Genomic DNA, 138,392 nt, shown 5'->3' with positions numbered 1-138,392 from the left:
GGTTTGGGTTGGAAGGGATCTTTAAAGATAATGTATTCCAACAGCCCTGCAATGGCAGGGTCATTTTCAAGTAGCTCAGGTTGGTAGGTTGGTATGGTATGTATGTATGTATGTATATATGGTATGGTACCTGTGCCAGAATGAGCAGTGCAATTTTCTCTCTCTCTCTGGTTTTTTTTTTTTTTTTTTTTAATGATACGGAACAAGCACATAAAGAGCAGAGGCAAAAGGAAATGCTGTGGGCCATTTTTGATGAATACAAGCTCTGTAAAAGAAGAAGGGCATTAGGAAGGCACCTGTCATTATATGTTGTGTCTTGAACAAATCGTACTGTTTTTCTGGTTTCCTGCAAGAGAATCTGCTCTTATCTAAAAAGAGAGATATAAAAATATCTAAAAATATTTTTCACAAAATAAAGTCACAGGAGTGGGAGAAACATGATCTTGTGGGCATGCTTGCACTTCTTAACCTTGTGGTTTTAGTGTTCCTTGCTCCCAAAGCTCTGACTTCTATCCAGAAGGTGCTCCTTTTCTTTCCCATCTCGTTGTATTTGCCTTTAAGTTCCAGTCTAGGTTCTATAAGTTAGGGATCATGCCAGTCATATTCTTACTGTCACAATAATAATCTTCCTTGGCCATATTTGCCCATCTGAAGGGATTCAAGATTACTGAGGATCAGAAAGGTAAGGCTCTGGAACAACCCTCTGACAATTATGGGAGCAAAATACCTGCATAGTTATCAGGCTTGATCAGCATGTGTGAAATTGCAAAAAAACCTATTAAATGTCTGCCTACAGGCAAAATGGACTTGATGGCACATGAGATCCCCTTGTCCTGTTTTTTTCACACAGAGGTGGCTATTCTCTGGTTATACCTCCCAAAATGTTGGAAGGAGGATAAAACTTACTCTTTTCAGTGCTGCTGGTTGACTTCCCCCTCTCCCCCCCTCCTCATCAAGGGTTGGTCATTAAAAGGAGGATGAACAAAAAACATTTGCTCGTGTTGAGCACTCTGACTATGGTGGGAAACAGCACTTATACAATCTTTGTACTCCCACTGATTTCAGATTGAGATGAGCTTTACATTTAAGCTCACTAAAATGTGTTGATAGATTACTGTCTTACGCGATCCAACCCTAGCAGCACTGAATTTAATATCAAGCTTTCCTCAATCTCCCTGCTTGTAAGAAAAGTGACAGTCATTGCCTCTGTGAGTTCACAGAGAAAGTTAAATTGGTTGTCCCTGCTCTTTGTACTGCTGTTTTGGGCCATAGGAAATGGCAGTGATTTGAAAAGTAGTCACACAGTGAAGCTGAAAAAAAATGAGCAGTTCTGAAGTATGCACTTTGCATAACATTAACATCCCTCATTCAAAAGATACTCCTAAATACCTATAAATGAGAGAGAAAACCAGTAAAATCAATGCAGTAAAAATAGAAAAAGAGAAGTCCTCTTGTGAGCAGAAAAAAATCCTGAAGGACAAAAATGAGTTTTTATCTGCAGAATGTAATGTTAGTTTAATAGCACTAATTTGAGGTTCATATGGAATTAAGTATATACAGACACGGAACAGAGTTCAAAAGAGCAACAAGAAAGACTTTCTCGCTGCTGCTGTACACTCAAGACTTCTGCAAGTGATTAAAAAATGAAAAATTTCATAAATGAAATCTAAGATGAAATCCAAATATATATCACTCTGTCTAAATGGAGAAGACAGGCAGCCTTCTTTCTTTGCCCAGTGATGAAATACTTGAACTGAATGCTGATTTTGGTGTTTAAATTGATGAAATTAAGTGATGCCATTAAAGTGTGATAAGAGAAACACTGGGCTACATTCATTCTGCTGTACAGCTCTTCTGAAGTTGGTCGGGCTTACCATGGACAAAGGGAAATCTCTTAAATCCTTCCTTTCCTCCCCTGCCCTACAGGCTGTGTTCCTGCATGTTATGCCGTATCCAAGCCCACAAGGATGGATCAGTTTTGGCAAAGGGCCTGATGGAGGCAGGGTGTCATTGCCGCTAAAGCAGTTTAGAAATGGTTACGGAGGCTTTGTCTGGTTTTGCTTGTAGTAACAAAACACCTCATTGTAATTTAAATGGCCTAATATAACAATATCTCAGAAAAATTAGTGTAGTATATTGTAGCAAGATACCTGTCACCATTTACTGGAACAGATGTTCAATATTGTGCTGGTGAAACTAGCAGTTAGTTTTATCCTCATAGTTTACGGGGACATTTTAACAAATATATTGCACTGCTTGTCATGCATGACAGAAAATCTATAACATAAGAAACTTTGCTGGAGAAAGCCTCTGTTTTGTAAGCAAGATTGGATCAGAATGACCATAATTAAAATTACCCATTAGGGAAGTCTTCTCCTCTTTGGCTTTCGCCAAGGCTACACTGGTGGGGTCAGCTGTGTGTGTGCACTGACTGCAAAGGTTGAGAAGTGCTGGGTGGTGCCATTTGCTTTGACAGGAACTTCATCCTGACTTCTGACTGCTGCTAATGTCAGCCAGTGGAAGCAGTACAGCTGAGTCAAGATAAACACAGACTTTGTAAAATCTGCCACTTCGTAGCGTAGAGGTAGCATAGATATATTTATTCCTATAACACCTTTGGGGAATGCACTATGGAGATGAATTCATGTTTTTCCTCTGCAAACACACCTGCCATAGAAAAGTTCTGCTTCATTTCTTCCCTTCCTCCTCCACCTGGCTCTGCTTCTTGTGGCATTGGTGTCAGAAACACTGCAGGGCCTGTGTGATAGGAACAGAACAGAGCATGTTACTGATGTGTTTGACTGAGCATGGCAAAAAAGGGTGGTTGATACTGCTATTCACTGGGTGATGGGGGAGTGTGGTTTCCAAAGCACTTCCTGTTTTAAGCTTTCTTCTGCTTCTGTAAATGCTGGCAGAATCTATGAGTTTGTGAATATAAACAAACATTGTGAGAGCACCTTCTTGACTTGATAAATCATGTAGTCCTCTCAGGGTCCCATCAGTTTTCCTTTACCTGTCACCTGGGGAGGGAGGGAGAGTGGTGTTCAACTGTGTTTATGTTCTATCCCATTTTTTTCTTCCTGTAACAAGCATGTATTCAAAGAAAGTGCCCAAAAACGTCTCTGTGCATTAGCACATTTTTTGGACAGTTGTACTGACAAGTGAGGACAGAGAAAGTCAGCTCTGAACACCACCTGTTAGACATATGCTGTCCTCTGCAAGTCAGCGAACTGTGAAGGACAGTTGAGGTATTGCACCAGAAAACCAATGCTGGATATCTGGACCTAGCCTTGGCAGCATGCTGATCATGTGCCCTGAGACCATCACAGCTAGGAGCTTGCTATCCAAAATGACCCTTCTAGCTTTGTCTGGTGTTGCTGACCAAGAGAGATCTTCTCCCACAGAGCAGTAACCCCACTGTGCCAAGTGTAGTGATCTCCATCAGTGACGTTCACAGGGGTTCACAGGCTCCTGCCCTTGGGGTCCCACCCGTGGTTCTGCCTTCTCAGATCTGAACTGAGACTAGCAAACTCCGGTCCAAATCTTGAACTCAGTCAGCCTTTGGGAAAAGATGGAAAATTTGTCACCTCTGCTCAGATGAAAAGCAGAGCTGTGTCCTGCCCTCGCAGGTGCCTGAACCTCATGGATGGAAAGAAGCCCTGTGGCAACCCATTTTCATATTTTCTCAAACCAGAATGCAGACAGATGGTGCTGATGATTATTGGTGACTACCTGTCTTGCATTTGGGCAGAGACCGAAAATGGACTATATGGCTGTTGTCAAGTAAATACACCCTACTGTCTGAAGCGTGTGTGATCCCATCAGGATCTGTGGAGGAGAGAAGGCTGCATTCCCAGGATAGTGGGATGACATGGTCTTAAAAAATTTCCAACTCCCCTCCTTATGCTGGACTGCCTGCCCCTCTTCAGTATTACCTTGCAAAGCTTTTTATATTATCCATTTTCTAGCTGTGTTACATACCTAAACTTGCCTTTCTTTTCTATTTGGACTTACGAAAGAGAAAAATGGCTTTTGGTGAAAAATACTCATGCAGCTTGATGTGTTAGTTGCTTTTACATTGCTCACTAGATGGCAGTAAGATGCTTGTTATACTAATTAAAAAAATTGAAGTAATGTATTCTCCAAGTGTCTGAAACTTCCTAAAATCTGAGGATATGGCATTTTCTTCTCTAAAATACAAGGTCCACAGGCATAGGAAATGTAAATAGAAATCTATATTCTATCCTCATAAACAACCCCTGTTCATGTGAACACATTACAACAATCAAGCTTACATAATTTTTCAGTAAAATGTTTACTCTTCTGTGCCTTTCAGAGTGAATATGCTGGGGATACTACAGTAGTCTCTTAAAAAGGAGGAAAAAATAAGAAAATACAACCATAAAATTCGTGGTGAAAGAAGTGGAAATTTGTAGCAGAAAATAAATTTTAACCTGGTCATTAAGGAGCACTGAAATCAATATTGGATTTTTGTTTCTGCTTCCTGTTTTACTGGTTGCACACAGTTTTCTGGGAGTTTAAGTAGCAGTCCAGAAAGTTATCAGCTCTAATTTAACTAAGCTGAATGGAGTGCACTGGCCTTTTTTCTTCTCTGCTGCTTCAGAAATCTTCATGCTCCATTTAGAAGTGCTGAAAATAAATGAAGACTTTACCTTTTTTTATAGTAACATCCTCACCCATTCCAATTCAGTTTTGCAAATATTTCAGAGATTCAATTATTTCAGCTTGTCTGATTGGCCTAATGCAAGGACATAGAGGCTTTCTTGCAAAGCAAAATTTCTTATTCATTGGAAGTGAAATAGATCCAATATTCGTGTTCCCTAGACCATAGGTATATGTCTTAAGTTTCCTTCAGTTAACTCCAATAGTCTAATTTAGCATATAAGTTGAGTATTAAACTGTTCATTGATTTAGGTCAATACTAAAATAACCCCTGTTTAAGTCAAAGCTCTTTCTGTGCTTTGGTCTGTAAACTTTCCAAGTGGCCTTGAGAAGCCATGCCTCTGTGCAAGAATCAATATTTGATCTACCACAACTAAACTTGAAACCGAGTGCTTTTGTTTTCTCACAATTAAAGGAAAGAAAAAAAAACCTGTGGTATATAGCTAGGAGTTTTATTTATTACTGCATGCTTACTTTTTCCTAAGAAAGGCATAATTCTTAGAAGTTCGAAAAAGTTTGCAAGTTTACAAATTCCTAAGTGAAACCATAGGATTTCAAGATACTATGTGTGTTAAAGGTAGTACACTTGAAGTATAGTGCCTATGTGCAAAGCATGTATATATATACACCCTACAATCTCATTCACCATTACAAAAAATGGATGCAAATATTAAGATATTGATATTTGATATAGTTTGGTGCAGCTGTTTTTCTTGTATCTGCTGCTGTTGAAGCCTAAAATAGAGCACAGTGTGCAACTTAAATCATAATTCAAGAGTGAAAATCAGAGTACTGGGACTGTTTTCTTCAGTACAGAGTCCAGAGTGATGAGAAAGGGAAGGGGTTGGTTCACATTTGTGTAATCTGTGTAATCAGCATTGTGTAATCTGAAAATAAAATAGCAGTTATACATGAGCACAGTTCCCATTGATGCTGAGGGCTGCTCCCCATGCAGTTCGAGTCATGACCCAAAGCTTGTCCCCAGACACGGGAGTGGGTATTTCCTAAACACTCCAGAACTGCAGCTGTCTTGTCAAAATTTGTGTCATCTCTCTCACTCACTGTGTGGGAGATGCTATCAAATAATTCCCCTATCTTAAAAAAGATTTAAAAACTTTCCAAGATTTTGAAGATGGTAAGTATTACTGAGATATATAAAATAATGTGTTGACCTTCCGCACAACTAGCTGTTACAAGGAATTATTCCTCAGGCCTACGCTTTGAAATAGTTGCTGTGAAAAGTTGGCTGAAGTTGCCAGTTAAGAAAGCTGATAACACAGAATAGTTCATGGGGCAGAGTTCCTCTCTTAGACCTGGGTGTTGATTTCTGAGATAAGATTTCTGCCAGATGGTATTTTTGATGAAAGTGAAATAAACATCATTAAAAAAACCCCAACCAAACAGAAAAGTCAGATTCTGTATCTCCTGATCATCCTGTAGGAAAGCAGACTTCAAGGTCGTTTGCTGCCATTTTGCAGAGGGCTGACATGATGCTTTTTGTCCTGGTAAGTCTGCAACCACATTACTGAAGACTGAAACCTCTTAGTATTTAACCAGAAATAATTAATTTTAAAGATACCTCATTAAAAATACTTGACATAATCTCTGTAGTCATTTCATTTTTATTACTCATATTTATTTTATTTTTATTACACTTCAGGTCAGTTTTCTCACTAGAAAACCATGGATACAGCAAGAAACTGTTGTGGCAAGTTGGCATTGATACTGAAAGGCTTGTCTGTGCTTTGTGCTTAGCTCCTCCCCAGGCAGTGGCAGCACACCTTGAGAATCACCTGCTTGCTGTGCCTGATGCCTGAACGTAGCTGAATAGGTCACCATAGGTAACTGCTGTTTATATTGATCAAATTATTTGTTAAGGGTCAGCAGTTAATTATGTACCGCTTCATGCTTCAGTGCATTCACGTTCCCATCTCAGTGCTCCTGGGCACTTTTGATAACTGCAGGAGAGCTACGGCTGGCTTGTTATTGTGGGAGGGAGGGAAAAGACTGTCATCAGTATGTGCTTCCTCAGCAAGGGGTTTCTTTGAAATACTGCAAATAAAGAGCAAGCAGAAGGCTCCAGGTGGTAGAACATATAGCCTGGTCAGTAAACGTACTAAATCCTTCTGCCCCCACTCAAGGCAAGCGTTGAGTTTTGCCTGTCTGTAGTTACAAAGGCTGGCTGTTTTTTGGAAGCTGTAAAGATTTTGCTTTTAGCCTGAACATTTCTGGTGTGAAGCCTGCTGTTGGTGACAGCAGCGCTCCCACAGTGGAGGAGCCTGAGCTTTGCTGGGCAGCAGTGATTGCTTCTCAGCAGACCAGCTGAAACGTCTCCCTTTCCTCACTCTCACTGCCAGGTAATGGTCCCAAGCCTGTAAGAAAGAAATGGTGAGCCCTATGCCTTGAGCTTTTGTACAGTGTTGCTAAACCTAGATGCTAAAAGGTTGGAAGATGGGAAGTAATGGCAAGAGACTTTGAGATCTTTGGACCCATCAAATTCCTTTAGTGCATGGAGGGTTCCCATGTCCAGGTTTCCATGGAGGTCTCAAACTGTTGTTTGTTTTAAATGAAAGATGAGTTTCCCTGTAACTGTGAGACATTTGAAGAGGAGACTTTGGGGAAAGAAGCAAATATTGTGATGTTCCTGAGGAACTGTGCCCAGCCTTTGGGTGGCTGAATGCAGAAGAGCATGGAGGACCCTTTTACCATGGCCAGAATTTTTTGGTCTTGGTTCTCACACAAGGTGTGTGTAAGGGCAAAGTGCACAGTGGCCATGCAGACACTCAGCCTCTGCTATGCCTGCCATGGGCTGGCTGAGGGAGAGGCCAGCAGCTCCTTCCACTCTCTCTTCTCCAACTGGCAACTGGGAGATGGAGCAGGATCAGGGCCTTTTTTCAGAGTCTAGTTGGAGAAAAGGCGATTACAGATGTCACAAGGAGGAGTCTGGCATTAATCTGCTTCCACTCTGCCCAGTGGACCCTTCTGCTCTGGTTAAATACCTCAAAACAGCTGGACCAGGCTTGTGTTTGGAGGAACATCATCTCTGAAACGTTGACTCAGGCACCTGAGGAAAATAGCATGGAGTAAAGACTTGGGGAAGCTGAACTGAGTCTGGGCATCAGCAACGCATCAAGAGACATGAATATTGCAAAATATCATATGAAATGAATGCTAATGGAAAAAATGAAACATTTAGTGAAGCATGCAGAGCTGGAAACATTGCTATGGTTATTAGGTTGGAATTAGTTGGAAACCGTTCATTCAAACTGTTTCTATGCAGTGATTGTCCTAATGTGGTTGGGTTTGGGATCTAACGCTTCTGGGTTTTCCTTTCTTTTTGAGTGCTAAGTACTGAAATATTCATTATACGTGTCCTCCTGGCTTCTGGAGTGCTGTGTAGGGAGATGTTTTTGTACACTAAATTTTGCAGTAAATGGTAGCAGTTACTGCCTAGTGGTACTTATTGTAACCCCAGTGACATAAATGGTCCTGCTCAAAAGATATTTCATATGAAATGAAAAATTTGAGGGTATTTCACAACAGGAAAGTAGTGCCATCTTACCTGTTTCACCTTTAAAAAGACTGAGAAGGTCAAGGCAAGCATTTTCACAATGTTCTCTGAGCTCATATGGCCTCTGCATGTACACACATAGACACATAAGTGTGTCAGTGAAAAAAATTAAATTAATTATTTTTCTTCCACTAAGAGGTTTTACCTCTTCAGTTGAGAATAATCCATTAATATTAACATTCTTCATAATTTCTGTTTTCAGAGACAGGAACATTTTTAATCCCCTGTCTCGCTTCACATGAGTGAACACAGATCTACCTGTTAACTAGAGCCTGGTATCTGGAATTATAATGGCATATTTTTGGGCATCACTGTGTGGTCTGTTTTCCAGTTTCTTGTTTGGAAGTCTTTATCTTTGCTATGTTATCTGATGCCTTCTGGAAACAATTTTCCCTTTACACCACTTCATAAACTTCAGCATACACTAGACAGGAGGTTCTGGGCCATTTCTCACATTTTGTAATGAATTTTCTGATTGAATTCTTTTACAGATAGCACCTCATACATGCAAAGCAGCGCCCAAGATCCTGGTGGATGTTTTACTGATTGTATGTGTACAGCTCTAAGAACTTGTGACACATTCTGAAAAGCTAGGTTGCCACTGAAATGTGCACATTAATGTTTCTTTGAGGCACTGAATGAAGAAATCTGAAAGGGAATGAGAAACTAATAAGCCCATTAACATGAAAATAGGTAAAATTAGAAAGAACCAAGTGTGCTTATGTAGTTAAATTTTAGCTGGAATAACTACAATAATTTGAAACAACTACCAGATCTCTTGACAAATTGCTGGATGTTATCAGAAGAACCCCTGGTCTAGTGGTAAAGACGCCGCGCTATCACCGCGGAGACCCGGGTTCGATTCCCGGTCAGGGCCACTCCCGGGCAGGTGGGGCTCGTTAGCCCTTAAAGGCAACCCACCTACGTCCTAAGGACCTCGCTGCCACCGTCCAAGCTTGCTTGGCCCCGGCAGATGAACCTTAGGATTAAAGGGTGGGCTCAGTTCCGCGCACACTGTGTCTCACCTAAAAAATCCAATGCGCAGGCTGGAAGGTGTAAAGACCTTCCCCGGATCTTCGCTCGCGAAGACTGGCCATTATATTATATTATCAGAAGAACTCTGTCACTGGCATTAATTTAATTGATGTCTCAGGCTTTAGATGAGTAGCCATAACACTAAGATGATTAATCTGTGATCATGACAGGAAGCAGCAGTGTAGTTGTGTGGGTTACAAATTTTCCTCACTGAGCAGCCCACATGAATTTTAAATTAGAGTTTTGTTAAACCTTCTTAAAAGACAGTTCTATCATGTAATGTTCATCAGGGATGGCTGAAGGTGGGGGAGAAATGCAGGGGCCTCACCCCTGTGAGAGATGATCCCTCCCTGCCCTGTGAGCTCCAGAAGGGCCTGAGTTCACAAGGAAGGTGCAATGTGGCTGCAGGAGGGGTCTGGCTACTGAGAGGAAGGTTATTCTGTGGGGCACCAAATGAGGGGAAGCAATCCAGAGAATCAAGCAGCTTCACCAAAAAAAAAAAAATAGGAGTGTTAGAGGAGAAAGTGTCATGATGGGGAGGGAGACTGCTGCTGTAAGCAGCACGAGCAACCGCTTGTTGAAGCCTCTAAATGGGGAATCCCTGGGAGAAAAAGCAGTGCTTGGCATCATTCAGAAGGGCAAGTGGGGTCTTGTTTGCATGGTTAGAGCTGGAGGGACTTTGGTCATTGCAACCACAGCATACGCAGATTCAGCCCACTTCCAGTAGCAGACCAGGAACTCCTGCACCTCCCCCCCAGATCTACTGTGCCACAGAAAGGGAAAATAGCAATTTGACACCAGTATTTAAAAAGGACTTTGGAAACGTGTCAATGTGGCTTTTGTGAAGAGAAATCGTGTCTGAGAGAAATCCTCTGCTGTTTGTCTGAAGCGCTGACATGTGTGTGGATTAGACTGATTTGGTTGGTACGGAGTGCTCAGATTTTCCTAAAGCTTTTGATAAGCTCCTCAGTCAGAAGATCCTAAAGGAGCAAAACAGTAGCAGGATGAAAGGAAAGATTGCTGCTGGAACTGATGTGAGGAGTAGAAATAAACAGTCAGGTATTTCAGTGGGAGATAACAAGTCGAATCCCACAGGGATCTGCACTGAGTTCTGTGATGTCTGGCATATTCATAAGTGGTCTGGAAAATATCCTAAATAGTGCTGGATGTTTCTTTAACTGAGCTACTTAGGGTAGGAAAAAATAAAAATCTGCTTTTAAATACGTGGCAGCATCTCATGATATCGAGTGGCATTGCAGCAAAATAGCAGCCTGCATTTGGTGCCAATAACCACAAGATAATGCACATGGGAAAAAACAAACCTGACTGTACGATGCAGGAGATGGGCTTTAAACTACCTATAATGACTCAGGGAAGAGAGCTCAGATTAGCTGTCAGTAATTCTAAGAAATGTTGGCTGAGGGCAGAGCAACGCTCGAAAGCAAATGGATTGTCAGAAATTGCTAGGGAATACACAGAAAACAAAATAATTATTTTGCTGGGCATTCACCTCTTGATTACTGTGTGCTGTTCTGGTCTCCGTGTCTAAGAAAAGGTATAGCAGAGCTTGAAAGGGACAGAGAAACCTGACAAGTGTTTTTACAAACAGAACGGCTTCTGAATTGAGATTGATTAAATAGACTCTTTAGATGGGAAAAGAGAAGGTGGAAAGACATGCGATAGCGGTGTTTAAAATCATGAGTGGCATGGAGAAAATAAGTAGCAAATGATTATTTGCGTTTCTCCCAGAACAAGAACAAGGGACATCAGGTGGAATTACTGGGTAGTGGCTTAAGCAAACAACAGCAAACAACTTGGTCTTTGTGGTGTGCGATTGAACTGGAACCAGTCTTACACTATCTGTTGGGTGTCAAGAGGTTAGACGGGCTCAAAACCAGTCAGATGAATTAATGGAAAAGGAAAATCTATTAGGAACTATTAGGATGTAAGATGACATTCCCGCCTGAGGAGCTGCCTGCGTGGCAGGCTGCTGGATGCAGGGAGGGGAGAGTGGAGAACATGGCTGCATGGTTACCCTTTTTAAAATTGTTTCCTTTGGTATCTGCTGCTGGCTTCTGTCTGTGGTGGGATACTGGACAAACTGGACCTTTGATCTGATCCAGTGTAGTTCTTCTGCATAATGTTTTAATGAGGAATCAGTCTGGGAGAAAGGCACATAAAATAGCTCAGAGACACACAGGGTCCCAAGGCTTGACCACTGCTTAAATAATTTAGCCTGGATGTCCACTCAGAGTCTGGAAAGAGAATGTATCCAGAAGGTTGCATTGATCCAGCCTCTGAGGATGTGAGAGCCCTGAGGACTACATTAATGAACCAAAGAGACACCAATGCTTTTGGGTACTGAGTTTTGTTCCTTGTGAGATGAGTAAGTAAAACCGATACCAGTGCTACACTGGGCTTTCCTATAATTCAGTCATTTGTAGTTCTCTGAAGAGTACCTTTTGCATTGTTCAGTGTATTGTTCTGCTTTCTGAGCTTGTGTACAACATGGATGTGCAGGAGTGAGCCAACATATTGTCATTGGTTAGAGAATGCCACTTTAAAACAGTGACAAAATTACTCTAAAGCTAGAAGTGCAGCCATGAGAACTGTATTTTGATACAAGGAGAATGTTGAGCTGGAGTTAATTTGAATGTCTGTTTCTTCAGGGAGGGTAAATTTAATCAGGTGCTCAAAATCAAATTAAGGGGGAAATCAGTTTGGAAAAACACAAGAATTACAACACAGCTAATGACCTGAGGTAATACTGGCACAAAATATGCTTTCACATTGTAAAATGAAAAATCGTTTCTCCAAGAGGGAGCTGCTTGTAGATCGTGATTGACCAGGTTAGTTCAGAGCCTGGTGTTTCCTTGAGAGAACAATTGCAATGTGCCGCCCTTCCACCATTTACTTCCCCTCTATTATAGTAATACCAACAGTTGTTATACTGTGATCAAGCCTGTCAGTGTTTCTATCACAGTATTATTTTCTAACTTGGATGTTAAGCTGGAAATATTTTCCTGGCCCAGCCTGAAAAAGCCTCTGCAGATGGTGGCCCATGAGTGATCCAGAAGTGTCATTTCTTCTGCAGAAACACAGGCTCTCCTACAGCATCAGTTTCTCAGAAACGTCTCTACATCTGGGACAAAAGCAAGTTAGTCCTGCATTTGGCTGCAACCTTGCTGCAGAGAGGATTTGGATTTTAATGTACACATTTTTCTGATTAATGTAGGTGAGTAGAGGAGCTTTTTTCAGTTTGGTTGAAAGGGGCAAGGGCTTCCCCTGATGACTTCCTTCCTGTATAAAGGGAAGATATTGAAGGAGCTGTGGCTCAAAGGTACTGCTGCTGTTCTCATTCCTGAAGGTGATCCCTTCTGGCATAAATTTGTCTCTGTTGTTGATGGAGAATTTGGAAATGGTGGCCAGAGGCTGCAGCCATGATTTAGTGAGAAGGGGAAAAGTGCTGCTCTGATGTTACCTGGAATTGCATTTAACTTAAACCAGCATGGTGCCTTGCTCGTCTGTGACCTTTACCCATCAGGAGTTATTAGCTAATTGAATTCAGAAGGTAACTCCCTAACTGTTTTCAAACTAAATTAACTTGCTTCAAGGGACCAACTTGTGTTTGTATTTCCACAGAGATAATGAATTTAGGCTTCAACTGAAACCTTGCCAGATAATGAGGAAAAAATAAATCAATGACCTCACTCTTATCTGGTCTTAACAGGCAGGCTTTCCTTTGCTAAAAGTGACCCTGAAATGGTCTGGATTGATTCAGACAAATACTGAGCCCCGAGCCCTGCTAAGCAGTGCCGTCCCGGGGAACGCTTTGCTCCACGAGGAGATCTAATCTGTACATCAGCAAAGCTGCAAGGGTTTGAATCACAGTGTTTCTTAGAGTTAAAATGAATGCTTCTGAGAAATTCAAATAAGCAGTAAGATAAAGAGTTAAGGAGGAATTTAGCTTCAATACTAATTAGAAGAAAAAAACCCCACATTCTCATGCTTGTGCCTGGGACTGAACAGTCTTCATAGGCATATACTTTTCTGATTCTCCATAGACATATGCTTCTCTGATTATTTAATTAGCAGGAATTGTTAAATAAGGAATGCTTTACAGACGTTAAAGAGAGATTGTTGCCTGCTGAGAACTGGTGTATCTGTATTGGTGGAGATTTTTCCTTTGGTGCCTTGATTAATGGAAGAAGTAGACAGCTCAGAAATGTGCCCCTCTAAAAGTACCTCCTTACTCTCTATATGGATCTTTCAAATGAAGGCTTAAATCTTCAGGCAATAAATGTGATTAATAGTAGTTTTACAGAATATACGAGGCAATTTATTCAAGTAGGCAGAGGTAAGAGGCAGAGGGTTTTAACTACTGGTAAAGAAACTGTAAAACCTACTCTTAGAGCCCAAATAAGAAAATTGAAATTTTATAGTAGCAATAGCAGTAGTACTAGTAATGACCATTCTGGTCTAGTAAGAGATGTGATGTTTTAGAGAGGGATGGTAGCTTTTATTAAGTTTGTTGATACAGGTTGTATAGTAGCATCACTTCTTTTACTGTGGAACTTCATAGAAAAAAGTGCCCTAGGCAAAATTCATGTCTTTCTGCTAAAAGGTAGGTAGATACTGATATTTTACCAAAGAGCTGTTTTTCAGGGCTTTCAAGCGATTGACTGACAAAATTGGAACTGCTTCAAGAAGTGGTCACCTGTGTCCAAGAGAAGCCACTTAGCAGTCAGTACAAAATTGGGAGTGATAGTTGATGCACCAGATGGTTGTGCTGCCGTTCAGAGGGACCTCAGTGGGTTGGAGACATGAGCTGACAGGAACCTCATGAAATTCATCAGAGGGAAGGGCCAAGTCCTGCCCCTGGGGAAGAATAACCACAGATACCAGTATATGCTGGCTGAAAAGCAGTTTTGCAGTAAAGGACCTGGGGATCATGGTGGACACCAAGTTGAACACGATCCAGCAATGAGTCCTTGAGGCAAAAAGGTGAATGTTGCCCTAGGCATCAATAAGCAAAGTATTGCCAGCAGGTAGAGGGAGGTGATCCTTCCCCTCTACTCAGCACTGTTGGGACACACCTGGAGTGCTGTGTCCGGCTCTGGGCTCCCTAGTCTAAGAGAGACATGGGCATACTGGAGACAGTGCAGTGAAGGGCCATGAAGATGATTAAGGGGCTGGAACGACTGAGACTGACAGGCTGAGAGAGCTGGGTGTGCTCAGCCTGGAGAAGAGAAGGCTCATGGTGGATCTCATCAGTGTGTCTAAATACCTAATGGGGGGCATAAAAAAGATGGAGCCAGACTCTTTGAATTGATGCCCAGTGACAAGATGAGATGCACAAACTGAAATACAGGAAATTCTATTTAAACATAAGACTAAATTTTTTTTTTTCTGTAGTGTGAGGTGATCCAACACTAGCAAAAGTTTCTCAGTTTAGTTGTGGAGCCTCCATCCTTAGACCTATTCAAAACACAACTGGACACAGCCCTGAGCAACTGTCTGTTGTTGACCGTCTCTGAGCACAGGGCAGGACTGGATGATCTGCCTTCCAACCTCAAGCAATCTACGGCCTTGTGAACCCAGAATACATTTTTACTCCATGGCTAGAACCTTCTCTTGGGAACTGATGCAGAGAACAGGGCCCAGGACTCCTGTAGGGATAGCTGAAAAGAGTTTCTCTCTTATGATTCAAACTGGGCTCCTTGAGATCCTTCACTTTTTGTCCTGCTGAAGAACCAACGTCCCATGCAGCTTTCGGACAACTTTCCTCCTGGGGATTGGTTGTGGTTCCAAATTTATCAAACTGCCACCCCTGGAAACTGTGAAAAATTGGCCCTTGGCCATGAGAGAGTTCCACTCAGAGCAATCTTCATTTGTGACTGGCTTGGATGTGCTGACTCAGCAGTTTTGGTGCTCTGGAGCATCAGCACTGTGGCCAAGAGGATAAACAAACCTATTAGGGAGGTGGTTTTATCTGATCATAAAGGTAATTTTTTCTAACAACATAATGGAATAAAGCGAAATGGTCAGAACACTCCCATAAAATAAATCGGATATGGAGTTTAAACATCGTGACTCTAAGAGAGAAGTTGAAATTGCTCTATGTAATTCAATTTATTTTTCAAGTATTTGCAGTGGAAATTTTTTTTTTTGAATGGTCACATTTTGGAAAATCTTGTGATTAAAGAAATTAAAATATCCTCTGCCTTATTTAAAATATATTAATCTTTTTATATGTTGTTTCTGGGATTATTAAGATTAAAAGAATGTAAAATAAAAAAAGTAGATGTTTGAAAATCTGCTTTGGGTCATTGTCTTCAAGCAGTTACCATAGCTCCTTAGTGACAATCTGAAGACTATTGTATAGTCAGAGTTCTGTAGGAGTGAGAACTGAGGCTTGAACTTTAGGGAAATTGTAGGATATTTTCTACCAAGAAAAGAAAAGGACTGAGTCCTTGCACTTGGGGGAGGTCCTGTCAGAGATCACACAGAAGGCAACATGTTAACATATATAAAAGCTTGCCATCAATCATGTATAAAACTCCAAACTCCCATATTAACACTGAAGAAGTTGGCTGCTATTTGATTCTAAATTTGATTAAATAGATACTTTTATCAAAGAGTCAAACCAGATCTATTCAGCTGGATACATCTCCACACAGAAGCACAATATTTATCTAGTACGTGAAGCACAACCACAACTCTGCTTGTAAAGCTTTCATCCTAGTTTTAAATTATTTTGTGGTAAACAAACACTTCCTTCCCTTTCCTGTCAGCTGTTGCCCTGCCTGTATTATATGGTCTACTCAACAGCCAGAACTCCATCAATTTCTCCAGTGGTCATCAGTTATCAGCAATTACAGATGGCAATTCCCCAGTCTCAGGGCAGTTAAAAATACATGATAACTTCACGTGTTAATTGAGGAGTGTTTCCTTCCTGCATGAAGCTTATGTGGGCTCGCAGATGTGCACACTTAGACCCCAAGCACAAACACATCTGGTCCCCTTCTCATTTCAGGTCCTGAAACTAAAATAGATTGGATTACCCCAAATGGGGAGACTGAATGTCAAAACATATGAAGAAGGAAAGTTTGTGTTTCCTTGTTTTTGAGCTTTCTGTCTGGGTCCTCTGCAGACTTCTAAGGTATGAGTTCTCAGCCAAGCTTTCCCCACACTCAGGATATTCATAACCACTTGCTTTCTCTCTCTTGTGTGCAATCTGGTTTCTAAAGAGGTGGGAGTTTGTTCATCAGCCTTTCCCTCACAAGCAGCATTAATGAGGTCTTTCTCTTCCACCCACATCCTATTTTCAGGAAATGTGTAGGAACTTAATGACTTCTTGCTTGTCTTATTAGATCAAAATTGTCCAATGGACTCACAAAAGGTTAGGAAAGAGACACAAACAAAAGTTAAATAGGCATGGATGCAGACGCCAAGAGCATTTTTCTTTAAGAAATGTTAGCATTCTAGTGTTCGCTTGTAAAATGAGAACAAGAGCTGACTAAAGGAACATCTGGAAAGAAGCAGTGCTTTTCTGCTCATGTGGCTCTTCAGACCTGGGCACCTTACAGGCTGAAGGAGTCTGGCCGTTGGTGTCAAGATCTCTCCCATGTTTGATCAGCCCAGGCAAGTCTGAATATCCCTGTCCCTGGTGACCCACAGCAGGGCTTCATAGGTTTCCTCTCACATGTGCAACCTTTGCTGTCTCTCCACTGCTCTGCATTTCCTGGTGGTCTGGGTTTTAATGTCTGCCAGGTTATCCACTCTGAGCTAGGGGGGGACATCATAATGTGTTGGTGTGAAAAACTGTTCTACTAATTTAGTCCTTTAACAAATTATTCAGTTTTGCTTTTCACAGCATCTTGCTTGCAGTGATCTTTCTTTCTCTGCCTTCCCACTCCCAAGTGTCAAAAGCCTGGATAGATGAAAGCACCTGTGAAAGATCTGGTGTCCAAATAGCTGGGGAAAAAGACTTTCAAAACTGCTGCTGGAATCAAGCCTCTTCCCTTGGAGGCTTTAAACTGTGCCATCCATTTTTCTTCTTCTTCCAGCTACTGAGTTTCCAAGTGGTCTGTGCCAGCAACCACTCCCTGCCTGCAGTCACACCCCAGCACTGGAATCATTAACTGCTTGTCTAGGTGGGTTCTGGATACTCTTTCAGTCACAGAGGTGTCTTATTTCTTGTGCCTGATGAGTTCTTTCCAGGTACTCTCAACACCCTAACATAAAATTCTTGCCAGCAAACCTCATCTCCCTCTTGTCATTACCCCAGAGCCTTGCCCAGCTGCTCTAGGAGGAAAAGGTCCAGGACACCTCCCAGCCACCAGCCGATGTGTCAGCCCCAAAGTCAGAGCAGTCTTGTGTTCCAACAAGGGTTCTCCTTTTATATAACCACATGCATAAAATATCAATAGCTTGAATTTTCTCATAGAATATAGAGGGATGTGTGTTGTGGAAAGAGATGAGCTCATGCAGGTTACTGCAGTGTAGGAAGTCTCAGATCTTGTGCTCCTAGGTTTCATTTTGCTTAAAAATAATCAAATTGAAATGAAACTGTAGTACTTGAAATATTTTCTCTCTCCTCTTGTGGGGGAAATTTAAAAAGTGTATTTTAAATTTCAATCCAGAAAGGATGTCTCTTTTCAGAATTACCTGAAGATGCAATTTTAGATCCATTTGGTCCCAAAGTCAAGACTTTTCGTCTGGCAATTGCTACCTGCTCCTTACATTATGTAAAGCAGGGTCTGCTTGAAGGCAGCAGGTGGTTACAGATGCTGTAATATTCAACTTTCATTGATACTGTTAAAGAAAAGCAGACATAATCTTACAGGTGTTTAGACTTTAGGGGGTTTCGTTTACCATCAAAAAGACATCACAGCAGCTACCTACAACTTACTGAAGATGGAAAACGCCAATTTAATGTGGAGTTGGTACTCATAATTATCAGTACCATATTCAAATTCTGCTTTAATAACGTTGTCCATATTTGCAATACTGTAAATGTGAAAATGAATTTCTGTCTGAAAGAGTGCCAGTGTGAAGCAGCATATAATTTTGTTTTTGTTTGTGCTGTACTCTGCATAATTACTGTAATTATGCACATTAGGCTGTTCTGTGTAATGGCACCAGAAGGTAGATAATTTTGTCAATAACTGGCTGTAGCAGCTTATATACATTTTGTACCATCCACAGAAGTACTTTGAAGATCACTTAATACTGCTGATTTGCCCATAATAGGTCAGAAATTATTGCTGCTGCTTCCGGAGTGTCTATTTGGAAGAGATGCCTTCCGTAAAAATAAGGTGCTACTAAAAAAATCAGAACTTTGTTTCTGAGAAAACAGAGTGAAAAAAAGGACTCACATTTTCAAAGAGAGTAAAATCTTTAATTAACTGATAGGGCACCATAAACATGATGTGACAAGGAGCTGCAGCAGAGTTCAGGTTACACTCTGCACAAGAAATTGCCGAAGTCATAGAATCATGGAATCACCTTGAATGGAAGGGACCTGCTCAATGCCGTTTACTTCTTTTTAAGAGAATAAATTTAGGTCAAGATACTTATTAAAGAACTGACATGAAAACTTAATTTTATAATGAATCTAACCAGGAGAGGGAATGCAGGTAGGAAAAATGGAGTCAGGCAGGAGGTAGGCATGGAATGAGATGCTACCTGGGTAAACTCATAAGTTGAAAAGAAAGGTGATATGTAGGAGATGGATCCTTCAAATGTTCAGGAAAAATGCCTTTTTCACTGTATGAGATAGTTGTTAGTAATGGTATTATGTTAACTGAAGCCCTCAGCCACTTTGTGGGACTATTTTGTGTGCAGAAATGGGGGCTGTGGTTCCAAGACCAGCTCTCCTGCAGATCTGGCTCCATCTACCCACTCAGTTGCAATGGCCGAGTTTTCTCAGCATGGAAAAACCTGACATGGAGGGTCCTGGGGAGCCAGCCCTGTCCCTCTATTTGAGGTGGGGGTTTCTGGGTGGTGGTCTGCAGATGCTGTGACCTGGGGGAGCCCGGTGTGTGGATCTGTAAGCTGGTGCCGTGCTCTCTGTGAGCAGTGATCTGCGGGCAACAGCCATTTTCACTGTTGTGTCGCTGTCCCTCACAGTGATGGATATTGCACAAGGCTTTTTTTCTGCCAGAAGAAACATGGGTGGATAGGTAGTGACTCATTTGTCAGAAAAGTTTTTAAACTAGTCACTGAAAGCAGAAGTGGAGATGTCTGGGGAGATGAAGAGGGCACAGGGTATAAAGCTGTCGTGATTTGCTTCTCTGTGTGTTATGCTCTGCATACTCGTCAAATTAGGACTCAGCTCCGTGGGAAGGGATGCCTGAGTGACACTGCTGGTTAGATGCACTGAAAGTGTCCTCATCCCTGGTGAAGCAGGATTGCTGCTGCTAGATAAGAGCAGATTCTCTGAGAGGACTCCCTCCTGCTTTATGTCTCCTCAGGCTGAATGAATTCACTCTGAAGTACAAGCTGCATGAAAAATTTCAGTGTCATTTTTAACTCTGCTTCAATAGGCATAGTTTGGCAGCACTGATTTAAGATACACAGCCTGTGTGGGGTACGCTGTTACTTATCATGTATTGATCTGGTGATCATAACCTGTGCTTTCCTGAGATGTAATGCTCGTGACTCCCTTCTTGTTTGGTAAAACTGAGCTGCCACTTGCAATTCACTTGAAATGCAGCAGCACACCTTAGCATGGATTTGAGCTAGCACATTCATCCTGCACTCGTTTTCTTTTTTTCACCCAAACAGGAGTACATGTGAATACGTCCAGCTCTGAAAGGGACTGGCTTTGGCCATATGCAATATCATCTCCTTGATCTCTGCTTGATGGGACTCTGCACTCACATGCATGTGAGAGTCTGGGTTTTGCCATCATGTTAGAAGTCAGAAAGTAATAATAATTTTGCTATGGTGGCTCTGGCAAAAAGCCATTTATTCCTCTCTGAAACTTGACTAAATTAATTCCCACTCTTAAAAGCAGCCACAGATAACTATATTTTTCCCTGAGTGGTTTGAAATGATGATTGTTGCTTTATTGACTGATATGTTTTTCAGTAAAACCACTCTTTTCTGTTGATGGCTTTGTGGAGTATTTAAGCTAATAAAATGCTGTTTTGTCTTTGTTGGTCAACTCAAATGTATTTGTGCTCTTCAGATAAAATTGTTATTGCTTTGATTAGTATCTGAAAGAAAAAATGGTTAGAGAAGTTGCAGAGCATTGTTTATCAGCACATAATCTCAGGGAAGGGTCCTGTCATAATTTAAAGCTCAAGTCCAACTCTCTTCTTAATAAGTAGGGTGAGAAAACCCAATCAAATGACAGAACATTTGTGAGAAACATCAAAATTAGTCTGAAAACTCAGAATTAAGTCAGATAGTAAGATTTAACTGTAGACTAGTCAGCTAAGTGAGACCCACAGTTTGGTACTGGGATGGAAGCTTTGGTTCTCCATGGCCTTCTGGAGGCACTGACATGGATGGGGTCAGTTTTGTTCAGATGTGCCCAAGGTCTGAACAAATCCTTCAGCCACTGCCCACCTTATTTCCCCAGGAAGTTTACTAGATGAAGAGCTTCTGTGCTGCTCCTTTTGATGGCAAAGTTTGTAAACTTGGCTAACTGCTGCTCTGCTAGTAACACACTTCTTCTGAGAGTATCTTGGACCTGGTTTTTAATCTGTATTACTCATATAGAAGGGTATGGCAAAGAGGAGGCCACACAGGTGGAAGTGTAGCCTCACTCAATGCTTCGCTTCTCTGGGTGATATAAGTAGCTCTCCTGCAAGGTCAAGCAATCCAAGTGTACTTGAAGAGTTTAGACAGTTTCACTCTGTTTTTCAGGAGATCGCAAGTGAAAGTCTGTCTAGTCTTGATGCATGAGACTTTAGCAGTACTGCTTGCCTAAACTAAATTCTCCAGCATAAAATCAATCAGATATTCAAACTTGTACAGTGGAAAGTCTAAATGTCATTCATTTACTTGCAGGGACATGACATTCTTCATTGATTTCTTAAAAACAGTGAGTTATTTGCACTCCTTGGAATATCAAAAAGAGAAGGTAAAAAGGGATCAAGGAAAACTGATGTTACCTCATTCTCTTTCTGAATTCTGAATATCAAATTTTGGCTGGTAATGCTATTCAACATAAGCAAAGAAATACCATTAGGGTCCACTTAAGCAGTTATGCTTCCTTTCGTCCAGCTGCAGATACTCAAGTGAGAGAGGAAAATCAGAAAAAGCACACAGTGATATTTCCCAGAACATTCTCACACATGCTTAGATTTTGTGGCTTCGAGTATCCCTCACTGCACATCTACTGAAATCTGTGAGCAGGTTTGGTACCCTCAAGCCAAAAGTTTCTCTGGACTTGCTGCAGAAAGAGCTCTAATTGTTGAACTTGATGATCTTAGAGGGCTTTTCCAACCTAAATGATTCTGTGACTCTAAGATGAGACGAAGGCTTGAGCCTCTCATGTGTTTCAGACCATCGCAGAGACTTCTCCTGCCCGTGGTGGGGAAAGTCACCTCCAGCTATGTGAGAAATGCTGATCTGGGCCTGGTTGGAGGAGCAATTGGAGCTGTGAGATAGAGAGGCCAGAGGTCAAATGTCACAAGTAACACTGCAGATGAGTGTCTGGTCCGGTCACCGTCCCCCTGAAGTGTGTGCTCTGCACTGGCACTGATCTGACCCAGCTCAGCTGCGGCATCACAGGTGCAAATCCTTACTGCATCTATTCCAGCATGCACTGGGCCTTCGCTCCCTGTTTCATGCCCAGTTGATTATTATGGAAACTATGACAATTGTTGTAGAATCACCTGTATAAATAAATGAGTCCCAGTTTTAAAAACTAATACTTCCTTCCTGTTAATAAAGTTAAATGATTATAGCTAAGTTGTCCTTTCTATAAGAAGCACTGGACAGACTTGCAGAAGTTTTTAAAAAGATTTGTAACTCTCAAACCAAGTTAGGAGTTTTTGAGTATAAGCCAAATAGTGCTTAATAGGTAAGGACTTGATTACTGGCAATGCTTAAATTGATTTACTTCAAGCAAATAATAATAATTGAAATCAATCATATACTGAGTAGATCATGGACAAATATGTTTCTTAGTTAAATTTTCCAGTGTATTCCCAAAGATGGATATCTTAATTTTTGATAGAAAAGCAGTTTGGTCCATTTTTGAATGAGTCACTCAATTTTTTGCTTACTGCAGCTTTGCTTGGAGTGGATGGTAATCAGCTGATAATTGGACAAAGCACCATGAATTGTTTTATTGTCAGTCTTATGGATTATAACTCTGGCTTAATGAAGAAAATCAATGTTCCCACATTATTAATATGTGAGAACAATTGGCCTTAAAACCCAATGTGTTCCCAAGTAGGACTTACAAGGTGAAGTTTGGACAATTTTTCAGAGAAACCACTAGTTCTCCTCCATGCATTCTTCTTACTAACGTGATTTTTCTTGTATGTTGTGTCTAGTATAGGAGTAATGTATTGTGAGTTGCCTAATTATTCTTTACCTTACTTCTTTTGTCTTTAGCTATTACATCAGCATGTTGTGGGTGACATCTAAGTGACTTCAAATGTAAAATCAGTGATTGGATTCTGCTACTTGTTTGTGTTACAGTGGTAGAAACTGAAAGCTAAGAAGTTACTACCTTCCCTCCCCTTTTTTCCTTTAATTAGTTATTTTCATTCTGCAATGTTTATTAAAACTCAAGTTAATTTTAGACTGACAGAAATCTCCAGATAGATGTAGTACAACTCTGACATGTATGCATGACTATATCAAGCACTTACTGGACCAGTTCAGTTACCACACAGCTATAATTCATTAAAATATTTAATATTTCTGTAAAATATTTTAAGATCATATGCTTTAGTGCTGTGACTCTTTACATGGTTTGAAGGTTTTACCTATGTTTTTGTGTAAAGCGCTGGTGCAGCTCTAAGTAGAGATCTGTCACAGAAACCTTCCCTGGGCTGTACTGCCAATAAATCTCCAAATGAAGAGTGAGTGGCTTGTAGCAATTGTCCACTCCACTTGTCCAATTCCAACAACTTTGGAACAATGTTGTTGCAATGACAACATCCCTTGGAAGATTTCTTAGAGTTGGGAATAGGCAACAGTATTGTCGCTGTGAGTCAATAATGTATTTTTAAGCATGCACACACACACACGCACACACACATATATGTAAATATAATCACACACATTTGTATAAACAATTTAAAATGTCATATGCAATTATGCACAAGGGTAAACTTTCTGTGTCTATGCACACCATAATAACCAGGACTTCCTCACTTCTATTTAATGAATGTCCAAGTTACAGACTGAATGTTCTTTCAGAGAAGGCACTCAGAGATGATGGCCTTCAAATGGGAAGGCATGTAACTCTGCTCACACTGAGACACAGGACATTTTGAGTGAATAGGCCTTTGGAGGCATAAATCTTGTTCCATGATGTTTTAGGCTTTTTTCATTTTAAGAGAAATCATTGCTGTCCCTTCCTAGCTTCTACCAGATAAAAATTGAAATTATATTTAGGAACAATATAAAAGAGTACATACAGTAAAGGAATGTTTTACTTTCTAGGCCTTTTTTGATTTAGGTGGCTACATTCAAGGTTGAAAATAGCAACATGTACTGGTGTAAATGATTTACCAGTCCCCTAACAGATTGTATTGAGAAAAAACCAACAAATCCAAGAAGAAAAAGCAAGAAGGGAGCAGATGCAAATGTTTATAGACTTATGAGTGAACACAGGTACAGATAGCTCCTGTTGCGCTCTGTCTTAGGAGAATTCATAAAAATGTTCAGGCAATAAGGAAATATAGGTGCTTTTGAACACTGTAATGAACTCCCTCTTCTGAGGCCCTGTTGAAAGGGAATTAAGTCTAAAGTCAGAGTACCATATTATCATTAAAATAACTTCATGAAGTAATGTTATTTACATTGCAGAGAACAAAAGTTGTAGGGAGGGACCTACAGATTTAGTGAGGTCCATTTCATCATGTATGGTGGAGATAACAGCAACTTGACTTCCTGTGTTTAAAGCAGCACAGATGGTCAGATAAAGGAACAGAGAAAGAAATAAAAAGTCTAGACATTTTTAATGGACATTACTTCATTTTTGCTTCTCACTTAATTCTAAAATTTCTAGAGTAATTGCGTGGGATGGCCTGCCACTGACAGGGCAAGGCCAGAGAGCCCCAGTGCCAGTGCCATTCACACTGGTGATAATTTTGATCCTTCTGATTGCTTCTTGAGGTACATGATCTTTTATGGATCCTTTATGCATTTTCTTTACTGTGCACCTGGAGTTCACCGTAACTTGCTGGAGCACTTCATGGCTTGTGCTTAATGTAAGGGAGCAGTGCTCCTCCACTGTACCTGTGGTAGCCGGGGACTGGACTTGAAGAGATCCACAGTTAGTTTAAGTCTCTCCTGAAGTTATTAACTCCATTATCTTGCCTTGTGCCATCTAAATTCCTCAGTGGCTTTTCTGTCCACCACTTAGAAACGGATCTTAAAGTGTGTGAGCAGCACCAGAACTGGTTTTAACGATGAGACCCAGGCCCAGGAGGGAGTAGGACCCAGGACAGCAGTAGGCAAGGCTTGTCTCACACACCTGTGTGTGTCAGCTGCAGGTTTGACTCTGCTGAAAGGCTGGATACTCTCCTGGTCCTGTCCTGTTGTCGCTCCAGATGGAAGAAGAGTGGCTGTCCCTGAAAACCTGATCCTTTGGTCCCTCACTGCAGCCTCGAGGCAAGACTCAAATGCCATGGAGAGTGCTTGTATGTCTCTTCTTGTGCATTTTATGTGACCTATTGTCAGGTGAAGAGAAGTCTGAAGTCTTGGCCTGATCAGAGGCATGAGTTACAAGTGTCCCATAAGGAGTCAAACATCCCACTCCAAGACATGCATGAGATGAATGGAAATCAAAGCAAAATTTCAGCTCTCAGACTGTGTCTTCCTCAGGCTTGAAAAGTAGGGCAACATTTTTGACTTTGATAACTTTTTTCTGTGAAGATGATGGGATGAAATGCACTGAAATTATGGATGAGCTGGGGCTAGAGACAGTCTTTGCTGTAGCACGAGGCAGTGCCAGTACAATCATCACTGGTGCCAGCACAGGCTCCGAGCTGACAAATGCTGACTTCTAAGGGGAACTCTGACGACTGCAGAGAGAATTGAAGTTATACACAACCATAAATATTTAATTCCTATTATTGCATGTTGAGAATTACAGGCCTGTCTACAAAACACTATAAAACATAGCAGCGTAAAACATATCAGCAATGCAAATATGCTGTAAATATTAGAGGGAAAACAGAAACATAAAATTAACTCTTAGGCTTATTTATAACTATAGACCTCAGGATGCTCTTGTGCATTGTGGTGATATTTCGTAATTATACCAGCAGTTAAAAATGACCAATTCTCTCCTGGCATAAAATATGTTGTGATTTAATTAAAGCAGAAAGCTAATTTAAGTGGAATTGAGAAAGACCAAATCAATTATGAAGAATGCTATTATTAGATTTGAAAGCCTAGCAAAATCAGTCAAGTACTATACCACCACATTTTCTCCTTTTTAATGTAACAAGAGAGATTAGTTCATCATTACCTCCAATGGTTCAAGGAGGGTAATTCACAAATTTTAAGAAGTTAACATTTTCAATCAATTAAGGTGTAATGAAATAATCACTTGAACTTCAATAGCATTTTGGCAGAAATAGGTGCTTTTCATTGAAAACAGGGGTAGTACAGCCAAAACCTATGCCTTTGGTTTTGAAGTGCTATGCCAAATCCTTAGGAAAGCTGTCATTTGTTCTCCCCATGCCCCCATTTTGCCCTGTAAGCCAGGTTTCCCAGAAACAATGATTTTCATGAGTGAGGGCGAATGATATCTTCAGGCATGATGGGACATGCAGCTGGACCACAGAGCTTGGCCTACATCAGGGGCAACGCGAATCAGTCAAATGGCAGTGACAAAGTTCTTGCTTTGACAGTGTTTTTGATGAAAATACGTTCTTATTTATTTATTTATTATTTGAGATTTTGCTTTTCTATAGCAAAAGTCAGAAATAGTAACCTTTTCAACTCTTTCTATTTTTAATAAAATTTTCTGACCCTCACAAGATGTGTATCTGGACTGGTGGTTACTTTACCAAAAACATCAGTATGTTAAGTCTTTTTTAAAAATTGATCAAGTAGCTAGTGAAAGTGCTAGAGGTCCAATTATTATTCCTGAATGTTTCCATGTGCCAGTCTTCCCACATTTCCAGAGAAGAACATTATGTCTTCTCAATACACATCCTTTCTTGTGCTCTTCCCTGCCCACTCAATGGCTTGCTTACAGAAAGCTAATGAATGCTCAACTGAAATAAGGACTTTATCGGCTTTTCAAGGTGAGGAAAGCTCCCCAGGGGATAGTTTAAGAGGCTGGAGCTGCTTACAGTTGTACCAGTGTGTCTTCAAAGAAGCCCTACAGCCAGGGAGGTGAGGTCTGGAAGGATCAGAGGGGCAGGATCAAATATCTGCTACGATTTGGGGGCTGATATTTCTACCTGTTCTTAAGAGGGATGGAGAAGTGACCATAAATCATGAGAGAACAATGCAAGTGGAGCTGTAGGCTGTATCCTCTCAGGTCATGGCCACAGGCTACTCTAGATGATGTCTAGTGTAGTGGAATAGCTTTACTGCTTAGCCCTCCTATGGTATCATCAGGCACATGCAAAATCCTGAGTTGAAATGGTTCGAAAGGTTTTCAGTGCAGAGGTGTGATTGCTTAGCTTGCTCTCAGACTGAAAGTTGTCTGTTGGAGCTGTTTAGGGTGTGGGTGCAGTGATTTGTACCTCCTTGCAGTGCTATCTCAAACTATCTCAGTCGAAATAATCCAAGTCACTGCACTTTGTACTAAACTAAACTGAGGAGATGTGCAAAACCATTCACTACATCTCAGATAACCTCTAATTGAGCAGTAGTTACATTGCTTACAGTTGTGTAATATAGGTGGAGTATTTATAAGCATCTAACAGAAAAAATGTTACTCTTGGCATTATTATTTATAACAGATATAGGAATAAAACAAATGAGGTTAGCTAAAGTGATTTTCCAACAGAAATACATCTAAACTGTCAAGTCTAAAAATATCTTATGATCTCATTTCTCCTCTCCCTTATTTCCTCCCTCTCTCCCTTCCTTACTCCCTCCTTCCTCATATATACACGGGTAATGATTATACTGGCAAATATTCCAAAAGAGGACCTTGCCTGAACGAGGCGACAGTAAAACCTCACTGGAGGGAAAGAAAACTCCAGTAGGTATTCCCAGTAGGCAGCTTAACTCAAATGTCTGAATGCTTTCACTTTTTGCAGTAAATCTGTGTCAATCTGACTGAACACTTCAGTTCTGAATGTTCTTGCTTCTGATGGATGGTCTTACCTACCAACACCATTCACCAGCTTCACCATTCAAGAGTGAGTTTCTTTTACAATAATAACAACAAAAAATATCCTAGAAGTTTCTAAAATGCTGTGTAATTAATAGCAATATGAATTCATAAGTTAATTAAAAAAAACCTGTCCTTGGAAGCTGGTAGAACTTCAATGGCCATTTAATAGTCCAAGCTTAAGAGGGTTAAGTTCTCAGTATCTTTTATCAGAAAAAACTTCTCAGTATACAGACAAACTGCTTTGCAGCACTCAAGAAAAAAGCCAGCCACACTGAAATGAATCTTACAGTGCTTTAAAAGTGAATTTTAGAAATAGTAGTGGCAATAATAAATCTTCTCACTAGAAACAAAAACCTTGCTCATAACTTTATGTATCTCACTGAGAAGTTACTTCTTCTAGCCTTGCATGAAATCAGCTAATGGAGTGCTGTCAAGGCTCTGATTTCACTTCAGCAATGTTTTATATTAATATTTTAAAAAATTACTATGAACTGTCTTAACCTAAACTGAAAGAAAATGCTCTTGATTTAAATATTACTGTCTACAGATGATTGTGCAGTAGTGTGATATTGGCTATGAAGTTGATTTAATTAGTACAGCCAGTCCTTCAGGCCCCTCATTACAGGAGACAGCAATATGCATTTTTTTTTTTTTTTTACACAGCACCCTCTACTTCCATTCCCCAAGACTCATTTGCTGCATTTATTTGGCAGAAGGAACAAGTTTCTCAGTTCAACTCCTGCTCTCCAGCCACTAATCCTTCTAGATTGGTCTGCAATTTCGACCACAAAACACCATCATAGTACCTGAGCCAAACAAGCTGATTTGTCACAGGAGACAGCTTGGCCCTCACAGTCTCCAGCTTCAGGTGGGGTTGCTCGTGCAGCTGAGAAGCAGCTTTAGCATGATGGAGGGCAGCACATTATGATGTGATCCCTGTCCACACCTGGGCTAAGCTGCTATGGTACTTTGGTATGCGAGTGCTTTGTAAAAATGTCCCACTACAAGTATGTGTGTGAACACATAATGAAGCCTTAGCTGGTATTTAGTCTCTTTTACCTACTATAAAGAAGCCTTCACTGTGCAGCATACTTCTAAAGTCCTGAGATTCCTGTAAAATTATTATTTGCCAGCAGGTTCTGAGTCTACACTCCAGGTAAAAACTTGTATGTTTGACGTAACAGTTTTAACTGGTGCTTGTTTCAAATCACTCAGAAATGATGGATTTTTCTCTGTCTTCAGTTTATTTTCCCACATGAAAAACAGTGAAACTCTGGCCAGTGCTAAAGACAGGGGATGTTTTTATGTGATTCTAGAAGTCCCTACCCAGGCTCTCCAAGGTTGCCTCCTGGGAGAATCCTTGTGTTGGCAATGACAAAATTGTATTACATAGTTAGTCTTAAAAATGAGGGGAATATATCTACTGTCTGCTCAGAGCTGGCTCTGCTTCAGGCTCTGCTAGGGTAAGAGCTATGGAAGGTTCTTTTGAACCTATATGAAATCATTAGTAACAGAATATGTAAGGATGAAAATGAACTATTCTGATTTTTTTATGGTTGGTCCATTTGTCAATGCCAAGAGTTGTTCAGGCTGTGGCTGGTTCGTGGTCTTCCTGCCAGGATGCTGCCCTGTGCTGCCCTGTGCTGGTGCCAGTTGGCTGAACTGATATCAGTCCAGTTGCTGGTTTGTGCATCCAGCTTGGGACACAGTATTGCACTCTTGCTTTTCCTTCACCCTGAAGTACATGGGGAGGCACCATTTTCTGCTTGTTTCTGCTGGATCCTGTCTCTCCCTGGGAATGTGTGTCTGGGTTTCAGGTCCTTACAAGCTGGAGTCTACCTGGAGTGCATACCTGGAGCTGAGGAAGAGGGTTGTGTTCTGGTTTGTAGAAGAGGTGTCAGATCTTCTAGTCTTCATGTCTTTTACCCTTTTGCTTCTTTGGACTCTCCTCCTGCTCTCTCCTGACAGCCTGAGATGATCCTGTTTTTCTGTACAAATGCACGGTTGTCATCCTTTAGTTCCTTCACCTACATCCTGCCAGCCCGTTACTATTTACAAAACTTTGAGGTGAAAGTCCACAGTAAAATATCAAAGTAACTTAGTTAAAATTTCCTCCCTTAAAAACGTTTTCTCCTCCTTTGTTTTGAAATTTTATATTTCAAATGTTTTTCAGAGAGGAAACTTAACCTAAGCTACTTAATGGCCATGCAGCCCTAAGTGTTTTCAATACTAACTGAATGGTTTCAGGATTGCTCTTTTTCCAGGAGAGGTTCCAGTACTCAAATCCTAATTTGAGGGCTGACATCTAAATTAGGAATGCTGGTCTCTCTCAATTTGCTGATATTAATATTTTCAGAGAGTTTCCTGACAGCACCCAGTTTTTACCCAGCAACCAGACGTGGATATTTATTCAAGGCACTCCCTTTCGGGGCTTATTCTGCTTCTGCCTTTTACTGCTGTTGTTTCTCTGACGTTTTTTCTATTGCTTTTCACTACTTGTTTCTCTTCTGTTTTCCATCTACATCTCTCTAAATTTTCCCTTCTCAAAGGGTTTCACTGACCACTTGTACCCTTTTCTCCCACAGTGTGCAACTCCCAAATTGCTGACCTGACTCTACAGTGTTATAACTAAACTTGGTTTTGCTAAAAACTAAATGAGCAAAATGAAATGCACATTAGCTCACCACTTCAGTCTGCCTGTGGACTGCAGTTAACAGCTCCAAATCCATTAGTGCTCAGCCAGCAGTAAAACTTCTCACCATATCCCTGAGAGTGAGAAATGCATATTAAAAACTATGTGGCTGAGGCTCCTGGTGATCCAAATGCCTCCTCCAAGCCTTGTAAATACGTAGAGTTGTCACATATCTCATGCTCATAATTTGTCATGGATGTAAACTACCAGTTTTTTCTTACATAATTTTATTTCAAAGTCTTTGTTGGGAAAGAGGATGGAAAGAATGGGAAAAACACCAAGTGAAGGATGATTTATGCTTTTTCAGCTAACCCAGGTGGAATTTATCAGCTATTAAGCTGTCTACTTACTTTTATCAGCTGCACTGCCATAGCTAAATACCTCCTTAAGTCAGGGCAGTGACAGTTGTTGTGTGATGTCTGCTGTGTTTTGGGGTGCCCTGGGGACCCAGCTGAACAATCTCAGTGCTTACAAAGGATCTGCTGTTGCTCGAGGTGGAACACGCAGAGCTCATATAGAAAGCAGGAGGCAAACTGTAATATAAGCTCACCTGGGGGTTACACTTGACCTAACGTTTCATCCAGTTCTGTGTAATGAAATCGAGAGAGTGGTGCTTGATAACACTAATTAGGAACTGTGTATTAAAACTGATATCGCTAAGCAGCAAATACAGTTGCTACAGAGAGGATTAAAGGAACAGGCACAGTTCAGGATTGAAATAATCATCTCATTATTTCCAATTCCAGTTATGCCCAATGTATGAACTCAGTGTTCAGCAGCACCTGGTGTGTCTGTTACCCACTGAGCTCCCAGCAGCAATAGTTTTCACTGCATTTGAGAGTCAAATTAGGAGATCCTAAACCCTTTGGTGAAGCTGCCTGTGCAGGGACAGGGAAAGAACCCAGGGACAGAAGAAAAGCCCCAAAGTGTCAAATAATTTCCATGATATCTGTGTCAGATGGAACCCTACAATTTCTAGCTTAACATAAAAAAATCACAAAACCAAACCTGAAACTTCTGTGAACAGGTACTAACCAAAACACAATGACAGCAAAATAATGGTCTTCTTAATAAAGATTCATTTGAAAAATACTGGAAAATATTGCATCTTCCTGGAAGCTGTACTAGTGCAAAAATGGTAAGCAAGTCATTAGTGTTTTACATTTCTACTGGGGTTTTACGCAGTTCAGCTTTGAAAACCCACGTGCACATGAACCAGTTTTAAGAGTTTTATGTTTTGCACTACAGGTTTTATACAAGTATCTTCTGAATGAACATACACTTGTACTTTGTGTAATATTCTCCAAAGGTGATGTAGAGGATCCAGGATAGAAAGAATAAAATATTTTATTGTGTGAATAATTAAAAAAGTGATGGTCCAAGCATTATATAAATGGTGATCGTAGAGGTTTGCACATGATTAAGCAAGATTTAAATGTTATGCAGAAAAGCAGTGTTTTATTGAATCATAATTAAAAAAAATTGTGGTTTTTTGTTTGTTTGTTTGTTTTTTAACCCAGGATCAGTGTTAACTAATGAAAACACAGTTGCTATAGGCATGATTCATCTTCACAGAAAGGATATGGATAAGGGAATGGATGTTTTGATTCTTACAGAACTGAGTAGATGCATGTGCTTCATATTATCCATCTAGTGTGTCACTCTGACTTTCATGTAGGGTGTGCTGTATGTTTTGCTGGAGCACCACCTCATTCCCAGGAAATGACAAATCACAGGATCACACAGAATGGGTAAGGCTGGAAGGGAGCACTGGAGGTCATCTTGTCCAACCTTCCTACTCAGGCAGGATCCCCTAAAGCACATCACTCAGGATTGTGACTTTGAGTTATCTCCAGGGAAGACTCCACAGCCTCTCAGGGCAGCCTGTTCTAGTGCTCAGAATGAACTGGAAGCGTCACTTTCCAGACCTCTGGATTCTTTACAGCATTTGTGATTGCAGAAGTGAAAATGTTTGTTACAGAGGTTTTTGCTTTCTGTTTTTTGTTATCTTTTTAGTATCCCCAAGTCAGCCAGTGTGCCGGATACAACATGGATACAAACTTCATGCCGTACAAGGCAACATTAGGCTGGAAGCTGGGGCTTGCAAAGCTGGTGTTTGCCCTCCACGCTCCAAGTGGCTGAGGTGGCACTCCTGAAGGCACTGGAGCTGCGTGGTGGCCTCGTGGTGTGCGTGTCACACTCAGGATGGCATCTTCCAGTTGCCCTGGTTGGTACAGATTGCTTAGCCTAAATCATATTGTTAAAGACCCTGGGAGGTCGGATGAAGAACAGTCCAGGAAGAGTGGAATATGCCCAAGGGATCTACTTTGCTTTGTTTTGCTTACTTAGTGCAAAGGAGAGTACAACAGGGTTGCAGAAACCCATGGGAGCAACATTCATCTCATCTGGGTTTGCTGTTTGAGACCAGATTAACCAAGAAGAGCTACTGCAAGAGCAGCCCCTTGCTTGTGGAAACAGAGTGTCTACTGACATGCTTCACTGTTCCAGTTTGTACATCAGAGAGCTAAATGGGGGTGGAGAATGTCTAGAGGCAGTGTCTGCCTAATGCTTTTTTTAAATTCAGTCATGCCCCTGGTCCCCAGAGTGTGCTATGACAGTGGGTGGCACAACCCATTTATCCATTTTTAATGTTGAAATTCAGTTTAAAGAGAGAACAGGTTGAAATCCTATGCCTCCCTCTGCCAATGAAAACACTCTCAGTAAGTTCAAATAGCCTAGTGTTTTTATTATCCCACTCATACTCCAAAATTTAAAAAGAAATGATCCCTTTTCTTTTTTTCAAATTGTATCTTGCAGTATCATTTCCATTTTCTGTAGCTGAGATGTAAATGGGATGGATGTGATGGAATTACTGAGCTCACTAACAAGAGCACACAAAGTAGTCATAATGAAACTTGTATTAATTGCTTGTGTATACTTGTTTTGTCTAATATTTTTTTACTTATTATCCCACCTAAGCATAATCTGTGTACTTCACTGTTCTTATTCTCCCTTGCCTCCATGGAGAACCTCTCTCTTTAACCCATTAAAATGAGTGCTCAGTCACAGATGCAACTGGACATGCTCTGTGAGAGCTGTTGCTCCTACAGTGAGCAAAGGGAATGGGAGAAAACAACCTGCAAACCAGAAGTGTGCTGAAGACAGAAACACCAATTCACATATATTATGTGTATTTGAGGAAAATGTCTGTTCTGGGGAATAAAGGTAACCAAGTTGAAGACGTTTCTGTGCCGTGTTATTTCAGCCCATATTCAGAAGATGAACTTACAGCTCATTTTGAGGACCCATTTCCTACCCTGATTCAGGTTCAACCCACTTATCGAAATGCTGGGCAAACTGCAAGTGTGTGGAAACAGGGGGTGCTGGACCCAGAGATAGATACGAGTGGTTGTGAACACACAGAATTGCAGAGATTTCCTATGTGTAATATTTTTGCAAAGATTAAAAATTATGAGATATGGAAATAAATGGAATTAATAATTCTAATGAGAAAAGTGATAGAGATTACTGATTTTATTGTGTTCTTATAGGAGAGGCTGAAGGCTTTGATTCCACTATTTTCTCCACACATCTTTTAGAGAACAGGCTGCTGCTTTGCACACACATGTAGCATACTAATAAGGTATTATTTTCCAGCTCTCAGATCTCTTTTGCATTCAAATATATCTATTATCACTTTTACAACACAGCTTATACATATCCCAAGCCTATGTGATTAGCTATTTCTACTGTACCATTTGGTGGGTGGCATTGCAAATTACTGAATAACACAGGGAAACAGAGTTTTTCTGCTGTGGGACTTAACACTGTGTATAGAAAATGCAGAGAGGAAAAAAATAGAGAGATTTAAAGTAATTTGGATTTACATTATTTGAGCTGGCAGGATTCCAGGGTTTGTCATTTTAAGGCTATGTGAATATGGGTCAGGATGGGGACTGGTGAAGGGAAGACTTGATAAGGATTTTGAAGGCTGTAGAAGTCAGTACCAGTATGAGTCTGGTAGAGGAAATGTGTATGGCTGAGAACTGTTACCCAAAGGAAGATGCAAAGTGAGAGCTGGCTCAGGGCAGTTGGCAGGGTGAGCATTACATTTTTCTGACTCCGGGCTATGGTTTTTGGCTGTTCCTTCTATGGCAAGATGATGGTAGAAGTTGAAGACAGACCTCACATAAGGGACTGAGGCAGGAAGAACAGGAGAAAACTGGGAAAAAAGAGCTTGTTCTGATGCCTCTGTGAAATGTGTCAGTGGTGAGGAACCCCCCATGCTAGACATCTGCTTGCATGCCCCAGTGCCACCTTTGGGAGCACCCGCCTGTCTGGCTTTTGAGGGCTTTTGATGTGGGTGGAAAAGGCAGTGAACTCACTCTGCTGCTCCTGGTAATTACTGTTTCTCCACAAACTTTGTGGAGGTCTGTGGCTGTCCTCACTTGGCTTCTGAGGGTACCTTTAATACCTGAATGGTCTTGTTATATTTTGTTTCCAGGCAACTCTGAAGGCTGCACTCCACTCCCAGGGGTACATCAAGGGTCTTTCTATTGAAGACAGTAAAGGTTGAATCAGGTCTGCAGGCTGAGTCAATCTGGTGTGTTTCTTTCCTATTATATGCAATTTTTTTTCTAGCAGATAAAAATGAAGTGTTTGCTTTCTGAAAAATGCAGTCGTGATGTGATGATGCAGCTCTGGCAGTAGACCTGGGATATGGCAATATTGAATATCAGCTGCTGCACTGCTCTCAGAATCCTGGTGACTGCTGCTAGTGTTATCAAGAGTAGGTAGCTTAAAACTGAGCTGTCTTGATATCTTCCTGTTCAGAAATTTTGGCATTGTGGTCGAAGAAGGAAAGATCAGTCTGCCAGGCAGTGCTCCCTGTTACATGACGGGGTATGGGCCTGCACCACTTACTGCAAGAGTATAAAACTGGATTGTTTCCTTACCTCTCTTTGAATTTAGCAGCAGGTCTACGCTGTCATCTGGAGTGGTGACCTGCTCTGCTTCTCATTTCTGAGGGCTGACTTCCACAAGCATCTTTCTGACCCTGATCTCCAAGTGTTGCTTTTTGTTACAATCCAGATGGGTCAAGGCCCATGTGTTCTTCCATGCTTTCTTCCAAAGGACTCTCCAGAAACTTCAAAGCAGTGCTGACTGTAGTTTATAGCTACCTGCATGGGACAGACATTGTAAACCCTTTTTTTTTTTTGTCCCTTTGGTGGTAATCAAGCCTCTTGTCTGGGACCTTCTGTAGAGCAGTGTTGTCTTTTCTGCTGTAACATGCTGACTAGCTGTCATCATGAGCCATTGCCACAGGAAAATGTCTGCCTTAGCACTTATAATAATGACGCTTAATGGATTTGACAATCAACTGGAGTTGCAACACGAACAACTCTTGCAAGTTAGATAAGCCTGAGAGGCTAATTGTTATCCTAAACTCCATTAGCTGAGTTTAACTTGGATGCTCTTTAGTCACCTTCTGGTACGAGACTCTGAAGCCAGTATCAACATTTTAAAATAAATCCAGTTCTTGACTTGTCAGATTATAAGAATAGCCCCATTATGCTCAACCAAAGGCCCATGGAGCTCAGTATCCTGTTTCTGACAGTAGCTGATAATTTAGGAAAGGGTGTAACAGTAGGGAAAGTATTGTGTGATATTTTCCCAATGTGTTCTCCCACCCCTCATCAGTTTAAAGCTTAAAGATTTTCTGATCTTTGTCTTTAATAACTCTTTGTGGCCTTATCTTCTGTTGATTTGTCAAATTCTACTTATGCTTTCAGCATCTGCAGCATTTTTGGCAATGAGTTCAGCAATTTAATGACTCGCTCTGTCAAAAAGTCCTCACTTTTGTTTGCTTTAAAGCCCTGGCTGATGATTTCATGTGATAACCTCCCAAAGTTCTTGTATTTTGAGAAACAAAATTCCTTATTCATCTCCTTCATACCACTCGTGATTTTATAGAGCTCTAATGAGAACCTAAACTGAATGAGTTTCAGTGTATGATTTAAGGCTCTGCATTATGGCTTATGCTTTCTGGCTGTTTATATTCCATTTGCTTTTGCTTTATGTTTATTTCATCTTTATTTCACAAATTTAATCACTTTGAGAAGATTATTTTGCCTAATTAAGGTAGAATTAATCCAGGGACAGTGATAATTTGAGAGCCAGGATTTCAAGGTAGTTTATTTAATCTATGTGTCTTCAAATCCTTTGGATTCAATTTGCCCAGCTTTCATACTGATGGATGCTGTATTAAATTATTTAAATAGATGAATTAAATTTGGAGCAAACAGAGGCTAATGCATTTCACCCTCAAATAACACTCCTCTGTAGCCAAGCAGCTTTTCTAGAAGAACTGAGGAGACAGTCGTGAGCTGGAAGCACTGTATGCAAAACAGAGGGCAAGGGCCACACGAAAACCCCTTCGATTTATCCTCTATAACTAATTTGTCAATTCCTTGTGGTCAGATTAGCAGAATGGAGCCAAGAAAGAAACCTCACAGAGATCGACAGTGTGAGATGAAATAATAAGCAGCTGTTACTCAAGAGAAAGCTTGGACCAGAAATGTAATTATCAAGCTGTTTGCATGCCCAGAGCCTGCACAATGCCTGTCTCAGGGGCAGTGGTAATTTTTAGTCTGTCTTTGGGGAGAAGAAAAATCCACCAACTTCCTTCTCACTAAAAATCAGGACGACCAGAAAGGGATAGAAGAGATGGAAAATAGCAGAATATGCTCTGTAGCTCTCAGGGACACTAGATGGGGATATTTGCTCACTTTGTGGCTCTTGGTACCCCACACGGCTTTGACGAAGTGATGATTTAACCGAGACACAAGGAGGGCTGGTGACATCCCAAGGAAGGGATTGATCACAGAAGGTTGCCTGGGACTTGTGGGGCAACCTACACCTTTCTTGCCATTTCTCCCTCTGTGATTTCCATCTCAAACACAGCTGGTTTGTACAGCTCAGGACATGCTGACATTTCTCTTCTGGCTGTGAAACACAGCTCATCCTGGGTGATGGGATGACCATGGCTCTTCCTCTGCTTCTGGAGGAAGAAGGGAGAAATCTCGCCTATGAAAGAGGGAGAACCAAAACCATGGCATGTTACCTCTGTGGACTTGAAGCATTGCTGCTGTAAGTGCCATTGGTGTATTTCTGGGGACAGGAAAGGGACCTGGACTTCATTTAAAGCTGGAGACTCCTTTCCTGACTCTGAAGTCTTGGCTGCCTGTGATGTGTGACCCAGGGTGAAGATGGGTTGCTGGGATGACTGTCTCACAAGGACATGACTGCTGCCTTTGTGGGCCCTGGGAGCCCCCAGAGCCACTGGGTTAGGGTGGGCTTTGGGCAGTCCCAGAGAAGAGCACAGTCACAAGAACAAGGGATTCACATGTCAGTGATACCTAGGGTAGATTTCAAAGGTGGCTGTGGGATGCATGATAGATCTCACATGTTCTGGCTCTGGGATGCTGTTGGCAGTGTTGGTTAATGTTGCTGTGACTGTTTTGTGCATAGTCAGGTAGCAAAAAGAGTTATAAATATATAAATATATATAAATATATATATAAATAAAAAAACCTTGAATTCTCTTGTTAGGCTGAGTGGAAAATGAGAAAAAAAGGTGTGTTGTTGTTTCTGGTCTTCAAAATCAATAAAGGATAGACAATGTCTAGTTAACACTTGTTGTACAGATGTAATAGAAACAACTTGGTTGGATCAAAGGTTTACATCTAATGAATTACAAAGCTCTTTTTAATTTTTGTTTGTTTAGTTTTTTTTTGTTTTGTTTGTGCCCATACACACTGGTGGGCAGAGGCTCTGGATAATGACTATCCATCAATATGTGTTGATAGCAGAATTTGTTTCACCCTTGGAAATACTATTGAGTGGTTGGTGAAGCCAAGAGATAGAGAGGAAATTGCTGAGTCAAACCAGGTCCCCACGTTTGCTCATGTTTTAATGACTTAAACCATTCTGACATCAAACACTCTCAGTGTGCTGTTTCACCATCACTGATTGCCATACTGTGCCCACAAAGGAAGTTGTTAAGCCATAGATACTAGGTGATCTTTAAGGTCCCTTCCAGCCCAAAATGTTCTATGATTCCACAGCTCTAAGTTTGTTTGTGATAAAACTGAGATCTTCTCCAAATTCCCATTCTTGAAATTGTAGAAAGTTTAGGCTTTGGTGTAGAAAAAAGGTATAGTTGATTTTCAAAAGCAACAAATATCCTTTTTGTTCCCCACATAGGTTCATAGCACATTCTATTTCTCTTAAAGCTTGCCTATTGCAGGTTTAGTACACTGCCTAGAAACACCTTTTGTGTAAAATTAACAGCCGATGGAAAACCTTTGGCTGAGCTGGTGGAGACTTCTACATTCTTCTTTTCTCAGGATCAGGAGGCTGCCTGAGCTAGATTATTTTCTTAGTTTAGTTTCTGACTGTCTTATTTTGTGCTCCTTTGCTTTGACAGTAGATGTTTAGATGAAAAAAAAGGGGTGGAGGAGGTTTGTGAGTGGCTCATTCGATGAGGATTTGTGATGTGAAATATTAATTGGTATCTACACATGAAGAGGTAACAAAACTGCTATTCTTGAAATAAGATCTCTACCCTTTTTGTGTAAGTGCTTATATTTCTGAAAGAGGTGAATTTCTTAAGCTTATTTGGCTTGGATTTTTTTTTCAAGTGGAAGGAGAATTTTCTCTTAACAAACTCCAGTCTCCAATCCCTGACTTTGGATTTGCCTACATTTGGAAATATACCAAAATAGCTATTCCAGAGTAAGCTCCCAGGAGGATATTTTAGAACTAGATTAAATTAAATTGGAAATAGGAACTCTTATTTTGGAATAAGAGTGTCCGCTTTGGGATTTATATTGAAATAAACCGTCTCGGAATAATTGTAGCTATTTTGGTATATTTCCAAGAGCAGACAAGAGCTGAGCAATGTTCTGAAATAATTATATTAAAATCTCATGGATGTGGTGGATAATGGAGAAAAATGTCAATACTGAGTTAGAACAAATTGGAGTGAATGTTTGTGATGGTGTCATACACTTGTTCAGTGGGCTTTTCTCAGTTTAAATGAAAGGTCCCATTCTTTGGTCTATGTATATAATGTTTTATTAATATTGTAATGGCAACAGTACTGTGCTAGGAACTATCTTACAGACATGGTCCCACCTCTGTACAACTTGCAGTCTAGAAATAATCCATTTTACTTTTTAATGCTATAGATGTCTGCAAGTCTGTTTTGCAGACTTGTGGGTTCTCAACTCTTTATAACACTTGTTTATAGCGCTTATTTATAGCATTCCTTGTTCAGGCAAAACTGCTACTTAAGTTTTTTTTGTTTTTTTTTTTTTTTCTTGAAGGAGAGCAGAAGAGTATAGTTACAAGAAGACAGAAATTAAAAAAAACCACACATTTGTTCTGTATTTGTAGTTGTTGTGCCACCCCTCTCTTCATAGTTTACTGTAGATAGCATATGAGTCACTACTTGCAAGGCAAAAGCAATGTGCTTCATTACAACCTGTGGTAAGGAACAAGTGTAGATGTGAAATGGATATGTCACCCCTATTGGTATGCACATAATATAAATGGAGAGATAGTTCAAAGTAACACTTTCTCATTCAATAAGGAATGCTCATGGCTGAGAAGGCTTTGCTGTCTTTCTGGATAAGTTTTTTTCTTCTCCCTTTAGGCTCTTTCATTTGTGCCTTGACTCCCAATGAGTGGAGGTCGCCGGGGCTTTCTCTGCAGCAAGAAAAGGTCACGCTCTGTATTTACCCGCATTCTAATCTTCCATGTACTTTCAACACTATTTTGGTTCCATAGTGGAGGTCTAAAAAAAGACGTGGAAACTCAGTGGCACAATTTCAAGGTTATCCCACAGGCCAGCAAATCCATAATGTGATTTTTCCCCCCCTTTATGGTACATCATTATAAAAGAAGTTGATATAATATGAAAGGGAAAGGCAGTTTCTTCTTATCAAATTATCATATCTAGCATCAAGATCTTGCTTGAAGGTAATTTTAGCTAATCCTTTGTAGCAATAAATATCTATTACATTTATCACATTGAATTTGTTTCCCCTTCATTTCATCCAATTACCTTTTCTATGACTGGAAAATATATCAGAGCTGTCTCCACACTTTTTTAATGGATGTTAACTCACTATTCTCTTCTTTTGTCAAGATGTGCTTTAATTAAAATGTTCACATAACTTGGTCAGGATTATCCTTCAGTATCCAGATAATTGTTAGGTTTGCTTTTAAAAGTGGAATATAGCAGTCCCAAGAACTGGGCTAGGACTGAAATTCTGTGGGTGTAGAAACAACTATGCAGGTTGCTATAACACCACAGTTTAGGATTTTATAGTCAGAAGTCTGTCAGCACTACTATTATAAATATCTTTTTAGCAAATTAATGATTTTAGCAAATCACTAAAAATCTAGTGATTTACTGCTTGGCTATTAAAATTCCCATAGGAAACACAGGTATAAATGACCTCAATCAGGCAACCTTTTTTAAAATTAAAAAGACATATGATTTCATAGTGTAAAAATGCTGCTCACTTGATAGGTCACTGCCACTCAATAGTTCTACCTGTCAGTGACACTGTATCAGCTTCTTAAAGAGAACAAGTTTTCCCACTGTTTTCCTACAGAACCTAAGCCGTATGTTCCCCACACGATGGCATCTCAGGGATTCCTCTTCTGAAGGCAGTGCATTTGTGTGCATGATGCAGGGATGGTGCTGCTGTCTTATCAGTTGCATCTCATGCTTCTTTCAGCTCCTTATCCCCACATGCAAACTGTGGTAAGATGTGGGGGTGGCTTATATGTGTTCATATCCAATGCAGGCTTTTTTAGCTGGAGTGATGTGGAGCCAGGAGATGGATTAAGACAGAACAAACCGAGTGATTCAGAAACCTGTGATTGGTAAAGGGTTGTCATTACATGGGAGAGTTTTAATTGAACTCTGCAGCCTTGGCTGCTTTCCTCTGAACTACTCACCAATCCTGACAGTAACAAATAAGGCAAAAATCTTCATTATAGATATCTTGCAGATATCATGGTGAATTCCCCATGCTAGTGGTGAACTGTGGGCTGCTGGGTGAGCTATCCAAATTACTTGACTGTACACATTGCTTTGCCAGGTATACACAAATCTGTTGTGAAAGGACATTGGAATAAGGAAAGAAAACACTGGGGGACTATTTCAGCCAAGGCACCTTGAAAAAAACATCTGCAACATCTTACTCAAGTACCCAAAAACTAGCTCTTCCTTAAGAGAGGGAAAAGAGTAGATGCCCAAAGGCTTAACTGTAGGAAGGTTGGCAGCTCTCAGGGTGAAATATCTCTTTTCCTTAGGGCCAGCCTGAGGAAACAAGAAAATGCATAGGAAAAAGGGCTAATTTCTTTGATCTTTATTGCCTCCTTCTCGGTGTATGTCCTCTAAAGGAGGACAGGAGACTAATTACTGAGGTTAAGGTTCTGAAATTCTTCCTCACTCAAGGTTATTTTTTGTGGTTGAGGAGATGTTAATATCTGCAATCACTCACATACTCACAGGGGAAGATGCTGACCTTTTGAAGACTATGGGGCTTAGGCCCCTGAATTCAACAGTCATATGTTACCTGAAATCCTCTTTTTTTATTTCAACCATCACAGAAATCTCCAAGGGATTGATTGCAACAAAACAGTTGCAACATGAATGCAAGAAAATGTAAATCTGCCTTAAAAAGGGATGCATTTCCCTATCTGTTCTGATGTCTATTAAAAAACTTTCAGAGTTTAGGCACATACTGGCAGCGTCTTTCAGCTGGGAGGACTCCAGGTGGTTATTGCTCTGCCCTGGGTTCTTTTAGAGCATTGCACTGTGGAGGAGCTCTGCGCTCTGGGATGATGTGCTCCTGGAAAAGAGGCAAAACTGCTCTAGGCAGGCTCACAATGCAACAGCCTAAAGGAAGATCTGGCATGTACCTGAAATGTCTGTTCCGTTCTGGGCCTCCTGATGCTTCATCAATCATCTCACCTGTGTATCATGATTGTCAGCATGGAGAAAAAATATTTGGAGTTTTCTGGTTTCCTTTTACACTGGCAGAGTGGTTTGTTACTGGGAAAAAAGAAAACAAACAAAAAACCCTTCTTGGATTTCTTAACTCAGGAACATCAACCTGGAAGGGAGCCCACAGAAATAAGCCCACTATAGCAAGAGTCTGTGAAGCTCTGCAATTGATATTGACATTTTTTACAGGAAGATAAATATGGAAATGTTAATCTACATTTTTGTGATTGCATCAGTTAGACAAAAAGGTGAAACATATTCAGGATAACCTGTTTGTCTTTCATGCAGACACCCAGACCTGTCTGGTTGCTGAACAACAGTCTTCTCCAGAGCTGTGAAAACTCCTGACTCCAGGAGTGTCAGTGGAACTCCTATTGCCTCCTGTTTACTAAAGATTGCCCCTCATACAAGAAACAAAGCCCGCATTCTTACTAGAGAAGGCAGCCAAACCCAAACAAGAGAGACTCCCAGATCTTCAAGGGATCTTAACACACCAAGAAGCAGCAGGATAAGGGCCCAAGCATCCTTTCTTTCCCTCCTCACAGGCTGTATTTGAACATTCAGAGGCACCAGTAAAGTGCTTAAAGTGGTCAAGAGCCAGCTGGGGAAACTGAGCCTGTTCTTTGTCTTCTTACCTCTTGCCTTACCTCTGGAGCATCACACCAGTGCAGTCTGAAGTGTCTGAGTCAAAAGTGAAGCTGCTTTAGCATCAGCATCCTTCACCTTAAACCTTCACATAAGAATCTACTTTTCTTCTGCTGGGAGGCCTATGCCACACACTTTCTTTAACGTTAAAATACTTGACCATTTTTTCTGCTACACAGGTAGACAAATGTTAGTTGAAATATATGGGAAATACTACTTTAATGTTTTCAAAGTTTTCACAAACATAATATTAGATAAACCACTGCTTAGACTGAGGCCAAATGTAGCACATTAATTATTTTGAAACATTTCAAATATCAGAAATGTGTAAAATGAAGATTGCATTCAAAGCTTTTTTCCACTCTTTTACCCACCCTCAAAGCCTTGATCAAGGGAATAAATTTAGCTTCAAATGGAAACTTTAGTAGAATTCAATTTTAAATTCAGCAGTCACTAATGTTATTATATCCCTTCTGTGGTAAAGCTCAAATGCCTGGTGCTCTCTCTGTGATTCCCTGGCTGTAGGCAGCACTGACCATGTACTTTTTCAGAGATTAGAGATACAGGCACTTTCATAATACTGATTTGGTGGTGCACCTTCTTTGTTTCTTTCTTCCTTGAGGGCAAAAACCAGATTATCTTGTTTTGAGGATATCTGACAGTGGCTATTCCATGTCTGGCAGTCACTACAATCTAATTCTGCTGGACTTAATTACCATAATTTATGCCGTGTAGATGGTTTCCAAAAATAGAAGTAGGTATGATCCTTGCTCACACAAAAGACAGAGAATTAAGAAGACTGGCAGATAGGGAAGGAAAAGTAAAAGCAGCACTGGCTACAGCAAGTACACAGAGAGAGATAAATTAGACTCAAATTAGTCCTTTGGTGTGATAGTGAGACTGAATAAGCAAGTTTATTAAAGGGAAAAAATATAATTCAACTAAAAGATAGAGATGCATGAATAGCTCTCAGAATAACATGCTGAACAGTAGCATCCTAATGGAATAAACTCCACACCACAATTGAAAAAAGTGTCTTCTGCAGTTCGAATCACTTATTTCTGGTGTCACCCGGTCTGTGTGATCCAGCAAGTAACTTAGGCACCACATCTCTTTCCTGTAGCTGATTTTCAAATGCATCATTATTTCATTTCCTTGTCATATCCCAAATTATTTTTAGAGACGGGGCTCTCCTCAAGTGATGAAGAAGCTGTGAGCTCATAACCTGATGTTCAGACCCCTCATCAGGGCTTGGATTGCACTTCACCCTCCAGGCCTGATGCTCTTGTTGCTTGAGGATTTCCTGACAGTAAGGTAGCCCTTTTGTAAGGCAGGGATAGGGATGCTGCAAACCCCAGACCTGCTGCTTCTCTCAAGGCTTTCCATGTCACTCAGTAGCTGCTGCTGCAGCCTCATGTGTGCTCCTGCATATTTGTCTTCATCCTGTCCCTGTAATGTGTGGCCCCACTGCTGTTCCTCTCTGACAGATGACTGAAAAACTTGCTTGAGGGTTGCAGAGGAAACTGCATGGAGCAGGCTTGAGCCTGGCTCTTCTGGGGTCTAAGATGGAGGGAGACCATCATGGGTGAAGTAGCTGTGCAGAAGAAGTGAGTGTCACAGATGTGAAGGTACTCCAGTGGTCACCCACCAGTCTCATCCCTTTAAACTCTGGGTGCCATGCCCTAGGCTTTGCTGGTTGCTCTGTGTTTTGCATTTCTACATCCTGAGTGTTTTCTGCTACTTAGGGGATTTCAGGCTTTACTCATCGTGTTGCTTTCAGTGAATCTTTCCAGATGTGCCCTTAGTGGTGGTACAGCCACTTCCCATGTTCATGCATAGCACTTTTTACCTCATGGGACTCCTGGTGTGAGCAGGAGGGAGTCTTGCTGCCTTCCTTGGCCTTTGGAGCAGGCTGCTTTGGGGGAGAAGTCTATATCATAAGGAGGCCTCCATGGACAGGGAAAAGACATCAATAAAGTAATTGATTAATTAGTTAATTGAGAAAAGATACTATTAAAATTATTTATTGCTCCAATTCTGAAATCCCCCTGCATCCTTTACCCTAATTCATCACTTGCCTGCAAGTTTGTCAGTGATTGACTCATCACATAAAGCCATGGAGTTTTCTCCTTTCCTTTGTGTGCAGGAATTTCTGGATAACCTGGGGACAGGAAAAGGGACAGTGCTGATTTTGCTGTTACATCAAATCACTTGATTTATTTAGCGCTGTCTTTTGTGCATTGATTTCAGGAACGGTCTCCAGGCCTCCATATTAAAAAGCTGCTCCCCATGCTGTCTTTGTTCTTTGTTGCTTCATGGCTTTCAAGTCAGTGAAACATCTGGTCCAAAGGTACAAGCTGTTATTCCACAGCGAGCATACCAATGACGGCCAGATGGAAATGTGCCACCTTGTCGCGTTCCCTGCGTCCCCCCGCACGCGTAGGTAATGCCACGTGGATTGCAGCTACGGCGCGATTTGTACCCTGTAGCAGTGGGGTGAGAGCTGCGGTGTTTGAGAAGCGAGCTGAGGGCACAGCGTCCCGTGGGCAGCTACCTCGAGGAGCGATGGGAATTAAGGCATTCAGCAAACGCGTGCTTTCCCTCGCCGTTGACTTAGCGCGTGTGTGGGTGTATGTGCTGTAGGTGTCTCAGACTTGTTAATAAAGCTAAGGATATGAATAATACTTAATTGCTATTGCATGATGCTTCTGCCACTGCAGTTCATTTGTAGCAGTGGCTGGGTGAGAGGGGGGATGCTATGGATGCACAAAACCTTCATCCTCCTGCCATCTTTACTTTTGGCTTCCATTTCACTGGGAATAAAACAAATTACAGCGTTTTAACTGGAGGATATTTCGACCAAAGTATTTATTTAGAAAGACAAAGATATCTATATGATTATTATCTATGTTATCTATATGATTAAGGAGACACTAAAAAGGAATTAAAATTTAAAATGTTTGCTTATGGGGCATGTTCCACTGACGGTAATGCTGCTCAATGTCAGCTTAAGGTTATGTCTTTCTTAATAGGACACTTGTTTTTGTACAGCTTTTTTAATGCAAGAAGAATGTTCTTTTATTTATCATTTAGATAAATAGATAAATATTTAGATAAATATAAAAAACAGAGAATATTTACATTTGCAGTTTCTTATTTAAGTTTGCCATGATAGAAGGCTATAAAACACTTCTCTAGAGAAAAGAGGAAAGTGACCAAAAAATAGCTTTCGAGGAAAAGTAAACAGCGAGGAGAAAGGACACTAACTAAGACCTCACCAAAAAACAAAGCACAATGGACATGTGTCTGGCTACAAGTACAAAGCACAAACACAAAGCACTCTGATTAGTCAACTAATCTGCTTCCTAGGTTTATTAATCATGACAAGAAATTTAATAGAGAACAAAATCAAGGTATTTGTAAAACACTAAAGGTGAAACTGCTTGCTGTTTACAACCAGTGATTTTTATGTTGGTTTCATAAGCATTGCCTGTCTCTGTCCAAAGCAGAACCAAAAAAAAATAAAAAAAAAAAATAAGAAATGGTGCATTGTGATCACAATCCTAGGCTGTTTATATGTATGCTTCAAATTAAGGGTTTGGTGTCATGGAAACAGCTTCTTCATTTGGAAAGCTCTGCGGCAGTGTGAGAAGGAAAGGACTGGAGAGGGGGGAGAGGAAGAGGGAGCACAGGAGCGCCGCTTTGCAGCCTTCCCAATATCACTGGCTCCCTCCTTTCCCCCAGAGACAACGGAGACAACAGGAGTGCAGGGCTCCCGTGCTGCTTGCCTTACTTTGTTCTGGAATAATGCAAATAATTCCCCCTTTGCTGGCTGTCATCTGCAAGAGTGCACGTGGCTTATTTTGTAGTTAATGTAAAGTGTAGTTCTAAATACTTTTTAAAGGAATTTCCTGTACTGAAGGAATGTATGTATATTTATATGGATGTGTCATATATTTTTGTATATGGACTTTACCTAAAACCAGTATTTATGCACTAAAGCAAATGAGGCAGAATCTCTATTAATACTGTTTGTTCAGTTATGCTTGTGTACATACATGCATAGTATAGTTTTGTATAATTTTAGTGCTAAAAAGACTTTCCCTGTTGCTCCACACCAAAGGAAAGCAGTCATTTGTGTAAAGAGCTTCTAAAATATACCAGAAGAGAAGTCTCTCCAATGAACACAGGATTACAATAGATGGTTGGGAGTTAACACCACCACTTGCATTGTCCTGGCTTTGATGCCAATTTATGCTCATTTTGTGGGCACAGTTCAGATTACTCAGTAATTGATTACATTAAGCAGTAGCAGGAGAGCTTTAGAGAGACTAAATGAAGGGCATGTACTATATTTCTGCTGTGTTGCTGTCATGCACATCATGAAGGAGGAGAAACAGACCAATCCTATACAACGGATTTATTTTTAAAGCATAGTCAATCTGGATCTAAGAACCTGAGGTGGGATCATGTGAAGCCAGTAGAGTTAGCCAGTTATCTACTCCTTCACAAAGCTCGGGTTGGTATCATAGAAATGTCTGGTCCTGAGGCAAAGAGAATCCTTCTCTCCTTTCACAGTGAGGCCAAATGTGTCCTTTCCTTGGGCTGCTTGATGAAAGTGCTGCTCTGCTCCCCAGCTACCTCTCTGCTCCCCACCTACCTCTCTGATCTAGCCAGATGCAAAACTTTTGGTGATGTAGCCAGGGCATTTTGTGATGGTGGCTAGATTCTGGGAGACCTGTTAGACAAGTGGTTTAACATCAAAACCAGAACTGAGCTATTTCCCCAGCACAGGAAGAAAGAGCCACCCACACCAAAGCAGGGGTTGATGTTGTGGCCACAGCATCTTTGGAAAGGGAAGAGTGGCTGAGGAGCTGCTTGCTGCCCACTCAAGTGGGCAGCCCCAGAGGGAATGGGGGTGGCTTCAGGGCTGTCCATACCCACCTGGTATGGACATGGTTTAGAACCAGTTTGCTCTGTGCTTGTTCCCCTCCTTGTGCTCACCCCTGCACAGTGGCTGGCCAGGCTGGAGGTGTCTGCTTGCGGTTTGCCTTCCTGGCAGGAAAGAGTTTCTCTACCCACTTCCTGATCTTACTCCACCAGCCTGGGCATGTGGAAGGGGAGGAAAGAAGTCTCAGGAAAAAAAAAAGCAAATGTTATTCGTCTGATCATCACTTTAGTTTAATGCTGTCATTTACATTCCCTATACCTGAAAGAAACGATGTTTCTGTAAACATCAGGACTGACAAAAAGGGTAGTCAGGTTTTTTATGTGTGGTTTTCTTTTCTTTTTAATAATATCCAGTTTAAGAAAGATGCTAAATGAAGCACTTACCGTCTCAACCAATCTGGGAGAGAGAAAGGCTGCAATTCTGCCTGCCCTTGTTACAGTTCCTGCACCAACACAGGTGTCTCCCTGTTAATGCTGCAAGAAGGATGCTTTGGGAGCATGAGTTCTGGTGCAGCAAAATCAAAGTGCAACTTTGGGACTGAAGTTTCACAAAGAAGAGCTTGATGTTGCTGTGAGAGGTGCTCAGCACTGCAGTGGCAGCATCTATTGAGAAGACACTACCTAACAAAAAGCAGCTCATTCTTGTCTGCCATGCAGAAATAGGTGTGTTAAAGAAACTGGAGGTGGAGTGGTAATCTTGAGAAAAGTGCTAAATTCTCAGATAAAAAAAAAAAGACCCTTTAAAAAGACCCTTTAAAATTATAGAAATTTTACTGTGCTAGAATAGCTTAATAGGTAAGGTAGAAAAGCTTGAAATTTCTTTATTCAAAACCAGGCAATGGAGTGTAGTTTAGTTGAATAGTTATGCTTCAGACTTTCATTCTCTTTATTATCAAGGCAACATGAAAGGCGTAGATGCTTGGGTGAAAGAGAAATGACTGTGCAACCTTTCTTCTCCTTGAGTTGTGCCTTTGTGCATGACTTATCACAGTGTTTTCAAAGGTATTGAGGAACAGGATGAAGAAGTGTGCAATTATATTAGTGGTTTTGTTCAGATCGGGAATGCATTTTGAAACAGCTCCTCCAGTTGTCTTTTCTAACGTCATTTGGTTTGCATTACTGAGTGGTCTCAGGGCTCATGAACTCAGCTCCTGCTGGATGAAATGGAGACCAGCACTCCCACTGCTAATCCAGCTCATCAGATCAGACCAGAGCATGCCTGAAGTAAATCCCCTCTCTCTGCCCTCCCTGTTTTTTTAAATAATGTGGCATTAGGTCCTCAGCACTAACTGTTTGTCTCCACATGTTTCTTCTAATGCCAGTGTAGACACAGCCTTAAGCTATGGAAATGGCTTCAGTTGCCACCCAGTGCTCCCTGTCCATATCTTTGGAAGATCTGTGGCTTCCTCTCATTCAGAGGAGTGATAGTAGGTGCCTGGTCAGCTTTTTTTTTTTTTTTCCTGGAGAAAACAGCTGTTTAAATAGCAATTATTACTGGTAAGTGTGCATGGTACTATTGCTGTCTTTCTCCTGAATATGCAATGCACAAAATTCCCCTGAGAGGCAGGGTCATTAAGGAGCTACCTAGATACATATGCTTTCACAAGTCTTTCATCTAATTCAGAGGTGGGAATGCAAATTTTGAAACTTGGGGACATCCTGTGGCTTTGTAACACTCTCCAAGAGAGATGTGCTCATTGAGATGAATAGCTCTCACTCATTCATATTCCTCGTTTACTCATGTAACATTTATAATATGGATAATGTTCCTCCTTTTATAATAGCTCAGTGTGAGTTACAGGAAGAACTTAAAACTATACTTCATTGTACTTAACTGTTTCAGATGAGGCTTGCAGGTCTGTGCAAGGGGCAGAGCAATGCTGCTCCACTGCAGTGGAGCCCAGGGAATACTGAGCTGCAGGCAGACGTGAACACTGGATTTCCTCAGCATGCACAGAGGGATAACAGCGGAGGTGGGGACTCAGGCCTATTGGGTCTCCTGTTCCTGATCTCCCCAGATGCTTTGATTTGCTCTGACAGGCAATTAAAACCCTTGAGGTTCTGCGTCCCTTCTCTTCTATTCCTTTCTTGGCTCCTGGGAGCCAGCAGGAGCTGGCTCTGGTGATACAGGGAGATGATGGCACCACTTGTGCTGTGGGCTTCTTGCTCCTACTTCGCAGGAATCTGGCTCCACATTATTTTTGACACGTAGGGGTACATGGTTTGCAAACTCACAGCATGTGACAGGGTGGTTGCTAAAGAACATAACATTTTCCATGCAAGAGGGCACAAACAGCTGTTGTATCTCAAAGGACTCGTCTCTTGTGCCATACAGTGGGATGGTTGGACTTTTCCAACCTTAATGACTATATAATGATTCTGTGTTTAAAACAAAGGATTCAGGTGCTGTCCTGTTTCTCTCTCTGCACTACCATCCTTCATCTCACCAAAGATGTGCATTTTTACATCAATAACAACAACAAATATCCTAGCAGATGTTATGCAGTCCCTGAGTTCCTTATTTGTTGGGATGTGAACTCTGCTTCAGGGTAGTCTTTTCTGTATTATGATTTTTTAAAAAATTTTTCTCAAAGTGAATTTTTTTTGTCTGTCTGATTTTGGAGGTAGATCATGGCTGCTTCATGGTATCAAAGCCTCTGAAGAGATTTCTTAGTAAGTCTTTTTAGACATAAAATTTTTAATAAGTACTTTTCACACTTTAATAAGTACTTTTAGTAAGTACTTTTTTGAGACTCCTGCTTGTTTCAATAGCTATAGCACAAAGACTTGAAGAAGATATATCTGAATTAGCAGCAGTCATTAATAGTTTTTTAAACTATAGAACAAAAGCTTTCTTAAATTACAGTGTGATGTCAGGAGTGAAAATGCTTGGTCCTGGTGACAGAAACAGCAAGAGAGGAGGGAGACAGGAAAAATAAAGCACCAGTGGTAAAACCAAGGAAGTTTTTTACAGAACTTCTGCTCAACCCTTACAGTAGAATTTTAAATTCATCTCTAGGACTATAAATATTGTGCACCTAAAAATGATTTACAAAAAAATCTCCACCTTGTTCTTCTCAAGACAAAAAGGAATGACTTGGCCAGCTTCATTACCAGGCCTCTATACACTGGGAAGTAAATATAGGGAAAGTAAATAGAAAAAAAAGGAAACAAGACTTTGAGCAATTAACCTGAGTCAGGAAAAAGAGAGAAGGAGCACGGGATGGGACTGGCATGCTGCTGTTGCTTGGGAAAAAGGCTTTTGTTTTCATCTGCATGCCACATTGTTAAGACACACATGGGCAATACTTCTGACATGACTGGATGTGGTGGTTTGACATACTGCACTGGCCTCTGTCTCAGCAAAAATACAGGAACGTTTTCTATTCTGAAATAAAGAAATAACGGCCATCTTTCTTTCCATCTACTGGAATAGGAGTTAGATTGGACCCTAAATATTTTAAATAGCTTTGTGCTGAATTTCAGCACGAGCTGAAAAATGGTCAAAATTAAAATGTTTAACTTGGAAACAGAAAGGAAGGCATGGGTGAGGGCATAAATGACAGCTGGGGAAAAAAGACTGGTCAACAAGTTATTATTCTCATCTTCCCTTTCAGTTTTTATTACACAACATCTGGTACCTAGAAGGGAATGATTTACTGTTGAGGACTGTAGGGATCACCTCAAAACAAAGAACAATAACTGAAATGCAGAAACCCTCTAGCACATGAATTCAAGATCTTGTTGTAGCCACAGTGTTTATTTTTCTGTAAGTGGATTGGAGGATGGCAGTGCTATCAAGTGCAGAATCTCAAGATCTGTAAACTACAGTAAATAGAGAAGGATGATACAGACGGTTGTAGATGCTTAGATAATCTGCATTTTACCAACTTTAGTAAAAAAATATTCAAGGAAGACTTTTCAGCAAAAGAAACCCATCAAAATGCAATGTGATGCAACAAAACACATGGTTCAAAGAACATAACTGAATATTTTAAAAGATGAACTGCTTTCTATACTAAAGAAGCACTGATTAACCTGCCCATGCAGAGAAATTACTAGACCTGATCTGAGTTAGTAAGGCTAGCTCACATTTTTCCCCAAAATAATTGAAGCACATCTGGAAAGTGCTAAGAATTTGCTGATTTAAGAAAATTAAATGTTTTTCCCCAATTCCAATTTTAGTTGCTCCAATTCAAATGCAAAAAGCAACTTAAGTCAATGTATGCCTTTGGAAAAGGAAGGAAGTAGTTCGGAATAGCTATGTAGGAAAACAGATTTTGCTTGATTATAAAATCTTACTGAGAGAAATGTGTACATTTATCAGATTAAATTGAAAAGATGAGAAAATAATGAAAGAATTTTACTGTGTTGTAGTGGGTTTTTCTATAAATTTGCACTGTGGTTTTTTTTTTTTTTTAAATCTACGTTTTAATTTTGGGGGTGCTTTGTCAGACTGTGTGTGTGCACACAAATGACAGGGAGAAGAAACTTCAAGTGCCTAGAATTGGCAAGCTTAATTTAGGTTTTTTAAAACAATCAGTGCTGGTGGTGATGGTAGTAGTTCTCTTTCTGTGTACTCTTTCTAACATGACTCATTTGTTTGTGATTAAAAATTTAAAAAGCCACTTCAGGCATCCTGTGAGGATTTTTCTGCAAATCCCTGTATTTGTGTCAATGGGCTCATATGCAATTTTAGATTGAAAAATGCCTTTGTAAATCTGCCTTCTGGCATCTAGGATGTTAATAAAAGACGAGGTCATGGCCAAAATTTGTCTCTTCTATCGTTGCTGCTGTAAATGGGAGATGAGCTTGTACTTTCAGAGCAGAATGTGTCCTTTAATTGGTGTTGGCTCATCCTGCGTGACCATGAAATATTACAGTAACACATGGGGGTTTTATTGTAATTCCTTTGCAATGGACATTCTTGCTTTTTTTTCCTTCCCTGTAGATTGTTGTTTATCAACTCTGCCCAAAGTAGAATACCATTTACTCTGTAATGATAATTCTTTCTCCAGCCTGATGAGTGGATGCACCAAGATTTGCTAGTTCATGTTTATCTCAGCTATTTGGAAACAGTGGAAACACTTCTGCAAAACCCAGCTTCTCCATCCGTGTTTTTCTTTGGCTTTATTCATATGGCAATCTGAGATTTTTTTTCTATACATTACAAAAGTTTTCATTAAACCTTTTCCTCATCTTGTGATCCAAATCTGAAAGTTCTCAGCCAAACCAGCCATTTATGTTCAGGACCTTGCTCTTCTCTTTCAAAGGATGAGAAGACCTGAAAAGGTGACTTTAGTTGGCTGCTTTTTTTTCCCCACAGGTCTCTTGTGGGACTCCACAGAGGGTTTTTTTTTATCAGACTACTGATAAGGTTGAAAGGGGACTAGTGTATTTACAGTATGGTGGAGGAGAAATTGATACTTTAGGAAGGCTGAAGGCAGGACTGGGAAGTCAAGGGGGATAAGCAGATGTTTTGATAGACACTGCTGTCTGCTTCTCATCTGTGGTTATGTGGGCCATCTACATAATTTCACATCTGGTTCTGTTTTTGCAGTCTGAGGTAAAAAGGCTGTTCTACACAGGAAGTGTTTAGAATTGATTCCTCCAACTTTTTATTTTATTTTTTTTCACTGTGCAATGGTGGTGTATGTTAATTTAGGAAGAAGACTGTGCTAGCATGACTATGCTGAATTTTCTCAGGGGCAAACTGCTGGATATACCTGAAGCCACACTGCAAATCAATGTGGAAATCAAAGTCAGGACAAGGCAATTTGCTTTATGAGCAGGGTGATTCACCAGAAGCAAATGAAAGATCCAGGAGAATCAGTCTAATGTCAGCAGAAGATTAGTAACACATGAGGACTTTTCATAAAAATCCAGTTCTGACTAAATGTTTTTGTTGTAAACAACTGCTGCTGAAATGATACATGAGAAGAAACACCCTACTTCATTACAATGCTTGGAGTCTTTCTCTTTTCACAATATAAATGCACCAATTTTCTTTGGCTTTTATAGCTCTGGCAGATAAAGTGTAGAGGGTAGCTTGAAGGATCACCTAGTTTAACCTTTATTAGCACATGAATGCATGAAACAGTATTAAATAGAAAATAGAAATGCCTCAAGATCATATCAAGTGCTCGGTTTGTATTTACAGGTTGGGCTGTAATTTGTAAAGATACTGGATGACAGGTCTTTGTCTCCTTGGCTGTTAAAAAGAAGAGGTTGGAATTCTAGAGCTAATAAAGCAAAGAAGAAACTCTATTTCATTGCTTTGATTTTTCTTTTTTTCTCCTTAAATATATTTAACACACTCTCTCTCACCTGGAATAAAAAATTGTAAATTCTAAGTGTGTCATTTGACTTTCATGACATTTTATTCAGTGTCAGAATGTCAGAATGTGACAACGCTCATTTGTTTCTACCAATTGACATGATAAATATGGAAGTATGAAGTATAAATCCTTTTCTGGAGATGCTTCTGAATCAAAACTCTATTAGAATTTTCCTTAAAATGGAAAGTTGTAAGTGAGTTGAACACTGTGAAAACACACAGTAAATACCCAGATTTTTTGTATCTCGTATACTGGGCTTTTGAAATGAACCTGTTAGGTTGAATAAATATTCTTTATACTGAGATTTGGCCGGTGTGAGTAGGTTCTCTAGTGAGGACATTCACCTACACAAATTCTAGTTATTTTGTAAAATTCACTGTTAAGCTTTTACTCTCTAAGAACCAGAAAAGACAGAAGTAAAAGAGTAGAAAGGCCTCCCCTATCAGCCAAAGCACATCAGTTTGCAACTCACACACAATCCAGAGGTGCTGAGTAGAAGATTCCTGCACTAGACACCAGAAACTCATTTTCCATGGGATATAAGGAGGCATTTTCCCTTTCAGTTCAAATTCCATTTGCTGCAAATAGTTTAGCTTTCTGCACTTCCTAATTGTGCATGAGCAAAAATGAAAGGGTGGCCTATAAATAAACTTTGCCAGAAGCTACAAGCAGATTGGCCAAATGTAGCTTTGCAGAGGCAATAGATGTCGAAGAGTTTGTGTGCAAACCAGGTTCTAATCCATACTCTGCTTCAATATAATATCCACATTCCCCTGATCCACTGAAGTCTCTATATTCTTCATCTCTGCTTTTCTTCCTCACGTTGCAGGCTTCAGGGCTGTGGGCAGTGAGCTGTGAAGCTTCCTGCTGTCGCTGTTTCCACTGCAAAGTGCAGGAACTCTCTGTGTTGGAGCAGGGAGGTGGATGGGGTCTCCCAGTGTGAGAAGGGGTAAAAGGGGCACACACAACAGAATTGGACATCAGGGCCAGAGGGAGGGGGCTGGATCACCCACGGCAGCCAGTGCTCAGGTTGACACGGTCACCTCTGGGGCTTCATGTTCAGCATGCTGAGCTCTCAAAATTGCTCAGATGAAAAATGCTCTAGTGGGAACTTGACCTTTTCCTTCCTGGTCACCAGAAGTCTGGGAAAAACAATAAACTTCTATCAAAATTGTCATTTTCTTGAGAAAAGGTCACAATTGTTTAAAAAAAAGAGGATTTTTTGTTTGTATTTTTATTGGCTGGTTTTGTTGTTAAATTGTTTCAGGAGGGGAGAGCAAAAACCCATCTTTTTCAAGGCATGGACAGTCTATTATAAATTGAAGGGATATGGAAGTGGGCTGGGCACTCTGTGGGAGTTGTAAGTTTTGATTAAAATACAGATTTCTTTGTTTCTATTAAACCAGTTACTAGCCAGTTCAGGATTTCTACCTTGTCTTCAACAAACTGCCCCCTCCCTGCTCCCCCAGTTTTTTTTATATTAAAGAAAAAAGCCCAGCAGATGTTATTTCCGTGTCCTTGGCTTTGCAGGCTGGGGGCCTCAGAGAGGGTCCTGTGTGAATAGGTCCCATCATACTTCTCTCTTGACCTGGTTAAGAAGGCTTTTCATATAGCACTGAAGAATGGGAGAAACTGTCAGAAATTTTGTTTAATGGTTGACTGCTGAAAGTCTGAATTTTGAGAGTAAAATAAACCCAGAGCCACTGAGAAGCCACAAAATGTTCATTTTTTGCATGTTTTCACTTTCCCTGTTTTAACCTTGTCAATGTAGAAGATCTTAAAAAAAGCACAGAGCTCAAAACATGGGCTTTTTGGGAGTAATTTTTAATCACTTAGCACTTAGAGCCTAAATTACTCTTTTTGTTGAAAAACCTCACAAATGTCAGGTTTTAAAAAGAGAGTATGTGGTAAACGTTTGAGGGTGATACCACATGTTTTGCATGTTAAACAAAACAATAAAATACAATGCAGTTTAACTACTGCATAGCAACAGGTCTTCCAAAATTAACTGTGCTAGTTGCAAATGAATCTCACTGATTTCTTTCAAACTAGGCAGGAGCAGAGAAGTATTTTAATCAAGGTCCAGAGAGAAAAACAACCCTTAGATGAATTATAAATATACAAGAAAAATGTAGGGTGATAGGAGGGTTTTTTCAAAGTTTTAATTTTTTCAGAATTTTTCTTCTCTCAAGTTGTCTATTAACAACGAGGTGGCTTGTGAGATGAGCATTCAATGATCTTACAGGTCTTTTTCAACCCAAAGGATTCTGTGATTCTATAAGCATTTAGTCTTCTCAGAGGGATCTTCACCATCACGAATGCCATTTCAGGAGTGCCAAACAGCTGCAGAGCAGTGTCATTATTGAAACATTTGTAAAAACGTCCTGGTTTTATGAGTGAATGTAGTCAATTCTGTAGATGAAAAATGAATTGGAGGGTGACTAAGCAAAGTCAAAGTCGGATCTTTTCAGTGCAGAACCATCTTATATTGCTCATGACTCTTATTTAGATAAACTCTTCTATACTTATGGACTAATGCTGTGTGGTAATTGGGCTGCAATAACAACAAGTGCTTCCATGGGGATGAGCAGCACAGGCAGCCCAAAGCATTTAATGGCATCAGTGTTTCCTGTAAATTAAGTGTGCTGCATAATATTTTATTGACAGGAAATAGCTAATTCGTCTCAAGGCATCTGGCTCCTGATTTTATTAACCTGCAGGATGCCTAAACAAAGAAGCACATATATAACATTATGTCAAAAGGATAATTATTTCTGGAAGGGTATTGCTTACATATGAGACACTCTAGTGTTTCATATAACAAGCAGTGGAATAATTGTCAAGGCTGTACCTAATCAGAAAGTAACTATCTCAGAAGGGGATAAAAGCCAATAATTTTTCATTGGCTTCTTGAGAAAAATTATGCATACATATCTACATATATAGACATGTACGTTTAAATGTATATGTAATTTTATATATATATATGTACACTTCACTCTCTCTTTAGCTATTTTCATGCATTTAATAATAGCATTTCTTATTCTGCCGAAGTCCATCCAAGCAGTTAACAGACGTTAATTGAGATCCATGGTCTCACACCTGCCACTTTGATGAGAGATGGCGGAGTGGAAATGGAAGAAAAGCAAAGGTCCTGACAGCCAGAGAGGCCCGTGGTGAACACTGTGCTGAGGGTCTGCATGTGATGCCTTCCCAGTGCTGCTGGCTCTGGGAGCTTTACTGTTGGAGCTGCAGCTTCAGCAGAGTTTTCCTTGGAAGTCCCCTATCTGAACTCATGTCACTATATTATATGATGAGGAGGCTTTCATAGCCAAAGAGACCAGCCTGGACAAGGACACTCCAAAGACCCAGAAATCAGAGTGTAAAAGAAGATGACTACTTTCTAATTAAAATATCCTGAAGGATATTTCCTAGATTTCACAGAATCATAGAAAGGCTTGGGCTGGAAAGGACGTTTGAGATAACCTAATTCCAATCCCCAGTGACTTCTGCAAGTGCAGGACTGTCGGGATGTTTCCCTGAGCCAAACGGGCAGTCGTAAATCTCAGGACCACCAGCAGCTCCAGTCACCTGCTCTTGACCTTCTGCTGTGGTCAGAGCTGGGAGAGGTTGCCTGCACCAAAACCTCATGTGCTCAGCCAGGATCCATGGGACACCCTCTCACAGCCACAGCTCGTATTGGGCTCTGCTACTGCGACTGTGACAAAGTCCTCCTCCCTGCCATCCTCAGAAAGTGGCAGAGCCAGGGCTGGCCAGCCTTAAGGGGCATGTATTTATTGCATACAGTAAGCACAGATGAGGTGTCATTATTCCTATTATTGATTAGCTCTGTGAGTGCTCCATTAATCATTCAGGGAAATATATACTGCAAGTTTGCCCTGAATCCAGGAGCAGGCTCCAGACCCCACATTTGTTTTCCCAAGACTGCCAGCCCAGAACTGTGGTTCTTGGCTGGATGGTGAAGTCTTCAAGCTCCTGCTGGATCAGTTCCGCTGGTGACACACAGGGAGTTTGAAATTGCTCCTTAAATACTGTGCCTGTAGTGCTGGGAAACTAACTGCCAGCATGAACAAACACAGGGAACCGGCACTGGCATTTGAAAGAGCCTGTAGTTTTTTAACAAGTTTGAGCTGTTTCAGTAATGGTTGTGGCCTCCAGCTGAGGGAGAGGGAGCTCCCTGCTGAGACAGCAGCTCCTTAACTTCTTGTATGTTATTTTACAGATGAACATCTGCAAAGCTTGAACCACTTTCCAAAGCTTCCCCTGTCCTACTGGAGGCATCCTGAAGTTACAGGTGCATGGGATCCAGCCAGAGCACCGCCTCAAGCCCGGTGGCTGCTGATGAGTTTGGCCATCACAGCAGTGAGGCAGGCTGGGAACTTCACCAGACTGGCTTCTGGTCCCAGACCTCAGGCTTGGGCCTAAATGGTAAGCTGGATGTTTTGCAGAAAGCTGTGTCTGTCTGCGTTTGAAAGGTGGCACTGTGGCCCAGCATTTTATATCCAGCTGCGGTAAGGGTGTCACTTGGAATCAGTATAACATCCTTTCTTCATTTCATAGATTAGAGGAAACTCCTTCTAAAAATACATGGAGCATGCTCAGATGAACCTCTTCTCCTTCCCAATGCTATCTGTGGTATCTGTAGCCAGTCACTATGATAGATGATACCAGATAGCCTATAGTTGTCCCATACTTCCATCTACACCTAGAGGTGTAGTCAGGCTAACAGATTATAAATTGATTAAATAAACAAACAAACAAACAAGCAAAACAACTATATAATTTATCATTACATTATATTATTATTATATATTAATTATTATTAGCAAATAAATAAACACATACCTATAAAACAGATTATATAAATAAATAGTACATAGCTGCGCTAATGTTACAAAAGTAATGGTTGTCAGTCAGCCACAACCACTTTTAGGTGTGGTTAGCAGGTATGATGTTTGCAGGGCAGATGCTGCTAATGTTGAGTTTAGCTGTCTGCAAGTGCCTCCACAGTACAGATGGGCACAATCATCTGATTAAGCTGGGATTAGGACTGTGTAATTTAGTATTGTAGAGAGAGATGAAAGGATTTTGGAGAGGATGCTGCCTGTTAGAGGAAAGGATAAATTGGAAGTGCTGCTAAAAAAACTTTGGGTTTTACTTTCAGATACAGAGAAAGAACACCATAAAGAGAATTCACCCCTCAATCTTTGACTAGCAGAGGACTGGCCACGTGACAGAAAAAATTACACTGAATACTGTGGTCATTTAGTTACTGTTCTGTTAGCTGAGGTTGTCTGCTTATCCAGAGACCACATACATATTCTTTCTGTTTCCTTAAATAATGAAGCCAGGTAATCAAGCCTCACTCTAGGATACAACAATATTTATATAATTGTTGTTCTGTGTTTCATAACTTTGTCAAATTTAAGAGTTTAAATTTAAAACTTTCACTGCCAAAACATGCACAGTTTTTGCTCTCTGAAACAATTTGGCTGTTTGTAAGAAAGAGATGACAGCCTTTCTCAAGTGAAAAAGCTCCAACACTTTAGTACAGGTAGAGTTTTAGGGCAGGGCTGGAAGGCTGGAAAGCTGGATGAAGACCTGGGTTGGTGTCAGGATCTGTCCCTTACTCTCCCTGTGAAAATACCCCTGAAGGACTGAGATTTCTGCTGTCTTATTGCGTTCTGTGTTTGGGGGTGCTGTGCCTGCTCACTGTGTCTGTGTCTGTGGTGAAGAGTGACATGGGAATGGGTAAGGGAAGAATGGGGATGAGGAGGCAGGAGCAGGAGGCAGGACTGAACCCTGCAGGCTGAAGACAGGGCTCAGGCAGGACTGAAGTGGGGGCATCAGGAGGGTTCTGCCAGGAGGGTTCAATCTGGCCTGAGGAACAGAATAGGTCAGGGTGCAAGGATTCACTTACTGCCACTGTGGAGTGTATCTCCTTCTACTAAACCAGAGAGGCCGTTTACCATTGGCATCTTTGTGACACCTAAGCAGAGGATTAATTCCTGCCTCCTGGGCACTTGGGGGCTGCAAGCATGAAACCTGGGAACTTCCTAGGCCCTTCTTCTCTTGTCCTATTTCTTACAGCACCAGAGGAGGTAGTGGGACAAGAAAAAAAAATCAGTTTTCAAGTTGCCTGTGCACACCTGATTTTACTGTAACAAGTGCAGTCTTGGGTTACCCAGGGTTTTCCATGGACTTGCAAATAGTTCAGGATACATGGGCTGGGGAATGTATCACAGCTAAGGAGAGAAAGAGATTGTTGCCTCCAGGAACTCTGCTTTATTTGCTGCAGGAACTGGAAATGTGTGCGGTGAATAAGATGGAACAAGAGGAAGTCTCCAGAGATGGGCTGTTAAATACTGCCCTGGAGAACTTGAATTTCTTTCTGATGCGCCCAAATTCCATGGGGATTTAAATCACATCGCTTCACAGACATTTCTCACTGGTGATGCCTGTGTGTTCTTCAGTTTCTGGATTTCTTATCTGACCCCTTCAGTCTGACTTGTTGAAATGAAATGAAGAATGCCTGGGGTTTCCAATGGAGACCAGGAAACTCTGCTTTGCTTTGGAGAAATATAGTGCAATAAAATGCCTGGTTCCCTAAGAAAGTCAAACTGTAAACGTTTCAAGTGAGTTAGCCCTGTTGACATTAATATCTCTGTGCCTCAAGCGTCTATTTGCAAAATGGATGTAAGGAAGTCTCCTCATCTCACAGGACATCTGGGAGAACAAAGTCATTGCTCATATGCTGAGGAGTGGTAGGGAGATGGATAACTCTCTCTCTACGATGGAATTTGAGTAACACTGGTGGAGCACCAAACAAAGATGTTAGGCAATTAACAATGCATTTCATCATTCCCCTGGTGGGGAATATCAGGTGAGCAGCTATGCCTCGTCTATTCTGTGTAAAAAGAGGAAGGACAAGAGCATGGCAGAGAGGATAGTTTATGACCATGCAGTTAAAGGATAGCACAGCACACGTGATGGAGCTAAGCCAGGTTTGCAAGAGCATCCCTGCCTCAGGAGCTCTGTGTTTGGCACTGCCAGCTGTCCCTGGGCTATGGGTGTCCTGCACCGTGCAGTGCTGAGTTAAAAGCGCCAAAAGAAAGCTCAAGGAGGGTGACTGACAAAACATCATGCAGCAAAGCCAGGTGTCCTCACTCTTGTGTGCTCTCTGCACTGAAATTCACTTACCCAAAGGGCTCGTGCACCTCAGGGCTAACAGTCAGCAAGAGCCCAGGTACCAGTAGGTACATATGTGGCAGGGTTGAGTTGGAGAATTAATTTGCAATTCAAATGTAGTTACTGAGGTAGATAAATTTAATTATTTAGAGACATTCAAGCCAGATTTCTGAGTGCCACACTCATGTGTATTTGTCAAAAACAATCATTTGCTTCATTTACTCTGCAATGATTTTCATATTTTGAATTGTCACCTCAGCTCTTAAAGTTGTGATGTATGGCTGGCACTGAAACATCCGAGGAACTCCAGACAAAGAGTAAACGCTTGGGCACGTGGCCGAGGCTGTTCTTGCTCCGGTGTTACAACAAGCAGGCTGTATTGCTCAGTGCTGGCTGTCAGAGCTGATACACACCACCATCTGGCAGGTGCACATGGGGAGAAGGTCAGATTATCATCGTGCCTAGGTGTGTAACTGTGTGGAGGAGGCCAGGAACAAAAGCCATGCGTTACAGAAAATGAAGCCTCAGCAGATGAATTCCCCACGAGGCAATGGGAAAATCTTGCTCGCCTTATTTACTTCAGTGATTTCATTGAGGTGAACGTGCATGAGAAAGGCAGGCAGGACCTGTGTAGCTCTGATGAAAGATACAGAAGGAGCATGCTTAAGACAGAGATGGAAATTACAACCCTATGGTAGAGTAGAAATGGAAAGAAATTGGGAGTAGATGTGCAGCAAATTTTCTGAGAGCATACATCTAATTTTACTCTTTTCAGATACACCATTGTGAATAGTACACAATTTTCAGCCCAGGCAGATCTGGCACTAGCATATTTTAGAGGCTTTTCAAGTGGAGTGGCACAGTGCAGCTCCAGGCCCTCTGTTCCTCATGATTAATGCATCCTGCTTTCTGTGTACGAGAAACCTCAGGCTGTGCAGGTACATCACGGGCACATAAATGGGAAGAATTCAGAACGTTTTTTTCTCGCAACCCTGGTGACTGAAAAATGCAGAAATTTTCCCTTTTCCTTTTCACCTGACCTCTTAGCTTTGGTGAACTCTGTCTATCTCTAAATAAGAAACCTTCTTGTTCTGCATTCTGATGGATGATTCTGCTTTACAACGTGACATTTTACAACTAATAGAATATTTCTGGAAAGGCTCATGTCATGCAAATCAAAGATATGCTTTTGCATCATAACCAAGAATATTGTGGGACAGTGTCCTTAAAAATAATATTTATTATATATTTTTATTTTATTGAATTTGTTTTCTACCTGCTGTACATCACTGTGACATATTCTTTTGTTAAAAGACTTCCAGAGGGAAAAACTAAGTTTTCTTTCCTTCAATATTATGTGCTTGGACACCTTGACTTCTAAAAGGGAGAGAAATCCTCTCCCTGTTTTAGGGCCTAGATATAGATATTTTTGACTAAATATACCACTAAATATGGAATTTATCTGAATTTGTTTTGTTGTTTGGGTGTACAAAGCACACAGTGCACGAAAATGTAAGTCACTCCTTCTGGCTACTCACCATGATTGTATATTATCTGTCTTACCATCCCAAATGAGACATACAGAGAACCCTGCAAGCCTGATGGCTCCCTAGAGATTATCATGGCTCTGGTATCTCCAGTGATATTAAAATGAAGGATCATTAGGCTTTTGCATAGACAAGATTGTCTTGAAGACCCAAGCCCACTAAATTTTAGGATGTGCTTTCCAACATTAGTGTTTCTAACGCACGAGGACAATTTGCTGACCTCCCTGTGTGCCTGCAGTGCCCCTCCCTGTCCCCTCCTCGGTGTGCAGCACCTGAGCTGATGTGGTGGAAACCATATACCTGGCAAGAAGTGGGGCTCCCCTCCGGCAGCTGTGCTGTTGCAGTGGGACTGTGTGAGGACAACCTGGCAGCCTGACCACCTCCACTGGATGGCATGGCTTGGAGTCTCTGAGGGAGCAGGGTTGGGGGGATGGTGCTGTGCTGTGTCCCTATTATAGACCAGAGCCCCACTAGAGAGATAAAATAAGCTGGGAGATTGTGCATCTGCACCTGTGAAGTCAATGGAAGGGTAGCAAACAGACACCCCCACAAACCCCAGAAACCCTCTCGCCATCTGCCACCCCGTCCAGATTGCCATGGACATCATCGCTCCCTGCCCCTCCCTGTGTCCTCCTGTGCTTACCCACAGCCCTCCACCACCACCACGATCACCTGAGTTTCACCCCTGTCTGACAGACCTACTCGCTCATTTGTTCTTGTGATGACGATATTCAGGTTTTGTCTAAACTGCCAAAAAATCTTTGAACTGGTGCCACTCGTGAAGCATTTCTCTAACTCTCATGTGAATTATTACTTCCTTGTCTGGCCCCTGTTTGCAGGTTGTCTCATCAGAGCCATTGGGCGAATGGATGGAAACATCATTGGTCCAAGAAATGTGGCTTCAGTGTGATGATTTCAAGTATTTGAGTACTCCCTTTATGCGATGTGTTGTAAGTCTGAGATGATGAAATGACAGTAAGTTTTGGCTGCTCATAAATTTTTCATTACCCTTTGTAACGGAGGTGGGAGAGGCTAGGCAGGCCTGGGTTGCAATTAAAAGAAACAGCAGAAAAACCCTATTGATGGGTAGTGGAGAGGTGTCGTTTTACTCATTTATTTGGTTTTCCTGTACCACTAGTTTGCATTAGGCTCGATGCGAATTCATGAAATTTGAATGAGTTTACAATATTTTTTAGGTAAGAGCAGTCCTTGCACAATAAAAAAAAGGAAAGGTAAGCTGTAGTATTCAATTATGCAAGAATAGGGAGACAGTACAGAGCAGCTGACTCAAGGCAGATAGACTGAGTGTTGGACAACGCTGTGGTGCTGCAAATCTATCCTTTAACGATTATTTATTAAGAACAGACAATATGTGAACTCTCTCTCTCTGGCTTCTCTTTAGCTGGATGCCATCAATAGAGGAAGGCTAACAATAGTGATTTTGGGATAGGCAGAAAGATGAAAAAATGGTGCAGGTGTGGAAAGAGTATTGTATTTACCTTTTCTGCAATGAAAACAGCATGGATTTGAATGCTGCTGTTGCTATTGATTCTTCTTGACTTCATTGAGAGATACATGCAGTCAGAGAAGTGGAGTTTGATTCTATGTGGCTAAACATTTAAGCAAAGCTGTCACTGGCTTTTCAAGGCAAAAATTCAATTACTGGGATTTCGACATCACTACCTATTTTCTCGGAATTATTTTAAGATCTGGTATCATCCTTGCATTTTTCCAATATTCTTGTTTTTCTTCACTGTTTCTTCCTTTCTACTGAGGGCATCATTATATTTTGCCTTATTTTTCTCCTTTTTTCCCCCATTCCACTTATTTCTTTGACTCTTCCCCTCTTACATTAATCTCTTTTCTCTCCCTGCATACTTTCTGTTCTTTCATTTGCCCCTTTTTATCTCCCCCATGCAATCTCTCTCCCTTTTACATTAACAGGCCAGCCACAAGCAGTCAGCAGTTTAAGCTGGCTTTTTATAGCAGTAAAGAAAATGAGCCTTTCCATTTGTGAATAAAAATATTCTTGATAACTTTGAATGACTCTTTCTAGCAGTTTGAAATGGTGAAAGAGGAAGTCTGAGGTGTGCTTCTGAAGAAGATGATTCTGCAAAGGCAAATGCTGTGGTGGATATTACATTCTGCATTCTGAAAATCTTAAAAAAGTCATTTGATGGAGCTGGACACACTAAACACATAATATGTGCTGATAGCAACACAGATATTTCATTGTGTTCCATTGCTGAACCCCTTAATTGTCTCCAGTGACTCTGTATAATGTGATTATCAAAAGATCTGACTGGAAAAACAACTGTAGTCCTGTTCAAGCTTTTCTTCCCATTCCAAATCTGCTTGCTGAAGGACCTTGCCAGTTCTCTGTCATTGTTTGGCATTCTCAGTGTGTTACACGACAGAAACAATGCCTGTTGTATTAGCTGGCCTGTCTGGCATTCCTAAACTTCAGGACAGAGGTGAATTGAAAGTTCTCCATACGAGCATTTAATTCTTAGTTCCAAGGAGCAGAAGGAGAGTTCCTCCTGTTGGTCCATGTACTGTACCTGAAATGGGGGAGACTTCCAGTATGCTGGCAATTTCCTTCAGGTAGGAACTGTTAAAACAAGATTTGAAACTAAGGTCATAATCCTTTTCCTACCACTTGTGTACAAACCAAATGTAAGCATGTACATAATACACAGTTGGATTCAATGGTCTTTAAGGTAATTACCAGCCTAAATGATTCCATGATTCTGTGACAATGTTGACTAAGAACAACTCAGCCAGTGGAAGATAAAGGGGACATCAGAGGCAGAAATGGGATGCCTGGAGGAGTGCTTCTTCTGTTTCCCTGGTTAATCTTGCTTCACTTCAGCCAGTTAATTTGGAAACCGGGAGCTCAAGACAGTTCTTAGTTAAGCTCTGGTGGTAATTCCCAGTGGCCAACCTAATCCAGATGCCCACATCGGATTCAGCTGCTCAAATTAGGAGGTTAGCCCCCTCCAAGGGCAACAGTGGAGAGAGATCCTGCAGAGCTTGTTGAAAGTGGGACCTTAATTGAGCTTGAAGGAATCTTTGCCCTGAGGACAAAAGGAATTCAGTGGGACACTTGCTGAATGTAGGGTTATGAAAACTGAATTGTGGAGCAAAGCTACTGCAGTGAAAACACACTCACCTAAGGCTGTGCTAATATAATTTTGAATAATGAATATGTGAGAGGAAACCAATTTACTTTTAGATATCCCACAAACAGAAAAAATATCAGATAAATTATTCATTTGCATAGGCTGATAGGAACTCATTAAACACTGAAAGACTGATTTGCAAGAAAGAAATGGAGAAAGTATTTAATCTGGTATTTCTCATCTCCTAAGCTTCCAATAAATGTCTATCCAGCAAATTAATTTGTCTCTTTCTTCTGCTGTTATTCTGTACTTCATGGACCCTCTTTACTGAATGTTTTATGGCAGAGATTTTCTGCGAGCCAAAGAGCTTGAATTTCACAGCTACATATTAAAGTGCATCAGAAAACAGTAGAAGACATCCCATTTTCTCCACTTACTTGTGGCTGAATTGCTACAAATTTTTAAATTACCATACTTAAAAGTATTAGCTACAGATACATAAATCTCCCGGTTTTTTTTGAACATATCCCAGCCTCTACAGGCCAAGAATCCAGCTTTTACATTAAATAACACAACAAGCAATTCTAGGTGCCTCTGTTTCTGAATATACAATCTGAGCCAATTTAAAGGGACATAGCTTGTGGCAACCTAAATTGTTATACTGTACTCAAGTTGGAAAATATTGAATTCTTGTAGAAAAAGGGCTGAATCAGTATCTAGGTTGTTTCAAGCAGTTTTTTGTGTAACCTGTTCTTTAAACCCTGCTAAAGATGGTTCTATGGCCAGCCTAGGCAGCATATTCCCAGTGCATGCCTATTCTTGGAATTAGGATATTCAAATTGAATTATATTTGCTGCAAATTAAGCTGATTGTGTCTTGTCCCACCTTCAGGGGACAAAAGAAACATTTTATACCTCTTCTTCTTATATATCCTTTTCATACAGAAAAGTGTTACTGTGGGTCTTAAATTCTTCTAAACTAAGGAGGCTTTCCTGCACAAAGTGTATTTTCCTGACTCCTCATTCTCATTCAATTCCATACTCCTTCCAAGGGTCATGCCCACAGTGTTCAGTTGAAGATTCATCACCTCCAAGGAGAACAGAAAAAAAAAGTGTCTTCCATGTCTTCTGTATGTGATTCTTTTAATAAGCTGGGTAAGGATTAGATGTGTTGGCTTTGTAGCTGTGCCATACTTTTTATTCTCTGTGAAGCAGTGACCAAGTGCAACCTCTGATACTCTTCCACAAAAGTGCTATTTAATCAGTTTTGTGCTTGCACCACTGATTTCTCTTTCCTCTGTGCCCTTGTCTTTTTTTAATTTCTTATAGTTGATTTCACATCATTCTTTCAAGGGTCTGAGTGCATTTTGACTCTGTTGTCAGGCTTCAAAATTCTGCAGTCCTTCCAAACTTAGACAGACAATGCTTTATTAATATACTCTCCTGTCCACTATCCACGCTGGTAGTAGTGAAAATATTGAATAGAGCTGGCCCTGAATAGCCCACGTGGCTTATGACTGCTAAGGGTACCAGTGAGTGCACAAAATGTGAGCATACACACACATAAAATGCAGATGTAGAGATGGAGTTGAAATTTGACATGATAATTCCAATTGTACCACAATTACTCTGGGATTTGAACACAATTAAATTTCATAGTCACCTCTCTTTTCCAAAATAGTGCCATTTGACACTGTAATTGCTTTGTATTCAAAGCACAGACCAAAACTGCTGCTACAAAAATCACTGTGATTCTGTAACCATTAGAAAAACTAATGCTATGGCCTCTCCACCCATTGTACTTCCATTAAACTCACAGAACATCTTTTGTAAAAATAAGTAGCATGCTTGGCTTTTGCTCCCTCAGTAGTATTTTGGACATAAGTCATTAGATCATCTTTCTCTGTTTCCTGTGGTCTATTGAGGAAAGGAGAAAAATTATCATCTTGCCAGAATTATGGTTTGCTTTCCTTTGCCAATGGAAGTTGTGTTGGCTAAGGCTGTAGGGGAATGGGCTGAGATCACCCTTTTGCACTGTAATCTTTTATGTGCGTATGTGTGAGATAAATGAGGATGAGAACAAGCAAGGAGAGAAGGAAGGTGGCATTGCAGGAGGGCAAGGTGCCAGGAAAATCTTTCTCTCAAGAAAGACTGAAATGTCTGGAAATGTGCATTGTCACTCCCAGAGGAGAGGGGGACAGTCCTGCCGGACGTCTGCAAAGCAGAGCCTTTGAATGTTATGGAGACTTGGTGGAATAACCCATGATTCCTTGGGCAAACTGGAAGGAGCCTGACTCTCTGCAGAGCTGTGCATCATTTTCCTGTTTTGAGGGCATTCCAGAGATTTACCCATTCCCCAGACATAAGTGGAAGACCTGTTTCCCCTTTCCTTGGCTTTATGGCCAAGGGGAGAGCCCAGGCATTAGAAACCCTCTGGTGTTTCATTACTGGTAGATTGTTGGAAAAGTGCAGTCCTTTAGGCAGTGACCTAGTTAAGGCTCCTACTCCTGCAGAAATTTGGTGTTCCCACCTAGGCAGCTCCTAGTAAATCCCCAGTAAGCTGTTCCTTTTCTCTCCCACACTCTCTGGAAGGTTGTATCTCTCTTTTTGCAGGTGTAATTCAATCAAACAAGAACTGCATATTCGTCGCTAGTCATTGCCTCGTCCCCCAGGCACTGACCGAGTCATTACCTACCCGTCGGCCTCATCGGGAAGTTGCATAATGCTGCAGAGACACAATGGAGAAAGGGTATTTTTTAAATGTGTGCTTTATTTTTATTTTTTTTTTTTACTTTAAACCTGTATAAATAAATACAAAATGGCAAAGAGGTTCATGTTTATTAAACATTGCATTTGATTGTATGACATTACACAGTGTGTGTCACAATAGTTCACCTTGTAATTGTGTCCTTTTAGCTGTTGGTGCATAATTCTATAACTCATAGGATACAATTAGTCCTGAAGCTGCATCCAGCCACCCTTTTAGTGGAACCCCTGAGTGCTTACAATTGCAAGAGCGTATTAGGGGAGCGCTTGAGTCAATTGGCCGAAATGGGGGAATTTCATAAGAGAAACCTGGCATAGCAAAAGGAGAAGGTAATGAAAGGTGCAGGATTCTTGAGAAAAGAAAAGGTAATAAAGGTTTGGAGCATTTTTATTTCTGATTTTCTTCCCCTTAGCAGTTAACAGATATATATTGGAATTAACAAAAGTCAGCAGAGACCACAGGTTCATTTAAAAAGATTTTTTTTTCATGCTCACTGAGAGCAGGCAAACAGACAAACCTTGCATGATCAGTTTTTACCTGATGAGCTGGTTCATATTTTGAAAAGGGTAAAAATATACTCAACCACTTGATGAAATGCTGATTCTCCAAACCCACTTATGATCCTCACCCAGTGAAGGTCAACTGCCAAGGTTTTATAGACATTCTCTGGTCACGATTCGCTTGCTTGCTTCTTTAAATTGCACTCCATGTGCTTTTTCACATTCATTCTCTCATTCATTCTCTTCAAAAAGCTTGAATAGAGCTACTTTCCCTTCACATTTAGAGCTTATTTGCCAGAAACAATTTTTCAATTCTGCTTGGCCTGTTTAAAGCAAATTGTTTTCAGGTAGATCAGAATTTTGTATAGATTTTTCTCATTATTCTGTGAAATGCATATATTTTATATGTATTTTAGGAATGGGGTAGCTATAAAGGATGACCCTTGACTACTTGAGATCTATGAATGGCCACCTGAGTGTGGTTTATATTTGCTCACTGGATGATATTAATGGGAACTATGTCTAAAACAATTACGGATCTGAATGGTGTGTGAGCACCAGGGATCTGGTGATGTTACACATAAGCCATAATGAGAAGTTAAAAAATATAGAGAGGTTTTGGACTTTCACAATCGTTCCTGGCTTTATTTTCCCTGGATCAGCCGATTCTGCATTCAAAACTGCATTTCCATACAAGTGCAATGTTTGCTATTGTTTGCTTTTGCTGCTGCCTTGCTGGGAAGCCCCATCTTCTCCAGTCACTGGAGCTGGAGCTCAATACCTTCCTTCCCTTCATCAGCATTTTGAAAGAAGCCTGGTGGGTACCTTTCTTACCAGGTAACTATTTACCACTTTATTGTTCCACAACACAATTTTATCCAAACACAGCTACTCCACTGCTTTGATACTGGCCATACTGCTGTTCCCTGGATCTGTGACAAAGCAGACATTTTAGAAGAAAGTCAGAAGAGATACATCTTTTCTCAACTCACCTTCCACCTCTCCCTTCCTGCACAGAAGTTTTTGTAAATGATTTTATATGCTTTGAGTTTATCAGACTCAATCAGAGCAAAGGTAAAAATGTGAACTTTTTTTTTTTTTAAAAAAAGAAAAACCTATCTTTTCTGTGGAAAATTTCAAATCCATCAACTCTATCCACCTCTTCTCCCCTTCCCAATGATTTATTTCTATTGGGCAACATGATTTCAATCCAGCTGCTACACTCTGCTTGGAGTATACTGAAAACCCATAGTTATTCCTGGCTTAGGAGTGGAATATTGAGCACCTTTTTAAAATTTGGTAGTGGAAAAAAGGAAGCTCAGAAAACCACTGGTAATTGAGCCTCACAAAACTAGCTGCCACTTAACTGAAATAATGGGACTTTTACTCGCTTTCCAATTCTCTCCTTCCCGCTGTGGCCACCTTCATTTCCAAGTGTACTAACAGAGGATAGAGATGTCAGGTGTGGAAACCTTCTGGGGTGAATAAAAGAGCTCATATCTAAGAAGATCGGTTTGATCTAAACAAAATCTCTTTCACCAAACAGGTATCTCAATAAAACTTGCAATGTGAATCTCAGAGGGACTCTGTGGCACGAAGCCAAAGGCTGAGGGCTACCTAGCTTTGGAAAAGTGTAAGTACGCCTGGATAGCATCCACAGCACATCTACATCTTAGTGCATCCACAGTGTACCATAGAGGCCAATTTTTCTTACAAGTTTTTGAAGTACATTAAAAATTTGAATGCCCTCTTCTGCACATCTCTCTGATGAAGAAGTAATAAAGCTGTGCCCTGCCATGGCTCAAGTATGGGCTGTTTCCTGTGCTGGTCTGTGCTCAGCCCTGTGTATCAGGTCTTTTGTCAGTCAGGCAGTGTCAGAGAGACAATCTGCCTTGAATGTAAACTGATAAAATGAATCTCAGCCTTTGGCTTCAAGGGGAAAGGAAAACAGTTGCCTGGAATGTGGAATGTGCTGGCCCATGCTTTAAACAAGTTTTATTAGTTATAACTCCCTAGAAACTTCTCACCAAGAAGAGGTGTTGATGCACACAAAGAGTAAGTATGTCATTAAAATATTTTTCCCATAATTTTTTTCCATTTTTCCCTTACCCAGGTTCCACAGTTCAAAGCTCTGTTGGTTGTAGCTGTCAATAATTCAAAACTCTTACCTTATTTCTGTTCTGGTGCTGGAACAGACCACCTTAAGAGCTCTCCAGGGCTGTGAGTACATTTGGGAGCTTTTCTGTGTAGGTTTTTATGGAGTTCTCTACAATAAACGTAGGCATTTCTCATCTGAGTTGATTTTTTTGTCTGCCTTGACTTTACAGTTTCCAATATGTATTTGTCATTTCTACCTGTGAAATGTTCTCCATGAATTTATTATTTGCTTCTCACTTTAAACATTTTGTATTCTGAGATTTTGGCTTTTGAAGCACACACTGGGCAAAAAAAAAAAAAAAAAAAAGAACTCAATGAAGTTAGCAATCCTTTCCATAATTCTGAAGTCACATATCTCAGCTCCACATTTCCCCTTTCTAAGCCAAATTCTTTTAACCTTTTCCTGCAAATTAGACTCTTCAGGCTTGGTGTCACCACTGACTGTGAGGCAGGAACTCTTCCTTTGATGGAGAGGTTTGGAAAGTGCTGAATGAGCAGTTTAAATGGTATTTTTTTCTCTCTTTCTCTCCTCATTTCTGGAACCTCCATATTATAAATCTGCTGTGTATAACATCTACAGAGATGGTGTGATATTAAATAGAATACGATGTCCTGACACTGAGGTTTGAATGCTTCTTCTTGCTAGATCTAATAAAGTTCTGTCACTTGTATATATCAGAGGCATGTCAGATCAGCAAAATGCTGTTGGCATTTCTCTAAGAGCTGTTGTAGCCACCCTTCCAGTAAGATGCAAGAAACTGATAGAAACAGGTCCCATGAGAGGGACTAATGAGCAGGAATAATTCAAAAATTATAATGTGGCCACTGCCCCTGGAGCCAAAACCAGGAGAGGCTTGGCAGAATCCCACCCCTCTTTGCAAGAGAGGTACGATATACCAATTGGTAAAACTGTCAATAGACAAGTCTGGAACAGCTTGCAATAGCATGCTGAGAGGAAAGAAAAGAGAGAAATTCAATTGCAGAGGGATGTTCTTGACTCAGGAATCACCTTAAGAGAGATGGTATTTCCCACTTCTCACTGCAGGTAATGTGCCTGAGGGCTCACTTTGTCCAGAAAGAAAATTGATTGCATTTTCAAAAGAAAAGAAAAGAAATCCTTCCAACACATGAGTATTTTATCAGGAAGGTATGGCTATTTCAGAACCAGTAAAGTCAGCTGCTTTTCTGTAAGTAAGAGTTGCAGTAAAATGAAGAGTGAGGCTCAATTTGTCATTTCTCAGTAAGTTATGAGCCAGAATCCATCTGACCGATCTCTTGTTCTGTATGATATTGTTTATATCTCACGTTAAAGTCCAGGGCTCTAATCTGGGCTCCAGATTAGACTACAAATGATATCCTACTTTTATTCCAAAGCAGTCAAGTACTGAATCTATATTTGAAAACACATAACTAGGCATCTGTGAATTTTTATTTTCCTTATATGGACAGACTCTGCCTTTTATTAGACAGCCTTAATATACCTTACAGATGCCAATACGCTTATATAATTTTTCTCACTCTTCATTCTGCCTTAGACCTTCTTCCCTTTGCAACACAGAAGTTTTTTACATGATCTTTCCCATTCTCCTGACACAATAAACCTGAGTATTCTCCTTTCTCAACAGCATTTCTGCAGGAAGCTTCTTTGTTCCTAAACCCCTTACCAACTTCTCTGTTGCTCCTCCCCTGCTGATTCATTACTAATTTCAGGACAGCTAAGCTAAACTATTCTTCCTACCAGCTTTCAAATATGTTTCTAGGTTGGCTTTTCCTCTTTATACGGAGCCAACTTGAGTTGGGCGTATAAGAAATACATAATTGGTATGGGGGTGTATGCACTATATATACATTAGTGGGGCATCTCATTTTCCTGAATATAGCTGACAAATATAAAGTCATTTTTTACTTGTAGCATCAAGGAACAGATTGCTTATTATGAAATACAATCAATATGTGAAGGCATGTTTGTTACAAATTGTGTTTTCTGGCATCAGTTTGTTTGTATACATTTAAAATTTTGTTTCCAGCAAACTTCACCTGTGCAACTCAGTAATTTCTAGAAAGATGAATGTCAGTCTTGCTCAAAAGCATGCCTCCTCACAGAACAGAGCATATTTCAGAGGATTGAATGTGGCCAGAAAGAATCAGAATGGAATATTCTGCATCAATTTCTAACATATGCTATTCTATATAGTCTGGATATCCACCTAAGGCCTTGAACGTTGTTCTTAGACTTCTTATATGTATAAATTTTCAAGTGGACTTTTTTTTTTCTGCTGATGGATGGTTAGATTTCTCATTCCCTGGTTCTTTTTAGCTAGGTGCTCAGCATATATTTCAGTTATTCTCCGCCAGTAAACTGAAGTCATAAAAAAAAATCCTGTTCTTCTCAATGGTTATTGCCATTAACCTTTACATATTTAAGTGATATTTATAGGATGAATGTAAACATAAGCACACTTCACTGTTTAGGGTCTGCAATCCTGCCTAGTTTCTGTTTGCAAAGTAGTTGTACAAAGAAGGAAATGTGGTATTTTGGGATGACAATATTCTGATTTGTATGTAGCAGTGTAAAAATCGCACATGGAATTCAGAGATGCTGCTCACAAATGTTTGTTAGGCTGAACTGTATTCCCTGATAACCTAAAAATCAGATTTAACATGCCTCTATTTTGAAGGTATACATACAGATGAATTTTCAGAATAAAAGTGCTGATTACACATTTGGAAAGCTGGAATTTTGTAAATTAGATCTATGGAGAATTGCATGAAGGAGCTCTTGAGAACACAGATGAGGCACACCAGCTTGGTACAAGGGTTTTGTTCTTTGGGTTCCTGTGCGATGCTTAGACAGATGCTAACATTGCATTAGCAATAAGAAAAATTAATAGGAGTTTCAATTTCAGACAGAATTTCATGGATTCTGAATTTGAGGCAATGTGAGAAAGAACAAATGAAAGGGACAAGACCGGGAGCCGTAAAAGGTGACAGGAGTCACCTTTAAATTGCAGACTCAAACTCCCCCTTAAAATAAAGTGGTCAAAAGCCCTTGGCAGCCCAAACTCACCAGCTCTCAGGCCTGTTATTGTTTGCAGTGACTCGGGCTTGGATCTGGCTCACCTGCTTTTTACAGTGAAGTGTAAAAAGTGTAAACATCTCACTGCTACAGCCAGGTGCGGCAGAGCATCTGTGACTGTCCCTCACCCATGTCCCTTGGTGCAGGGGTTTGCTTCTGCATCAAAGCAGTTGGTTCAGGTGGGCCTACACGGGTACTGCTCCCCTTCTACAAAACATTAGGGAAAAACTGGGTGATCTGCCTGGGTATGGCAAGATGATGGAGCACATTCATCAGAAGATCCTGGGGCAGCCACTGTGGTTCTGCTGATGGGAGAGGCGGGTCCCTCAGTGATGATGGGGCTTCCTAAGTTTGTGGATGGCAAGGTCTTGGTAAGAAAATTTTTAATAATAGTAATTCTGTCCAATAGTAATACTTCAGCTCTACCTACCTACCAGATCTCAGTAGGTATAGTATATAGTTACCTACCTCAATAGGTAATATAGTTATATTGAGGAGGTAACCCTAAGTTTTGGATGAAATCAGTTTGAGATTTTTCCCTTAGGTGTTGCTTTGCCTGCTCAGGCTGGGGTTCTGCTGCCGGATTGTCTAGGAATCCCCCAAAAAATGACTAAGATCCCAGTAACATGGAAATTAATAGATGGGGAATGCATTTTCCTTGTCCTTGCTGCCAGGCAGTGTGCAGCCTGGAACAAGAGGGGCTACTGGAGAAGCAGTGTACCTATCATCTTTTGGATGTTGCTGGCTCCATGCTGCAGCAGGTGCCCCTGAACTACTCTACCAACCCTCTCTGTGAGGAGTTGGAGAGGATGCACATCCTGATTATTCAGGCTAGGCCAGGAAAATCAGTTTGTTACGTTGGTAATGGTAATGGATTTCTGTAGCAGTTTGGGAGCACAGGAAGCAAAGAGAGAGACAGCCATTTTATTTCAGGCTTATGCTATACATTGAGATTCATTATACAATTTTTCCCCTAAATTAATACAAAAATAGTAAAAATTGGTTAAAAAAAGCCCAAAAGAAACCCCCTGACATCTTGCAAGCCATTTATTTGACGCACAGGTTAAGACTTCTTGGATTTTAAATATCCTAGAATTGTTTGTACTGATCTGTTTTTTCTTTTTACTTTTTCCAAAATTAAGAAAAAAGGTAATGACTTGCAGAACGCCAACAACATCAGAACAACTTGTGCCTGAGAAGCGGCTGCCCCAGGCAGGCACACATGATGCTGAGGTGCCCTCTTTCCAGGCAGGAAGCTGTGCCAGGGCCACCACAGGGCAAATGGTGGCCTGTCAGGGCACTCCACTCTGCTCCAACCCATGGACCATAGACAGGAATATGTGTTCAAATCCCCTCTTGGGATACTTTTGCCACATCTTTCTCAAAAAAAAAAAAACCCCAACCAAACCAACCAAACAAGAAGTTTGCCGCTGCGCTTTCCTGGCAGCGGACGGGTTAACAAGGGCTGCCTGGAGGCCCAACCCCACCACAATTTGGAGCTAAAGCTCCCCTCTGTTCTTTAATAAGACTGGGGAGGAGGGATAAGGTTGCCCTCAGCCCTGCACTGAGGTGGGGTCACTGGGGGTGTCCTGCAGCAATGGTGTAGTGCCTGGTCATGGGTGGAAGATGCTTCCTACCTTTAGGGAGGGGAAGGGGCTCTCTCCCCTCCCTGCCTCCTCATCAGACCTGTGTGTACCCCAGGAAGGTTTATTTCACAATATTTATAAGAAAATAAATGACAAGTACTTTTAGTGATAAATGTAAGGATAAAACCATGAAAGAAATACTTTGCCCCTACATAGCTAATTGTACAACTTCATTTGTATGGATCTGGGTTTTAACATGTGCAAAGGCAGGGGAGAAAAAAGGCTCTGGGTAATTCTTTCCCATCAAGATCTTCCAGAAAGTGTTCCCAGAGGGCTCATGCCTTACCATGCAAGTCCTGACTCAGCAAAACCCAGCAGTGCTGTCCCAACATGAGGCATGGGAGGAGTGAGCCATGCCCACATGGGAGCTAGTGCACTCTGCAGGCTGTGCATCCCTGGGAACCACCAGGCATGGCTGTGGGAAGGGGACAAGGGCAATGGCACCACTACAGCCCCTGATCTGGCATCCCCAGTGCCCACACACCAGTGCTGTCCCGGCCCCTCTTGCACTCCCATCCTGCTGCCAGTTCCCAGCCATGCCAGAGGACCTACTGGGGCCCACAGCAAATCCATAGCTAACTCCTATTAACTCAGCTTCCCTTCCCTGCATCTCCCTTAACATGCTATCTGCTTCTGAAGTTAACTAATAGGAAAAACGACCATTTTGCTAAGTGTTGAAGTAACCAGTTCTTCTGCCACAAAACCCACTTGCTTTGCTGGCTCTCAGTTTTTCAGAGAAGTCACAGCCTTCCCTCCGATTCCCCTGATCTCTGCCCAGTCATGCCACCACTTTGCTTTGTTCTCCTTTTGAATAAAAATAAAGAAGGTGTTGGCTAAGGGGGGATTTCATGGCTCACAGGAGGACAGTCAGCCTAGAAAAAAGCATTTAAAAGTACACCTTTCAATTTACAGTTCATGTTTTACCTGAATTCAGTGCTGGCTCAGAAAGCTTCTGAGAGCAGATGCAAATCCTCTTGTGGCTCAACATAACCTCAGGCCACTTTGATACTGTTTTCCCTCCAGGTTCATGCAGTTGACCATGATAAGTGTATTTGCTTGTCTTTGGAAAAGCATCTCTTTTTCTCTGACAGACAGGTTTTTCTCAACCTTCCAAACTCTAATTTTAATCTAACTAGAACACTTTCATATTTCTGCTTTGGGCAGCAAATTCTGCCTTCATAATTTATTTTTATAGCATAGTTTTTCCAGCTATACCAAATTTTCTCTTTTCGTTTTTTTCCTCCCGTTAGAAAACTTGTAAATTGAAAGTGGACTTTTACTAAGACAACATTAGAAATGTTACAAGAAAACCTGACTGATCTTGAGGGCCATTTGCATGTTGGTTGGCTCTTTTTCCCCATGTTTACCCTGTAATTAAAAATAAATTGTACACCATACCTTACTGTATGGAATTTTATGTTTGTAGAAGATATATGTGCTCAGTGAGCCACAGTCCTACATGGTCTTGTTAGTCATAGCTAAAACTTTCACTGTTAAACTTAGTCAGTGCCTGACAGTGTACAATACTCTGTTCTACTCTCTGAATTCATAAAAAATTGGGTAATCTATATTGCAAACAAAACCACAGTGATACCTGGGCTAAAAAGCCACTTAAGAGTATGACAAAAATCTGCTTAAGCCTAGGTAGTCTTCCAAAATGAAGGTTCACCAATAAAGGCAAGCTCTTATGCACAGTTAGCCACTGGGAGTGCTTTGGACTGAGAACAGAGCACAGCATCTGCACCTACTGATCAGTCAGTGCAGGGAGGACCAACTGACTTTGGTGAAGATAATTGCTCCAGAGGAAAAAGTCGAAGGGGAGGAAGGCCAAAGTGGCTTAGCATAGTCTGAAACCTTGAGGACACGCTGTTTCTGGTTCATGTTGAGGTATTCAAGCTACCTGTAGAAAAGGAATATTTGGTGCATCCCTCAAACACATCAGGATTCAGGCAGAAATCTCACGGACCCAGGCTGAGTGCACCTTGGATACTTTCATGGTTTTACCTTGCCAGCCCTGGAGGGGGGGAATGAAATGGCAACCTGAGGTGAAATACAGTGAAAAACGTATGTAAGTTGGTTTTGGTTCTGATCTGGATTTTCTCTCCTTTGAGGATGTTTCAGTCTCCTGCCTGTCCTGTCCCTGTGCAGAGAGGGACATGGCTGAATCAGTTCTGGGCAGCTAGCAAGAAAGAGTTACTAGTTAGTGGAGAGGGTAACATGGCACTGAGGGGAACTGTTAGGAAAGCAATATGCCATTAAAAAGATTTTTAGGAATGAGCTGGACAAACATCCTTCAGAAATTATTTAAATGCTATTGACTCCACCTTGGTGCAAGGGGTGGACTGCCTTACTTCTCTGTCTTCTTGGACACCCAAGCCCATTCTGAAGTCATAGGACTGCCTCCACATCCTTTTTCTGACAGATTTGGAGACGCAGGAGTAATTTTATCCCTGGTTTTAACACCTTTCTTGGAGATCTCTGAAAGCCTCACGTGCTGAAATTTAAGGAGAGGCCTCTGAACTACAAGCTTGTCTTTGGATATCTCTTTAAAGACACTCCTGCCTGTGCACAGCAATTAGATGTTAAGAGGTTTATGGTAACCACCTTTGGGTCTGGTGTTTGCAAGTGATAGCACGAGGGATAGCAGAGGTATAAAATCAGTGTTTGCCATGTATTTCTCTCTGCAGTGTAAAAGCAATCTCTTTCACATATATCCCATTTCCAAGAGTTCCACAAGTCAGTAGATTGCTGCAGACGAACTGCAACTCCTCTGTAACTCCCAACTAATTTGCTAATGCCCTCAGAAGTTTAAAAGCCACTACAGCTGCTTCATGAACAGCCAGGAGATAGGGTGACTCTTCTTTAAATGACACTGTGATAATCACAGAAAATCTACAGTGAAATATATTTAAGGAATGATTTTTGGCTGGAAAACATAGCCCCAAGCCTGAGTCTAAAGAAAACAGGGGAAACAGATCTTTTTCCTAGCCTTACATTCATTTGGCTGTCTTCAAGGTGTCCTGGGTTCTGCCAAGGCTGAAGTTGTTGTTACAGCTTCCCAGCTGCTACCTCAGCAACCATTGTTTGTTTAAGCAAAGAGCCTGTGCGTTCCTGGACACAGCTTCCTTTCTTCTGGTCAGAGAAGGGACAGATCCAGGGGAAAGTAAATGTTGCCAGCTGTGCTGCTGGCTTTTTTTTTTTTGCTAGTGAGCATGTAGTGTTTTGCTTCAGGGCAAAATATCTGGTTATCTTCTCTGCTAGGAAGAATGCTTCAGAAGTATCTCTTTGCTTGAAAATGAATATTCACTCAGTGGCATTCGCGGGTTTCAAACAGGGTTTTTGGGGGTCACTGGGACTGGATGCTAAAGAGATGTTTCATGCAATGAAGCATACCCTGGGTTTGTGACCACAGATATGCTAATGACCGTGCAAGTACCACAGGTAGCCTCTGGAGCCACAGTGCTCCCAGTGGTCCATGCTTCATAGCTCCTGCAATATCCCTTCCCCTCCACACTGTCACTGAAGCAAACCTTATGCCAATTGCTGAAAACTTTTCAAGTACTCTTACTTTCTGGACGAGCTGCAAAAAGAGTCCTGTTGTAATACATTCAACTTGCACCACAAAGCAACAGTCCATATATTCATGAGACCACCCAACACACCAGCCAGCTTCCTGATTCCGGGTTTTCATAGGCAATGTATAGTCAGAATACTCTCAGCAAAACCTACAGAATTGGCTTACATATCCCCACTGGGGTTCAACCACATGATAAAACCTTACAGTAATGAGCCTGTCGCTCTTAAGGGTGGAGGGGGCGGAGGAGGAAAGAGATGCTGCTTTATCTGTATTACTCCACATCACAGATGCTGACAGAATTATTGATTTAGAACTCACAGCTCCAAAAAGACTCGGTAATGTAATCTTTTTAAGTTATTTTTTTTTTTTTTTTTTCTCTCAGAAGTGATGTTTTCAATAGGCCCCTTAGATATGGGCTCTTTGGGGACGTTGTTAAACTCGTTGCTGCTAAACCACAGTCCCAGCCTTCGGTTTGTTCCACACAACTCGCATGGTCTACTGTCTCTTGGAAGAGCCCATAGCTGTAAGGTCTATTGCTTTACAGGTACTCTAGGAAGATTGAGGGATTAAGTTATACATTATGTAAAACTACCCACTAATCCTCTTAGTGTGCATTACCAGTGAATGGCCTGAAATAGGCTCTCACTAAAAGAGCCCTAACATTCACTTTCTTGATGACATTTTAGTATTTGAGGTTTGTATCATGGATTTTGGTGCTGAAATATTCAGTACACCATCTTCTGTCTGCTGCTAGATCCACTCACATGACTTTGTAGAGTGCTAACAAAATTGCAGTTGGTAAAGCAGATTACATGTTTAACTAGTAGCGAGACATGTATAAAAGAGAATTATATATTTTCTAGAGTGACAAAGTCACCTGGATTTTTTTTTGTTCTTTTTTTTTGTTCTTTTTTGTTTTTATAAAAAAAAAGAAACAGCTATAAAACCATGATTAAAAATGTTACAAGGGATGATTTTCATTTTAAAATAATGACATTTTTAGAAAAAAAAAAGAAGTGATTTATAACACAAAAGTGTTTGGAAAGCATTTGGTTGCTTTGTACTGCCTTCTTTCCCAGTACAGTTTGCTATCTTTTATATAGTCTTGCATAAATGTTTAGATTAGGGGAGAAAAGAAAAATTAAATGTGATGGCTAAGACTTATAAGAGCTGACTCACTGACTTGAGTTATTGCTGTGCAGAAAGTTTGTAAAGCCTTTACATCCAGCGAACATTTAGTGCTACTTCAGCCTTGACAGTTGACCTTTCAATATGATTTGGTTTAGCCACAATAATTGCAGCATCTGCAGTACAGGCGATGCAGACGACTGCTTAGGAACCCAATTTCTCTCATTAGATCTTACTTCATGCATCTAAAATTCAACCCCCCTTTGCATGTATGTGAAAATTTTCTCATATTACCTGTTATGGGAACTGAGCAAGGTACAATCCCCTGGCCCTTTTTCTTTTTTTTTTTTTTTTTAATTGATTTTTGATTTCTCCCATAATTTTGAATATTCCTGGATTTAGCTTAGAGGAGGGAGGGAAAACCTCCAAACTTCTTCCTCTCCCCAGATATTTAGTCAGTACTGGTTTCTTTTTTTTTTTTTCCTTGGTTTTTGATTTGTTTTGTTTTCAGTAAGACCTAGTGTAAAAAAGCAACCAACAAATCAAGTTAGACTGTTGTAATTTGGTCAACCACTCGGGTGCTATCCATATCCACCATTTCAACACACTCTATTTCCTCACGGTTTTCAGGATTCTTCTTCTCTTTCCTCTTCTTCTTGGAGGGTGGCAGGAAAGTCAGTATCACAGGTAAAATGGCAAAGCAGTGAAAGAAGGTGACTAATGCTATTAAAAACAAGCACCTGAACAGTGTACGGGTCAGATTTGAAGGCACAGCTGCAAGAGGAATCAGACCAACAATATAGCAGAGGTAGCTCTGCAAAATAGCTACCCCATGCACTTCCAGGGCATTTTTCACCCATTTAGTTCTTGTGAACTCTTTGCCCAGGACAAAGGTTGATAACAGTGGAGCACAGTTGTCAATTGTATAATTAATTCCGTAAATTAAGCACAACACAGAAATACAATCTAGTTCCACTTTCCACAAGGTCATAAAACCTATAACTCCAAATTCAACCGAGGCAACAGTTAGAGTGAGCCAGACATTGATCAGAGAGTCTGCGACCAGGAATGCAGAGAAGAAGAGCAGAAATAAAGCACTAATGCAGGAGTTTTGTAAGGGGGCTCCCACTGAAGAGGCATAACGATCCATGTACACAAACGATGGATTGAAAACGATGAATTTCACCTTGGAGGTGAGAGAGAGCTTCCTCAGGGTCTCCAGGAGGTCATAAAGTTCTTCCCTCTTGGTTTCCATTGTCTTTGCCACCAAGAACATCCTGGAGGCCACAACATCAACTTCATTGTTGTATTTCTTGGAAAAGATGATATCCTCTGAAAAATGGGCAAACTGAGGGGTCTTCAGGAAGGAGTTCCTCAACATATCAGTGAAATTCTTCTTGGGCAATCCGGTAGATATGTTGAGTTTCCTAAGGTAATTTAAGTAGCTTTCAAACCAAGATATCCTCACAAAGCCCTTGGTATACTCCAGCACGTCCTCCTGGACACTGGTGTTCCAGTACTCGATTGACTCGTAGATGTAGAACCCAATCACCGGGCTGTAGTTACTGAAGTACTTCTGCTGGGCAGTCGTATACTCGATGGTCCGCGTCGCAGTCGCTACGATGTTGCTCAGGTCTGACCCTTCACTGACCTGCAGGTAGCCCATTAAGGCAAAGGAAATATAAACAAGGTAAAAGAGAACTACAAAAGGCTTGACATAAGTGTTTGTTATCCAGTCACAATAATAGCGTTTCAGGAACCACACCAAAAGATGACTCTCGTAAGTGTTCGTTTCCTCTGAATCATCTGTGTCCTCACTGAATTTGGCTGTCAGAAGAAACCTATACCATGCAGGCTTCTCTTGCAATACCTCTGGCTTTGGTACCTTTCTGCAGAAGATACTATGCTGGTAGTTGTTTTCTATGTAGCCAGTAAACACCAGGCTGGAACCATAAAAGGAGAGTACATAGAGGTAGTTGAAGAAAATTGCAATACAGGAATTGCAGCAGAAAATCCTGGCTGCTTCAATGTTAGTGAAGGGACTGGCACCTATTCCAAAAGTGACCAGGTACATGGCAGTGGTGAGAGAAAACGAGAGCATGGAGTCTGCAAATACAGCTGCAGTCCTCTCTTTAACGTGTTGGTCTTCTCTAGTTTTTCTCCAGGAGGACAACATTTCAAAAGTCCCATATAACCCGTGACCTACAACACAGAACAAAGTGAGTGTTTAAAGTGCTTGAATCAACACGTGGAAAAATGTAATGTGGACATGCTAAAAACTCAAAGAAGACACAGCTGGCCATTACCCGTGCTTGAAGGAAATGTCCTGAAGGAGAGAGAAATGATTACGGAGGTGTGAGCCACAGGAGCGCGTTCACTTCCTGACTAGCAAACCTTACTCCAGAGCTTCTGAGTTCTACATCGCTGGCTCAGGATTCATGGGTTAAAGAAAAAGGATTTTTTTTTTTTTCTGGTTGGCTGTTTAGTTTCACTATTTTGGAGGGCCTGTGATGAAAGATGCTTTCAAATTAGTTTTTCCTGGTGATGGTATCTGACCTGTGGTGAAAACAAACAAATACAACCTGAAGTGCCTACGCAGGAAGCAGAGCAGTAGTTGGCTGCTTTGTAGAAAATCTGTAAAAAATGAAAATTCCATATAAGCTGAAAATTGTCAATTAAATTAGTCACTGATTTGTCCACTTCCTGTACAAATATTCTGTCAGGAAAAAGAAATCCTAGAAGCAAAACAAAGAAAGCACAAATAAATTTTAGAGAGGCAGAGTGGTATAGCTGATACAGAGCTGCTTAAGGCATTGGTCTTCTTTATGCATCTAAGGGCTTGTAAAACCAAATACAGCCATATTTTCCTTGGCAATGCCTACATTTGATAATGTATTTAATTGACTCTTAAAATGGATATACCATTCACGAAAGGAGATTAAGACCTGCTGACCTAAAACCCTATGTTTAACTCCCAAGTGCAGGTAAATCAGGAAAAGTACATGGTTTTATCTTAATACTTGGCTAGTCATCTTATAGTTTCTATTTTGCGACTGATAGTCAAGATGCATCTGGAGGACACAGACCTCTGCTCTCTCATAGTGGACTTGAGCTGGGAATGCAGCCATTGACCAGCTACCAGGTGAGAGGGGCTGAGGTAAAAGTAGGTTGATGATTTACACAGAGATGAACAGAATATAGTCTCTGTAGCACACCTAAAATGTAAGACTGCAATATTTTCTCATAATTATTCATATTATGTTCATCTTTACTTAACAGTCTTTCCATCTAATCCAACCCTCTTTGCTGCCTTTTAATTCCTCCTCATTCTTTTGCATATTTTGCTGTCACCTGTCTACCTCTCTGGTCTGCTCTTAGATGATCTTCAGAAACTCCCAAAAGCCAGTCCACTGTGTTTTGCTCTTACCTATCTTCCCTGATAATCAGTGCTAAATTAGCTGCTGATAACACTGAAGTGTAATCACTGGACTTTCGAAACTGATTCTCCAGTCAGGCAGGTCAAGGTAATTCACAGATCTCTCTTAGAATTTCAGGCGGTCTGCAGAGTACCAAAATTGCTGTATCAGCTCTGTTCTCTCCACCTGTAGACAATTATCACTTCTGCTACAAGGGCTATAAATAGTCGTCAAGATACCTCAAACAAATCAGGTATTCTGGGAACTGGAAGACCACAAGATATATTAGGGGGGTTGGAACTAGTTGATCTTGAATGTGCCTTCCAACCCAAGACATGCTAGGGTTCTATGATCATGTTTATTCTTAAATGCATCATATAGGCTAAACATTTAATTAACTTGACAAAATAACCCTTTTACTAGAGAGGTAGTTGTAGCTGATTCACTCCACCCTTCCTGAAATCCAGATTTTACAGATGACAGAGCTAGCACTCTGTTAATGCTGAAAAGAATAGGTATTTTATAAAGAATTCACAATACAGAGCTCATGAGATAATAGGACAGCTGGTGTATCTCCTTATCACCTGGTAACAAAGCCTGCACTCTCATGTATATCAGATATTTTACCTATTTTGTTATTTAGAGTCACGGCATGGACCTCAAATGTCCAATTTGTAGCAATATTACGGTCCTGGTTTTGGCATTCATCTTAATTTTCCCAAACAATGTTTTACAGCTGCTTTCAGAAGCCAGGTCAAGACTGTCAATTTGATAACTAGCACTGTGCCCCCTCTTAAAGCTAATGGGGAATACTGGAACTCCCCAGACATAAAATCAAGCAAAAAGCACAATCAGTGACTGGCACCCCGTTGCTAATTATGCTTCAAATAGTTATGTTCTAGGCTCAGTAGGGAAAGCTATTAAGCTTGCTTTCAGTGTGTTCTTTGTAAAGACAGACTGACCTTTATTTAAATGTAACTGATCACTTGCCAAAGCAGGGAGTGAGAGGTTTAATCCATTTATGGCTCCCATAAGTCCTGCAGACAGGCTCGTCTGAGAATTTCACATGGCATCATACACATTAGCTTTGAGCAAAACAGAATAAAATGAGGTCATTGAATATTACAAATTACTTCCATCATGAGCTTTAGTTATAGCGTGCTTTTGTAAAAAAAAAAACATTTCAGCATTAATAGGGTCTTGCCTAAAAATACTCAAATAGCCATATTAATTTGGAAAGCCTTTGACTCTGCAATGAGAGAAAGAAATTAGAGCTAGATAAATATGATGCTAAACATGACTTTTTAACAGGTATAAGATTTCGGATAATGTCTGATTACATGACTTCCAATACCACATACTTTCTTTAAGTAGGAAACATAAAACCACTCTTTGCTGATACATAATTTTCGAGACTACCCTAAAATGGTATCTGATTTAGAGAAGTGCTCAAGTAAATGCATGAAGAGGCGTCACCACATGTGCTCCACAAAGCCAGGAGAAAAATATTTGGATACTCTTCTATTTTAGGATAGGTTCCTTTTGTTGTTTGCTACACAATCTGTGTGCTAGGAATGGGTATTTCCTTCAGTTGTACCGCTTGTGATTTCTCTGTCCACTTGTATCATAGCTACACAATTATCATTTACCTTTAGGAGGATATGCCTAAATGAAAGTTGCACACTTTTTGCATCAGTGGCACTACTGACCTGACCAGTATCCTCTGAGAACAAAATTAGGCCACAACTCATGCACAAATCAGGCATGGCAGTCAAACGATTAGCTGTATTTAGCTGGGATGGGATTTACCTAACTTAATTTACTCCTCTAAATACCGAGTGTAAACACAACTTGGAGTAGCAATCTCCAACACTGTCTAACTCACTGATGCTCATGTAAGTCTAACCCACAGAGATTAGAGCAGATAATTCCATGGAAGCATTTTGTGAGAATTTTTTTCACTTTTCTGCTATTTCAAAGTTTCCATTTTTTGCATCCTTATCTAATTTGCAGCAATTACCTTTATTTCTCTCACTGGTGCTATGTCTACTCTACATAATATTAATGAGAAGGTGGCAATTTTTTCCTTATAAATAAATTCTGCAATTGCTTTAACTGATTTTCTCTTTTTAATAGAGATTTAGCCACAAATCTGTAATCATTTAGAGCAATTTGTTCATTATTCACGGTCATTCAGTAAATAATAAATATGATCTCAAACAGCTAATGGGCTACCGGAGATCTTTTCCTGTTGACATTTGCTTTTATGATTCACTGGTCGTGCCCTACAGTCAGGCTGCACAACCATGAGCTAACAAGGAGTATGCAGAAAGATTTTTTTTAAGAAAAAGAGGTTCTGAAGGGGCAAAGGAAAATGTTAAAGGGATAGGAGAAAGGTAGTGGACAAAATAGGGATCAAACCTTTTTCCTTATTCTCTTTTTCTTCTATGTAGCATTTAGGAGGTACTCCTACCACGTCTTGGATGACTGGGAACAGATGTTCGGGCTTTTGTAGCCAAAGAAAATGAAGAAGATGGTTACTGTTAATTCCGAGGAGCTTACAGTTTTTACAGACTGAGGTGGGCTACCTTTAACTTGAGAACCTAATACTAATACCTTTAACTTTAGAACCTGATACCGACAAAACCAGTAACTTGGGCCAAGCTTAAACACAGCACTTTTATGAGTAGCCTGAAAACACTATAAAAAGTTTCATTTTCCTCCTTCAGAGTCTTGCAATTACATATGCTCTGCAAAATCAACGCAGAGCAGGCATGAGGAAAACAAGGCACTTGCAGAAAGTTGTGAGAACTAAAGCAACATTTCCTCTTCTTTAAAATTATGAAATTATTTACCTAATTTTAAAATACTACTTAGATGCAGGCACTGAAACTGCTCTTTTTACTACTGTTTTAAAACCTCAAAATAGAAATGCATCCTTTCCTGTTAAGTTATTGCTCAAGCAAGGGGCCTTTATGAATGGGCATCGGTAGCCCAGGCTTAATGTTGGCTTTGCTTCTGACTGGCAAACTGCAAGACCAAAGCAGAGAGGGGTGAGGGGATTTAAGCAGCCCCAGAGCTTGTGAGAGGGCAGCAAAGTGACCTCCTGGTCACTGCAGTCAGAGACCAGTTCTCTATTCACTTGGCTTAACTGCTCCCCTGAAATAAGGGCTGCTGCCTGCTTTTTTGTTTAAAGATTATGAGAGATGTTCAATTTTGCACTAACATCATGTTAAGTTTTGATCTTCTTGTAAAGATGAGGTTTGGATATTCAAATATACTTCTGTAAGAGAAATTAAGGGGAATGGCTGAGAACAATGTTTTGGTTCCTCTTTCTGCAGTTTTGCCTATCTGTGAAACTAGGGAGTAATAGTACATTGTGGGTCTTGGTTTTTTCTCCTCACTATTTTGAAGATTGCATGTCTCTGTATGTGTTTGATACTTGAGTAAAATCTCTCTGAGTAAAGCACCACTTACAGGTTGTGAAGTTCCAGCCTTCTGTGTAGAAGGTTGCATTTCAGGGGTAATCAATTTTATTAATCCCATTTTAATGCAGAGTTGCACAAAATGCTAATAAAGATTGATCTCCACCTCAGTGAGGCTGAATGCTGCACCAGTACATATGTTGCCCATTAACTGCCAGAATTAAGGCCAATAAAGCATCAAACTGTCTTCCTAAGGGGGCAGACTTCTCTAGTGGCAGAGTTGGGTTAGGTATTTCTCCCTTCTCAGGTATTAGTTCCTCTCTCTTAGTAAAGTTTGCTGCTCCCATGTGGCTACTAACTAAAGGAATGGTTGGGATTAGAAAGAAGTCTTTGTTTTGTGTGTGTGGTTTTTTTTGTTGTTGTTGTTGTTTTGCTTTGTGGGGTTTTTGTCTGCTTTGTTTTGGTTTTTTTGGGGTTTTTTTTTTTGAGGGTTACTTTTTAAACTGAAGTCTTTTCCTGATGCTGATGGCACAAAAGACTGGCTGAAATGGGGAATGAGTCATGGCAGGATATATGGAAGCCTTGTAACTGGGTAGGCAAAAATTTGAAGTGGAAGCATGCTCTGATGGAATTACTGAGCTTAGGTATGGATTTTGATTTAAGGTTTTTACTTGTATTGTAATGGATGCAATCCTTGCAAGCTATCAGTTCATCTGGACAAATGTTGTCCTACTTAGGTTGATTTAAGCCTGAAATCACCCCACTGAATAGGAGTACTTGTCTGCAAGAGGAATTTAGTGTGCTATGAAAAAGGGTGTGAAGGTACAGAGGGCAAACTACATTGCACCAGCTTTCTTTGTGGATATCTGTGAAGCACAGCTTGATTCACATTCAAAGTGGAGTGAAATATCATCTGCAGAGACAAACACTGGATGAATTAACATGAAATAGCTAGCATGCTGTAAATTCATATCCCAGCTTGCTGCCAGTGCAGGCAAGGTCTCAAGAACTCCCCTTGTGCAAAAATAGTACACGGGAGATCAGAATACATCATATCGCAGGAACTGCCCTTTCCAAAATGGTACCTGCAATAACATAGGATATGATACAATGAAGATGCAATGAATTTTCCTAGCTGACAGTATTAAAAATAACAATGTACACTGCTCAACTCTAGGAGTGCTTTCCACAGTAATGTCAACAAAGAAGCTGAGATAATTTCCCTCTGCTGACTTATTTTTTCCAGCTAGATCAGTGAGCTCATCAGCTCCCATCTTCTGACAAGCCAAGTGAAACTACTAATCTGGACTCCCTTTGTCACAGGAGTTGCAATCAACCAGTTGTTGACTGAATACCCGACCTGCCTCATGTGGCCTCTCCCAGCAGGCACGATTTCAACTTGGAACATATAGCAGGTTCAAAGTGCTACTGAATATGACAGGCAGAGCAAGAATATTTGCATCCAGCTGAAGCAAACATCTGGCTTCATACCCTGTTCTCACTAAAATAATAAAATACTACAGCTAAATGAGATCCTTCAGCATGCATGCAGAATCAGCACCAAGCCTAATTTATACAACACTGAGTGGATAACAATTTACTGTCACAGGTTGAGCCGACCAGTTAAACCGTCATTACCATGCTGGTGCAACAAACTGAGGGTTACTCTAAGCTATGTCCACCTTTGTGGTCCATAAACAGTGCTGCAACAATGCTGTTTTGGTGTGTGAATGTCAGACCTCAAAGAGAGTGCCTATCATTGGACATCCCACAGAGTGCAGACCTGTCTGTCCCAAACATTTCTGCCGAGCTGAGAAAATGCACTGTGAATCCTACTTGCTTTTCCTACACTTCCCTAAGTGTTCCTGGGAGCCCAGTTCACAGTGTAGAGTCTATAGGACACTAGAGAGTCCTACAGGACACTAACATCCTCAAAAGTACTCATCTGATCAACTGTGTTTCCAGGCAGCAGTGTTCATCTCAGGAGAACTGTGGCAAGGGGACTGAAGGCTGTAGACAGTTGAGTAGTCTTAAATGCATCATCATTTGCAAAGTGATTGAAGTCCCAGCCACCCAAGCACAGCCTGACTTAATTTCATACTTCCAAGCACAGGTTCAAAGGCCAAGTAAGACTGAACACTATGTGCAGACATGGTACATGGATTAAGAACACCACATGATGAGCAATATGGGATGGGATGTAGTGGTATAAGCATAGGATGTACATATTGCAATGCTTTATTTACCTCCTGTCACACAGATCCTACATGTCTGTATTGCAACTGAATTACAGGTATGATAACATACCTCAAAAATATGACAATACTGTTGGGTAGGTTCAGTATTTGAAATTATTGTTTGAAAACCAAATAAATTTTATACATTGGTACTAAGGTAAACTATAGCTGCAGATATTAACATCTGACTGGAGATCTTTCCAAAAGAGAAACATACTGAAACTAGGTATGTCAGTCTGTTAGGCATCTAGATGTGATAAAACTAGATCAGTCTCTGGTTTTGCTTTACATTTGAGTGTTAGCCATTCACCCTCAAGTGTCAGACTGGTCTCTCCAACTCGTTTACAACAGCACTGGCCATCCCAGCCAGAAAGCCCAGGCACACCCATGTATTCCTCAATTTACTACCAGCATCAAACACACAGAGAATTGACACAGTCACACCAGATAAAAATCTGCCTCAGTCTCTGGAGAGTTGTGTTTTGTGCTGTATTCACTTGGCAACAAAATAAGAGAAACCAAAATGTTTATTAATATGCACTCAGTATCTGCTGTGTTTCACAGCTGTGGGCGGCTGTGCCCACAGAAGCGCACCACTGAAGAGAAAGTGTCCCCGTGCAACACAGTGTATTGGCTGCTGCACGCAGAGAAGAAATCTTCAACTGGTGCTCAGTGCTTCACGCTGCGAGACCACAATGATATTTTCAGTCATAGATCCTGCAGAAAGGCTCTCTGGGCCATTAAGCCCGCGCTCAAATTGCTTAACGCGCAGTCAGGAAAATGGGGTGCCTCTGGAAATCCAGAACAAGGTTGATGCCTCATTTAAGTCTTGTGTAGCACTCCCAAGCACAGCTCAAAAGAGGGGTAAGTTCTTCATAAGACTTATATGGATCTGCTGCACTGGAGTAATTTTGATCCCAGTCTTCTGGCAATGAATGTCTGCCATAATATCCTACATTTTCTACATTTCTAAACTTAACTTTTGAAAATGCAGCACACGATCAACTCTCTGTTCTCCTGTGAAACAATCTGTTTTGGTCAGGCATAGCCCTTTCTGTATTATACTACAAAGTACACATTTGCACAAAGAAGGCAGTGACAAAAAGAAACCACTCTCACACTCTAGGTCTCACTCTAAATGGTTGGGACACAGTCAGTGATGCGTGGGGTACATGATGCACCCCAACTATAAGCTCCCCAACACTACTTTTTAATGTGTCAAACAAGCAACAAATGGTACAAGTCATAAGCCAATTTTAAAAGCATGATCTACATATTACTACTGAAATGAAAATCATTCTATATATAAATACCTAGCTTTGAAGAACTACATACACACCCATGTTCCTGTAATTTCTACCTATATAAGGGGAAAAGAAACAAAAATAGTGAGAAGTATTTTAATTAAGCAGAATTAAACCTCATAGTCCTAGACTTCAACAAAATCCCTAATTGGTAATGGTGGTATCATGGTTTACCACTTTTTATTTTTTGAGTATGTGCATTTTTAAGCTATTCATTATGAAAAAAATCTGACTACTTAATATTTTTTAAAGCATACTAAACTCTGTTTAAATTAACATCTGCTTATAATAATGATTATATGTGTAATTCAGCAGTTATGCAGTTAATCCTGAATAGTCCCACTGATTTCAACAGAATAAAAATTACTGATTTAGGCTTTGGTAAAATGCTGGATTTTTGTATCACCCTTATTTACTATTGAACTGATGTAATATTTGCAATTTTCTTGTTACAGTGATAGCAAGAAAGTCATATAAACACATTTCAAAACCAGAAATGCATTTGAGAGAAAACCTGAGTGGCTCTTGTATTTTCAGAAAAACAGATAGGCAAACTAAGTTTTGGTTCAAAATCTACTTTCATATATAAAGTGAATATTTAATTCCACTTAAGAATCAGCAAAGGCTTGTTTTGGCGTTTAGATAGCAGGCTGTCAGCTCTGTTTAAGCGTGTGACTTGCTTTCCTCTGTTTTCACAGAAGACATGGCCAAAGTTAAAAGTTGTATTTCCTTCAGTGCAACAGAAGGAGCTGAGCATTAGTAAAATTTGGTTTTAGCTGCTGGAATAGTTATGTCTGCAGAGGACACTCATCTGGTGACTACCCAGACCTCACGCAGATCTGAACTGAAAGCATCTGAGCCAAACCTGAGCTGCACGAGCAATCCTGTCCTTCTGGGGCAAACAGCAGGGGAGCATCTGACTCTGGCTGGCCTCTCAAGGGTCTCCCTGCCCCTAAGTCCCACACTCCTCCATCCTCTTTAACTCAGAAACATCAGAAACGTGGATGAATTCCCCCATGATGTACCTCAAGCCTCTCTAGCCAAGGAGGTGGTTAGATCTCGAGTTAGCATGTTAAGTATCACTGGGTTCATCTCACATATGACGTGCTATGACTTGTATCAGCAGACAAAACTGCACAAGTTGCAAAAGAAGTATTTAAAAGTGAAAGCTTCCTGCAATCACCTGTGAAAGGTTGATGTTTACCAGGTTACAGACCAGCCAAGCAACATACAGCAAGTGACAGCTCCTGAAGATGGAGTAAGACGCAGTGAGTACATCTGGGGTAAAATCATGTTTTAAATCCGCTTTAAATTTCTAAGCCCAAAAGCTAAAATATCATTTGCTTCCAGGAGTGTTGTCCTAGTGGAATATGGGCCAGCGGAATATGGATTTGTTTACCACACTTCAAATTCCCTTTTACTTGTGATAAAGCTGCAACAAAAACATCTCAGGCATACCCTTAAATTCTCCTGTTTAAGCGATGGTTGTCACTGCTCTTACTCACAATATATAGATAAGCCATATGTGAAACACAATGTTCAAAAAGTTGCAAAAATTCAATCTACTATTTAAAGAGGAAAAAAAGGAAAAAAATAATTAAAAGTTTGGAGCTCGACTTAGGCTTTCCACAAAGCATCTGGACATATTCCAACTTCATTTAATCCATTTCTGGATTAAATAGTCCTCTGCCGGAGATTTCATGACCTGAAAATGGCTGGCCCCCTCTCTGTCACACATGCCTCCGGGTTATTGCCTATCTGGGGGATGTCATCTAGCTGAGGCGGAAAACATCCACGACCTCTCTCACAGATAAACCTAAAATGAAAAGTACCATCAGTTCCTGCTGATATTCCCCAGGTCTTCATTGACAGGCCCTGTACACAAAGTATACCACAAACATATACATAAACATACATATATATATATATATATACACACAGAGGTAGCAAAGGGATTTTTTTCTCTAACTTCTGAACTTCCAGTATATTCTTATATAAGTGAAAGTTTCTCTTGATGGACTTCACTAACTCAGTACCTGTGACTGTCTGGGACATCTCTGACAAAGCTCAACATTAAACCACTGCATGCACTGGCTTCTCTGCAGTTAAAAGAATGCAGACAGTAAAAGTGTAACAGCTCTCTGTTACTCTTTGCATAAACCATTTAAACATGCTGTATCACCTGTTTTCATACGAAACAAGTGTATACTGGAGCACCACCAGTCAAGGGGAAATGGTCACTCTTAGTCAATGACTGCACAGCACTTGGTTTCAGTATTTAGCTGTTCTCTGGACTGACTTCCTACAGATAGAACTCCTCTTTTCCAAAAAGCATTGCAAATTATCTGAGTCATCGTCAGTCTCCTGAAGCCAAGAAACACACGTGTGTGCAGGGATTTCACTGGGGTTTGTGGTGGTGAGGGGGGAACATGGACACATGCTGGCTGTGTGTCACGTGTGGGCAATGCACTTGCACTGCTCAGGAAAGGCTAGTACAAGTGTCCAAAACCCTCTGCCACCACTTGCATCTCAAGCCTATTTCCTTCCCATGCAATGGTGGTTTTCTGGTGTTTGGGTTCCTCAAAGGGCTTTGGAAATCATTCTTCAGGATAAATTGGAATGAAGGAGACCAGCATGTGAAGGAGGTGATTAATCACCTCCCCTTTGGGTGGAAAACACTAACTTTGGTGAGAGGACTCACTGGCACATTGAGTGAAGGGTGGCCTGGGGGCTTCCTTCCGGTCTTCCCTGTGAGGCACAGAAATGCTGGGTGATGCTTGAGGGACTGCAGAAGGTGCATGGCTGCTTAGAGAGATCAGAAAGATACCGAGGGACCGAGGATAGAAAAAGGCATGATGAGGAAAGGGACATGCCTAGTATTCTGCTCGGGGTATATAAAACCAGATAATTTTATTCATTTCTTAGAAGAGGGATGAAAGGAACAAACCACAAAATGTTTTAGGGCTGTAACTGAGCTCACAGGGTTGAACTGGGAAAGCTGAGCAGATGGAGTGACAAAAAACCAAGTGTACTTCCAGGCCACTCTCGGAGTGCTTTGGCAGTGTGAAGAAAGAAAAGGATGAGTGGTAGAAATCACTGGGAAATCAGAAACAGCTGAGATGCAACTGCAGGGTATAGTGGGGACCTATTTGAGAGACAAAGGAGTTATTGAAGAATACGGGGAAAATGGTAGGAGCAATGGGCCCCATTGTGGCTGAGAAGAGGATCAGAGAGAAATTTAAAGGAAATCAAAACAAGATGGCAGAGGGGGACCCACTGAGAGGAGAGGGGAAAACGGGAGAAAAGATGAAGGAAGCTTAAGGAGACCAAAAGATGCTGAGAGTTGTGCTGGCATCAGGAAGGAGATACTGAGGCCTGGAGCAGGAAGATGGGTGAGACCTGCTAGAGGAGGCTGCCAGAGATTGCAAAAGAGATGGATGAGATGGGAGAAAGGGACGTGGGGGCAGCAACCTGAGGCAACCAGCTGAGGGAGGATGTGCTTCTTCCTAGCATGAAAAGACTGCAGAGGGGCAACAGGTGAGGGAGAGTGAGAAAGCTTAGCTCAGGGAATAAAAAAAACAGACTCAGTAAGCTTCACATTTTTATTAACTGACAGCAGGAAAAATACTATACATAGTCAAAACACTTGGGTGTGTGTGCTATCTCTGTGTGTAGACTGAAGGGCACTGGGGAGACCTGGGGAGGAGCTGGTATTCTCTCTTTGAGACTCACTATATGTACCCAATGTTGACTCTTCAGCTTTACTGAATATAGCAAACACTTGGATGCTTGATAGGGAGGATAATGAATGCTTTTTGGTGTATATATTTGGCATGTGTTGCAATTCTCTACCAGCATATTCCTCCAGGAAACTAAAGAAGAATCCAGGACATGTGCCTTGCTGGCACTGAAGTGCAGCTCCAGTGGGTCGCCTGTGTTGGCATGTGCTGGCCTTTCAGGGTTTTTGTGCTGGTTGTTAGCTGCCTGCTTGGTTTAGCCTATTGCTTTTGTGGTCTCTAACCTTCAGAAATCCTCTCACTGGCCCTCCTGTGCTTTTCACTCCACTGACTGACTCACACACTGACCTCCCCTCTTTTTCTGCTTCCTAACTTTTTCCTTCTGACCTTCTCTCCCAGCTGTCTCTAACCTCACATGCCATCTTTGCCATTCCAACTTTTTGCATCCGTAAAGGCCCTGTACAGGTACCCGAGCTCACTCCTCCACTAGCGCTGCTGTCCCCCAGGCAAGCCATGTAGAAGGTGTGTGTCCAACAAATTTGTGTTTCTCAGAAATGACCATAACTTCTCTGCACCTGTGAAGTGCTACTACGAGCCCTGGTAGCTCCAGGTACTTCACAAAGTGTTTTGCACCTCTCCTGCTCCTGTGCTTCCTCCTGACAAAGCCCTGTAATGGTCTCCCTCTTCACTTTCCTCCACCTGTGACTGAACCTCAGGAGGAGCCTGCCTGGGTCATGTCTGACATTTCCACCTGCTCCTTCCGTCAGCCCTCCCTGGACCTCTCTGTTGACTGCTTTCCCTTTATCTCTTCCCAGAAAGGGCATGCTGCAAGGGTGGGACGTGATGGGAGGACTCAAGGAGGTGGCAAGAAGAAGTTTTGCCGAGTTTCACACAGGGCTGGCTATCATTTCCTTTTACAGCATGCTACAAGCTCAAGCTACTCTCATAACTTCTACCTGGTTTTCCCCTGCCAGCACTGGAGGCTAAATATAAGCTCGTGGAGCTGGCCCTGTGTCCCTGCCCATATCTGGCAGCGCCTGGCATTCCACCGCGATTTCAGAGGGCCAATGCTTTTCACGAACTTGGCAGCTGAAGAGAGCCACTTCTCCCTGAATAAGCTGTATTTGTTTCTGAAGGAATAGGAAACACATTGCTAGTTTTCTCTTCAGTGCAAAGGGCTACGCTGCAATTTTTTTTTGAGTGCCTACGTTCTACTTCACCTCTGGGAATAAAAAAAAGTCATGCCAAAAACTTGTTCAGACAGTGCTGATTGTTGTTCAATGGTTTGGTAACACTTTTTTTTCAGGAAACTGGTATTTTTCAAGAACTGGCAGTTATTAAACAGTGTTTAATGCGTAAGGGAAACTTATGATGAATATGTTAGCATCTGTGCCAGACCAAACATCTGTAGTTTTTAATGAAGCAGGCAACAGGAAATCAGAATTTTAATTCTGTTTTTCAGCTGACATTATTAATCTGCTATTTTAAATTCAACCAAGTTGTAGAATTAATTTTTTTGGTTCACAGGGTCAAAAATGAATAGCCCTAGTTCAACAAAGTATTCCACATGAACTAGACATGTGACTAAACTTGTCCTTAAATTACTTGTTTACACACTGATAAATGTGGATGGTAGTTTCAAAAAACCACGGAGGCATATACTAATTCAAAGTACGTCCAGACAAACGGTGGGAGCCTGCCAATTTTCCAGGTTTTAGACTTCATTTTCATGTTAGAAGTACCTGTATAAATCCAGAGCTGAGGACTAACAGTTCCTAGTTTGACTTGACAAAGCATCCCCAGAGTAAACAGTGGCTGCAGCCAGCCTGCCCTCCTCTGCGACCTCACCCCCAGCGCAGCCCCTTGGTAGGGGCTCAGGCCAGCCCCAGGTATCACCTCCTGCCTGGCTCTTACAGCTCAGCCTCCAGTCACCAAAGGGGACCTTTATTCTTTTGGTGCCTACTGGGGAAGGAAGTCTCTGGCAACATCTCTCCTGGCTTCTAATTTTTCCACTCAGTTAGCTACCAGTGAGGGGTACAAAAAAACCTGCCACGACATAAAAATCATCACCTTTTGTGAGCTGGGTTACCTGCCTTAATTAAAAAGTAAAGCAAATTATAATAAACTACCATGAAGGTGATGAAAACCAAAGCATGAAGTGTTTAAACTGTTATGTCACATTTAACAGGTGGGGTAGGCAAATGATATTCCTGCCTTACACAGCCTGAGCTTAAGACTGCAATGTGGTCATGGCAATTGAATAACTTTAAATTGTCCTGTTGATGCAAAAGTTAAGGATTCAGCATCTACAGAGGCTGCTACCCTTAACTACAGCTTTTTTGTTCTTGGGAATGGCTGATGTCAGAGAAAACAGGATGAAGGAAAGCACCTTGACCAGACTATTTTGCAGACATACTGCCTATATTATTAGAATGGGTTTATGACTGGACAGACTATTCAGAAAATAATTCTTGAAAATATGAAAAAATTGATAATTGCAAAACATTGCTGACCAACTTCAGTTAATACATCTTGGAAGGGCAGTGATGGCCTCCAGATAAACTTGGTGAGGAGGAGAAATGGTGTGAGATAAACTATAATTCAGCAAGGACAAGGGCAAACTTCTACATGTTGTTTGGAATAAATGACTGGGAAAACAGGTACAAAATGACATGAAGGATCTGTGAATTACCATGTGCCACCAACCAAATGCCAACCATTTCATACTGCTGAGGAAAAAATGAACGTCATATGGCGATGTATGAACAGCAGTGCCACATGCAAGATGTGCAAAATCATCCTCCTACTCTACTTGCTGCTGAAAGCCTCAGCCTGAATGCTGTGCCCAGATTTAGGCACCACACTCCATGGAAGATGTGGAATGGTCAAAAGCAAGAAGACTGCTGGAAATCTGATTAGCACAGTCTGAAGAAACCTGGGATGAAAGGGAAGACGACTGGGCGAGTGAGAGTGGTCCCAAATTTGCAAAGAAAAAGAAAAGAAATTATTTTCCAGACGCAGTGGATAAATAAGGAGGACAGCTGAGTTGCAAAAGGGGAATTCAGGTTAGACATGATGCAAATGCTGTAGCGGTAGCGCAGTGAAACACAGGAGGAAGCAGTCACAGGAGAAGACAAAGTGCATGGAGAAAAGTATCTGTTATGAAAGATGTAATCCTGTCCTGTGTCAGAGGGCAGATGATGTCTGGAGAGCGTCCCCCCACCTCCGCAATGCTGATGAAAAGTTAAAAATCCTCAGCTGCTATAAACCGGGAAAACTTCATTAATGATGTATACCAGTAAAGGGGCCTTGCCTGAAATGTGTCCAGTGTAATCTTTTTTTCTATCTAATTTTTGCTTTTAGCCCTGAGATTATGAGAAATAGATACAGGGCTACATCTTAGCCAGAAATCCTTCAGCTTTCTAAAGGTCAGTTAATCTATGATCTAATCCGATGGTCACTGAAATTAAATGGAAGCAGTTGTGCAGGCTATAATGGAGGGTGGTTAGTGTCTCTAGCTTTCAGTTACCTTGAGTTAAAATATCTTTTATAAGCAAAACAACATATATGTATGAAATACATTTTGAAATGCATGACAAATCTTTCCGCTGCACTGCAGCAACAAAATAAGGCAACCCTGCCTTTCTAGCTATCTGCCAGTTTAAAACAGGTCTCATTAAAAACTCCAAAATGCCTTCAGTGCTTCTGTTCACCTGTTGGTATTCCCATCCCTTGGGAGATTTTATGCAGCTGGGGAAGCAAACAAGATTCACCTGAACTTGGCTGCTCTGTCTTGGCTTGTTTCACAGCGAGAGCTGAGCTGCCCTTTTAAGAGTGGAATACTTCAACTAAGCAAGACCAAAAAAACAAAAAAAAAGAACCCAAAAAACCACCCCCCCCTTCAAAAAACCCCAGAAAATCACCAAAACACAACAGAAAAAAAAAAGGAAAAGAAAAGCAGATCTGGCTATACAGCTCAGTACTTAAATGAGTACTTAAACAGAAATGTGAAACTTTTCACAGTTAATCTATAAGTTTCTGAAGATTTCAAGTCTCAGCACCATCACTGTTAGCAAATTAAAGATCTGAAAAGCTGTCCCAGAGAGCAGATGCTTTGATCCCTGAACAAAGATAATATTTCATATTTTTGAGTAATTTTCCCCATGTACTTTCATTTCATATGGTTGGACTTTAGACTGCTTTTCTGCTACGTTTGTAACATATCTGGAAATTCCCTCCTATGTAACGTTACATGTAATATACACTACTTAGTTTGAATATTTAATTTTATAATACATCAGCAGGCATAAAAACTCACCAAAGAAACCAAAGACTCGGGCCAGAGCGATACCCTTCTTTTGACTCTGATTTTCTCATGCTGCATTTCCTCTAGCTTACAATATAATTTAACTTTCATGGATGTCATCTGAAAATGAGAGCCGATGTAATGTAGCTGAATTCTCTTTGTCACTGAATATATTCTGTACATTAACTGGTAGTGTGATGCACTGAAGCATAGTCTTTAATTAAAGTGCAACAATACCACAGTGCAACAGTACTACAGTACTGCCATGGCATAGGAACCTGGTGCTGGATACAAAAATAACTGTGCTTGAAACGTGTCATATCACTACACAGTGTAACTAAGTCAGTGGAGACACTCTCACACTTGAAACCTGAAGTATTACTGAGCACTGATTTTCGGCTGGGGAAGCTGTGATCAAATCAATGCATGCATTATTCTCCACAAATGAATAATGGCATGAACAAGGACATATTAAACACCTACAGCGCACAGAGCTTTTCACACTGGTTATGAACCAAACCCAAACAAAGAGGCTGTGAACTCTCCAGAGCTCTCATTTTGTCTCCCATGAAGTCCTCCTGCCTGTTTCGGTACAATAATGTGGCATCCCCACAAACTCCCTTCTGCCAACCAGAGAGGGCACTGACTTCAGATTGGGAGCAAGATCATCCTTCTCTCCTCCTTTTCCTACCCTTGAAGAAAACAAAACAAACTGAAACCACTCTGTAGCCCACAGTGAGTGAAGGCAATACAAAAGCCAGGGTTATGAGAATGCCTCCGCTGGCACAAGAGCCAGAGAGTAGCCAACGCTGCTTCCATCCATTACCCTCAGTGTAGGATGTGCTGGCACTGACAAGACAGGTCTGTTCCTGACCAGGGGTGTCAAAGCTCTCTCCCTCAGGGCTGTGAAACCCTCCCTACGCTCAGCCAGCCAACACAGGGACTTCTGGAGAAACTCAACCCAGAACCAACCACCACCCTTTTCCCACAGACAGGTGCCTGCCAAGCCAGGACAGCGCTGCTCTGCTCTCTAAAGGAGCCAGCACTCTCTAAAGGCCCAATGTGGGCAGTCCCTTTGGTTTGCCAGCACAGCTGACACTGTCAATGTTGCATGAGGACCACTGCAAAGGTCTCCTTCCGAAACCAGAATCAAACATCCACAGAGAACAGCTCTGCTCCCACTCTGCACAAAGCATGGCATTCACACATCCTTGTTCCTTGCTACTGCACAGGCCTCACATCCTGTGGCAGGATGCTATGCCATACCGGAGGCCCTGGTACGATTTTAACATCCTGACACCGTAAAAACAGTTTAGGAGAAGAGGCAGTGTGGATTTGGCATGGGGCAGTGCTGCAGGGATGAGGCAACAGGAACCATGCAGTGATGCTTCTCTGGTTGCTGGGAAATGTCAGGTAGGCACAAACACACAAAAGAGAGAGAGGAGATAGTTACCTAACATGACGAAGGGGATTCCAAGGAAGGTGGAATTGTATTTCCCACCAGTGAGATTGATGATCCCAGCTGCGGTCAGGGTGGCAAGGGTCACAGTCAGCAATCCCAGCAGGCCAAGCCAGGGTTTGCTGCGGACACAATCCTGCATGGAGCAGCAGAGAATGGCCAAGGTGACCACAAGGACCAAGCTTGTGACCAGGTAGCGTTCTGACACCCTGCTCGTCTTCTGGAAATCCTCCTTCAGCGAAGAAGAAGTGAAAGGATACATTTTGACTTTCCTGTTGGATTTCTGGAAAAGTTCAACAGTGTCACAAAAAATGGATTCCCACTTCTCTGCCACCATGTCATTCAAGGAGTTGATTGCCTGCAAGTAGTAGGTGAGCTGAATGGCTTCTGCAGACTTCACCCGGTCCTTGCTGTGCACAGTAACCCCACCGAGCTGATGCCCGTTATACACTTCCCTGCCATCCTTTAAGTGAGTAATCGGATAAGTGATTGCAAAATTAGTTCGATTAGAAGAACGAGCAGCCTTTAATTCCTCCAGTACATGCACTATGTCGTCCACTATGCATGTCTTGTCATTGTTCAGGATACATATATGGGCAAACGTGTAATTGAAACCAGGTCTTTGAACTTGGATCCTGGTCACTGCAGAGTGCAACTACAAGGGAAAGAGAAATCACACACGTTATTCATCAGTTCATCTCGCACAGCAGCAGCCAGAACAACAGCAGCTCCTTACGCCGTCCCTGTCCTATTTGATCTAAGCAACAACAACAACAACAAAAGTTCTGGTGACGGCAGTATTAATAGCACACTCATTGCAAAAAAAAGGAAACATGCATCAAAACAGCAGTATTATTCCCCATGTCCTTTGCTGGTAACTGTATTGTGTTGCTGTATTGTGACTTGCATCTGTGCCATGTGCATCTGCTGTGTGGCCTCCCTAAATATGCAAACTCAGAAGGTCCAGACCTCCACTTTCAAGTGATGTGGGCCACAATAAAAAGGAAATATACAGACCAACCATGTCCAGGGACATTGTTGTGCTCAGGATTGCCCAGTGACTCTCTCAAAAATGAACCTGAGGTACAGAATGCAGAAGAACAACATGACCAAGTGTGCCACCTGTGCAGGATGCACCAGCAGCCTGGCAGTGGCAGGGCACTAGCACTCACTTAAAGGACAGCCCACAGCTGCATGCCCTACATATAGAGACTGTTGGCACAGCATGAAAAAGATAGCTGGTAATAACTAATTTGCCCTCTTTCCCTCTCCCTCTTTCCCCCATCAAATCCTCAGTAAGTCAGAAAGAAGGAAGCAATGGCAGAGATGGACACTGGTTTTCTCCTTCTCTTTCTGAGAGGTTCTGTAAATTAGCAAGGATCTCCTAAGTTCAGGATCTACATGTTATTGTTAGGTCTAGCAGCTTTTACTGCAGCCTCCTTTGTAAGTTGTTTTGCATGCTTCTGAAATTTGCCATGCCTGAGCTCTGACCCCAAAAGCATTCAGTTATTTTTGAGCGTCAGAAAGACAGAAAAATCACTATTTCTTCTTGAAAAATATACAGAAAACTCTTGCAACCTTTTCTGAATCCATTTTAGTCAACACAGAAGAAACAAGAAATCTAAACAATGGCAAGGGAATAGCCCTTATAGGCTGGATTTGCAACGTTTTTCAAAAACAAAATATTGAGCTCACTAATGTTTGGAGCCTCAGCAAAGTACAAGCTGTTTTTTTGCAAATTTTTCTTGTAAAATGATAAGGCCTCACTCACCACCATTACCATTTAGCTCCTTCTGTGCCACCCTAGATGTGTAGAGAGTTCCAAGATCTTCCATAAGGAGGCTGCTGAGGCCAACACTACATTACCCAGTACAAGTCTGAGCAGACTTTCCCTGTGGCTGTGACGTCCTTCATGGTGGGTAGCCACAGAGGAGGTGGGCCAGGAAGGAGGTCCCTCTGCTCTTTTCTAGGTGGCATGGGGGGTAAGCAACAACCCAAATGTCGGGGTCCTCTGCACATTCCTGTGCATCTGCTTTGTGCATGGCTTGATGGGAGATGTGACCTCTCAAGGTGTGAGAAGGGACAATGCAGAGGGCACACACCCCTCGTGCTGCCTGGGGGCAATGATCCCACAGACCTGGCTGCACAGCCAGTCGCTTGGATGCCACAACTGATGCCGTGGGGGGAGCATATCACTGCATCTGCTCTGAGGAACTGCATGGATTTATCCTTTGGTCCCTGTTACACTGAGGGAATTGATGCAGAAGTGCATTGCAAAGGTATGGTGACAAAAGCAGGGCTGGTAAAAGAGAAGGAGAAGCCCTCCTTCATCTGCAAAGTGGGGAGACCACAGCTCTTCCAGGGAGCTGAATGGCCAAATCAAGAAGGACTCTCTTTTCCCTAAAGGGGGAATTAGTTATATTGTGCCTTCAGATTTTGAGCAAGAGACCTGGCTCCAGGGATGCGATTCCTTTTTTTTTCTACTTGCATGTGCTGTTTTCCACTGTAATCCAAAGAGGGTAGGAGACTCTTCTGCCCAGTAAAGAGGCTAGGAACAGGTGATATTTAATGGAACTGGCTCCTTTCTGATGACAAACATTGTTTAAAAAAAATAGAAGATAGCGTACATGAGAGCAGTAGAGCTTACACACTCCTCTGGTGTCAATGGACAAAATGTCTAATAATCATGGCTAAACTGCTGCATCTGTTGAAACTAAATAGTCTTAGTGACTTTTGTGTGGTATTTGAGACCTATTTGTGGAAAAAACCCCACTTTGTGATTACACTGCACAATCTGCGATGGGTATAAATTGTTGTGTTGCCTCCATTCCTCAGGATAATGTGACATCATACAGGCAAAGATTACAACATTCCTATATTCTCAACCTTTTTTCCTAGCAGCTTGGGGGTGTATTTTTCCACATCTGAATAGTTTTTATTTTTTTGACAGAAATAACAGTTCAATACTGACATTAGGAAGATAAATTTGAGAAATGAACTAAACTAACAAATCTTTTCAAAGTACTGTGAGAACATAATACCTGGCCATTGTGAGGAGCAAAATTTTCTGTTGTGGAGAACAAATAACTGTCTGTGCAACAGACTAGGGACTTCTCCACAACTTTCTTATTAAAAAAAACCCAACAAACAACAAAACAAATTAGAATATTTGCAGGAACATGCCAAAGAAATGTGCCATTGTATGGGTCATTCTTCCCGTCTTTTGAGCTTGGAGTTGCAAAGCTCTGCTTTGAAAGAGCTGTTATAGGGTACAAATTCAAACGTACATCATTATAGTGTGAGGAGAATGCCCTGATTTAGTGAATCAAAGACAGATATCTGATTTTAATTTTTTTACAATGGAAGCTACTGTATGGCTTTCATTGACAACAGCTACAAAATTGGACGTCATATAAAGAAGCGCAGCTGAGGGCAACGAGGAGGAATAGAAGGAATTTCCTGCCTTTATTAATTCACAATACAACTCCTTCAGAGAGGATCCATGGAGTGACACAACGCAGAAGAAACTAAACTGACATGCAACTTTTATCTGCGTGTGTTGCTATTCACCCATCCTGCCTCACTGCTGCATTTGCTTCCTTCTACATCTGAAGCACTTTCTTTTAATATTTTGGTTATAAAATAATCTCATCTGTCACAGCTGTTACTTCACCTTTAGTGAAAGGCTAGAAGCTAAATGTCATACTTAACATACTCCTTTCCTCTTGGCAATGATCATTTCTGACTCAGGTGCCCGTTCTGCAGCAGTGACCTGGTGCTTTCTGCGAGACTGTGCTGGGCTGGGCAGCTGCTTGGAGGGGAACCTGCCCATGGAACCTGCCAGTGATGGGGCTTCAGGGAGGAGAGGAAAGGAAGCAGACAGCTCTGTGTCCTGGCACACCTGGCAGCTGAGCAGCACCCAGAGCTGGCTGCCAACTTGTGCAGTTTAAAGCAGCTATGAGATATATCCTGAGCTTTGCCAGTGGCCACAACATTTGGTCTCCAGTTGGCAGCAAACAGCTGAAGAGGAGGAAAACTTGCCATTCCCTCCGTCCCAATAAAGTATGCTGAGAACTGCTCCAGAATGACCAAAGACTCAGCTCTGGGAAGCCTGGCTAAGACTTTCATCCTCAAGACAAATACATCACTATATCTGCACTTTGCTTTTTCAGACCAGATCCTAGGAAAAACCCTCTGCCACCTCAGTGCAGGGCAGGGCAGGGCATGCTGCAGCATGGCTGCAGGCTCTCTCTTCTCTCCCTTTACTTGCCTGTGAGTGCCTGTGCACCACGGGGCTGCTGCCTCTTCCCCGCTGAGAGCTGCAGTCCCACGGCACTCTCCTTTCTGCTGCCATGCTGGGAACTCAGCTGTGGCCACACAGGTTTTCCCACTTGCATCCAGAGCCCACTCTCATAACCCTGGGTGACTGGCTTCCACAGAAAACGGAAGGTCCAAAAGCTTACAAGGGTACACACATCCTGCGAGTTCAAGGGATTATGCAGTCTGCAATTTGGCTTGCCTATGGTACACCAGGAGGTCCCCCAGAAAACTTCAGTCTGTTAACAGGGCATGGTAAAGGCTGTTGTGTGATGGGGACAACATCAGCAATATGGTAATGTATAATGCATACTGCACTCCTTAGTGCAGAGGATTTTAATAGCAAGTAACCATACTCTGAATAAACCTGGCATCTAGTTCTGGGACACACAACTGACTACCAGGCTCTCATTTATTCAGCTGTTTTCTTATCCTTACCGATCCTGTTAGGAGAAAGGGAAAATTTAAAGGAATAACAAAAGCTGAATGAATGTTTTTTTCTTGAAGGGAGACATGCACTGCTTGCTCATCACTCACAGCTTTTTCAGCTAGCTAGCAGTGCAAGGAACCAAAAAGCAGTTTACTGCTGAGATGCCAGAGCACTGCAGCATGAGAACTGCACAGTTCCCATGCCACGGTGGCACATGGTCCCTGAAAGCGCTCAGGTACAAAATAGTAACTTCCACCTTTTCCATTTGTTGTCATTTAAACAGTGACCATCACTTGCACCTCCCCTCTCTTCTGAAAATGGTGCTTCTGCATGTCCCGCACCATGCCAGAGATTTCTAGAACAATGTTTTCTCTTCCTCTAGCCTTTAGTCATTTGCACTTGGTAGCATCTTGGTCTTTGTTTACTTTAAGTCCCAAGCTCACTCAGTTATTTATTTTAGAAAGCAAGGAAAGATGGCTTCAATTGGGAGACAAATCCCATTTGGCAAATACCTCCAGGTGAGGGCTGTGCTGGTTTCACTTCCACACCAAGCCACATTTAAGTCTGTGGCACAGCTGAGAGACGAGAGGTGGTGAAATTGCACTGCCCCACCAGCCGATTCTGCCTGTGGGCATAGAAGATGCCAGGAAGCGAAAGCTGAAATCCTTTCACTTATCCTGGGCTAAAATATTTTGCACCCAGGCCTCAGAGAGCAATGGCTGCAAATTCTTCAAGTTGTTTTTGTCTGCAGGTCCTCCTATTTCTGCTACCAGCACAGGAAGGCAGGTGCCAGAAACCGGAGCCCCTCTAGAGGCTCACTTTGGGTACCTTGGGATGGCCAAGCCCCACACTGGGCTCTGTGAGACAGCTCTCCACTGTAGAGAGCTTTGCACAACTTTCAGCACAGGCATCAAAGCTGATCCTGAAGGCAAAGGGGTTGTACTTAGAGATGTATGGTCAGGACAGAAAGGAAAGCTTGTTTTTATTCTGAATTCCATGCAAAAGATGCAGGAAGATACAAGAAGGGGTAAGAAAAACCTGTAATCTCTTTGCTTTGTTGAGAAATCCTTTCTTTAATTCAGAAGTAAGCAGCTATTACCAGAATTTTGTCAATTTAATCAGGTAACAAAAAAGTCTGCAGTCTCCCCGTGAAGGAAACAGATCCCATCCCAGCAGGGAGGGGTTAGAAACTGCTGATTCACCTGCAAAATGATCCAATCCCAGAAATCCTTTAAGCTCACATTACATAATCTCATGCCCCAATCAAACCTGTGGGCAAAAGGGATGAGGGACAAGGACCCATTGATGGCCACTGGTGTCCCACATGGGTCTCACCTCTCTGCTGGCACAGCTTTGCTCCCAGGGAAACTCCGTGGTGACAGTGACAGCAACATGCAACGGGACCCTTCCATATTTGCCAAGGCCCTATGCCCAGCTCACGAAAAGACATTCCGACTCTCCTGGAAGCTGCCGTAACTTTTATTATTAGGGATGTGCACAACTACCTCCTGCTTATCATATATACCTCAAAAATATGTTTGGTTTTGCTGCTGAGCAACATGTGGTGTTTAAAGGAGCCACCACTCATTGTAAGGACTCGATTATAATTTGCTACTTGACATACAGTTGATGAACGGTCAACAAGACAAAACCAGCTAGATATATGGATGTCCTGCTGTACTGCCAATGAGCTGGCACACAAACACGTTTTACTCACAAGAGTATGATCTTTGCAATGCCCTATAACTTTGCTGTTACTGTTACTGTATGGCTCTGTTTAGTCTTTTAGTCTGTATTTCATGGTTCAAATTGAATATTAGCTTTGCTCATCAGTATTGCTCCTCTTAGAATTTTTTTACTGTTGTTTTCACCAAGTCTGTTTTTTTCCTCTGACTCTTGGAGCCTGAAGTATTGTGATTTTTTTTTTTTTTTTAAATCTCAGCTTTCATTAAAAAAAGAAAGAAATGTAAAGAAATGTTTGATCTCATGGCTATGGAGGAAAGCCTGAGGAGGCTTTCAACTCATTGTCTATTACTGCTTAAAATCTCATCACTGTTTTGGGTTCAAGACTGAAAAACTAGAAAGCAGGATGAAGACAATAATCTTAAATATATGCGTCATTTTTATGTGAAGCTGGTTTACTCTTTTAGTTATTTTTACAGGTAACTTGTGCCAAGGAAAATGAAGAGAAGAAAAACCTTTAATGGATAGCTATAAATTTCTCCACTTTTTCTATGATCTCAGTAATCTCTGGCATTTCATATCTTTGCAGTGTACTTTTTTTATTCACGTCAAGAGACGGCCTCAGACAAAACGTAAAAAGGTTATGAGAGGGAAAAGACTTGCACAGCTTCCAGCTTAATTCACGAAAGAAAACGCTGTGGGCTCTGCAGACATGGGCAGAATGAAACTTTCAGGAGTGCATTTTCATCAGAAGGTGCAGAGAGGGAAGGCAAGGAAGGCCCAGACGAGGGCTGTGCCCTGCTGACCACGGGTCCAGGGCAGGGATTCAAAGGGGGCTGCTGGGCAGTGGCCTCCCGGACCATGCCAGTCCAGCCAAGGGACAAAGAGTGTGCACACAGCCGATGGAGAAAGCCAAAGGATCCCAATGTCTCAGGATAAATATTGGAAGTCACGGCTGGAGAGCATGCAATGAGGATGGCTATGACTAGCTGGGCTCTTTTTCCACCAGTCCTACAATCAGGTTTCCTGAAGAGATGCTAAGACACTAATTATGCACGGTATTTATTTTTGCAACTGATTTTTTTCAGCTGTCCAAAACATAGTGAATTATATTTTCTCCAAACAATTTTCACAAAAATAAAACCTAAAAATTGTTAAAACTACAAGTCATCAACGGTGGGACAACTATTAGCGCTCAAAGTGGCAGATGTGCGTGCATTTACATTTCCATCTGTCTTCTTGGTAGCTACAGAAAATCGCTAGATATCATTTTTCTTTTCTAATCTGAAGTGGAGAAGCTTTTATAATCAATACCATCTTAATTCTGACAATCACCCTTGTAAATCTGCCTGAATTTATTCTACCATAAAAAGTCCACTCTGGTTTTTGTGCTGACTGCTGCTAGAGGACAGGATACCTGGGTAGCAGAAACCCCTCTGCACAGCCTGGTGTGCTGCTGTGAGATTTATTCTTTTTTTCCCCATCACGAAAAATCAAACTTTGCTCCTGTGTCTGATCTTGCATCAGTTCAACCACCAGCGGCTTTCTCCATTCACCTCAGATGTCTCCATAAACACCCTTCCATCTTTATACTGCTTCTCAGAGGGCTGGAGACATGGTGCAGGCTCTTGCCAAGGGCTCCTCCAGCAGAAGCCTGAGGAACAGTCCCTTCTGCGCTGCAGGGAAACCTCAATATCTGCAAGTTCACAGCTCATCGCATTAATTAACAACTTGGCTCCTCCTTCTCTCTTCCAACAGGAGAGCAGGGGTTTTCCTGCTGTAAACTCCAACTTAAAGGCAGGGCCTTGTCACAGCTTTTGGGAAGCCCAGATGTGTCAGCGGGGATTGCCGGCAGCTCTCCTGGAGCCTTGTGACACTGCCTGGGGTGCCGGTGGCCTGGCATCGGTGGCTGTGATGCACAGAATTCCCTGGCCTCTCATACCTGCCCTGCCCGCCAGCTGTGCTCTCCCAGAGGGGTGATGCCCCATCACACACACATGTCTGGCCATGCAGTGAAAAATCCTGTCCCCCAGGTGTTCTGTTTGTTACAGGGGAGACGAGGTTTGACCTTCCAAAGGCAGGAAAGGTGAGACAACGTGGATGGCTAGGACATTCCCAGCAGGGGCTGCCCAGCTGGCAGCAGCACAGGGTTGTAGGGAGCATCACGTCACAGACTGAAGCAGGAGGGACGGCAGAGGGGCCCTGTCCCAGCCGGTGCTACTGGAGCAGGGTGGGGGCGTGGCAGGGACCAGTGGGATGTGGTCATCCTCCCAGGCACAGGCAGCTTCAGGACTTCTGCTCTGGCCACTGACCAGCACCCGTGGGAGAGACCAAACCCTCTTGCCTGCAGGAATCACACGGAGCAGTTGCTGTTGCTGACACCTGGAGCTCAGAGGGGTTTCTGTGCGCACTTCCACACTGTCCTTGCAACATGCTATTTATCTTCCCTCTTCCTTAGCTGTGCCCAGATCTTACCTGCGTATCTTAATTCTCATCTGTTTTCGCATAAGATACATTTTAGCCCTGCAGCATTGTGCTGCTATGACAACAAGCTTGCACTTCTGCTGCTTTCACACCCTTGTTTTTCTTGTATTAGGACTCTTCCCCTCATCTTACAGCCTTGCTCTAAAGACATGACTTCATCCTTTATATTTTTCAGCAGAATGCACTGTTTGTTCTACAGACTGTTCCCCTGGAAGTGTTTTTAGTGTCTAAGCTACTTAGAGACAGTGAAGACCTACTACATCCATTGCCAGTTCCACAGCTGAGTGCTTGTGTCCAGGCATTCAGAAGTAGTCGAAGTTTTAAAATAAAGGGTACCTTGCGTTAGTCACAATCAAAACAGACCCAGGTTTCGGCTCCACTGAAAAACCACTATGCACTTCCACTGACTTTGAAAATAATGGTTTAAGTGTGCCACGTCTGTACAGCAAAGCAATTGGAAATACCACAGACAAGGGAACATAAACATGTTATTTCTAAAGATGATTGTTTCCTCCACGAGTTTCCTCACAAAGTAAGTGAGGAAACCTGTGAAGACCGTAGACAGAGTGTGCTGGCACGCACATGAATAGGAACAGAACAATTAAGAAGCAGAGAGAGGAAATAAAACCCCCAGAAGTATGAGGTCTGCAAGATTTTGAAGTTAAACTGTTTTGTTCTGCAGTAATCAGAAGTTCTGAAGCTCCTAAATAAATGTGCCTTTAGATGGAAATACCTAATTTTACTTTGTTTGCATGTTCAAATAGATATTTAATCAGTTATCTAGGTCAATTAACGGCCAGTTCATATGAGAAGAGCGATGTATAAGCACTTCTAAAAAATTGTACTTAGCAGAGGTTTCTTTAAAGAAAAAAACCTCTTATCTACAGATTTTTACAGGGGCAAACTGCAAATGCAATCACCTTCAGTAAGGAGTAAGGCATGTTACATTTCAATACTTCTCATCTGTATGTCTTGACATCTTAAGTGGAGTTTTTGCCAAAAAAAAATTAGTACTGTGTTATTGTTATAAACACAGTAATGTAAGTGGAAAAGAGGATATTTTTCTGGAAAAAAAAAAGGAAACCTTAAATTTTTTTTAAAAAGTCTTCAGTAGTATAATGCATTTAACTCACTGTAAGCATAGAGGAACAAACAGGCTCAAAAGGATGGCTCTCAAATCCTGGCTAAATGAGACCATATTATCTGAGGTTCAAATATCTGTCTAGGTCTCTATTTCCAGTGAGTGTGTATGACTTCCACCTAACAAGTTCCTAGCTGCAAGTGGAAATACCACTATGAAATGGTACGGGTCTGTTTTAACACTATTCTTAGCTGGGATTCTCGGCTTAGTCAAACTCTACAGACTTTACATAATCATTTGAACTTCTGCACGATGGTCCACACCAAATATCCCAATTATTTTTCCTTCTCCAAGCAGTTATTGGAAATACAGTAGTAAAAGCACACTTTCTTCAGTTAGGTGTTTTTACTTCCCAGCTCCCTCTCTCTCTTGAAAGAGTGAAATCTTGAGGAGAAAAGGTCCTGTGCACCGACCGACAGCGTAAGATGCCAGTTGTGCTCAGCTATAGAGCAGGTACTGCAGCAAGTAAAATTTCGTTATTGTCCTCCCACAGTATCTCAGTCTCAGGATGCGTCTCTTCCATATCTGAGATTCTACCGAGGCTTTTATTGGATCACCTATTCAAGACCAGAGACTGAGGATACGTTTGGATTTCTCCCTCTCTTCTGCAAATGACTACGCCAGCTGGAAACGCAACATTGGGATGGCAAGCCTAGAACGGTTAAGCACTTATGGGAGTTATCAGAACTATGGATACAGATTTACACAAAAAAAATTAAAAAAAAAAGAGGACTCGGCCTCATCTCCAAATCACAACTATTATATAAGGCAGCCACATGTCTCCCTGCTAATGAGCAGGAGACACCTTGTGTGAAGCAGCTTGTACGTTCAGCAAGACCCACCGCTGTCATGTGAGCAGCCAGCACGGCCCTGGCAGATGTGTGCTGTAAGGGGGAGTCCTGTGGCAGCTCCTGCTCTGGGAGCACTGCTCAAGACCTGGGCCTGAGACAGTGGTGAGGCTGAACCCTTCCCAGAATCTCTCTCCAGGCAGCCAACAAGGCACTGTGCAGTAGTGGTAATGGTGACTTTCTCAGGCTGATAACAGGCCCGTGAGGAATTGCACCAAGCTAACCATAGTGTTTCAGAGGTGTCACCACAGAACTTATCTGATTGGCTAATTAATTGATTAGGATATTAGAGTGATTAACCAGCTATGTTTCAATTTCAACTGCTCAGACTCCCAAACTTTGTATCCCTTTATATAAGGGGACAATAATAGAAGATGACTTCTTCCTCTGCTTAAATCAGGGGCAACCTCCTTCCCTTGCCACATGACTAGGGCAGCTGTAGCTGTTCAGGGCTCATTCTCTTCCCTCCCTGGCAGATGAGGTGGGATATGGCAGGCAAGGAAACCAAGAAGAGGTGCGGCAAGAGCAGCCAGCATCTGCTTGGGGCAACCATCCTCCTGTGTCTCCCATCCTCCTGCTTGTGGGTGGAGATGCAGCAACAGCCATGCAGGAGGAGCCAGCATCCAACCTGACACTTATTCTAAAACAAAACCTCTCCCTTGAGGAGGTTGTCGTCCTGAAAAGGGAAGATAAGCAAATGCAGCCATTTAGGTTCTCTGCCCTGACTGTGCCTATAGGGCAGCATTTTCAGAAATGTGAGGGGGTTACCTATGGTTTCATCCAGGACATTTATTTACAAGCGAAGTACTTTGAGTTGGTTGGCTCTGGACTGAGGCTGGGGATGCCTTTGCTCCCTTCTCCCCTTCATGCAATTGCACATATATCGGAAAACCTTGATGGCCAGCTTTTCTTTTCTCCTTCTCTTGGTGGGCCTTGTTAACACAAAATGATTTAGCCCTGCATCACAACAGATATAACAATATTGGGAGCTAGGAGCCCTCCCTCATGTTTTGCTGTTCTTTGACCCCCAGGGCCATCCACAAGGTTGGATAGGCAGCTGCCTAAGCCTGTCTCTGCCCACAAGCAGAAAAATAATCAGGACAAAGAATATAATCTATTCTACACAAGGCATATTGGAATTAACTAGATAAGTAAAGAGTTGGAAATAATGCATCAAATATGCCTGACAATGTCTAAACAGTCAAATGGCAATGGAGTTAATTATCTCTATAAATGAAAAATAATCATTCTGTTGGCCAATTCTGTCCATTAAAAATGAGGTAGTATTAAATACTGACAGAACTTTCTATGCTATACCTCTTTCACTGACGTGATAAATCTTATGCAGAAGTTTGCTCGCGGAAAGATTCCGAGTACCATTTATTTGTGTGTCACTGTGCTATTGACAAAACTACAGATCTCTAGAGAAGGCAGTACAGAGAAAAAAATCCATTATCATTATTATCCTATGACTGAGTAAATGTGCACATACTGGATGCAAATGCAATTCATGGTACAAGAAAATGAAGGAATGAAAATCATCTCTCTGGAGTTTTCTCATTCGCCAGTAACATTCCTGTTACTGTACTAAGTGAGTTGACACTTATTAAATCTGTTTGCTCATTACTGTTGGGGAATATGTCAAAAGAAAAACATAAAATACTGAGTAGCTTTGTACCATACCTCTGTATGTACCTACAGTCAAAATAAAAGATAAATAAATCCCCTGTAACAGTTATTTCCTTGTTTAGTAAAGAGGGAGGTCTCACTGAAGTCTTTTACAATAGGTGTTTGCATCTGTTTTCTCATTTTAGAAAAGAGATTCCCTGAAGCAATTAAAAATAATTAACATTGGCTTTTACATGGGCTGACAGTTTGACATTCAGAACAGAAGAAAAAGAAGAAAAAAGAAAGCAATGCCGAGTCTCTTGGGTTTCCTCAATGCAACAGCAAAAACGTGCACGATAGAACTAGCCACACCTCTGGTTATTTCCAAATGTTCCTTTCCATTTTCCTGGGTGAACTTGACCCTCTTTGCACACAGTTTTTGCATCTATCCTCTCAGGTTTTCGACATGTTTTGACCCATAGTAGGGTGAGATGTCCTGTTAGATTGTAACTCGCACGCTCCGTGCTGCTCAAGTGACAGGGAAAGATGCTGCCCGCTCTAACTTGAACCGGTAGCACAGGCTGCACCATGCCTGCAATCTACAGCAGGGCTGGATTTTCTCTTCATCTATGAAACCAGCATTTTCTGTGATGGTGGGGTGGGAGTGGAGGGGGAAAAAAACCCACTAAAACGCTAAAAATAATCTGGTGAGTTATGTCACTTGCCTTCATGAGCAGTGAGAAGAAGGTTTTATGCTACCCCTCTCTGTGCAGAAGTGCAGTCCAGACACAGCAGCAGCCCCCAAAACCATTCTCGGCAGCCTGGCAGATTGGTACCTAACTGCTTTTGAAGTTTGAGTCTATCAAAGCCCGAGACGCCGTAACTCGGGAGCACGACTGTCTCGCGAGTACAGAGACACAAAAAATTACTTAAGCAAGCAGGTTGCCCTTCTCGCTCACTCAAAAGCAAGTAAAAGCAAAATAGGGAAAAAAGGAAAGGAAAAGAAAAAAAAAAAAAAAAAAGGAGGGGAAGACAGCGGATCCCGCGGCGCTGGCAGGGAGCGCGGTGCCGGCTCCCCGCGCCGGGCTGGCGTCCCAACTGTTGCAGGGAGGTGACCGGGGAGCTGCGGTGGCAGCGGCGGCAGAGCCCGGCGTGCGCGGGTGGGTCCGTGCCGGCGGGCAGGTGCGGGGAGCGGGGCGGGATGCGGGGCGGTGATGGCCAGGGGACCCGCCGCGGTTACCTTGAGGATGAGATCGGTGTGGTGCTGGTCCAGCATGTTGGCCTTGCGGAAGGAGGTGATGATCACCCGGCCGTACCTCCCCGGCGTCTGCAGGTCGGAGTAGAGCCGGTGCTTGGAGCGGTTCACCGGGAAGAGGCTGTCCACCAGGTTCCTCTCGATCTTGGCCAGGCTGTGCGTGGGGGCCAGGAGGTGCTCCACGTTCTCCTCCACCTGGTAGCGGCTGAAGCTGGCGCCCAGAAGGATGGAGATAAGCACGGGCGCCGAGGCGAAGAACACCGGGTGGCTGGCGACGAAGTGGCCGAGCCGGGAGAAGGACGTCCCCAGCCCCCTGTGCAAGACCTGCCGCAACATCCTAGTGCGGAGGGCGCGCAGGAGGGCGAGCGCCGCGCCGGGGCCCCCGCAGCTCCCCCACGGCCCCCGCAAGACCATGGGGCAGCCCCGCCGGGCGCCGCCTCCCCGCCGGCCGCGGCTGCGGGGGGCCGGGGGCCGCCGCCGCGCGTGTGCGTGTGTGTGCGGTGTGTGCGCGCCCGCCCGGCTGCGTGCGCGGGGCGGCTCGGGCGCCCGTCCTCCCGCAACGCCGCCGTGCCCGAGAGGAGTTTCCCAGCCCCTCGATGCCACACTTCCCAACCCGCCGCCCCTCGCCGCGGAGCGGCGGCGCGGACCGCCCGGGGGACGGGGGGGCAGGGAGCAGCCCCGCCGCCGCCCCGCCGCGGGAAGGGGAAGGGGCAAGCGCCGCTCCCCGCCCCCGCCGCGGAGTTCGCGCGGGAGCGGGGTTGCCCGCAGACTGCTGACTAATCCCCCGGCCGCGGCAGGCGAGGCGAGGCGAGGCGGGGCGGGCGCAGAAAGCCCTCGGCGGCGCCCCCGCCGCCGCCGCCCTCCGCCCAGGGCGCGGGGCCACGCCGGGCGCCGCCTCGCACGGGGCGGCGGGCGCAGCGCGGCGCCTCCCGCCGGGGCCGCCCCGCCGGCCGCGCTCGGGACGCCGCGGCGCGCCCCGCCCGCCTGGCCCCGCCCGCCGCCGGCAGCCGCCGGCCCGGGACCGCGGGGGAGCGCGGCCCCGCCGCGGCCCCGACGGGCGGGAGGGCGGCGGGGCGCGGAACGGCCGCCCCCCGTGCAGGGGGAGTTGGGTGTGCTTCGTGGGGGGGCTTTGGCGCGGGGTCCCGCCGCCACAAACGTCCGGGCGCTTCCCGCGGCGGCGGGGCCGGGCGGCGCCCCGGGTGCCTGACGGCAGCGCCCCGCGGAGCGGCCGCACAGGTGCCGCGGCGGCGGGGCCAGCGCAGCCCGGCACTGCCCGGCGCCCGAGTGGGCATGTGCGGCGCTTGCACATGCCCATTAGGGAGGCTGGTGCCGCTGGCGGGGCTGTCCCTGCCCGCATCGCGGTCCGCGCCCGCCCGGCATCGCCCCCGGAGCCGCCCCGGCACTGCCCCGGCACTGCCCCGCGCAGGCAGCCCAGCACCTGCCGGCACCGCGCCGTGCCGGGGGAGCGCTGCCGCTCCCCTCACCCTGAACCGGCATCCCCGGAGCTGCCCACCTGTGTGTAGGTACAGCCCGTCGCCGCCGGATGCGATCCAGGGGCACGGCCTCTTTTTTAAAAAGCAAATTGCATTTAAGTAGCAGAAAGTGCAGAAGTGCTGTGGCTGTTGGCATATTTGGGCACGCTGATTCCTAGCGCTGTTGGCTGGCCCAAGCTGCTACTTCCCAAACCAAAGGTGCTCGTGTTTGGAGTCCAGTTGCTCCTCAGGCCAGTGGTTTTACAAACCGGAGAAAAGGAAGTTTCTGTTTGACAGCTCTTACACGTGTTGCTGTATAAAACAGCAGGGGCTCCCAGTTTTGGTTATTGATGGCTGACAGTCATCCTCCTTTTACATTTCAGTAGTGTCTGACCTGAGCTAATGTTTTGTCACAGACGCTTCATGCACAAAACCTCCTTGACATCATTGCTGTCTCCTCACAGCTAGGTCACACAGCTTGAATGCTAAAATCTTTCCATGTTTCACTGCCAATGTGGTGAGCAAGTGAATGGCTTAATTGAGCACGGCCAAGTTATGGCAGGTAAAGTCCCAACATCCTCTGGTTCTTCTAGATTTCATGCCCGAGACCAGGAATCATTCCTGAGAGTGATCTGCCTATGGGGTCAGTGCAGCTGCCTCTAGGGTGCCCCGAGGGCTGCTGGGGTTTATAATATGCTCATGCCTCTGCTCAGGTCCACTCCCACACAGGTGGGTCCTCACTGCTTGTATCAGTCCTACATAAGTTTAAGGAAGAAAAATATAATTTAAAGAAAACCTCAAAGGTGGAAATAGAAGCAGAAGCACACACAGGAGAGGATTGGACCCAAGTTTGGGTGAAGTTCAGTATTAGGTCAGGCCTCAGAGACTGGCTCTCTGTTTTCTAGTCCAGCACTCTCCCCTTTCTGCCCAGAGTTCCGAGCACAGGCTCACTCACGTCATTGTATATCAGGGAAACATCGGGATGTGGCTAATGCTTTACATCATTAGCAACAAGTGAAGAACTTTTGTCGTTGCTGCTGACAGTATCATCTTTGCTGATTTTTTTTTTGTCTCCATTAAACGTATTTTATCATCATTAAAAATGAAGGGAGATTAATTAATTATTTCAGTAACCATCCAGTGGCCGATTTGCAGTTTTCCAGGGTACCTCAGGAAAACTAGTTTGAGGATCTGACATCCAGTTCAGTTCTCAGCACATTAACTTTGGGTAAGCCATAGGTGACCTCAAGAGAACTCATAGAATCATTTAGGTTGGAAAAGACATTTGAGATCATTGTATCCAACCATTAACAATATATATCCATTTTTGCGGGGGCATAGAGGAAAAAATGATGTATCGGCAGTTCTGTGGAATGTTCCTCTGTCTTCCCAGAGCAGTGTCAGTTTTATTGCCTGTTGTAACCAGCACTGGGCTGCACTGTTGGCTGCGATGGAAATGTCTTTCTAAAGGTAGGCACGGGTTTTTACCCCACAAAATTCTGCCTCCCCTTTGCCCGAGGAATCACCCTGCTTTTGACTATGGGGTTGCCTGTAAGGGAGGGATGGACATACAGGGGTGGGAAGTGAGATAGCTTGACATGTGCTGTGTGTGCTGAAACTGCCCTGAGTACATTGCAATGCCACAAGCATCCTGTGAATGTTACCAAACCAAAGGGGAAACCTGCATACTCCTGACTGCAGATACTGAAATCACCTTGTTGCTGATCATCATTGCTCTGTCACTCCAAAAATTGCCATCAAAATACATTCTGTGGTAATGTGATTGTCAGGAGCAGAATAGCCAGAGGCCTCCCACAGCACTTTGAGAAGACCAAAGCATGGCTGAGCTCTCGCCTCTGTTGTAGGGGAAAGCCTTTAGCACGTGCCATGCAGTGAGTGCTGGGCATTAACCAGCTCTACCTGTCTTTTGGAGGAAATGGAAGGGTAGGATTTCTATCACGTATATGTGCTGCTCTGCTACAGCTCTTGAATGGCGCTTTACAAAATAGATAATGATGTCTCATTGCTCTAGAGAGATTCCAAACTAAATTAAGAAGAGAATGATGGGAAGAGATGACCATACAATGAGGTGCAGATGCTGGAAATAGGGATAATGAGGGGGAGAACAATATGATTATGTCCTTTCAAAGCAAATGCCTCAGGGCAGCTACTTTTGGGGACAGAGTGTAAAAGGGAGGTGGGGAAGACATGACTAAAAGACAGCATTTGCACAGGGTTTAACTCTGCTCTCAAGAGCAGACCTGTCCGCTGTGAAGTAGTTGTTGACTCTCAGATCTGTGCAAAGAGACTGCCTTGACCCTTTGAACATCACAAAAGGACAAACAGGTCAGGTGGATTAGCACAAATGAGGTGCTGTCATTCCCAGGGCCCGCAAAGCCTTGGTGGGTCAAACACCCCACAACCTAGGTCAGAGGGCTTTAGGATGACTTGAGCATCCATAAATGAGCATATCTCTATGCATTTGCTCAAATCTTGTTACAATGGCAAGTTTTAAAACTAATGTGAGAGGAAGAAGTTGACAAGGTTTTATTTAAAATAACCTCTTTCTCCTACCTCACCCAAAGTGGTCCAGTGAAACAAAACGCTCAGAGAAGTGATGGAGGAGTGGATTCCTGATGAGTAACTTCAGATGAGTGAAGAGGGCCTAGGGAAAAGGAAAGGTGTCAGGAGCAGCTGGGATGGCTGTGGGAGGTATGCAGAGAATCAGGGTTTTGCATTGTTTAGTTAGGCATGAGGAACCAGAGAGGATATTTTAGGAGTGTGTGCAGGGGATTTAGTGCTGCGAATGGGGAATGTTTTTTGCAACAGGGCACTGAGCAATGTGTGATGCAGGTTCCAGCTGGAGCTTGGAGAGAATGAGGTTACCCACAGCGAGGAGATGTGTAACAAAGACTTTTTTTTTTTTTTTTTTTTTTTAAGGGAACTAAAAGGAAAATTTTCAAGGAGAGTTTAATAATTATGGTTAGAATTTTAAGGGTTGCAAAAGCTTTTTTACTGACATTCTCTGTGTTATGCTCATTTATACCTGCTGAAAGTCTTGCTGGTGACATGCAAAGACATTGTGCTTTGTGCCAAGGGATCAAAATGACATGTAGGCAGCCCAGGATGGCAAGGGAAAGCAGTAGCTCTCATTGGATCATCCGATCAAGCTCTGCTCTGTATTTCTTGGCCTTAGGTCTGGGACCTGGGCCAATGCCAATTAAGTTGGTGAGGGCACAGACAAGGTTAACGATAAAGTTAATCTCCCATTGCTGATTGGTGAGGGATCCTCACAACTTGCAGCTTTTGTTCATTTGCAGTTAACAGAAAAGCAAAGCAGAAGGAGGCCTCCTTCTTATTTCCAGCCCGGGTCCCATCACAGTAGGAATATTACACAAAAGTATCACTCCTTTTGCTCATATGTGCTGCACTTCTCCCACAAGGATGGCAAATTGCTTGTACTGAAAAGGGCTTTACAGAAGCAACCTTGGGAAATTGAAAGCTGGTCTCAAAGCAGTTACTAGTTCATATTTAATCAATGAAACTTCACTTTCTTCTTTTTCTCTCCTCAGTCCCACCTTCTTTTGAATGGCGCCAAGTAGTGGTGCATCATGGGCACAAACAGCATGATCGGAGTTTAAGAACCCCAAAACTAAGGTGATTATTTAAACAGAGAAAGCAGAAATGAAATAGAGGAACAAAGCAGCATCACAAAGCATCTCTCTACACCAGTCCTTTGGGTCATGAAGGACAGGGCTGTGCGAACAACAGCTCGTACAGACCAGGAAGCAATACCCTGCCAAGAGATGGCAACAAATTTTGCAATCTGCATCCTCAGATTTCATTGCCAGAATTCAAGATGGCTGATTTCTTACGTCCTGAAACAGGCGATTGACAAAATCAATCATGTTGTAATATTTTCTTCAGTGTGTGTAAGCCCCTAGTGTTCATCAAACAGAAGGCAAGAGAGAGGCAAAGATGGAGAAAAGCTATGGCTGTGCACCCACTTTGGCGTTGCACTCCCCAGTGCCCTGACGTGCTGCCACCCGTGACAGGACATGCGTGTTCTAACTGGACTTGCTAATGCAGATCTTGGGAGAAGTCACGGGAACTGGAATATCTTTTTGCATCTGCTAAAAGGAAAGAAATCCTCCCTCCTGCTCCTGCGTGACCACATCTCTTTTTTGCAGTCTGTCCTGTAAAATGCAAATATGTAAATGATCCTTGCTGGCTTGTTCCTTCTACTGGGTACAGAGATATACAAAAAGAATGTAAATCACCAAGAAATACTCTGACAGCTGGCACCTGATTCTTTCCCAAGTGCCCTGGTGGTCACTCTTCGGTAGCTCTTTGCTGATTCATGAGGACTGCTAAGGGAAAGCATGTGTGACATCTTTTACAGAGTATAATAAAAAGAGGAAAGTGCCCTGTGTGGCTGGAACTGCAGCTCTGTGGTCTGTCTCTGAGATGCTCCATTAGCCTGCTGCTGGCAGAGATGACACAAAAACCGGAGATCCCCAATTGTACCATTAACATGAACAGACTGAAAAAAACCCCCTGGAATGTAACAGGGAGCCTGTGCTTTTTTTTCCCCCCCCTCCTCTCTGCTTGTATGAAAACTCAGTAGAGGGTAAGGATGGATCTGTTCCCTTGCATATTGGCATAGGCTGTATGAAAACACAGCTCTGCTTTTGTTTGGGTTCTCCCATATTATGTTAGATCTAGATTTGCTTTTTAAGCTGAAACCTTTGGATCCCTCTCTGGCTATATTTTTGCCTATGCCATTTGATATTTGTGATTGACCAGACTACTAATCACGGCCTCTCACCTGTTTGTTTTAAAACAGTGACTGCTGATGCTTCTGTCAGCCTTAGGAAAGGTCTTTCCTTTGCCATAAATAATAATGGCCTGAAAAAAAAGTCCTTCCTTGCAGAAAGATGGATTAAGTTCTTATTTTGAAATGCAGTCTGAGTGGTCCTGATATACTGAAATGTTACAGCTAATATAATCAGACGAGTCAATTTTCAGCTTTCATACTACATTTTAAGAAACAAAACAAGCAGACAAGAAAACACAATAAATCTGCTTGGTGTCCCAGTCTGGTTGATGTTAATTGAATGCAGTTGTATTAGATAACTGGATGATGCAGTTTCCTAAAAAAGAGCACAGGAAATGCACAAATTTTGTCAAGAACATGGATTTGTCCAAAGAAGAAGAGGACAGACTTAAACAGTATATTCTTTGGGAAAAAGATCTGTGAGCCAATGAAGAAGCAGAGCCCTGTATGTGCTACCCCTGGTACACAATGTTAGAATTAGAATTCTTATTAGAATACCCTTGAATATTCTAATATTAGAATACTACTAGAAAAACTATTATAGTATTCAGGATTCAAGGGACCAAAATAGAAAAGAGGTATAATTTGTGAATAAATTATTTTAGGAAAATAGGAATTTGCAATTTAACTATCACAGTTATAAAGTGTATAAAATGTATGATTTATTTGTCTCTTAAAGCAGTGCTTTACCTTTAATGCAAAGAAGTTTTAGTATAAACAAAAAACCTTAACTTGGAGTTTAGTAAATGTGTCTGGAGATACTGGGATTTTGGCAGAGTGTAACTCGAATAGTGTGAATATTTCTCTTTTGTTTATATGCCTTCATACAAAAATGGGCAAAACAAGTAGGTTGCAAGTGAAAGCAGAAGAAAACACATGGAGTTATTGCAATAGGTTAGAATCTGATTTCAGATTTAGGACTAAATACATACATATGCACACATATACATGCAGATGTATATGTGAATGCACACATGTACACGATATATGTGGCGTATATATGTAAGTGCTTTTTTATATATATTTTATATATATTTATATAGGCTTAAATAAAAGCAGAGGATATTTAAGTCAGATACTAAAGGAGCTTTTTAACGGTTACGCCTTCCTAATAGTAATGTGGAGCACTCAGGTCACCTGGGAAGGGTGCAGGCTTTCCAGTATTGGCGGATTTTAAAAGCAAGCTGGACAAATGTATAAGGTGTGACATAAGTATTGCTAATCCCATTTTGGTGTAGAAGAAGGGACCAGGTATCTTTGAGGACTCTGTCAGCCAGCACTATTTCCTGTGACTCCAGAATATGGCCAAAGGATAGATTAGGGGTTACGTATCCACATCTGTTGAAGTATAAAAAAAATAGCTTGTGATTTGAAGATACAAAGAGACTTATTACTGAGCACAGTGAACAGCTCCTACCGAGCAAGAACAGAAAATGTGGGTTTGGTGGAAGTCCCTGGCAGAGCTGCCAAGCTGTATAGACAGGGCTGTTCAACCTATTTCTCCCCTGCCTAATTTCTTCACATTCCGACTTACATCCCCTTTACAGCCTTTGGCTAGGCTTTGTGTCTCTAAAGCTGTTAGTAAAGACAATTATCTGAATATAAATTACAGATGTACAGCTTTGGGACAGCACACTCTGACTCAGAATCGTCTTCATACTGCTCTGTCACGTTCTTCCACCTGCATCTAGATTGCATATTGAGTCATATTGACAGTGTTGTTGGCTATAAAGTAAGAGACCTTCAGTAAAGGACATTTAAAAAAGAAATTGTAATTTTTTTTCCAGTCTTTCAGAATGTGTGTATGAACCAATTTCAGATTGAGTAGATTTTAGACAATATCACAGAGGTTTTGCATCACTTACAGGATGCAGTACAACGACGGACCAAGGACTGAAAGCTGCAGGAATCAGGTTCTACAACTGCTGTGTTGCCACGGGCAATTCAGTGTTAGTTTCCCCTTGCCTCAGTTTCCCTGTCTTTAAAACTGGGATGATAAAGGTTGTCTGCCTCTCACAGGGAGTGGAATCAGCAATTTAACAGCATTTAGAAATACAGTGTGATATACCAAGGCAGAGTTTTATTCAGCCCAGAGAACCCTTATTGTAAGATCATTAATATTATGCTTTTTTATGTTTTATCAACTGTTATTAGATGTAAACATGAGCCAAGTCATATAGTGTAATAGTAAAGCGGAAGCGAGTTTTAAGTACTCTTTAACCAGCCCATTTTCAGCTTCCTACAAATATGGATTCCATATGGCCATTGTCACAGCCCTGCACCAGTGCTTTCTCCACATACACCAGAAAATTGTACCAAGCATGTGCTTGTCAAGAGTTTGGATGCACCTCTGTGCTGCTATGCCTTGAGCTGCTGCTGTCCTTTCTGTCTGTCACAAACGTATCTTTCCCCTGCATTGCCGTAAACACCCTGAAGCCAGAGACTGGCTATATAATCAGGAGAAAATAGAAGAGGAGCAATTAGGACCTTTAAGAAGCAAAACAAGGAACAAAACCCCAGCCACATTATTATAAAGCAGGGGATTTGCTATTCATACATCCCTTATGCTAACATGTGAACACTAAAAATGTACCACAGCCATATTTGAATAGCCCTGAAAAATGTCCTGTTCCTTGCTTACCTCATGTTGCCATGTAAAGAATATGCAGGACAGTAGCTGAAGATTTCTTTGAGTACTGTGTTTCGAGGTAAGGCAATAGTTTGCCTGGTTTTGGTTTTAAGCATTGAAAGTCTCTCATGACAAAGCACAGAATGTACAGTGCTGGAGGAAACCCACTGCAGTAAGTCACAGGTGTACCTTTTCCAAGCAGGTGAAATGAATACAGCATTTGAGAGAGGGCTCTTATTCTTAAGGCATACATTTTCAGTTCAGAACCATCAGATAATTAGGCAGGTGTGTATTCAAAATAAGAAAACACCAGATTCCTTTTTCTCTTACATGCTTTTCATAGGAGTGGCTTGATTTTCCGATTGTTTCTGATGTTCCTGAGATAAAAAGAGAAGTGTGGAATTATCCTACTGTATGATGTACATTTGATCTTTATAGGGTTTTGGGGTTTGCTTTCTATGAAAGCTGCATTCCAAGCAGTGTTTTCTGCTCATGAATGTAGAATTACGTTACTGTAAATGTTATACGTTGCTTTACATTTTAATTGAGGAGCTGGTGTTCTACCTGGGTAAGTGCCCATCAGCATTAGATGACACACAATTAAAGCAGAGTGTCAAAATCTAATTTTCAAAGGCAAATGTTTAAAATTGCATGTGTGCCTATTTTTGGATCAAAACCCCTTATCAGGCTGTACGCTGGCTTTCCTAGCAAATCCAAATGTGCAGACCATGGCAGTATGAATCATCAGCTTGCCTCTGATCAGAATTCAGGGTATATTCTGGTTTGTGTATAATACTAATTGAGTTTGGCTTAGCACCTGAAAGCACACACTTTATTTTGACTGCATGGGAATATCATACAAGGAAAGACTTTTATATTTCAATGAAATTTACTGTACTTTTGAGGAAATCATTAAGAGTAATTTTTTTTTTCCTCAAGGCTGCTGCAAGCTTACATTTTTAGTTCATGCGGATGAATGCTATTCCTAAAACTAAACCCAGTATTTCATTATTCTGTAATGATGTCACTGTAGTACTTAGAGCCTCCTCTTGCTGTTCCTGTAAAGTTCTTCCCAAATTCAGTAAATCATAATAATCTCAAAAGTCACTATTTGTACATGCTTAGCAGATGGTTCCTGAGAGATGGCTGCTTAAACCACACTATATGCTGTTTGGGGCTTTGCAATTACTTTTTTTGGAAGCCAGGGGCTGCTCTGGTCCCTGGCAATTCTGCTAAGTTCAGGGAGATTGTTTTCTTGGGGTTTGTTTGTTTGTTTGTTTTTAGTGTGCCCTCCTCTGATTTCATGGAAGGTGAATTAGTCTGACTGGAATGGAGAGGGACAGAGGTCCATGAAGATACAGAAATCTTAGGAAGCTGATGGAGAATAATGGTGCAGAGGAGAACTGGGACCAGTGGGTCGGATATAACAATAAGAGAATGAATCCCAGTTTTGAGGAACATATTGGAAAATGAACAGGGATTTGTGTTTTCAACAACCATTACACATCACCTCCCTTTGCATTTCTGTGTCTCTCCTGTTGCCAGAGAAAAGTAGCGGCAATCATAGTAAAGGAAGTGTTTTATTCTCCCTTGAAAAGTTTCGTTCTTGCTTGTGAGGTCAAAGTCTATATACTAAGACTTCAGATCTGCCAATGGGTCCTCTGAGATGATACTGCATTTAGGAATTCATGTGGGGGATGGGAAGCCATTTGCTTTAAAAACAGCCCCACTCTGACCCCCCCGGCCCCATTCCAGAATTTATATACAGATATAGCTTAAAGAGCATTCATATTGCAAAGTCAGGCACTGAAGTGTTCAGAAACACCTACTTTAAGATGCTGATGTGACCTTAATTTGGCCTCAGTGTGAACATACATTTTACTTACATGGTAACACATTAGCTCTTTTTAGAATTAAGCCATTCCTTTTAAGCTGTGCATGATCAATTAAGGAAGGAGTCAGAGTTGTGTATGGAATGAGTCTGTTCCCTGGAGGCCAAACCCTGTGTCATTTGCTGTAGGTGCTGGAACGTAGCTGTGACTGGAACGAAGAGGAAAGACGATTTAAAGGAAAGACTCATGAGTTACGTAGCTGTATAACCTCTTCCAAATCAAACTTTGTTCTTGTCTCTCACTACTACATCTGCCTGCCTGAGAACTCTTGATACTTGAGAGCTGGGAAGCACAATTTTGTCTGAGTAAAAGTATGGGAGGAAAGGGCTTGAGTGGAGAAGAGCTGCAGTAAGGTGGGTGAACTCAGCTTTAGCTTCTGAAAGTTGTTATCTGTCTTCTTGTCAGGAGATCCTCTGAGTGAAAATCAAGATAAGTGACACTAATCCCTGGGTCACTGATCTGTAACCAGAGGTCCAGGTGGCATGGAACGGCCTGGACAGAGGTGAAACTGTCTACAGCTTGATAGAGCAAAGGGAGCAGGATATGAAGAGTGGACAGGCTTTGGCACAGTCAAGCTCACAGGTGTGAGAAGAAAGATAATGAAAAAGGGAAACCTTCAGTAAGGTGGAGTTCAGGGTCGAGAGTGACTGCTAAGCTCCAGCGTCTCTTGGTAAAGCTTTGTAATTTCTTCCCATTTGCCATTGCTGAGGCTCTGCTGCTTTCAGCGTTCACTGGGGATGCCACCAGCCACAGACTACAAACAGAGGATTACCTGGAAAAAAAAAAAAAAAGTCGATTACTTCTTGTGAGGAAAACAGCGCCTTCCATTTACACTGATTGCGATGTTGTGGGTTCCCCTTGCCTCCAGTTCTTGGAAAGAGCCTACCGCGGGGCTCGCTGGCTCTCTGGCAGGGCCACATCCTCGCTTCTGTCCGGCTGCTGCACAAGGCATAGTCGTGCCCTACGTCCGTATCAGACCCTGAGTTTCCTGCTCTTCCCTGCTCTGTCCTCGGTTTCCCTTTTCCCCTCCCCTCAGGCCCCCTTGTGAGCTCCCACCGCCGCCTCCGCCGCCGCCCTCCCCACGGACCGCGGGCAGCCCGGCTCGCTCCGCTCCAGGGGGAGACGGAAAGGCGGGGAAGGGGCTGTGGGAGGAGGGAAGGCGCGGGCGAGGACCCGCGGAGGGCGGCGGGGCCGCGGGGCGGCGGTGTTGGGTCGGGCAGCGCTGCCCGGCCGTGCCCGCCGAGCCCCGCGGGGGCGGCTCCGCGGGGACGGGCAGGGACCCATAGGGCTGGTGTGACATTTTGGGAAAACCGGCCAAAATCTCTGAAAAAAGCAGCTGGTGGTGCTGGCGTGAGGCTGCATAAAGCGTAAGGGTGTTACCCTCCCAGCGTATCGAATGTGAAGTAATACGATATTTCTGCCCCAATGAAACGGTCAGGTTCTGTTCTTTGGGGTTTTGTTCACCTCCCAGGTACAGGCTGCTGCTGCAGAGAAGAAGGGCAATTCCAATTCCCAGGCGGAATGTGTAAGCAGCCGGGGAGTGCCCAGGTACGGCATTGGAGTGTAGGGAGTCAGAGGATTCCTGAGCAGCAGCGGCGGCAGCAGCAGCAGAGTGTCTCTGAGCAAGTGTCAGAGTGTCTTGGCAACAGTACAAGATGTCTGCAACTTTCCTTCACTTATGCAGAAAACAAGTCGTGTAGGCAGTGCAGTGGTGCGTGAACACAGCAGTGTAGGCTTGGGTTTGAAATATTTGCATTAAAAGCAAAGGCTTGTTTGGTCGGTGTAGGGAGACTGAAAATTTTGTGACAGAGGCTATGGCATTCCTCTCCCTGGCCATTAATTGGTTGCTACAAATCTGCAGTGCAGTAATTTTTTTTTCTTTCCCCTTCCTTTCCTCTCCTTCAAATTATTTATTCTAATAGTAATATTAGTTTTAAGTGGTGTAGAACATGAACTAGTTTCTTTGGTAACCAAGTCGGTTACACACCCACACAAAGTTAGAATCTGCTAGGTGCAGACATTTTCCCTTTTAGAAAAGATGTGGGTTTTGAAAACCGCAGCAGTAGGGCAGCAAGATATGTTCTCAGGGAGTAGTTTCAGAAAAAGTTCCATATACCATATGCAGATTTATATATAAGTCCTGATCTTTTGTTTATACACACATATGGAACTTGAATATATTATTTATATATTGATTTCTCCAGTGACTTCAGGATTATATACTTCTTGTCCCCGTATTTCATCCTTCCCACATTCCACCTTACTTCTACCCACTTGCAGAGAATAAATGGCTGTGAAAGAGGGATACAGCAAAGGTGAATAAGCCTGCAAATACATGCTGCATTGTTTCTTACTTTATTTGGTGTAAGTAAAAATTTGCACTGTTCCTTAATCTGCCCCCTGAAATTATAGAGGTGAACTGCAGCAGCTTTTGTAGATAACTTCTTGTTAGGGATTTAAATATAAAAGTGGCCTTTCTGTTTTTGTCGGATTTTGAAAGCAAATAGCTGCATGGATTAAAACCAATTTATGAATATGAATTGTAACAATTAATATGACTAATAATCCCTGTCATATTGTCTTGATCATGATCAAGTTCAGTCTATAGCAGAAGCAGAAGCTTGGAGACTTTTATTGCACTTTCTCTAGTGACACATCAAAATCTGGCAAAATTAAAACATGTACATTTTTAAACATACTTTCTTTGTTCCTGTATATGAGGAAAGAAGGCACTGGTACCTGAGAACTGAAAGGTAGCTCTAAACAGAGGCGGAGCCTGACAAGGCCATTTCATTGTTCTTGTCTGAATGAAGTGTTAAAAGGGAAACAAACAATAAATAGGGAAGAGTGAATTAGAAGGTTTTACTTTCTTTCCTTTCCTGTTCTGAATCATCAGTTATAATAGTAGGTATGTTGTTAGTCAAATATGGTTTTTATGCTAATGTGATGCCTTTTAACTGCAGTTCTTCTGAAGAGGGAAAAGCCTGACACAAATACAGAGAGCACCTGAAAGCACTCTTATGCAGTACTTGTTATTTCGTAATACACCTTCCTGCACTGCAACAAGGTACAAAACATGCAGTGCAGCTCTGCACTAGAAAGCTGGAAAGGTTACATTTCATAGTTTACAGGAGCCCAATGAGGATTGAGCTGGGTGGTGTGCAGTAAGCACTTTTTATAGTACTGTGTAGTTAAAATTTAATCCCTTATAAATAAAAAGTAATGAAAACGTTAGTGGTAAGGAAAACCTGACTTGAAGAAAACTGACACTTATTGCTGTCCTCCTGTGGGTCACTTATTGTCATCCCATGGCCACATCACTTTCCTAAACCTGCAGTGACTGTTTCCCTCTGGTCTTCTGCACATTCTGCTGTCTCCTCCTGGTGCCAGACAGTCCTTTCTGCAGCATCCTTCTCAGGCGTTTCCTGTCTGTCATTGCCATAGAGACAGCTTGTGCCTGCTAGAGACACCGCAGAGATGTGCTCCTTGGAGCCCAGGGATGGCTGGAGGAGGCAGACCATGGGCAGACCTGCAAGGCTTAAGGTGCCGTGCAGAGCGTCTTGTGGCCAGGTCTTGATCTGCATAACTGTTTCAGTGCAGAAGGGCAACAGGCTCCAAAAGAAATCCTCTGCAAGTGAAATCAGCTCATGGGGTGCAGCCAAAAGGCTTAAGGAACTCATTCCCAATGCCCTGGGTCATCTGAGCTGTGGCCTAACACCGTTTCTGTTAAAGATGATGCACAACCTTAATTCATATTCTCAGTAATAACTGAAATGATGCTTAGAGCAGGAAGGCTAGGCTTGTAATACTAGAGATAGGCAAGGACTCAAGGCAGCCTTGATTTCCACCTCTGGTAGAGTGATTCTGTGTGGTCCTGACAAAATTTTCTCCCTTATTTTCTTCTGTTCAGAATAAGGGTATTACTTTCTTTTACCCCTTTGTAGGTTAAGTGGAAGCCTAGAGACACCATCCTACCTAAACTCCACACACATACACACTGTTCAGTCACTTCCACACTTGCTCCACAACAGGGCGGTTGCAGGCCCTGAGGAATTCTGTTAACTGGAGCGCCTTTGGTGCCTTGCCATGGGCATGCAGTCTCCTGCATCCAGAGTGGACAGGCAGGTTCAAGGCAAGGTGCCTCAAAGCATGGTCCATCACCAGGTATCCTCAGTCCTGCTGGCAGCAAGTAACATTGGCACTTTGGGTCTAAACTGCGGTTGGAGTAACAGAAATGTAGGTGCAAAATACTTGCTGAGAGTATTGAATGAGTGTAAACCTCTGCCTGGTCCCAAACTTGGAATAGTACCGCTGTTGTAATAGAAGTGTATATGGTTACTCTTATGGTGGGCAGCAGCTATAGGGCAGAATGTTGTTTCTACTGAACTGGTGCATGCCCTCCTTCATGCTTGCGTGTGGGAGAAGTAGCAGTGGGAAAAAAATGGGGAGCAGGGTGAATCATGCCCCCACTTTCCCTACCTGGCCACTGTACTGGGAAACTGGAGCAGCACACTGCACCAGGGACAGACCCAGAACATGTGGCATGTCTATGTGCAGGTGCCTGGTGCAAAGACCCTTGTCCTGTGCTGGCCAAGTGTTGTCCCTGATGGTAAGACAAGGTTAACAAACATGCACTGAGGCTAATAAAGCTTGACTCTCAGTGGGGCTAATTAGCTTCTCTACAGCAACACAGCAAAATGAGTGGCAGCTCTGCAACTAAATCACTGGACATAGTCCCATGCAGAGCTGCTCTGCTTTCCTTGCCTGCTTGGGGAGAATCTTCTACTCCTGCAGCAGTGGCAAAGCCACAGGGACAAGGGGTGCAGCTGCCTGTAAGGAGTGGAGGTGCAAAGGTGGTATCCATCATTCCTGCTATTTCTGAAATGATAGCTAAAAATAACAAAGGCCATCATTTACAGATACAGTTTCATACTGATATTCTAACACTTTCAGCCTTGGTTAGACTCATTTGCTTGCTCTTTCTTATTTTCTCTGTCTCTTCATGAAACACGTCAGCCCACAGCAGCCCTTAAAAATGTGTAGGAATATGTTAGCATGTGGGCTGCAGTAAACACTGCTGTTATTGATGGTGAAGAGAAACCAGCTTGAAAGAAAACTTGATGTGAAGTGTACAAAGAAGCTGAAGAGAACTTGTGCCTACAAGGTGAATGAGCCAAGGGATGTCTGGGGAGGGAATAAGCTGACCAAAAAAGGAAGGGATGGGGGGTCAGTTTTCCAGTTTTTATGTTCCAGCCTTCTCTTGTGAAAAGAGAAACTCATCATATAGCCCTCGTTTAGAAAAGCTCCAGTGTGAGCCTTTATTACTTTTGGGTTTGTGTCTATGTGCTTATGTTGGCTTATTTACAGCCACAACTGCTGTTCTCACCTTGAAGGGAAGGGATGGAGGATGTGGCTCCCTTACCCTCAGTTGTGGAAATCTGCCTGCATATCTGGTCCCTGGATCAGGCCTGGATTTCCTTTTGTTTGGAGCCTCTCAGTGTTTAAGGTTGCCAAACAACACTAGCTCTGAAATGAAAGTGCCTAACGTCACAAAGATCTTGTAAGAGCTTTACCATGCTTTCATAAAAACTTGGATTAAGCTCATAATAATGGTCTTTATGTGCTGCAAATACATTAACACACTTCTCTGAGATAGAGCCTGCTTCCATTATTCTGGTTCCTGTGGCACATAGGAATTATTGCCTCCCAGAGAAGTGTTAAGTGAAATGTCGCCAGGGGATTATCACCTCCCTTTCCTGCACAGTTTTGCTAAACTGAGCAGTAGAAGAGAGGCTCCCACTGCCCTGCTAGGAAGCCTTGAGGAAGAACCCTGATTTGTGCTTTGGCTTGATGTTTCTTTTCAATAAGGAGGGGGAGAAACATTGCTCTGCTGCATGTTTTTCTGGTATGAAGGGCTGTTCCACAGCTCACTTCCAACATTTCTAGCTGCCTTTGCAGAAAACAAGGCATGGCCCAGGAAATTCACCTAATGTGAGGCTTTCTCCCCATTTTCCTACATGCTCCAAACGCACCTCCAACGGGGTTTTACTGTCCATACATTGCTTACAAGAATCAACAGCAAGTTAAACTGCTTGTATTTTTGGGTTCATTATATTCCTTGTCTGCCAGCCTTTGCTGCCAGCATAAGCATGGATCTTTTGATCTTGCTGTATCTTTTTTTTTTTTTAATCCTGGTCACTCTCATCTTCCCCAAGACTAATGTGCAGTACTGAGAATTTTGGCTGTTATTCGCTGTGATTATTGCCTAATTGTGGTTTATGCAAACCAGTGTTACCTCAGACAAGGTGTAAGTACTCCCTAGCTTGTGTACACATGTGGTTGATGGCAAGATGAAAATTGCTTGATGTGTTGGTATTTTATGACATTAGATAGGTACATCCTGGAACGTATTTCACATGTGTAATGCTGTAGTAGCAGGCAATTTTCGACATTTTCTACAACAAATATAATACCTGGGACAAAGATGCATACACTTAAGCAGTGATATATTAAAAACTAGTTCTGGTGCAATTCTGATGTCATTTTAAAAGGTTAAACATTGAAAACTGCATTTGAGGTTTCCAAGGTTCTGTCATAGCAGTCCTGTCTTTGCCAAGTTGAAGGACTTACTTCCTCTTTATTTTGCATTTTTCCATGTGCTCCTAGACATGCAAGACACCTGATGTACAGGAGCAAAGGTGCAGCCCCTGCCTGGGGAGGATCCTGGGCAGGGCATAGGGGGAGTGGCCTGTGGCAGGGGAGAGGACTGTGAGCCACGGCATCACTCACTCCTGCCAAATATGGTCCCTCTTCTTGCTCTGAGAAAGTATTATCAAATCTTTGTGATTGAAATAAAGATCATAAGCAGGCAAATAGATGTGAGGGAGGAGAGGAAGAGAGGTAGGGAAAGCAAGGATAAAACAATTTCTTGTTGTAGTGTGAATGTATCTTGGGTCCATTTAATTACAGCCTTTCTTCTTCCTCCCTGTCATTACTCTCCCACTCCCTCTCCAAACAACTTGTGTGGGAATTGGGAGTGAGGTGAGGGAGAGACACCAGCTGTAGGGACACAAGAGTCAGGTGTCCTAGAGTAGGTCTGCAGCTGAGGGTGACATTCAAGGACATCATGTAAAATCTTCCATCAAGACCCTTCTAGAACTGTGGTCAGGCAGTACTTTATTGTGGATGTTTAGGCTGAGGTGTTGACAAGGCAGTGGTGATGTGGGCTGCAGAGGGGGCAAGGAGGGACCCACATTGCTGAAGGTATAGCTGGGGATTTTGAGCTGGGCACCCACAGGGTGGAGGAAATTGCCTGCTTGTTGAGTTGCAGAACCAATACATCCAGAAAACTTTGGCTTCTTGTAAGGTTTCCTGTGAGAGACTTTATATTCTGTGACTCAACTCCCATAACTGCTAAACAGAACAGCAGTGTATTTGTCACTGTCATGGGAGTTAGCGCATCAGTGCTGGAAAATTGCTGTGAGGTCTTTGGATGGACAGTACCACGAAAAGCACTTTAGTCAAAGGATCATCATCACAACACTTAATTTGGTGTCTTACCATTTATGGTTTAAAACAGATTTTTTTAATGCCATGTTCATCAGAATGAGCTAGTGATGCTGTTCATTTAAAAGTGACTTGCAGTGTCTTCTCTGGTTTTGTGATTTTAAAAATTCCTGCTTTGTTTTCTGTGCTAGTTCCTTTAAAAAAAAAAAATTGTCTTTCTTTTTTTGATTTCATGTTTGGGAGATGTAATGTTAGACCTGGATGAAAATTAGAGGTTTTTTCCTAACATTAACTTTTATCCAATCAAGAAAAAAAAAAGATGAAATATAAAATATTTTAAAAAAATTCTGATAGGGAAACAATGAAATGGGCATATAATGCAGTTTCTGAATTACATGGAGCCAAATGTAGGTCTTGCAAGTGGTGGGAGAAGGCTGTTTTTTAACATGGAAGGTGAGGCTGCTCAAGAAAACTGACCCAACCAAAGGTGGACATGGCCCTATAGCTCACAACAGGGAAACAGCCATTACAGTGAAATCCAGCCAAACTGCTTCAAAACATAAGTATTTTGTGTTAAAATAAAATATTTACATCTGAATGGGAGTACTGTTAAAAGTTTTTGTGGTTAGTGAAAACAGAGTATCATCAGATATTGTCCTCCCCAACAGTATTTTATTATGTGGGACATGCCTCATGCACTGAAAAATATTTGCAATATAAAATTTCCAGTTAATTTCTATGTAGGTAGGATGAATCCAAAATAAAGGGGGTCTAATGACTATCTCTTAACCCCTCCCATACTTTATTATGTTTGTTAGTTGCTACTGAGAATGAGTGTTTCTTGAAGTGTTAGCTATCTGGTAACAGGAAGGGATAACGTTATGAGAAGGAGTTTGCTAAATTAGTAACTTTGTATTTCAGTGAGAGGTATATTAGTATGTTACCTTACTCTTTCTATTATTTGTTCAAATTAAGTTGGATTTAATATTTTCTGGCATGATACAAGTCTCAAGTGCAGCCTATGCAACAAAATGTGAGAGTTCAGATATGTATGTATGTAATATAATACTATATTTAAGAGGATTCTGTTAAATTTAAAACCCAGATTTTAGCCACCTGATATACAACATACTAAAAAAATCTGAATTCTAATTCTACCTACATATCATTGCTTAAAAACCAGAAAGAAAAAGTCGTATGACATCTACAGTACACCTATAATGATTTAATTTGCTGCAGTGTCATGTATCAGCAAAACGATAACTAGCCAACCCTTTTGTCAACAGAGCATTATTAAATTTATCATTTAAGTTGGTAGGTAAACAAGAGAGTTAATGAACCAGAAACAAGTTGGTCATGATGGGTAAGAATTTAGGGATTCTGCATTGCCTTCTCCCTTATTCATCCTTTCATATACCTGTGCTATTTTGATTTGGCACCAATTCTACTCCTGTTTTACACTTGTCTTGCACTGCAGTAAATAGTTACTCAAAGATGAAGACAATTGCAAATCAGGCTTGACATATTTCATAGAGAAAATTGTAGGAACCATAGTTAGGACTCCTTAGGTGCTTGGCCCGGTTTTACAAATCACTTGCCACATGACCTTGGACAATTAAATTTTCTGTGTTTCTGTTTATCTAACTGTACTACCTCCTGGTTTGTTATTAGGTGTAATTTAGCAATCACTCCATATGCTTTTATAAAATATTTTGAAATCTCTGCTGAAAGAGACCAGGTAAGTGCAGAATAATATTTAGAAGGATAACTGACCTATTAAACTTGTTTTTTAGCCTCTTTGATTTACTGGGCTTTACCAACAGAATTTGATTAAAATATTTAGCAAGTAGAGATGGAGAAAACCAGGAGAGGGTTATCAAGATCATGTGTATTTCAAAACATTAAAAATTTCAAGGAGTGGTTAATGGCTCTCTTTAGGCATGATATGACATTGAGTCCTTCAAAAAAGCTTAAATAAATTAACATTTGCATTAATATCTATTACTCAGCAAGGTATTCTCAACATTTTTAACTTGCAAGCCAACTATGAGAAAACATGCAGATTTAAAAAAAAATCTGTAAATACAGCTTGTCAGGAAAGACAATTTCCAGCTTTTCTTATCTTCTAAATGAACGTTTCAGTTGCCTTGGAGAGAAGGAGAATATGCAAGGTTCTTGTCTGAACTCATGCATTTCTGTGACTGTAAGGTTTAAGATTGCAAGTCTCATTTAAAGTAGGCAAAAAAGCTTTTTTTTTTTTTTTTCTAAAAATTCTTTCTTGGATGTAGGACATCACCTTCATAGAATTTAATTTTCTAAATAGAATCAAATTATTTTCTTATTAAGATGATTATTTTTGGTCAGAAAAATTTCTGTCTAGATGACTCTGTAACAAATAATTAACTAACAATTATATCCATAATAATAAACAGTAAACTCTATCTGATATTTCATCCACTGAAGACTGTCCATTACTCTCCTTACACCAGCACAGACTGGGAGGGTTTTGCAATGGCTGCTTTGAGGTTTACGCCAAAGAAAGTGAGAGCAGCTGGAAAACTAACCCTGAAACTCAGAGATGCCAAGGGAGAGCACAGCAGAATCTAGAGATGTGATACATGTATGGAGCAAGGTGCAGGTCTTAATGCAGATTTCTTTTTTTTTTTTTTGCTTTTTGAAAAGTACCCCAGCATTTTGGGGGAAGAAGAGAGCAGAGCACTTTGTAGGCAGCCTGCTGGACACTGTAAGTAGATAGTGAAGGAAAAATGGATATGTAGCCATCAGGGACTGTAGTTATAGAAGTTGAAAGAACTAATATTTTATAAAGAAGGAGGTATGGAGAAGTATGTATTGTACATAATATCACCCAGGACATGATGTTAAAACTGCATATTGTTTCATTTTGAATTTAATCCTGCATGCTAAATTGCTGTGGCAACATAATTTCTTTCCAGATTAATGGGACATTTCTCTCTTCAGAAGTCACATCACTGAAAAAAACCCGAACAACAAAAACCCAGGCAAACCCCCTTATTTTGCTTATTGCAAAATCCTATATTCTAAGATTTGGGGAACTTGCTTCTCCACCCAGTCAGAATAAACAGGAGCCCAATCCAGTGCCAGGCCCAGGCTGCTGACCCAGCTGTTCTTCAGTGAGCACTGCAGCCCTTTTGCCTCCTACTCCCATCCCAAGCTGCAAACTAATAAGGTTTTTTCCTCCTGCTGACTGTAAAGAAAGAAAGCAATTGAAAGGCTGTGGTACTTATGCTGAAATACTGGTGAAGGACTGGCATATTATGGGATAGGAGTATCAGTGCATAGATATAAGAAGTGCGTAGATGTAAGAAGATAATTAAACTGTTGTGAGAGTGATTTTTGCAGTTTGCTCATTCTTAAGCTGAAGGTACATCTTTATCTATACATCTATTCTGGCGACACCATGGTTTGTCTTTAGTGGGAGTTTAATTTTGTCTGATTTCCAGAGAACCTTTGCAAGCCCAGCAGATGAATGTCTGACTCTTCACTGCGTTGTTCTCTGGGTAGTCAAGGTTTGCAGAAAACGCACCTCTGTGTTTCCAAACCTGACCCTGCCATTCACCTTTGTGGCAGAATTTCTGGCTGGAGTATGGGCTCCACCTTATTTTTCATTCTGCAGGGCAAAGGAGGCTCAGACTGCAGGACAGGAGTCACCGCTAGGTCGCTGCTCTGTCCTCAGTATGGCGTATCTTTATGATTCTTTTCTTTTTACTCTAAGCTGGGTGAAAAGTGGTTCAACTCTATGTGAACTTCTGTTCAACCATGACTAAGTCTGATTTAAAGGCTACAGGGTAAAGTCTCTCATGCTTTCCTTGGGGATACAAGGCACTAATAAAGACTGTCCTTACAACTTAGAAGCTTCTGAGTGTTGGTGTCACCAGGCTGGCACATTCACCTCCTTAGAGGCATCATCATACCTGGGTGGCTGATGATCCTATCTGCAGTGATTAGCCACTGTGGGTGGTTGAACACAGGCAATTTCTTTTACTATACAGCACTTCAATAGAGAAAATAGTGAAGTCCTGAATTTCCATGGAACGAATGCACTTTTGCCCCATTAGCTGACTTGGAATGAGATCACTTTGTGAGTAGAGCAGTGGTGTCTGTGAGCACAGTGTTAGGCCTGGTGAGGCACCCTGTCCCAGGGACCCTTGCACAGGGTTAGTAACACTAGCAGAGGGGAAGCTGGCTGCTGCCTCACACTCCAATTTCTGTACAGGACTCAGCTCATCATTATGCTAGTTTTTTTATCAGCCAAGAAGTACAAGGAAGCAAAACCCTTTGAAAAAAAATATTCATCAATAGTATATACATCAGTTGTGGTATAAATTATTTGTGAGCATCATTGCACTGCTGTGTTTGGAAGAGTTATAAGCCCCTGGCTTTGCTTACTAAGTCCTGGCCAAGCCTTCCTCGGTCGTTTCCACTCTCTGTGGCATTTCCCTTTTCCCTTGCTTTATTCATAAGGAGGTGATTTTTATCACTCTCTGCTCAGTAATAATGTGGTTCCTATCCTTCCTGCAAGAAGAATTTTCTTATTCTTTTTATTACGTATAATCATTCTTTCCTTAATTTATAGCATGTCATGTATTATTCAGTGACATCTCTTGGCTCTGATTACAGGTTCTATATAATCTTACACACTTCAAAAATGATTGTTTAAATTACAATAAAATAATATCCAGCTCATTTATCTGCTGAATTTGTCTTTCATTTGCAGTTATCGGGGCCAATGCTTTATACAAAAGAACTTTCTTGAGGAGCCTTGCAGAGAGGTGGAGCTAATGTGCTGGGATTCCTTGAGAAAGAGAAAGAAACAGTTCTGGGAAGCTGCCTTGTGGGAAAGATGTTGAGGTTTGGAGAGAAATGGCACAGAGTCTGTGAATCACTGGAGCCCTGAACCAGGGTGCACTGAAGACAGGGGGAGCAATGTCAAATGATGGTAAATTCTGATCTCAGCAAGTTCTTAAATTCTTACGAAGGTGGAAAATTGAATTAAACATTCTTGGTCTACTTATCACCTACAAATAGACTCAGAGCTCATCCTAAGGAACATGTGAACACTGGGACCCTTGTGCCTCCATTCTTCTGCTCTCCTCTGGTGGTTGGAGCCAGCAAAAGATGAGGGTGGTTTG

General features: G+C 42.0%; 1 protein-coding gene across 1 annotated transcript; it reads right to left on the bottom strand.

The window, feature by feature from the left end:
* Positions 1-69,207: 69,207 nt before the first annotated feature.
* Positions 69,208-115,302, bottom strand: PTCHD1 (patched domain containing 1). Its single transcript, XM_050332373.1, has 3 exons — positions 114,871-115,302; positions 101,114-101,774; positions 69,208-83,437 (listed from the first exon to the last, which is right to left on the bottom strand). Exons 1-3 carry the CDS (start codon positions 115,297-115,299, stop codon positions 81,783-81,785), a joined length of 2,745 nt encoding a protein of 914 aa, XP_050188330.1. The 5' UTR covers positions 115,300-115,302; the 3' UTR covers positions 69,208-81,782.
* Positions 115,303-138,392: the final 23,090 nt, after the last annotated feature.

This window comes from Myiozetetes cayanensis, unplaced genomic scaffold (genome assembly GCF_022539395.1).
Source record: "Myiozetetes cayanensis isolate MyiCay16 unplaced genomic scaffold, myiCay2020 scf5-8, whole genome shotgun sequence".
NCBI lineage: Eukaryota > Metazoa > Chordata > Aves > Passeriformes > Tyrannidae > Myiozetetes > Myiozetetes cayanensis.
Note: the sequence above shows the minus strand (reverse complement) of the source record. Positions and strands in the feature narration are given on the sequence as shown.

What these genes read in the sequence shown, in the direction of transcription:
- PTCHD1 (XM_050332373.1), bottom strand. Translation starts at nt 115,299, where the DNA reads ATGGTCTTGCGGGGGCCGTGGGGGAGCTGCGGGGGCCCCGGCGCGGCG. An exon ending in ACACCGATCTCATCCTCAAG is followed by an intron (nt 101,775 to 114,870) that starts GTAACCGCGGCG and finishes TTTCCCTTGTAG; the next exon opens with TTGCACTCTGCAGTGACCAG. An exon ending in AATCCCCTTCGTCATGTTAG is followed by an intron (nt 83,438 to 101,113) that starts GTAACTATCTCC and finishes TCTGTGTTGTAG; the next exon opens with GTCACGGGTTATATGGGACT.